Source organism: Ovis aries, chromosome 18 (assembly GCF_016772045.2).
Source record: "Ovis aries strain OAR_USU_Benz2616 breed Rambouillet chromosome 18, ARS-UI_Ramb_v3.0, whole genome shotgun sequence".
In the NCBI taxonomy this organism is placed as follows: Eukaryota; Metazoa; Chordata; class Mammalia; order Artiodactyla; family Bovidae; genus Ovis; species Ovis aries.
In genome coordinates, this window is record NC_056071.1 from 29,891,843 (window position 1) to 29,998,559 (window position 106,717).

Below are 106,717 nucleotides of genomic sequence, written 5' to 3' on the forward strand. Positions count from 1 at the left end.
GCCTGGCGGCTATGGTCCATGGCTGGGACACAACTGAGTGACTGACACACACACAAGGATTCTGGAGGTAGGGGGCTACCCTCATAGCCTCTGCTCTGCAGCTCTCCCCAACAAGTTCTCTCTTGGGTGGTTATTTCAGAGGTGTGGGTGTGCCCCAACTCTAACCCCAGGCTCACATAGCTGGTACTTGGGAGCTTAGGTCTCTCCTGCGGCAGCTCTCATCTGTCTGATCACCACAGTCAGTGGTAAGAGAGGCATTGCTGAGGGTGGTGATTTGTGGACGATCCTGATTCACCCCTTCTTGCCAACACATCCCGGGCTCCGGCCCCCCCTGCCGGCATCTTCTGCTGAGTAGGCAGGCGCTTCCTTCCCAGGTGTCTGGGGCTCCAGTCCAAGGCTCTTCCCAAGGTAATACCAGACACACCGAGAGAGCCCCAGCACCTGCCCTACAAAAAACAGAAACTCCAGTAATTCCCTAATCTTTCCCAAAGATTAGGGGTGGCTGACAGGGAAACCAAGGCTTGGAGAGCTGGAGGGTGGATTAAAGTCCTTCTGAAGGGTAGGGCCCAGACAGAACAAAAACAGGGGCCTCCGCCTGGATTTTTCAAACTCTCCCATTTATGCCTCTGTAATCCTGTCTCTCTCGGTCCAACAACATTCTTTCAGCCTGAAGACCCCATCTTCAGAGGGGACTTCCTGCCCCAGAGAGGGTCTAATCTGGAGACCTGGAGAAGAGGCAGGCTCCATGAGGCTGTTCTCTATTGGCCTAGCTACCTGCTCCCCCCACCTCCATGCTCTCACCTTCCTCCCACAGCCAGCCCACAGCTATGTCTGCCCCCAGACTGTGACTTCCTCGAGGGCAGGACGCGGACTGGGGCATCATGCACGCAGAGTTTGATAATGTTCTGGGTTGGGTGAGCCCCTCCCTTCCTGAAGTGGTTTGCTGGTGACGGGTGGAGAGTCTGGGCTCTCTGGACCTGGGCCGGGGTGGGGCTGGCGTGGTGGGTGACAGCACCTGGGTTCCTGCCCTCCTCCTTGCCCACAACTGCAGTGGGCCTCAGGCTCTCTGGGCTTGTGGCTCAGAGAACATTCCCCGCTAGAACATCAGAAGGGGGCAAGTGGAGGCGCGTAGCAGGGTGGCAGGTGGCAGGCGGGGCGGCTCCACTTCCTGTGGGGCGCCGGCCCTGGAGCCTGCCCCGGGGAGGTTGCACAAACCTTCCTGTGGAGGCCCCGGGGACCGCCTCTCCCGCTGGCCACTGCCTCTGCTGACCCGGGGCTGCCCTCCTTGCTCTCAGTCCTGCAGCCTGGACTGAGTCTTCCATCTCCGCAGGGCTGGCGAGGGGCCGGGCCGGACCGTGGGGCCCTTCCTCCCGTCACTGGGCACCAGCCCTTCCTCATTTTGCCGCTGATTCTAGCCCCAAACAAAACAGGTTGAGCCCTTTTCTTCCCTCTGGCAGTCTCTGGCTTACGGCTGCCTTCGGAGGCGCTGCAGAGGGCTCCGCCGGCCGGGGAGGGGGGCCCCGGGCCAGCCCTGCCGGGACTGGGACTGTGCGCCTGGCTCCTGGCCCTCGTTCAGCCCTGACCGTGGCAGGAGAGCAAGCTTTGCCGTGGCAGTTGCCTGAGGATGATGCCTCAGCTTCAGTTCAAAGATGCCTTTTGGGTGAGTGAAGATGCCTGTGGGTTTGAGCAACTGGAGTGTGCCTGGGGAGGCCAGCTCAGCTGACATTTCCTCAGGGCGGTGGGTTGGGGATGTGGCTCCCAGAGGGGGGGTTTTCTCATAAAAATGATGGCTGATTTTGATCCTTTATTGTCGTGGGGTGAGGGGTGTGACCTGGGCTGTTTCTGAGTTGGAAGTGGACAATGGGGGTCCTCGGTCTGGGGTACTGATTCCTCTGCAAACTTCAGCAAGCAAGGGATGGATATTCTCTGGGATCCCAGGGCAGATCTTTCCTCTGGGAGACCCCCTCTGCACAGCAGGAGCCTTTTAGGAGCATCTGATATATGGCTGGGAACTTGATGAGGACTTGTGAGGTAAAGGAGGAAGGGTCACAGGTCTGGGGACCAGATAAACTTGAATTTGGATTTTGGCTCTGCTATTTAGAGTCTGGACAAGTCATTTTACCTCTCTGAACTTCATTTCTGGCCACCCCCCCATCTATATGGTAGAGATAATTAACAAACGTGCTAACTGAATGGGAGAGCTAAACGAGGGGATCTAATGTAACAAAATCCCCTGCATCTCGCTGGAGCACCAAACGGGAATCTCTTGCCCTTACCCCACCCCTCTTCACCCCTCTTCCTTGCAGACCTTAGGGGTCCTTCAGGGAGGCAACAGGGCTGGGCAATTCCTTGCTCGCTTTCTTAAATTCAGCACATGTGTAAATCAAGTCTTTTCCTTGTGAAATTCCAGCGCCCAGCTGGCTTGTGGGGGTGAAATTGCTGGCCCCAGGCCACACAGCCTGCAAGCCCAATTTGGACCCCACCACCTTTTTTCCTGCTGTCTCTCAGCCTACCCCTCTGCTTCTCAAGCGCTGACTGTTCCCAGTGGCTCCCAGGGAAAAGCTGAGACCTCTCTGGTTAGAGCTGAGGAACGTGGCTGTCCTGAGGGCACCCCCTCCAGCCACGCAGAGGACACTGGCTCTTTGCTCAGTCGGCCTGAACTCAGCCGACAGTCTGGCCTCCCTGGGCCCTTTCCTGGGGCCTCCAGCCAGGAGGACGAGAGCTAACGAGCCAGGTCTTCCTTCCCTTCTGGGCCACGCTCTCCTTGGGGCCCATGGCCAGAGTCTGAGTGGCTTGCTTCCCGCCTGCTCTAACTGCACAGTAGGCAGAGGGCTGTCTCTCTGGGCCTCCATCTCCCCATTTCTACAGAGAGGGGCTGGGACCAGCCCAGAGAAGCCAAGGGAAGCAGACCTGCCTCGGCCCCTTCCAAGCACCAGTCTGGCAGCTGGGACCCATGTGAGGGGTGGGGGCTGCCGTCAGCAGGGGATGCGCAGACTGGACAGTGCATCACTATGTCATTGCTCTGACTTGGAGTGCAGAGCTGGGGAAAAGTTAGGGCTTCCCTGTGGCTCAGATGGCGATGAATCTGCCTGTAAGGCAGGAGACCTGGGTTTGATCCTTGGGTTGGGAAGATCCCCTGGAGAAGGAATTGCCAACCTACTCCAGTGTTCTTGCCTGGAGAATCCCATGGACATTGGAGCCTGGTGGGCTATAGCCCATAGGGTCACAAAAGAGTCAGACATAACTGGGAGACCCACACTTTCACTTGAACATCCAGGTGGTTAGCAGCCCATGGCGGGCCAAGCACACCCTGGCTGTATTTGAGTTCCAGGACGTCTGGTCCAGCCCAGAGCCTTTGGTTCCACCCTCCCGAGGACAGAGCTGGCCTGAGGAGCAGCCCCAAGGCAGGATCTGGGCAGGAAGGGGGTAGGTGGTACCGGAGGGAGCAGGGTGTGGTGGCAGCATTCTACCTGCGGCGGCTTCCTGTGCTGCGTCCCGCCACACTCTGTGCTCGCCCCACCTTTGAGTCGCTTGCAAGTTCTCCTCTCCTCTGCTGCTGGCTCCGGGGGCTTGGGGTAGAGGTGCCACTTCCCTAGGGAGGGCCAAAGCAGGGAGGGAAAGGCCAATGCCCCCGGGCTCTGAATCCTAACCTGTGTCCCAGACGCTCAGCCTGGCCCAGGCCGCAAGGACAACTAACCCCAGCACTAAAGACGTGTCAAGCACTGTCCTCAGGACTATGCATCTGTTGACTCATTTAAACCCAGGAAGTGGATGCTATTGTGGCACCTATTGTTCACAAGAAGAGGCCAAGGCACAGAGAGCCTCAGTCACTTGCCCAAAGTCACACAGCTGGGTGAAACCTGGACAGGTTGGCCCCAGTGTCTGCTCTCACTCAGGTGCTTCATTACCTCTTTAGCCATAGCGCCCATCACTGGATTTTTGGGTTACGTTGGTGAAGGAGGGAAAAACTCAGTCCTTCCTTACCTCCCAGAGAAATCAGATCAGATGGGCTCCACAGAAGTCTTCTGAACCCCAATTTATAGACAAAGCAGTAAAATGGAAAAGACACAGTGATCCAACTGCCGTGTGGGTGTTAGGGACAGGGCTCAGCCTGCCCTTCCCCCTGGCTTTCCCCCACCCCATGCCCAGGCAATGCCATTAACCACAGCTTGGGAACATGCTGCCTGCAAATGGCTGGTCTGTAGTGGAAGGAAGCCCCTGAGCTAGAAGGGTCGTGTCTAACACTGCGGCACTCCTGTTAACTGGCAGCCTCAACCATCCAAAACACAGGTGAGAGCCAGCCTTGTTCACAGCAGCACTTCATTGTGAGCAGGGAAAGTAAAATGGTTTCTGAGGTTCTAAGAGTTTGCATTAAAGCTTGCATACTTTACTCATTTGAGATGCCCTATAGCTTTTAGTTAGGGCCCATGAACTCTGATTTTACCCACAGTTTTAACAAGCTTAGTCATGTGATTTTGTTGACCTATAGATATAGCAAATGGTAGGTATCTACATGGAATCTGACTGATTAAATATTGGTGGGCCTGACCTGTTAGACCCGTTAGGGACAACAGAGGATGAGATGATTGGATGGCATCACTGACTTGATGGACATGAGTTTGAGTAAGCTCTGAGAGTTGGTGATGGACAGGGAAGCCTGGCGTGCTGCAGCCCATGGGATTGCAAGGAGTTGGACATGACTGAGCGACTGAACTGACACTGACCTGTTAGAGACAGTTTCATAGATAGCTGGTAGCCTGATAGTAAGAGAAGAGACAACAACTTATAAAAAGCAGACACAGTGGTTAGAAGTGGTAGAGTTGACCAGTCCTGTCCCTCAATAGGCCTGTATTTGCAATCTTGTCAGTGTGGCCATGCAGTATTTATTTATAGCCTACTTCTATCTGCAGCCTAACGTTCAGGCTTCTTTTGGAGTGAGGCTGGGGTGGGCTAGCCACAGGGGAGGGAAGGGATCATTTGATTTCTGTTAATACACAGTGATAAAGAAGATCAGTTTTGCAGGAAGTTTGTGACTGAGCCTCAGAACAGGGGGCTGTTGGAGAGAAAGCTGAGGATAAGAGTACCAGGTGTCCAAGCTGACAGGGCCTTAGAGCTCCTGGAATCTGACTCAGCACCAGGCCAGAGGGGCAGAGAATCCCAGAGAATGCGGGATTACCACTCCTCATCCCAGTATACACAGCTTTCCTTGCGGGGGCTCTGCTCCCAGCAGCAGCCAAAGTGTATTGCAAGAAACACCTGTCTGCATCCTCAGCATAGGGCTGGTGAGTGGGCTGTGTGTTTGGTCAACGTTAATAGACCAACACGTTACAACGTTACAACGTTACAACGTTAATAGTAAGGGCATCCACTGTCCTACTGCCTTCCTGAACCCATCTTCTCCTTCATTTTGCTTTAGTTACATTCAACAGATATTTGTTGAGAAGCTTTCCTACTAGGTAATCTAAGCTGGGCCCTGCGATCCTCATCCCCCATCCAAACAGCTGAATGAGACTGTCAGATTACCTTGCCCTAGAGGAAGTCAGGATTGACTTCTGGAGTCTAGAGTTCTTTGATAATGGACCAGGCACAGGAAGCACCCAGAGGACTGCTCTGAGCTGCACTTTCCCCTCCTGCCCTCTCATTGCCTCCCAGACCTATACATCCAACCACTTTTGCAAAGAAGTCACGGGATATTGTTTTAAGAAGGAAAATCTAGTTCTGGACCAGGTTTTATTAAGACCCACATCCTGTCTTTTTCGGGGTTGTTAAAAGGAAAAGTAATGGCCACATATACTCCTTCTCATGCCTTTGCTCTTCCCTCCCTACCGTCATGGCTTTGGGCGGAAACCATCAAAGGGGACCTAGAAACCGGGCCTGAACTTTTCCCTCTGACTTGAGGTTACATTTCTCCCATTTGAGGCTGAGCTCCTGCTTCATTTGGAAATGCTAAGTGAGGAGGTGCTGAGCTCCGCAGCAGAAGACAGAGGAGGTACCACTTCCTTCGGTGGGGAAATGACTCACCAAGGATGCATGGGCTAGGGGCAGGGGGAGAGGGCTGAGGCCGCATGTGTCTGATCAGCTACTGCGGCCTCTTCCCCTCTCCGGTTCTGAGACTCTGAGGTTCCCTGCTGACGAGGAGAGTGTGGGGGAACACTCCTCTTCTTGACATAATTTTATCTTGAACATGCATGGGCCGGTGTGTGATTTCCTTATCTTCAAAACACCATTGTTAGTGACTGTACAGTCCTCCAATTTGTGGATTTGGTGGACATGCTGGGAATCCCATCCTCAGCATAGGGCTGGTGAGTGGGCTGTGTGTTTGGTCAATGTTAATAGAATAAGTGGACAAGCAGTAAGGGCCTCCATGGTCCTACTGCCTTCCTGAACCCATCTTCTCCTTCATTTTGCTTTAGTTACATTCAACAGATATTTGTTGAGAAGCGTTCTCTACTAGGTAATGTAAGCTGGGCCCTGCGATCCTCATCCCCCATCCAAACAGCTGAATGAGACTGTCTCATTACCTTGCCCTAGAAAAAGTCAGGATCCTACAGAGGAGCCTACAGTCCATAGGGGTCACAAAGAGTCAGACATGACTAAGTGACTTAGCACACACGCACGTGATTTATTTATACAATCCCCTGTTGCTGGACATTTAGATTCAGTTCAGTTTAGTTGCTCAGTGGTGTCCGACTCTTTGCAACCCCATGGACTGCAGCTTGCCAGGCTTCCCTGTCCTTCACCAACTCCAGAAACTTGCTCAAACTCACGTCCATTCCTCTGTCGTTTCCTCCTCCTGCTTTCAATTTTTCCTAGCACCAGGGTCTTTTCCAGTGAGTCAGTTCTTTACATCAGGTGGCCAAATTATTGGAGCTTCAGCATCAGTCCTTCCAACGAATATTCAGGACTGATTTCCTTTACGATAGACTGGTTTGATCTCCTTGCAGTCCAAGGGATTCTCAAGAGTCTTCTCCAACACCACAGTTCAAGAGCATTAATTCTTTGGTGCTCAGCTTTCTTTATGGTCCAACTCTCACATCTGTACATGACTACTGGAAAAACTGTAGCTTTAACTATGCAGACCTTTGTCTGCAAAGTTATTTCTCTGCTTTTTAATATGCTGTCTTAAAAAAAAAAGCAGAGATTATTGCCAACTATTTAGCATTCTGGGTCGATCTTTGTGTATCAAGATTTTGCACTTGACGACCACTTCTTGCATAGCTTCCCACATGAGGAGACATTCCTGGGTGGGAAGGTACAGCCAGTTCTCTGGCATTTGGCACTAGCAGCCACTCTGGGACCCCTCAGAGTCCTCTGGCCGGGCAGGAAACTTTTCATCCAGGAAAGAGGGATCAGAGTGGCCTGGAAGGGGCTCTGCTGGGAATCAAAGCCCACTCAGGTTTCGTGGATGGACTTGCAGCAGGGCAGGGCCCTGTGGCCTTGAAGGCTGAGGAGGCCAGTGGCTGAGGAGGGGGTCCTCCTGAGCAGGAGGGGATGGTAGAGGCAGGAGATGGGAGAGAGGGGCCTCTGGCTGGCCTTCCTTTGCCTCCACCTACTGCCCTCCCTGTGCCTTTCTGGCCATGGCTGTTGAAAAGAATGAGAACGGACTCTCTCTGGGCTGGTCGCAGAGCTCCTTGAGGCATGGTGTTCTGTGTAAAAAGCACAGAACCAAGCGGTGTGTCTTGTGTGCAACCCATTGTGAAAAGTGGGGGGAAATAAGCGTTAGTGTTGGTATAGGCTTGTATTAGGGTTTCCCTGATGGCTCAGATGGTAAAGAATTCGCCTGTAACAGAGGAGACCTGGGTTTGATCCCTGAATCGGGAAGATCCCCTGGAGAAGGGAATGGCTACCCACTCCAGTATTCCTGCCTGGAGAATCCCATGGACAGAAGAGCCTAGTGGGCTACAGTCCAGGGGCTTGCAAAGAGTCAAACAAAACTGAAGTGACTTAGCACACTTGCATGGGCTTGTATTAACAACAGGAATCTCTGGAAAGATGCACAGAGAGCTAATTAAAGTGATGGCCTTTTGGGGGAAGTGAAAGAAGAAAGATTGATGGGTTTCAGGGCTGTGTGGCATTAAGTATTCTATGTACTTTTCTATAGTGTTTGGTTGTTGAACCATGTAAATATATTACCCAATGAAAATTAAATTACACAATTAAAAATGAAAAAGAAGATGTTTATTTCCTGTTCTGTGAAAATTCTTTTTTCTCTGAGTCCCAGATATGTCATTCTCAGAGGAGAGGCGGCTGTTCCTGGTTGTTGTTCAGCATCCCTTATGTACCAGGCCCTGTGACGCATGTGTCCCCAAATCCACCTTGCAGGGAAGGACTTGCCAATGTCCTCCCATGTCCAGAATGGAGACACGGGGAGGTCAAGGGCCAAGTTTATGGTCATACATTCAAGGCAGAGCAGGGACAACCGTTAGCTCTGTCGGACCCTATCACATTCTGCCCCTGAATCCAAGGAGACTGGTGAGTTCTTGGTTCAATTATAATTCCTAAAGGATGAAAGGGTGGCTCCCTATTCGGTAACATTGGTTTCCATGGTTTTGGAAGTAAGGTGATTTCTCTCGCCATAATTTTCTGCAAATGATCACAGATTACATATGCCATTAAAAGGAAAATGTTTAAAAAACAAAACTAAGCAATTCCTGTTTTCAAGCTGAGATCGTGTTTTTAGGTGGCATTTGTGGTTCAGTGGCGTGAACTCTTCCACATACTCTGTGCACACTTTGCGGTGTGTGTGCCCCCAGGGACCCAAGGACTTGGTTCCTCCACAACCACTCCATAGGATGCGGTCGACCGTCTGATGGCCCCAGGTGACTGCAGAGCTTCGTGGTTGCGTTCGCCCTGCTTTTGTGATGCCTGCAGGTATTCCCCTGTAGCGTTTCCTGGCTGCTGTGTCCTGGGTCAAGAACGTAACCCACACCTTTGATTTTATTCTTGGTGGAAAAGAAGATCTGCTTCTTAAGGTCCTCCTTGTTGTCCAGTTGCCAGGAACTCAGGGACTTCGGCTGGCTTCTCCTGGCACCTCCACACAGCCGAGATTGCTAGCCCCTGAGATGAAGAGGGAGGGCCTTGCTTGGGCTTGGAAAGGTGGGGGAGGACTTGGGAGGTGGTGGGAGGGCAAAGGTGGAAAGCTTGGCATGGGAAAAGGTGTGGAAGGGGGAGTGGTGCAGTGGGTTTGCAAGACGGTTTTCTGGCCCAGAGCACTGCGTACAGTGACTGTAGGAAGGGAGCACCCCGGCTGGGCTTTAAAAGGTCTTGACCAGCCTTGAGTGGAGGCAGAGAGCCTTTCTTCCTTTCTTCACCCTCTCCAGTGACGGATGTTTCTTCTCATGCAAAAAGAGGCTTGGAGGCTGTGGGCTGTGGTTAGGATGCCTGCCTGCCTCAGCTAGAGCCTGTCTGACGCTGCAAATGACACAATGGAGGGAACTAGTTGCGGAAATCGAAACTGCCTCACTTCTAGCAAGAGAGAGTGGTACCCGGTGCCCTGGGGGCTGCCCACGCTAGCTAGGGCGTCCCGCTGGGCTAGCTCTGGAAGGCCCCTCCCTCATGGGCTTAGTCACTCTCTGTACTCCAGGCTCAGACGGGGGACAGGCCTCTTTGAAGCTTCCCCCCTCACTTGCTGAGGGGGAACTTGGAGAATCCTTTCTCCTTTCTGAACTTCAGTTTCCTCATCTGTAGGATATTAGAGTGAGTCTCCACTGAGATAAAGGCTTTGAGGATGGAGACACTAAGCACAGTCCTCAGGGGACCACGTGCTGCTCAGCATTGGGAGCCAGTAGACCAGGAAGAGATCCCAAGGGATCCTGACTTATAATTGGATAGGCACCTACAGCGTGAGCCTCATACGTGGGTCTTCCTAATCTCAGGATGCCTCCCCAACTCTGTTCGCCATTGGATACTAAATTCCACCATTTGACAGTCATTCCTATGGCTTCAGGTGACAAGATGCAATAGCCCCATGAGGCTAGTATTCTTATCCCTTCTTTATAGAGAGAAAGTCATGGCTTATAGAGGGGATGTGGGCCTGGGGGTGCCACCCAGATGGACGTCGGGGCTGCTGGGCTAGGCTTGGCTGCTACCTTCCCCGGCCAGGTCAGAACACCCTTGACATTAGCAAGAGCGTGTGGTGGTTGGCTGAGACCCGGCAGCCTGAGCAATGGATAACAGGAGCAGGCCAGTAAGTGACAGGCCCTTCCTCTGATGTCGACAGGCCACCCGCTATTGGGCAACAGGAAGTATCTGCTGCTGTTCCAGAGACTAGCAGCCAGGGTGGGGATGGAGCAGCCAGATGGGATCAGGGTTCTCAGCTGCGGAAATAGAAAAGCAGAAGCTGAGCCATACTCAGAGAAAAAGAAGGGGAGATGGGCTGAGTCAGGAGGGTGCTTGACCTATTCAGGGGACAAGGAGGCCTACGCTGCTGGGGCAGAGTGATGGAGGTGAAAAGTGGTTGGAGATAAGATCAGAAATGTAACAGGGTTCACAACTCCAAAGCCCAGTCGCAGCTCCAGGTCAATTACATACAAATTTCAGAGTGGAGGAGCAGTAGCTTTCAAAGTTCTCCATTGGTGTTGAGAACTGTGGTTTTTCTGCTGCATGGCCATTGCTGACAGTGAGCATATATCTGGCTTTTACCATTTATGCGACCTCATTGGACTCACTTGTGAATTAGTAGAGGATAGAGGGGATTTTTTTTTAACCTTATACAATTACTTTTTTGTGGCCAATGTCAATATACATAACAGAAAATTTACCATTTTAATCATTTTTAAGTGTGCAATTAAGTGGCATCTGTACTCTCATAATGTTCTACCAACCATCACTACTAATTCCAAAACTTTTTCATCATTTCAAACAGAAATTCTATACCCCTTAAATAATAACTCCTTATCTTGCTCCTCTCATCTCCTACTCTGCTTTTTGTCTCTATGAACTTGCCATACTAGGGACCATGTATAAGTAGAATCAGGCGGTATTTGTCCTGTTTCATTTAGCATAGCGTCTTTAAGGTTCATCCATGTTTTAGCATGTATCAGAACTTCATTCCTTTTAATGGCTGAAAAATATTCCATGCTATGTGTATACCTCATTTTGTTTATCCATTCACCTGTTATTGGGCACTTGGGTTTTTATCTCATTTTTTATATTATGAAAAATGTCAAAAAAAAAAAGAAAAATGTCACTATGAACATGGATGTACTAATCACTTCATGGCAAATAGATGGGGAAACAGTGGCTGACTTTATTTTTCTGGGCTCCAAAATCACTGCAGATGGTGATTGCAGCCATGAAATTAAAAGACGCTTACTCCTTGGAAGGAAAGTTATGACCAACCTAGACAGCATATTAAAAAGCAGAGACATTACTTTGTCAACAAAGGTCCATCTAGTCAAGGCTATGGTTTTTCCAGTGGTCATGTATGGATGTGAGAGTTGGACTATAAAAGCTGAGCACCGAAGAATTGATGCTTTTGAACTGTGGTACTGGAGACGACTCTTGAGAGTCCCTTGGACTGCAAGGAGATCCAACCAGTCCATCCTAAAGGAGATCAGTCCTGGGTGTTCACTGGAAGGATGTTGAAGCTGAAACTCCAATACTTTGGCCACCTGATGCGAAGAACTGACTCATTTGAAAAGACCCTGATGCTGGGAAAGATTGAGGGCAGGAGGAGAAGGAGATGACAGAGGATAAGATGGTTGGATGGCATCACTGACTCAATGGACATGGGTTTGAATGGACTCTGGGAGTTGGTGATGGACAGGGAGGCCTGGGGTGCTGCGATCCATGGGGTCACAGAGTCGGACACAACTGAGCGACTGAACTGAATACTGGTTTGAATTCCTGCTTTCAGTTCTTTTGGGTATAATACTAGGAATGGAGTTGCTGGATCATAAGCAATCCTATGTTTAACATGCTGAGTAACTGCTAAGCTATCAATATTTTCCCCAGAAGCTGCTCCATTTACATTCCATCAACAATGCACGAGGGTTCCAATTTCTCCACATCTTCACCAGAGCTTGTTATTTCCTGTGTCTTTTCCCCAATCATAGACATCCTAGTAGGCATGAAGTGGAATTTCATTTTTTGTTTTTTAACTTTGGCTCTTTTTATTTATTTATTTGTCTATCTATGCAACATGTGTGATCTTAGTTCCCTGACCAGGGATCAAACCTGGGCCTGTTGCAGTGGAAGTGTAGACCCTTAACCACAGGTCAGGTGGGAAAGTCCCTCACTGGTGTTTTGATTCATATTTCCCAGTGACTAGTGATGTTGAGCATATTTTTACACTTTCATTGACAATTTATCTTCCTTAGAGAAATGTCTATTCAAGTCCTTTGTCTGCTTTTGAATTGGGTTATCTTTTTGTTGTTCAGTTTTAAAGTTCTTTATATAGCCTGGATAGTAATTATTTTAAGTATGACTTGCAAATATTTTCTCCCAATTTGTGGATTGTCTTTTCACTCTCTTGATGCTGGCTTTTAATGAATATTTTTTGGTTTTGATAAAGTCTAACTAACTTGTTTTTTTCTTTTATTGACTGTTCTTTTGGTATCATATGCAAGAAATCATTGTTAAATTCAATGTCTTGAAACTTTCCCCCTATTTTCTGTTCAGAGTTTTACAGTTTTAGCTCTTACATTTAGGTCATTTATCCATTTTGAGTTAGTTTTTGTATATGGTATTAAGTAAGAGTCCAACTTCATGCCTTTGAATGTGAATATCCATTTCCCCATCACCTTTGGTTGAAAAGATGGTCTTTTCCACGTTGAATGGTCTTATCCTTGTTGAAACTCAGTTGACAATATATGTGAGTGCTTATCTCTAGCTTTCTATTTCATTCCATTGGTCTATAAGTCTGTCCTTATGACAAAACTACACTATTTTAATTGCGATAGCTTTGTAGTGAGTTTTGAAATTAGAAAGTGTGAGTCTTCCAACTTTGTTATTTTTTTCAATGTTGTTGGCTATTAAGGTCCTGTGTTGAGGTGTTTTTTTTTTCATTTTTAATAAAAAAAATAAAGTACAGTTGATTTACAATATTGCATTAGTTTTAAATATACAAAAAAGTGGTTCAGTTATACATATTTTATATATGTATTTATATATATTCTTTTCAGATTCTTTTCCCTTATAGATTATATAACATATTGAGTGTCTTTCCCTGTAATATACAGTAGCCCCTTGTTGGTTATCTATTTTAAATATAGTAGTATCCCTGGTGGGTCAGATGGTAAAGAATCTACCTGCAAAGTGGGAGACCCAGGTTCGATCCCTAGGTCTGGAAGATCCCCTGGAGGAGGGCATGCCAACCAACCCCAGTATTCTGCCTAGAGAATCCCATGGACAGAGGAGCCTGGCGGGCTACGGTCCATGGGGTCGTGAAGAGTTGGATATGACTGACCCACCAACAGTTTCTCTTTTGCGGCTTCCCTGGTGGCTCAGCTGGTAAAAGATCTGCCTGCAATGCAGGAGACCCTGGTTCGATTCCTGGGTCGGAAAGATTCCCTGGAGAAGGGATAGGCTGCCTACTCCAGTAGTCTAGTATAAATCTGCGTCTCTATTCCTGCCCTGCAAATAGGTTCATCAGTATCACCGGGGCTTCCCAGGTGGCCTGGGAAAGCCTCGTGGTAAAGAGCCCCCTCTGCCAATGCAGGAGACACAGAGACGCAGGTTTGATCCCTGGGTCAGGAAGATCCCCTGAAGGAGGGCATGGCAACCCACTCCAATATTCTTGCCCGAAGAATCCCATGGACAGAGGAGCCTGGGGGGCTATGGTCCATGGGGTCGCAAAGAGTCAGACATGACTGAGTGACTTAGCAGAGCACACAGGTATCTGCTAATCCCAAACTCCTGACGTATCCCTCCCTCCTTTCCCCTTAGGTGACCATCGTCTGTTTTCTGCCTGTGGATCTAGTTCTGTTCTATGAATAAGTTCTTTTTTTTTTAGATGCCACATTTCAGTGACGTCATATGATATTTCTCTTTCTCTGTCTGGCTTGCTTCACTTAGTACGGTCATCTCTGGGTCCATCCATGTTGCCGCAAAAGGCATGATTTCATTTTTATGGCTGAATAGTGTTTCACTGAATAGATGCACCACGTCTTCTTCATCCATTCATCTGCTGATGAACATTTAGGTTGCTTCCATGTCTTGGCTATTGTGAACAGTATTGGAATGAACAATGGGATGAAAGTATGTTTTTGAATGATGCTTTTCTCTGCATATATACCCAAGAATGGGATTGCAGGATCATAAGCTAGCTCTATTTTTAGTTTGTTAAGGACCCTCCATACTCTTCTCCATAGTAGCTGTACCAGTTTACATTCCCACCAACAGTGCTGGAGGGTTCCTTTTTCTCTACACTCAAAGTGTTTTTCTGGATGAGGAAACAGGTTTGAACATTTCTGAGGTGGTGCCAGTGATAAAGAATCTGCCTGCCATTGCAAGAGACACAAGACTCGAGTTCAATCCCTGGGTCAGGAAGATCCCTTGGAGGAGAGCACGGCAACCCAATCTAGTATGCTTGCCTGAAGAATCCCCATGGAAAGAAGAGCCCTGGCAGGCTCCGGTCCATGGGGTGGCAAAGAGTTGGACACGACTGAAGTGACTTAGCACGCACACATGAGGTTGCCACCAGCCTATGACAATGCCCCTCTAACTCTCCCAAGCCTGGATATACATGGAGAGACACCATCCCAAGAGAGAATCCCCTTGGGATGGTGGGTTCCTCCTTAGAGTTGCCCTACCTCTGGCCCCTGGGAAGGCCCATGACTTCTGAGCTTCCTTGAGTCCCCACCAGCTTTCATGCTTCAGGCACAATTGTCCCATAGGCTGCGGTCACCTACTTCTTCAGTGGACTATGAGAAGGCCTTGAGGGAACTGATGTCCACCTTGGTCCTTGTCTGCTTAGACCTGAGAGGCCTTTGAAAATCAGGATTTCTGATCCTCAGCTTCCCAACTGTCAGCCACTGAAGCAAAAGAAGTCCCCTTCTTTGTCACCTCTTGAATGTTTCTCCTTCATTTGGACCAGCTCTGAGACCACTCTCCCAGACCTGGGGATCCCAGACTGCAGGTGGTAGGAAGGTCCAGAAGGTCATCTGGGGTCAGTCCACACAAACAGGGTGAGGTGGTAGCCAGGGGACCAACAGAGCCGTCTGGATTGGTGTCCACGGAGCTGTCGTGAGGACTGAAACTGTGGGGCATGAGGGTCCGCACTCTGGACGGCAGCACAATAGTAGGTGCTGAGCCGGGGTCTGCAGTTGTTCCCACTCTGACCCAGATGAGGATGGAAATTGATGCTGGAACCAAAGGAACAGTGTGGCTGATTCCACAGTCAGGGGAAGACCAGCAGCTAAAACTAGGCCTCAGGGCAGGGCAGGAGCTGCCGTGAGGTTGCTGGAATTTTATTTTAGTATGCAGATCACCCCTAAGCTTAGAAGGGCTGCAGGTTCAGTGAGGGGAGGAGTTTGCACTCCAGGATCCAGCGGTTTTGGTTTGAGTCCCACCAACACGTTTGGTGCAGTGCAGGAGACACAGGAGGCAGAAGTTCGATCCCTCGGTCAGGAAGACCCCTTGGAGGAGGAAATGGCAACCCGCTCTGGTATTCTTGCCTGGAGAATCTCATGGACAGAGAAGCCTGGTGGGCTCTAGTCCATGGGGTCGCAAAGAGTCAAACATGACTGAACAACTAAACAGACATCAATAACGTGTGGGTGCAAGTGAATGCTGAGAGGGAGAGTTAAGCAGTGATGGTCCCTGAGAGAACAGGCTTGCCCCAGAGCCCCAGGACCCCAGAGGTGGCATCTTGCTCCACTTAAAGATGTGCTTTCCCTCGGTGCTGCTCTGTGCCTGATACACGCTGGCTGTGTGGGCCAGGGTAAAGCAATTCCCAGTTTCTAGCGCAGAACCCAAAGATGGTGGAGGGCGCCATCCTTGTCTCTCGCACTGCCTTTAGCACCGAGCGCCCTGCTTGGACTCCATTGCGCTTGTGGTTGAGCCCTCCACGCTCTCAGTTTCTAGCTCCTTGTCTGTATTAAACCTGTCACTGTGGTTAAAAGCCAGAGATGTGCTCAAATGAATGTTAATGGCCTAATAAAGGCAAGAGCCCCACATGCAGACCCCTAGCAGGTACAGGAGACCCAGAAAGCCCCTGGGTAACCAGAGCCCAAGGGTCAGCTCTGAGGTCCGGAACCTGCCAAGGGCAGCAGAGGAGGCTGAGGGGCCTTCTGCAGTGGCTGCCGGGGGTCTTTTCCTGCCTTTGGGGAGAGGTGTGAGGAGTGGGCCCATCTCTGTCTTGAGTAAGTCTCGAGCCCAGAAAAATCTGCCAGTTCTCACCCTGCAGCCGTTTATACCGCCAAGCAAGACACCCCGCCTTGGCCCCAGGAGCGTCCGAGTCCAAGTGTTCATTCCGCTTTACGGATGAAAACCCTGAGGCTGAGACTGGAAGCAACCAATCGAGATAAGCGTCACAGCTAGGATCCAAACCCACCTCTCCTTTTTTATTTCCTTTCTTGGTTTACTTTCACTTAACATGTACCGATCACCACGGCCACCCTTTTCCAGGAGCTCATTAAGTCTCAGGATGACCTCTGTTGGGCTCCTACGCATATTATTCCATTTAGTCCTCAGGGCCCCTAGGGGGAGGGCAGTGTTTCACAGCCCTTTTATAGAGGAGGGGCTCTGTGCACGGGAGGTTACGTAACTTGCCCAAGTTCACACTGTCTGTATGCATGGGCTTGGCCAGGACCAGAATCCGGTGCCTGGACTCTTTCCACACACCCTGCCTGAACTTCTTCTTGATAAGGGGGTGTACCCATGGGCCATCCCCTGGCAGGTATAGGTGGTGTGCAAGGGGTGATGCTTGGGGAAAGGGACAAGTAGAAACAGAGCCTTGGCTATCGGTGCTAGCCCCCAGTTCCTGGCTGGTCACTCACAAGCTGGAACCCGTGCAGCAAGGAGCCGTGGGGCTGGCTCTACAAAGGGTGTGGTCACCGCCTGTCCTTGTTTATGGGTCAGAGTCTCCTCTGGGGCTTAGTGTCTGGGGTGGCTCAGTAACCTCCATCCACCTTCCCCACCTGCCCTCAGCCCTGGCCTGACATCTGCCTCCTGCCCACCTACAGAGGAGCCGTGTGACCGGGGCCAGCCACTCACCTTCCGTGCGTATGTGTGTCTGTCGCTTCAGTCGTGTCTGACTCTCTGCGACCCCATAGATCTTAGCCCGCCAGGCTCCTCTGCCCATGGGGATTCTCCAGGCAAGAATGCAGGAGTGGGTTGCCATGCCCTCCTCCAGGGGATCTTCCCAACCCAGGGATTGAACCCACGGCTCCTGCATTGTAGGTGGCTGCTGAGCCTCAGTCTCACCTGTGACATGGGGCCATCAGGGTACCGTCCTGACACTGCAGGCTTCTCTGAGAATTAGAGGCACAGAGGGCACGGGCTTCTACCGGTCCACACACCACCTACCCTGCTCCCTTCTCCTGACCTGGGAACCTGGCCCTGGTTCCCGTTACCTCCTGGGAGGGTCCCACCGCTGGCTCTGCCTGACTCTCCTGGAGCTGCTCTCAGGCCACCTCTTCAGACACTGGCCCTGGCCCTTCAGGCCCATGGCGCTCACAGCTCTGAGCATCAGGCTTCCAGTCTCCTGAACCTGAGGGGCTCAATGCCACCTCCAGGCCTCTGCCCAGACTTGTGTTCCCTCTCTGCCCTGTCCCTTATGCTAACTTCTGCCCATTTTGGTTTCTTAACGCAGGAGGAAGACGTGGGGGATTGAGCTGGGCCTTTAAGAATGGAGGGGAAGTGAGCAGTGCTTCACAGGATGGGGGAGGGGAGCGCAGTAGAGGAGGCTTTTCCTTCCTGATGTTGGAGGAGGCCTACTTGAAAGAACAAAGTCACAAAGTCGGAAGCCAGCACGCCTACACACTTGGTGTTAAAGTTGGGACAAGTTATATAACATCTCATCCTCAAATCCTCACGGGGTCTGTATTACTGAGATGAGGCCCCAGGTTGGCACAGTAGGTCCCTTTCTGGTACCTGTGCTATTCCCTGGCCTCCAAACTCTGCAATGTGGGATTCCTAAGAGCCCCTGAATATTCACAGGGCTCTAACAGCGCCCTTCTCCCCCTCACCCAAGGCTGCAGGAAACAATCAACCCCAGGTCTCCAGGTTCCCCAAAGCTTGTGGCCCAGCTGGGTCCCAGGTCAAGGGCCTGGACATCTCAGGGACCATGCAATGCAGCTGCTTGGGTGAAGAGGCCTCAGCCCAGGGCTCAGTGGGGATCTAGAGCCCTCTGGAAACTCATTTCTAATCCCAAGCCCCAGATTAGCTCATTTAACCACGTTCAATGTGCTTTTGTTCCTTAAGAGTCTATCTGCTTTCTCGGCTCTCTCCCTTTGACGCCTATCCTGAGCCATCTTGGAAAAGCCATAAATCACCCCACACCGCCTGCTTATGGATGGACCCCTCCAATCTTTAGGTCAGGGGACACCTAGACTCAGAACACCCAGTTGGACACATCATCTGAGGCTTGAATCCTCTGTGCAGAATCCCTAACCTGCTTACCAGATCCTAGCTACGGGGCACATTCAACTCAGCAAAGCAACTTACCTGTGTTCCATATTCGGGGCCACACGGACTCTTGGAAAGTCCTTTGTACCGATCTGGAGTTGGCCTCCCTGTCTACTCCCCTGTGAGTCCTGGCTGAGCCTCTGGGGACACCAAACACAGATGCTCCCTCTTTCACTGAAGGCCCCACAAAGGCCTATAAATGATCACATTCCTTATTGGCTCCTCAAGGGCTGAGGCCTGGCCTTCTCTGTACTCAACCCTCCTCCTGGGATTCTCTGGGTAAACATCCAGCTTGCTCACTGAAGTCTCTGGTTCATCCATCTATCCACCCATTCATCCATCCATCCACCCATTCATCCAAGCCATACCTGAGTATCTGTTCTTTGCCTTCTTTCAGTTTAGTAATAAATAATGGTGGAGACGAGATCTACTGTGGGGTACTAGCCGTGGGGCAGTGGAAAGATCCTGGCTGCTATTCATTGACTTATCTTCTCTGAGACTCAGTTTCTTTATCTGTACAATGGGGATAGTAACATGTTGTACAAAGTAGTGGGGAAGGGTCTGTCTGGCTTATTTAAGGTGCTGGGTAACTAGTCATTGAATTGCAAACAAATGGTCTGGTCTTCTACCTGGGGCGGCTCAGGAGCCAGCTGTCATAAAGGCACGTCCACTTGAGGGCCTCCCTATGTCCGCAGCCTTTATCCAGTGTATTTGCGGAGCATTGCTGTACAGACGTGGGCACTGGGACCCAGGAGGCAAACCGCCCCTCGTTCTGCCTTCTCCAGAGTTCAGTACTCACTTCCTCAGGTGTTCTGACAGTCCCGTTGGTTTTGCTTCTCAGCCCACAGCAGACAAGCAAGAGTGGACGGGTGGCTAGTAAACTAGCCACAGTAGGCGCCTTGGCCACAGAAGTCCCTTCTGTTAAACTGCGGTGAAATTAGAGGGCGAAGTCGCCCGAGCAGCCTATAACCGTATTCAAAATCGCTGTCCTTGGCTTCCGGGGCTTCCTGAGATAAAAGGACTGAGTCCAGTCTCCTCTGTCTCTTCTTCTACCAGTAAAAGGTGATTTTTAAAAGAGATTAAATATATAAAGAGCCTAGCAACCCAAGAGCAAGTCAGTTATTAGAAAGGTTTCTGACGGTCTCTGAACTTGGCAAGGCGCAAGCGAGAAACTTGAATTTTCTCCTTCCGCCTTCCAAAGCGGTAGAGGTAGCTCTCCCTTCCTTACCCCTGGGCGTGTGTTAGAGCGTGTCCAGTCCTTTTCAGGTCTAACTCCCTCCAGTTCAACCTCGTATCAAGATCTCACTTTGCTGCTCACTTGAAAGCTCCCCAGTCTCCCTCCACTTTGCCAGTGATTGGAAGCCTATGACGCGCACAGGGCACGGGGTAGGTCTCTTCACGCCCACTACTTACTGCTTCCGGCGTCTCTACAGACGGCGTGGGTGAGGGGTCGGAAGGCCTAAAGGGAGGAAGGGTCTTACTCCCCTGGTGCAGTTGCAGCTGGTGCAGCAGGGGACCGATGCCCACAGGTCAGCTCTTCCTCTCCTGGCTACTTCTGCAGGTCCTTTGGGGACCTTGACCCCTGGCTATCCCACTCTCTTCCCTGCAGCTGTCCGCGTCTGATCCCTCCCAGCTGCACCTCATCATCTGCTCCATGCAGCTTTTTCCGGGGGCTCCTCCTTTGCTGCCAGGCATTTCTCACCAGCCGAGACTTACAGGCAGCTCTTCCCAGCCACCTTCCCAGCCTCCACTTGGTTCCCAGGAGACATATGGGTGTCAGCCCCCAGCTGCTCCCTTCCAGGCCTCACACGCCCTTGGACTCCCCTGGGGCAGCTCCAGCCCACCCCTGACTTCAGACATCTCCAGGTAAGATGCAGTTATGGTTGCCATGGTTTCCAAAAGCCAACAGACACACAGCAGACTCCAGGCTGAAAGGACAGTTGAAGGTCACCTCCTCTCCCCAAACCCATAACACAGTCAGGCGGCCCCAGAAAGGACAAGGGCTTCACCAAGACTACCCAGCTTCTTCCTGACAGATCAGACTTGTGACCAAATCCCAGGCCTCTCCCTCTAAGGTGAGAGGCTTAGCTGTCCTCTGAGATACTTTATATTCTGAAATTTCACGTAAGGGAACATTTGAAAAAGCTTCTGCAGCCTTTTAAATGGACCCTCTGGTGGGGGAGGGTGTATAACTCAGTAGGATGATAACTCGGTGTTTTCCAGCCTTGAGCAGCTGGGTTCTGTCTGGTGAGAGCCAGCCAGAAGGGGCTGGTGAGAGCCGGGTGGGGCCAGGGCAAGGCATGGGGAGCTACTGTTGCTGAACAGATACTGAGTTCAGGGCTTTGCAGAGAGGTTGAAGGGATGAGCTAAGATCTGGCCTGGGAGAGCTCAAAACCTGGCTGTTTCCCACCAACTTCTGAGCAGGTAGCTCACCTCTCTGGGTTCCATTTCTGTCATCTGTAAAATGGGGTAATAATCCTCAGCCCCGTTGCCAGCTCAGGGCAACCTCTGACCTTGTGTTTCCTCGTCTCATCTGTGTACATTGTTTCACTGGTTCTTAGATCAACTGTAGATGGAGGGAACCATTAGGCCTCTTGTTACAGGGAGGGAAGTAGAAGCTAAGAGTGCCCAGGACCACAGGGTGGGGTGTGAACCCATAAATGGTCAGCTAAACTCTGTCCAGTATCTTGGGCCAGGCCTGGGCCCCCTCCCTAAACTTGGCAGCCAGCCTGCCCCCAGGGGGCTGTGCCCACATGGGGTGGGCTGTCTGGGGCCAGGAGAGGCTGTCCTCCCCAGGCACTTTCTCGATGAGGAAACCTGGGCCTGAGAAGGGAAGTGGCTTGCTTGGGGCACTTGTCTCTGTGGCCCAGCCAATGCAGCCACCAAGAATGGCATGGGTGTGACAAGGAGGAAGTGGCAGCGGGTACAAAGGCTCCTTCTGTACTTGCGCAGTGGGGGCATGGCAGGGCTGGGGCCGGCTTGCCAGCCTGGAGTGTGGCTCACATCCAGGGCCATCCAGCCAAGCGAGCAGGTGGGCCATCCCTGAGCAGAGACCAGAGCCTCCTTCAGGTAGAGGCAGGAGTGCGCTTCTTCCGGCCGGAGCAGTCTGGAGCACCTCCTCCTGTAGCCCTGATCTTCTTCCAGCCGCAGCAGCCTGGAGCACCTTCTCCTGTAGCCCTGATCTGACTAGTGTGAGGCAAGGGAGGCCAAGAATGGCCACAGGGGGGATGGCAAGGCCTGGGGTCCCGCATCCGGCTTGGGGGAGGCCTCCCCAGGAGGGGGCTGCATCTGCCTGCCACCTGGCACCCCACCCTGGGGTGGATCACCCTAGGTGCCACATGGCGAGGGTGGGGCCTCTGGCTGTTTGCTGGCTCTCCGCTCACATCTGCAGAGCTAGCCCGCCCTCCTCCAGGGCAGCGTTCCTCTGACCCAGCCTGGGCACGGAGCTGGCCTCTAAGAATCCATGGTAACTGGATGACAGCCAGAAACACGGCTTTGGTTTGAGGCAGAGGAAGTCTGAGTAATCATCTTCAAAAGTGGAGTTTTTTCATGTTTTAAAGTGTAACAGAGTTGCTGGACTATTAATGTCTGAACCGGACTGAATGTCTGATGTAGGTTTGGGGACAAACTGCACGTGTGCTCAGGCACTTCAGTCGTGTCCAGCTCTTTGAGACCCCATGGACTGTCAGCCCGCCAGGCTCCTTTGTCCGTGGGATTCTCCAGGCAAGAACACTGGCGGGGGTAGCCACGCCCTCCTCCAGGGAATCTTCCTGACCCAGCGATTGAACCTGCGTCTCTCATGTCTCCTTCACTGGCAGGTGGCTTCTTTACCACTAGTGTCTCGTGGGAAGCCTGGGGACAAGCTGACCTGCATTCATACCCTAGATTCTGATCTTCACCAGCTGAGGGAACTTAGGCAATCACTTACCCTCTTCTCCTCCTCATCGCCGTCCTTAACTCCCTGGGTGTGTGGTGTTTTTCAATAAGCAGACAGCTGTGCTATTCTTGGTATTGTGTGTGGCTGGTGGACTCAATAAACGGCTATTTCACCGAGGGCAAGGCCAGAGGCAGGTCTCAGGTGACAGAGGCTGCAGGGGGACACAAGGAGGCGGGAGGCCCTGCCTTCTCGTAGCTTCCATGCTGTGGAAATGTCCATCTGAGCCTGTAAACAAGGGGTTGGAAGGGAACCCAGGATACATACAGGCTGTGGCTAGTTAGGTACTAGGAGGAAAGGGCAGGGTGGGCCCCTGGAGGGTGGTGAGCCTGCAGGACTGATCGATTAACTGATTGAATGATTAGCTAGTTCGTTTCCTCCGGAGAAGGCAGTGGCACCCCACTCCAGTACTCTTGCCTGGAAAATCCTATGGACGGAGGAGACTGGTAGGCTACGGTCCATGGGGTCGCTAAGAGTGGCATGACTGAGCAGCTTCACTTTCACTTTTCACTTTTATGTATCGGAGAAGGAAATGGCAACCCACTCCAGTGTTCTTGCCTGGAGAATCCCGGGGATAGGGGAGCCTGGTGGGCTGCCGTCTATGGGGTCGCACAGTCGGACACGACTGAAGTGACTTAGCAGCAGCAGCAGCAGCAGCAGTTCATTTCCTCAGCAGCTTCCTGAGCCCCACTCTGCCCCGCTCTGAGCCCTGGGTCGAAGCCCCGGGGGCAGGTGAGGTGGGGTGGTGGAGGGGGTGCAGGCCAGCCAGGAAGAGCCCCCAGGGAGTCCGGCACTTCCTTGGAGCAACCTACTCACTGGTGACGGTGGCTCACCCGGCCGAAGCCCCACCTGCTCTGAGTCAGGGCTGGGCCGGATTCTAGAGCCTGCAGAACTTCGGTGACTTGAGCTCCAAGGACCCCGCCTGCAAGTTCCCTCTGCCTGCCACCTCCTCTAGAATGGCCAATGTAGGTTTGGTTTTGCTTCTCTTTCCACTCGGGGGGTCTCTGTATGACAGTGGGGTTCCTCTGGGGAATGAGGGCTGGGAGGAAAGAGCAGAGAGTCTGCTGTGGGGCTGGGGTCGGTCAGCCCTCCCCTCCCCGAGAGGCATGGCGGGGTAACAACAGGGCCTGCAAGTCCAAGTCCTCGTCCCGCTCTGCCTATGGGGTCTCAGGCGCATCTTCCCCTTCTCTAGGCCTCAGTTTTCCTAAGGACTGGACAAGACGCTTCCTAGTTCTGGTGGTCTGTAGTGTCCAGCTCAGAGTGACCCCTCAGAGGGAGAGGGCAGGGGCAGGGAAGGAGCAGAAAGGACCCATCTTCCTCCCTGGCTGCCACTGGCTTTTGTCCTGGGGGTCCGGAGGGGCAGGGGTGGGGAGGCTGGGGCAGGAAGCTGTGGTCTGCTGCCTGGTTAGTAGCAAGTGGCCCACGAAAGCTACAGAAATGGAGCCTGGGGCAGCCACACCAGCCTAGACGCTGGCAGAGAGGCCTGTGGGGGTTCGGGGATGGCCACTCTGCCTGGGGCCCTGAGCAGCCAGCCAAGACCCAGGCCCATCGCTCGTCAGCCTGTGGGCAGCTGAGCCTGGTCTCGGGAACTTCTAGGGCTGCTTATGGAGAAGGCATGCACTTGGGATCCTAACCATCTTGTGGGCCAGCAGATTTTACCATTCTGAGTTGACTGAAGGTGGGCTGGGCCCGGCATGGGGCCAGCTGGTACACTTTGTGGTCTCTCTGCCTTTCTCTACTGTGTCTGATTTTCCTTGCTGCTGCTGCTGCTAAGTCACTTCAGTCGTGTCCAACTCTGTGCGACCCCATAGACGGCAGCCCACCAGGCTCCCCCGTCCCTGGGATTCTCCAGGCAAGAACACTGGAGTGGGTTGCCATTTCCTTCTCCAATGCATGAAAGTGAAAAGTGAAAGTGAAGTCTCTCAATCGTGTCCGACTCTTAGCGACCCCATGGACCCTAGCCTACCAGGCTCCTCTGCCCATGGGATTTTCCAGGCAAGAGAACTGGAGTGGGGTGCCATTGCCTTCTCCACTGATTTTCCTTAGACCTTGAAAAACAACACCTTCTCTTCCCAGTGCGTGCTAAGTTGCTTCAGTCATGTCTTTGCAACCCCATAGACTCTAGCCTGCCAGGCTCTTCTGTCCCTGGGATCCTCCAGGCAAGAATACTGGAGTCGGTTGCCATTTCTTCCTCCAGGGGATCTTCCCAACCCAGGGACTGAACCCATGTCTCTTATGTCTCCTGCACTGGTAGGCGGGTTCTTTACCACTAGTGCCACCTGGGAAGCCCAGAGCCGGGCTCAAATACCACTTCCTGCAGGAAGCTCTCCTTGATTTAGACTTCTCCCCTCCTCTCCCCACATACCCACAACACAGCATTTGAGGGGAGGCATGGGGCAGCAACGGCCAGCTCTTTACTCAAGTGTGTGCGGCCTTGGGAAAGGCCTGCTGATTCACTGAGCTCTGGGCTGTGGAGTGTGCATCAGGGAAGTGGGGGCTCCCTTCCCCCCTCTCTGCGGCTCATGATGGGGGATGGTCTGTGGAAATGGAAAAGAAAACAGGTAGGTGCTGCCTCTCCGGGCTGGCCCCAGTTGCCTGGCTGAGCACCCTGGGGGTTGGGGTCCTTCCTCAAGAATGGATGCGGGGAAAAATGGATGGGAGCCAGGCTGAGAGACACAGGAGCCCTGCTCTCAGCACTGTGAGAGCCGGATCCTGACCCTTGACGTTCACCCCACCCAGTGGGTGCAGGAGGATCCCCCTGAGCCCACAGGGTGAGCCCGACATGGCGTCCAGCACACAGAGGATTGTCAGGGAACAGCAATTGCTATTCTTTGCAGAGGCTGTAGAAGGTAGGACTGAAGGGTGTGGGCCCGAGCCAGACAGCCTGGGTTCAATGCCAGGCCTGCCTCCTTCAGGCTGCATCACCCGGGGTACACCTCACCCATCTGTGCCTCAGTTTTCCCACTTGGGCACCTGAGATAAGAGGGTTCATGAGAAGGCGACGGGGGTGAACAGTGCCAGGCACCCCCTAAGGCTGTCATCACGGGGCCTTGTGGTGGGGGCCCTTCCCCAGGCCATCTTAGGTTAGAGCGTCCTGACTGTGAGCTCTGATCCCCGCAGGGCTCATCTCTACCTGATGCCTCCACAGACGGCGGGGACCCTATGTGTGCCTGTGTGAAGCCATGTGCTGGACCCCAAGAGCTCATCCTTAGATAGGGGAGATGGAGGCTGATGGTGAAGCCAGGTCCTGGCGGTGGTCAGCGGGGTCCTCGCCAGACTGCACACAGGGTTCCCCACCGGTGGCCCTCACGTGCCCCTCTGTCCTGTGTCCCAGTGCAGGGACTTCACCGCCCACACGGGCTACGAGGTGTTGCTGCAGCGGCTGCTGGACGGCAGGAAGATGTGCAAGGACGTGGAGGAGCTGCTGAGACAGAGGTGAGCGCTGAGAGGGGAGGGAGGTGGCTGAGCCCCCAGGCCAGCCTGGCCGCTGGCAGGCCACCCCTGCTCTAAGCAGTCAGGAGTGCGATTCCCCTGTTTTTCCCGGCCTGGGCCTTCCCCCAAGTGGGCAAATATATCTAATGTCCCATCAGATGTGCTTGAACTCAGCCACGTTTATTTAGAAGGGCCGGAGGCCTAACCGTCTCAAGGAGGCATCTGCAGGGCCAGAGCCTACATGGGCAGACCCTGCCACCTGGCTGAGCCCATCTGAGGGTGAGCTTTGGGCAGCAGCTGTGGACAAGACCAGTGCCCGGGGGTTGTCGTTGCAGGGCCCAGGCGGAGGAGCGGTACGGAAAGGAACTGGTGCAGATCGCCCGCAAGGCAGGCGGCCAGACAGAGATCAAGTAAGGGGCCCTGCCTGCCTCCCCAGGCACTTTCTGGGCCTTTCGACAGGGTTCAGGGCTTCCCCGGGGTGGGCTGAGTGGGGAGGGCCCGCGAGAGTCTGAGTGGCTCCTGGGGCAGGGTAGCTGGTGGGCAGCTTTCTTGGGTGCTGGGCACTCTGGGCAAGGTCAGGTTCTTTGTGGAGGTGAAAAGCCTGCAGTCTGAGCTCCCAGGAGACTCCCTGGGCAAGGGGCACAGCCCACACTCCCTGGGGGTCTCCATCCAGTCTTGAGAGCCCTGGCGAGGGGTGACAGGACCCCACTGGCTGCCGCGCCCCTGCAGCATTGGCTCAGCTCGAGCTTCCAGGAGGGACATGTGGCCCAGAGGTGGGGTGCCAGCTCCTTACCCGTTGGCCGTGTGACCTTGAAGGGGGCGTTGGTCACTGACACTCGGGGTTTCCGTTTCCTCCTCAGTGAGGGGCTGACAGTGCAGCCTTCCTCAGAGGGTGAGGTGCATCCGGGACTGCCCAGGCCTGGCTGGGAGGGCAGCTGCTGCTGGGAAGCCCCCAGGCCAGCACCTCTGCGTGCAGACTGTGAGAGGGACGCAGGTGCAGAGAGAGTTTCAATTTGAGGGCAGCTAAGGAGAACGTTCTAGCAGTGGTGAGGAAGGGTGGACTCTCCCTGCTGGGTGAGGTCTGAGTCAGGCCGAGGGGCAGATAGGACTCCAAGTCCTGGAAAGGTGACTGAGTCCTCCTCCTCCTCCCCAGGAGCCCAGAGACCCGACCCAGCTTGCGGTTGCCATAGCAACCCCTGCCCGCACCCCTGCCCCCATTCCCCTCGGGGGTCTGGCTCTGCTCAAGGAAAGTGGCCCCAGAGCCTGTCAGCTGCAAAGCCTGGAACCCGGTCCCCTCATTTGAGATGAATAAACAACACTCTCCAGGTCTCCTAAAGACACAGGCGACCCTGCTTCCAACCGGGAACCTGGAGCCAGAGAAGACTCGGGGAGGGCTAGAGGAAGGCTGAAGAATGGTATGAGCCAGGAGACATGGATGCTCAATGCCCAGGGTCCTGCCTGGGACCAGAAAGCATGAACGCAGCTCCAGCAGTAAGAATGTAGGAGCTCTAGTCCCGCTTGGTCTTTATAAGCTGTGTGACTGGGGGCAGGTCACTTAACCTCTCTGAGTTTGGTTCTCATCTGTCCACTCCAGTGGGCTATTAAATGGCAGGACTGAGGCTGGGTACAGAGGAGGGCATTCCTTACCAGGACGCAGTAAGGAAAATGAACGGGGACCTTCTTGGTATTCCCAGGCAGGGGTGGAATCAAGGGAGCATGATCCAGGAGTCCCCACCTGCCTCCTGACCTCCCAGGGCTGCTGGAAAAGGAGAACTTTCCCAGCAAAAGACAAGCCCTCCTGGGGGATATGGAGGGGGTGCTCCAGGCAGGGCCACAGTGGGAGGTCAGGCTGGAAGCAGAAAGTGTGAGGCACACTCAGGGGGCTGTGAGTCACAGGGGACTTAAAACAGGGAAGGAGAAGCCACCAGTGGAGAGAATAAAGTGGAAATGGAGCCGGGTGGGCAGCGGGAAGGGTGGAGAGGAGCACCGTATCTGGCCCTATCTTTAGAACCATGAAGCGGCCAGGGCGAGGCTCTGGGCGGCCCCGACTCCTTGTGTGGTTGTAGGAGGCCAGGCGGGACAAGGTCTGCCCCACCCTATATGCTGTGTGACCCTGGAGTGGTCACTCCCCACCGCTGAGTCCTGGGTCCTCAGCTGTGAAAAGTCACACTCCTGAGTTCCTCTGGGCAGCCACAATGTCAAGCAGAGAGCCCTAAGCCACAGTGATACTTGAGAAGCATCGAGGGTCATTACGATCTCATGGGCCCCTCCATGAGTCAGACAGATTGGGGTCACCTGGCTTAGTTTAGCGCTGAGGAGACTGCCTGGCCTGGCTAGACCATTTCCTCTGAGGCCCAGCCCTTCTCTGGCCCAGAGAGCTGGAGGGTAGGGTCCCTGGAGGGAGAGCCTCCCTCTGAGGTGGGAGCACCAGGGTGGAGCCCCAGGCCAGGGCGGGGAGCTCAGAGTCAGGATCCACCTTGCTGCCTACCACTTAGGAGCTGGAGCGTGGGCTGGCATGGCCAGGCCCCAGGGATCAGCCTCCCCAGCAGCAGGAGAGCCAGGAAAAAAAACCCACAGGGGCCTCATTGCCCCGCCGCCCAGGCTCCAGAGCAGGCTGGGAGCAGTGCGTGTGAGAAGCAGCCCCACCCCGAGTTCCCCAGGGAGCTAGAGTGGCCAGAGGAGTAGGGCAGAGCAGAGGGCACCTCCTGGGAGAGGACCGTGGGCAAAGGCTGCAGGCTGGAAAGCTCAGGGCACATTTAGAGCCAGAGAAGCAGCAGGCAGGGGTTGGACTCTCCCCACCCACCTGCTGCTTCCCTTCAGGCCCGGCCCCCTTGCAGCTCCCAGCTCAGCTGATGGTGCCCCGTGGGTGCTTAGTCAGTGTTGCTCTGTGAGGTGTGTCCTATAAGGCTGGTGAGACCAAAGTCATTGCTTTCTTTAACTATGGGCCAAGCATCCATCATCCATCTAAGTGTGTGCCATGCCCCAAGCTGTGGTGGGGGTATGGGGACTCAAAGGGTTTAAAATAAAGGCCCCCCCGTCCTGAATCTGGGGTCTAGCCCACTGGGGGTGACCTCACTCTCGTCCCCAGTCTTTTGCATCAGAACCTTCCTCCAGGGCCTTCTCATGCCCCACCTCCTCCAGGAAGCTCTCCCAGACACTCTGGCCTTGCCTGCCTGTCAGCTTTTTGGCTTAGACCACGTCGCCCTGTTCTATACCAACCTGGAGGGGCTCTCTGTGTGTAGGGTGAGTGGCAACCATGACAACATGGGTTGCTTCCTTGTTGCCATGGAGACTTGTGAGCTTGTGTTGAGGTTGGCACCTGGCAAAGCTGGCTTGGCTATTCCACGTGGGGGCTGGAAGCTCATCCTCCAGGGCCCATCCATCACTCGGGGATGGGGGGAGCCCTGTGCCTCCTCATGGCCAAGCCCCCTGTCTCCCATGGGATGCTCATTCTCAGCCCCTGAGAGGACGAGTGGAAGGGGCTGAGGGTGCATAGACTGAACGGGGTGGAGGAGGAGGGCCAAAGCCAAGGGCTTCCGTGACCCCAGAAATAGCCCAGCGAGAGCTGAGAGCGGGGAGCCGTCCAGACTCCCCCACCCCTGCTGCCTGAAGACAGAGCATTTCGGCGTCATCCCCTGACCTCAGACTGGCCAGAAGGCTTGAGACTCAGCCACATACACTGAGACGAGGTTATTCTGGCCTTTAGGTGACTTTTAGCGCTCATCTCATTCACACATGAACTCAGCAAGCATCTGCTGGGCAGTGGCAATGAGGGCTGGTCCCCAGCTCAGGGAATCCCCACAAGCTCTTTAAGTGCATTTTAAGGAAGCACTAGGTAGGTGCAGGCGGCTTATCAGTATTGCCTGAACCACACATCCAACCCTGCAGAAAGTTCCCCTTGACTCTCCTTCCAACCTTGGGGCCTTTGCTCTGGCTGATGCCCTCATATCTCCCCTGTGAATTCTGCCTGAAATACCGCCTCCCCCAGAAAGCTGTCATCTCCCTCTCTTGCTCATCCTGCCCCGGGTAGGGCACTGAGTGCCACACAAGTGCAGAAGCTGCACAGGGTAGGGGTTCAGAAAGGGGAATCGAGGCAGGGCTGGGGTCAGTTTCCTGTGCGTCCCTTTGTGTTGGGTTGGCCCAAAATTTCTTTTGGATTTTTACATGTTATGAAATTCCCAACTGAATTTTTTGGCCAATCCAACAGTACCTGCGAGCAAGGACAGCCCCCACTTGAATCCTTAAACACTCATGTCCCTGCTTCACCCCCAGATGTCAAGCCTAAGACACTGCTTTCCTGTCAGAAAGGTTTGTTTTTTTCATCATCTCTCTTCCTCTGAACTCAGAGAATGAAGGTGTCACTGAAGATACTGCAGTGAGAGAGGGGGCCCTGTTCTTACCAGGGCTGCTCTTCCTCTAAGGAGGCCAGCTCACTCGGGCCTAGCCTCCAGCAGGGGAGTGGGGCAGTGAGAGGAGCCCTCTCCTGGGAGCGGGGAGGCAGGAGCCTCGTGGCTGGCAGGGGGCAGGAGTGAGGATGGCAAAGCAGGGGCAGTGAGATTGTGTGGGCCACACGGTAGTACAGGAGACACTTTCGCTGGGAATGCAAACTGTCTGAAGCAGAATTCTGGGCTGAGTGTCCTGAGAGCCAGGTTGAAAAGGGTGATGGGATGAGTTACATAGGAGGACACGGGGCTGACAACAGAGGCAGAGGCCTGCTCGGGGCTTCCGTCCTTGAACGTGGTGGAGACCCAGCAGAGCCGTTGTTGCTGTTCAGCCACTCAGTCTGTTCGGCTCTTTGTGAGCCCGTGGACTGCAGCATGCCAGGCCTCCCTGTCCTTCACCATCTTGCGGAGTTTGTTCAAACTCATGTCCACTGCATCAGTGATGCCATCCAGCTATCTCATCCTCTGTCGTCCCCTTCTCCTCCTGCCCTCAATCTTTCCCAGCTTTAGGGCCTTTTCTAATGAGCTGCCTCTCTGCATCAGGTGGCCAAAGTGTTGGAGCTTCGGCATCAGTCCTTCCAATGAATATTCAGGGTTGATTTCCTTGCAGTCCAATGGACTCTCAAGAGTCTTCTTCAGCACCACAGTTCGAAAGTCTCTGGGAAATCTTGGTGATGATTTCCCTGAGTGGTCTGGAGTTGAGAAAGGCCTTGGGGTTTATTGAGTATTGAGTTTAATGCATTGGGCTATGATCCTGGGGACAATGAGGAGGAGAGCCAAGCATTACTCCTGTTCAGCAGGCTCTTATTTCAGTGCAGTGATAGACAATGTATCAACCTAAGATGACAATAGGAACAAGTGCTCAGAAGAGACAGAAGGGAGAGCCAGGCAAAGATGCTGCACACAGGGGATCAGCATGTGCAGAGGCCCTGGTGCAGGGGGAACATGGTATATAAGAGGAACTGGTGAGTGGCCAAATGACTGTGGGCAAAGAACCAGAATAAGAGACGAGAAGTGAAGCAGGAGGGATGGAGGTGACAGGGCAGGGCCTAGGGTGGTGGCAGTGAGAGGTGGATGGGTAGACTGGGGAGGTGCATAAAAGAAGGTGATGGAGGGAGGGGTGTGCATAACCTGGTAGGTGGTGGTGCCTTTGCTGAGAAGGGAGCTCTGGAGGAGGAGCAGGTTTGTAGGGTGAAGAGCCCGGTTTCGGACACTCTGAGGTGTCTGTGGGATGTGAGGTCCAAAGGGAGGTGAGGACCAGTAGGCTGCAGGCCCTGGCCTCTGGGAGGGGTCTGGGCAGGATGTAGTCATGTTGTGGGTGAGGGACAGGGTGTATAGAGTTGGCCGTGCTGGGCCTAGAGCGGCTCTAACTGTAAATGGGTCGATTGAGGCAGAAGATGCATGTGTGAGAAGGAAGTGTAACCGCTGGCAAAGTGTCGGTTCTGGCAGAGTCCTGACCTCTCCACCCCCTACCAAGGCAAGTGGGGTGACCATGCCACCACCCCACCTTCCTCTGGTGAGAAGCAGAAAGCGTCACCACTTGCCAGCTGTGTAGCCACTGTCAGTTTCTTCACCTCTCTGACCTTTGTTTTTCTCATCTGTGAAATGGGGCTAATGATGGTGCCCTCCCTGCCTGGCAGAGTTGCCAGCGTTAAGTAATGAGGCCAGCATTGGAATGCACATCAGCAGCACCTGGAAGCTTGTTGAAACAGTGCGCTGGGCCCTGCCTCTGAGCTTCGGCTCCCGGAGGACAGCAGTGGAGCGGGAGAAGCTGTGCTTCTGAGGACTGCCAGGTGCTGCTGCTGCTGCTGCTGCTGGTCAGTTTCCTGAGTCCCCGTGGGAGGAGGGAGCCCCTTATGAAGCCTGCCTTGCAAGGACGGTGAGGAGGTTCTGGCGGGTGGAGTCGGTGGAGTCTTCAGCACACGTGGTGCTTGCTAGTGGTAAAGAACTTGCCTGTTGACGCAGGAGACAAAACAGAACGCGGGTTTGATCCAGGAAGTGAGTCGTCATTTGATCCAGGAAGACCCCCTGGAGGAGGGCATGGCAATCCAGTCCAGGATTCTTGCTTGGAGAATCCCGTGGACAGAGGAGACTGGCGGGCTACAGTCCATAGCGTTGGAAAGAGTCATACACGACTGAAGCGACATAGCACGCGCGCTCACAGGCACGCAGGCGGGGGTGGGCAGAGCTGTATCGCTGGGTGTCATGTGGTCATATGGCCACCAGGGGGCAGGCACGCTGCTCTGCACAGGGATGCAGCCAGTGACAGGACGCCTCACCTGGCAAGGTTTGGCGTGTGTGTGTGTGTGTGTGTGTGTGTGTGTGTGCGCGCGTGTGCGTGTCGCTCAGCCATGTCTGACTCTTTGTGAACCCATGGACCTGTCAGGCTCTTCTGTCCATGGAATTCTCCAGGCAAGAATACTGGAGTGAGTTGCCATTCCCTTCTCCAGGGTATCTTCCTGACCCAGGGATCGAGCCCAGGTCTCCTGAATTGCAGGCAGATTCTTTACCCTCTGAGCCACCATCAGCCTCACTGGCTCTGGCTCCTCGGGTGGCCTGGTGAGCAAGGAGCGGTAGCGTATTTTTGCCTCCTTGGGTAAGGGGCCATGGTCAGGGGCAGAGAATTTTACCCTTGAGAGCAGACAAACCTTGCTTCAGAGCCAGTCTGCAGCCCCCGCACACCGTCTCTGCGCACTTGGAGACTCGGCGCCCATCAGCCCACAGGGATGTAGGGGGTGATAGGAGGGGAGCCCACTCTATGGGAGCTGCTTCAGGGGGAGGCCTCCAACCCGAAGGCGAATTCAGTGGGCATTTCTGATAAGACGGGGGGTGCATGTGGTAAGCTCTTAGGTGGGGCATTTGGGAGGTACAGCTCAGATCAGGTTCAGGGGCCTGGGGGACCCCCAGGACTGGTCAGGGTGTGCAGATGTGGGCTCAGAGGAGGGTGGCATAATGACAGCAACCCTTGCAAAGCATCTACTTTGCACCAGGTCTTAAGAGACCTTTATACGTATTAATTCGTTTAATCCTCACAACCATTTTGCTTGTGATATCATTATCCCCATTTTACAGATGGGAAAATTGAGACATAGAGAGGCTAGGTCATTTGTCTAAGATCATACAGAGACTGTGTGGCGCAGCTTGGAATGAACCCAGGCATCTGGCTCCAGGGTCTGCTTCTAATGTACATGGGAGTCAAGGGCAGGAAGCTCTAGCCAGGTTCCTCACCTCGGATTCCGAGCCACCTCCCTCCTCTGCCAGGAGGGGGAGCTCGCCCCTCAGAGAGGCCTCTGCGGGAGAGCAGGTGGGTTGGGAGAGGCACTTTCCCATCAGTCCTGTTCTGACCAAGGTGCGCCTCACCCATCAGCAGCAGACAGGAGTGGGTCCTGAGTGAGCTCCCACATCTTAGCTCAGACCTCACCTCTGTTCATCTCTCTGAGTGACAGCCTCCTTGGCAGGACTGCCAGATAAAATATAGACTGTCCCATTAAGCTTCAGATAACAAATATTTTAAAAATGTAAGTATGTTCTAAATTTTACATGGGGCATGTTTATATTCAAAGCTCTTATTGTCTATCTGAAATTTGAACTTAACTGGGTGTCCTGTGTGTTTATTTACGCCACCTGGCAACCCTACCCTCGGGCATCTCCTTCCACGCTTCCCATGCTTAGCCCGCTCCTTCCCTTTGCTTCCTCCTTGGTGTCCTCCTGGAGAGGGCAGCTCCCGCATGTCTGCTTCAGACTGATGCCTCCTACTGTGTTTTCTCAAGCACCCCCAGCTCAGTGCTCCCCAGAGTAACTCCCCATCTTCTCTCCTGGGCCCTCTCAGAGGTGTCACCACCATCCACTCAGCCACCAAGCCAGGGACCAGGGAGCCCCTCAGCTTCTCGCTGTACTCAACTGTACACACTGTTCTTCCTGCCTGAAGGCCCCCACATCTCTCCCTTTCAGCACCTCTGCCCTGCTTGTCACCCTCTTCCCCTATAGCCTCCCTTCATCTCCTTCCAAGACGTCCTCAGGCCCCCTGCCAAGTCTGAACCCCCAACCCTCTCCCGCTTCAGTTCATCTGGAGGAGGGGCTCCAGGGAGAGAGGGAGGGCCTGAAGATGTGCAGGGGCCAAGAGCATTGGTGGGGGGAGGGGGGGCGGTATTGGGCATTGATTGCTTTGTAATTTCCAAAGAGAGCGCTTTGCATTCCAGAAATCCCAGCTTCAGTTCTGAGTCAGTGGTCATGGGCTGAGTGAAGGTCCCTTGGGTCTAGGTCAGCGTGTATGAGTGACCCAGGGCCCTTCCACCAAAATAAAAGTCCTTGGGCCCAGCCAGGACTCCAGGTCCCCCTGGAGTCCCTGGTCTTTCTACTGACCCTGGTCTTTCTGTTTTGCAGCTCCCTGAGGGCCTCCTTTGACTCTCTGAAGCAGCGTAAGTCCCGCCTGTTCCCTACCCTGGGCTGCAGGGGGACAGGACCTTCTGGGAACAGCAGATCCCCACCGATGGAGACAAGTGGATTCTGGTTGGGAACTGAGGCTGGTGGCAGAGACGAGCTGTGGGGTTGGGGCTGGGCTGGTCCAGGCAGGGGCGAGTGTGTCACTGGTTGGGGCCCATCAAGTCTGATGCCAGGGACCAGTGTCCTTACTCTGCCCCCAGAAATGGAGAATGTGGGCAGCTCCCACATCCAGCTGGCCCTGGCCCTGCGCGAGGAGCTGCGGAGCCTGGAGGAGTTCCGTGAGAGGCAGAAGGAGCAGAGGAAGAAGGTGAGGCGGGTGCTGGGGATGGGCCCGGTGGGAGACTGCAGCGGTCACTGTGGTGGTAGTGGAGGCTGGGTCCTCATGATGGAGGGCAGGGCAGCACCCCAGGCTCGGGGGTGGTGGTGATCTGGAGGAGAGAAGAGTGTGGACAGAGGCCGGGTGCTGGGACCAGGGCCTGGCTCTCCAGCCTGAAGGCCCCTCTGGGGATCTTCCCACTGAGGTGTCTCATGCCAAGAGTGAAGGGCATGGGCCTTTTCGATCACCCCGTTACAGCAGGCTATGGAGGGTACTCGACAACTTGGGAGTATCCAAAGAAGGCAACCTAAGTTAGGGAGCCACCAGAAACTCTGCTTATTTGGGAGAAAGGAAGACCTGGGGGCTCAGTCACTGCAGCCACTCTGCAGGGCTGCCTGAGGCCAAGGTGGACAGAGCTTGTGGGGAATAGGAGGTGTTGAGCTTGCCCTAGCATCCCAGGGTATTTTTCACAGGGGTCGGCTGTCCCTCAATGCATGGGAAGGAAGTGAGGTCCCCATTGTGGGGGGTATATAAACAGACTGAAGGCGACTTGTCAGAGAAGCTGCAGAGCTTGGATGAGAGGTGGGGTTGGTACCCTCTGTGTCCCAGCGCCCCCTCCCAAGCCTGAGACTCTCTGATTGGCTGAGTATGTGGCCCTCTGGGAAGGCAGGTGTGGACATAGGATCAGCCTTTCAGGGCCTCAGTGATGAGGGTGGAACTTGGACAGGTGGGAGAGGTCAGCACGCAGAAACACTTCTTGCTTGGAGAGGGAGCATCTTTGTACACTGTCCAAAGAATTGAAAATGGAAACTTCCACACAACTGACCTGTGAAGGGAATAAAAAAACAACAGTTCATGGCTGGGGCCAGCCTGGGGCTGGGTGTCCTGGCCAAGCCACTTGCCCTCTCTGTGCCTCAGTCTCCCTCTTGCAGGATGGGACGCTTATGTCCACCTCCCAAGCTTCAGGGACCCAACCGAGAACCAGGCCCTCTCTGTCTGCACAGGCAGGGTGCCGGCTCCAATGAGTGGCTCTGACCGCAGACATTTCACGTGGCTATACTCCCTGTCTGCCCAACTGGGGCCTGAGGCTTTCGGGATTCTAAATTTGGGTTCCTGAGCAGACAGTGGGCCCTCAAAGCCCACCGCACAAGTCAGCCCAGCCTTGAGATGCTGGAGCAGGTGACCTCTCTGAGCTGGGACTTGCCTGCAGAGCATCTCTGAGGCCCCAGGATGGCTATTTCAAGCTTTCCTGTGGCCAGTGAGGCTGTGATGTCTGCAAAAGCTATTTTGGACAGAATGACACCTTCTACAGTGTGGCTGGGGTTCCCACGAGTGTGATTGCTATGCGTGGTTACAGAGGCTTGTGAGTGAAGGGCAGTGTGTGTGCATTTGCATGTGTGTGTGTAGGCTGGGTATTCTCTGGCTAGAGACCAAGTCCTGGCTGGGCCGGGGGGTGGGGTGGTCTGCAGGGAGAGGATACCTGGGGTGCATCCTTGCCCCGGGCTCCTCTAGCCTTCTGTTGGGAGCAGCAGTTGTGAGAGAGCAGGCTGATGGAGGGGGAGGGCAGCTTGTCACTGCCCCATCAGAGCCAGGAGGGGAGCCTGGGCCTCCTCCCAGGGACACCCCATCCTCTTGGCCTAGGGGAGCCTCCTGAGGCTACAGCCCCACGCTCAGAGCCTCATGTCCCCTGCAGTACGAGGCTGTCATGGACCGTGTCCAGAAGAGCAAGCTGTCGCTCCACAAGAAGGCCATGGAGGTGAGCCTGGAGGGGCGGCTGTGTTTGGGGTGTGGATCCTAGGAGCCTTGGGATAGGGCTGGGCTCAGGCTTCCATCCAGCAACAGGCACAGCAGCCTGTCAGGTTCCTGGGGCGCACTGGCTGCCAGGGTGCCATGCAGATCAGCCCGGGGGCTCTGCCCCCTACCCTTGTTGGGGGTGGTGCTTCTGACTGATGGGTAAGCAACCAGTCTCAGACAGTGGTCCACAGGGTCACACACGCTGGCAGCTGGGGATTCCGCAGGTGAAGGGAGAAGGGACTCCTGAGCTGTCTGAAAGGACCGCGTGCACAGGGTCTGGCATCGTGATGAAACACAGCATTTCCCGAGCCCTGCAGGTGGTCTGACGTGACCACACCTCTGAAGAGGCGGGGGCATGGACCAGGCTACACTGTCCCCAGTGGAGAGGGGGGCCTGGGAACAAGACTCCCTTCTTCATCTCCATTCCAGACCCCGAGATCTCTGTCCCTGGTGTGGAGGCCCCCTTTCCATCTACAGCCCGACGGGGAGAAGGGAGGTTGGGCTCAGGAGCCTCACCTTGGGGCCCCCAAGTCACGCCCCTCCACACCGCCCCCTCCCTCCCCCCTGCCCAGTCCAAGAAGACGTATGAGCAGAAGTGCCGGGATGCAGATGACGCTGAACAGGCCTTTGAGCGCATTAGCACCAACGGTCAACAGAAGCAGGTGGAGAAGGTGCGTGCAGTCACCGAGGCTGGGCAATCTCATGGGGCTGGGGGCAGGGTGGGAAGGGGTGCCGCAGACTTCCCCAGGCAAGGTTTCCTAGAATCTCAAGGTCTAGATAGTCAGTTTGATCCCCTTTGCTGTCTCCAGGCTGCACCCAACGACCCATTCCTCAGAGCAGGCCCACTGCAGCCCAGGCTCAGAGCCCACAGGGCAGACACTAACCCTCACCCAACCCTTCGGAGAAGGGCTCAGTAGGCCCATGTCCCAGAGAGGAAACAGGCCCAGAGATGGTGAGTGACTTGTCCAAGGTCTCAGAGCCAGGCAGGAACAGAGAAAGGACCTCAAACCCAGGCTGTCCAGAACCCAAGCTCTTGACTACTCCGGCCTCTTGGCCAGGGTGGGAATATCAAAGCCCCCAGGACCCACGAACACATTTGGCCCATTGCACAGACAGGAAAGCTGAGGCCCAGAGAGGGCAGGGGCCTGCGGGTGAGTTGGTGGCAGCAAGTCAGGGACAGAGCCCAAGCCCCAACCAGCAGGTCCAGCAGTGGCTGTAGAGCCCCAGGTCTGCATTGCTTGCTCTAGGTCTTCAGGTCTAGTTTTCACGTGTGTCTGCATGACCGGGTTTCTGTTTTATTCCTATTTTATTAGAAAGAGCCTGTGGTCCTTTGTGGGGTGAGGCTGGAGTGGTTCCGGAGGGCCCCTCAGGGCTAGCGTCTGCTCTCCCTGCCCCATGAGAGGTGGCCGGGAGGTGCCCCATGTGACGGAGGCCCTTCAGGGAGGCCCAGGGAGGCCAGGGGCCCGAGGTCTGGGCTGGGAGGCGCGGGGCCGGGCCTCAGTGCCGCTTTCCCTCTGTCTTCTCAGAGCCAAAACAAAGCCAAGCAGTGCAAGGACTCAGCCCTGGAGGCAGGTACGCGGCTGGCCCGCCTCCTCAGCTTAGGGGGTGGGCAGCCCGGACATCTTTCCCCCGGCAGCACACTGCCTCCACCCTGGGACACAGTCCCACGCTCCTCACTCTTGCTTCCTTATGCAAGTAAAATGAAAAATTCATTTTCTCGCATTTGCCAACACTGTTCTTGGTGCTTTGTATGTTTTTACTAATGCTCACAACAATCCTATGAGGTATTCACTGTTACTATCCCTCTCTTAACAGGTAAGGAAACTGTGGCACAGAGAGGTTATTTAACTTGCCCAGGGTCACACAGCCAATAAGTCATGGTAACTGTATTTGAATGCAAGCCGTCTGGCTCCAGGGCTGAGGACCTTCACAGCCACTGATCAAGGGAGACAGGCCCACTCGTTGCACGTACACCTCTCTCTCTCTCTCATATACACTGGGACACATCACAGCCTTCTCTGGGCATATGTCTCCTCTATCCTCCTCCCGATGCCAGAAGATCCCAACAGCCCTCATCTCTGCTGACACAGCTCTGCCTTCTGCCACACCGCCTGTCCCAACACCCAGGCAGAGGCTCCCTTGGCTGGCGGTCACAGAGCTCACGGTCCAAGCCCGCTGGCTTCCTAGCCCACCAGCTCCCAAAGCTCCCCTTCATCCTTCTCCAGGGCCACCCCCTCTGAGCCTCAGCTTCTCATCTGGAAGGTGGGATGGTGAGAGGCCCAGACTCTGACCTTAGGCTCTGCCCCAGCCCGAGGCAGCTGGAACACAGTGAGCGCTGAGCACCTCTCCAGGAGCGGTACCAGGGTGAGGGGCCCTGACAAGCGCTCATCTGTGGCTCCAGCAGCCAGAGCAGGTCCCTCCAGGGAGGAGGAGGGCACTGAGGGAGCACAGGGGTGGGCTAGCTTCCCTGAGGACCCGTGTGCTTCCAGAGCGGGTGTACAGGCAGAACATCGAGCAGCTGGAGAGGGTGCGGAATGAGTGGGAGCAGGAGCACCGGGCCACCTGTGAGGTGAGTGACCCCTTGGTGCGGAGCTGATGCCCGTCCCTGCTCCGGCCGCTTCGTGGGGGAAGAGGGGACCGCAGTGGGGAAAGCCAGCCTTCCTTCCCTCATTCACTCATCCGCTCACTCCAAGGCCCTCCCCAGGGAGCTCCCTGCCTGCCTTTGTGCTTGGAGTCCCTTTCTGCAGGCAGGCAGGCAGGCATCCTTCGCTCCTTTTGGCTGAAGCCGCAACTGAGGCTTGAACAGAACCCATAGCTTCCCTGGGCTCTGATGATGAGCAGGGCCTGGGAGACAGGATTCAGGGTCCAGTGCTTCTCTTAAGACACACCCCAGGGGGGTGGTAGGGTCTGGGGAAGGGCAGGGGGCAGAGTCCCACAGGCAGTTCAACTTCCCAGAAGCCTCAAGGGCTGGCACAGAGGTGGGCGTGGGGACCCCCAGCCTTTAGGCTTCCTTTAGGCTTGGCTTCGGCAGGCCGGTTCTGGCTGGTCAACTCCAGCGGCGCTGTGGGTGGGGCCCGGCTTGGCCAAGCCCTACTGTGACCCCATCTCTCCTCAGGCCTTCCAGTTGCAGGAGTTTGACCGGCTGACCATCCTCCGCAACTCCCTGTGGGTGCACTGCAACCAGCTCTCCATGCAGTGCGTCAAGGACGATGAGGTGGGGGCTGAGGGCAGGGGGTAGAGGGGAGGGGTGAGGGGAGGGCAGCCTCCGGGCCACAGTGAGGCCGGTCCACCTGAGCCTGTGAGCAGACCTAGTCCTCTGTGGCCTGAGCCCTGGCCTCAGGGTCTCCGAGCCCAGCACCGAGCCTCTACCCCAGGCCCCAACGACAGGGAGCTCAGGACTGTGCAGGCCACGGCCTCTTGGCCTGGAAGACGTGCGTTGTGGTTACCCTGGCGTCTGCCCTCTCTGCTCGCCCCAGCCCTGAGGCCTCAGCTCTCCTATCAGAGCCCCAGAGCTCTATTCCCTCTGCTGGGAAAGGGAGGGGAGGGGAGGTGGACCCAGGCCCTCAGAGGTTTACAGAGGCTGGGGGACCCTGGGGTTGCCCTGCTCCAGGCCTGGTGCTTGCAGGAGCCGAGGTCCAGTCCCTCTTCTGTCCCCAGACATCTCTAGGGTGTCCTGGCTCCCCCGCCTTACTGAGCTCTACGTGCCAGGTGGGCCCTGCTCAGCAGAAAGGGGTGGCCACCTCCCTGCCAGGGGCCTCGATCTCTGCTGATGCAGCCCTCGCTTGCTCGTTTTCTGCCCTGACCCACCACTGTTACTTGCCTAATCCCTTCTGCCCACGGGTGTGGAGTTTTGGGCGCTTTCCCCCCCAAATGACTTGAGCCCACCTGGTGGCCTCATTGTAGCAGAGGAGGGAGTATGAGTTCTGAACCCTCTCATGCTAGACCCAAAGCCCAGCGCACTGACTTCATTTCCTGCTGTGGGATCTTGGGCAAGTCACTCTCCAGAGCTTTCTCATCTATAAAGGAGGAAGTCCTGTCTCCCATAGAGGATGGAGAAGGAATGTGCACACACTAGGTGCTCAGGAAACAGGAGAAGCTGCCAGCCAGGGCTCTAGCCCTTCAGGCAGGCCTGCAGCAGTTACACCTCAAGGCCCCCGGTCAGGGTTCAGACCCAAAGAGGGGGGCAGGCTTGATACTGTGGGCCAGGTGAAGCCTGGCCCCTCAGCTTCTGCTTCCCCCCACCCCCAGCTCTACGAAGAGGTGCGGGTGACGCTGGAAGGCTGCAGTGTGGACGCCGACATTGACGGCTTCATCCAGGCCAAGAGCACAGGCACCGAGCCCCCAGGTGAGGCTTGCCTGTGGGCAACACGGCTGCTGGGTCCAGGTCCTCCTTCCCTGGAAGGCCTGGCCTGGGTTCTCTGAGCCTCAACTGCCAGGACAGAAGCAGGGTGGCTCACAGCTCCCTTCTGGGTGCCAGGCCCAGGGGAAGGTCAGGGACAGAGCAGGCCCCTGGCTGGGTCCTTAATGTGCTGCCTCCTCGAGAGAGAGGACAGGCAGGGCCTAGGACACTGTAACACTCGAGGGGGGACAGAGGTAGGGAGAGGCAGGAGCCGCCTCAGAGCCCCCACTCCACTCCACGGTTTGGCACCGCTAAATCTTGAGTCTAGAACGTTCGGTCTCAGTGGTACCCACAGTGGGGTCTCTCAGGGAAGTGAAAGGGGGCCCCCTCCTCAAGCACCAGGGCAGGCCAGGGCCAGGATGGGAAGGTGGGCCCTGGTCTGGGTCTCCGGAGGGGGAGAGGATGGGGTGTCAGAGGGCACAGGTACCCCCTGCCCTGCCCTCGTCAGCCTGGGCCTCTCACACTTGTCACCTGCAGCGCCGGTGCCTTACCAGAACTACTACGATCGGGAGGTGGCCCCGTTGTCCAGCAGCCCTGGCGTCCAGCCATCCTGTGGCATGATAAAGAGGTGAGCGCCTGCTGGACACCAGCCGGCTGGGACACACAGAGCGGGGCCAGAGGAGGTGAGCTGCCAGGAAGGGGCCAGCCCCTCCTCCTGCAACTGGCTCTTCCCCACGTATTTATTGGGCACCTATTGTGTGCCTGGTGCAATGTCTAGGTGGGGGGCACTCTTGGGGGACAAGACAGACTCAATCTAGCCTCAGGACACCCTCAGCCCAAGGGGAGCCAGGCACGAAACAGTCGTACCCCACTTATTCACTAGCAACTGTGCTGGGAGACTCCAGGAGGGCTCACCCCTCGAGCTCTGCTGCTGGCCTGGTCGGAGCCTTGGACTGTCAGGCCCCTCAGCCGCTGCACAGGATCAGGGCAGAGGAGCGGGCCCTGCAGCCAGCGCTCTTGGAGAATTCTCCAGCTTTCTCCAAGCCCCCTTCCCTGGCCTGGCTGTGGTAGGTGCCAGGGTCCTGGCGTCAGGCCCCAGTGTGTCACTTGCACAACTCACACGCCTCCTCTAGGCCCAGGGCCTGTGAGTGTTGTGGGCAGACTCAGACCTAGGACCCTCCTGGTTCAGGTCTGTGATGACAGCCCACTGGGAGCATCATAGCCTACTCAGGGTGCACCCACCCTCCCACTCCCCCAGCCAGTTCCCCAAGTGCCCCATCTGTGGGCATCTAAAGGAGCATCGTGGCCTTCACATGGCACCTGTGCCCCATCCCCAGGCCTCCATGACCTCCTCTCTCCCTCCAACCTAGTGCAGAGGAGGCCCTGCCTTTGAAAGGTGGGTGTGGGTGGGGGTGGAGGCAACGGAGCTTCTGGCCCTCCGAGGATGGCTTATTTCTGAGGCTCGTGGGCCCCACGGCATGCTCCTCCAGGAACCATGAGACAGCAAGGACCCTAGGAGGTGGGCATTCCCACCCTCACTATCACACCAAAACCACAGGAGACTCGGACCTCCCTGCACCCCCAGTGAGGGCCAGATGCCTGCACAGGTGGTCACTTAGACAACAGGTCTGAAGAGCTCACTTGGGGGCAGGGCCGAGAAAGGACAGAGAGGAGAGGGGCCTGATGAGGACGAGAGAAAAGAGGGAAAGCAGTCCTGCAGGGGAGGCCTGGCTGCTGGAGAGGACAGGCAGGGACCCTTGTGTGGGGCAGCTGAAGCCAGGCAGGGCTGGGGAGGGGCAGGGGAAGTGAGTGGAGGGAAGAATGGAGTCGAGAGCGTAGATGACCCTGGGAAGGCAGGCAGTGGGGCGCGGCGCCTCCAGCCCCAGCCTGCTGGGCTAACCCTCCCTGGCAGGGCAAGTCTGCATCAGACCTTCCCACGCCTGCCAAGTCTACACTCGCCTATCCATGTGCTCTGTCCTGGACCCTCAGCTCCGCAGACGCTGCCCAGGAAAGGTCTCTGGGTCCCACCTCGCACTACAGGGCAGCTTCCTACAGGCCCTGCCCCTGCCTGAGCCCTCAAGACCCCTCGGTGTCTGGCCTCGTCCCTCTTTCAGTCTTGTCTCCTATACACCCCAAACTGGTCCACTCCACTCCCTCTGCCTGTACGACCTGCACCTCTGCACTCCTCTCCCAGTCACTGGCCATGCCTGGCACCCGGTCTCTGTTTGGTGAAGCTGAGTCTTTGCAGACTTAGCTTGAACCTACCAGGCCAGGAAGGTAGGTTCTACTCATGTAAGCTCTCAGCAGCTCTGCTTCAGGGCACCCACACGGGCCTCCGTACCAGGTGCCCCAGTGTCTGCCTCTTGCTTCTTGCACATTTTTTTTTCTTGTATTCAACATACTTGCATAAGTCTAGCTCAGTCCAGGTCTGAACCAAGCACAGAGGAAGGGGGTGAATCAGCCCAACACTTCCTCCTGGACGACCGCTTTGTGTGGTCGGGGAGTAGTAGGGCTGGCCAGGCTGGTGAAGGTCCCGCAGGGTGTGAGTGGGCTGAGCTCTAGGGGCAGCTCCTTTGCCTGTGGGGAGGCTGGCCAGATGGGGCCCAGGCCCTGGAGCACAGAAGTCTCAGAGCCGCCAGTTTGGCCCTGCAGGGAACAGGTACCGAGAAGACATCTACAGGGTAAGGGACTGGGAGGGTGCTGCCGGGGAAGAGCCACTGGGACCACCCTTTGGAGAGCCCTCATGCCCAGGGGCACCTCATAAGTCACATCTGTGCCCGGAAGCTAGGGCCGACCTTGCGGGCTCCCTGCCTCATCCACTCCCCCCACTCCGACTCACCTGTCCTTCCTGCCCCCAGGTTTTCTGGGCTGCTGCACGGAAGTCCCAAGACCACACCGTCACCGGCTTCTGCGGGTAATTGGGGGTGACAACTGTCACCCTGGCTGGGGGGAGGAAGAGGAGAGGATGCCTACTTGGCACAGATGGGCCTTCCAACAGCTGGGAGGTTAGGGGATGGGAAGAAGCTGAGCAAGTCTGGGGATGCTGTGAGTCTGGGGATGCTGTGAGTCAGGGGGCCTCTGGGGACTACTGATTTTTGCAAGGAGTGGGCACCAGGCCTCACTTTGTACTCAGCCTCCACAGAGACCCTGACTCCTACCCCTGACCGGAATGAGGGTGTCTACGCTGCCATCGCCGTGCAGGAGGCGCCAGGGCCCCCCACCGTGCCAGGCCAGGACTATAGGGCACTCTATGACTACACAGCACAGGTGAGGCCCCCTGCCCTCCCCTCCTTGCGTGGACACCAGCATGCCCAAGGGTGTGCTCACATGTGGGCACATGCACTCTGAGGGTGCTGGGGTGGGTGCCCTTAGAATAGCACCTGACATTCAGGAAGGGCCTGGTGCACACCTGCTGAATGAAAGCTCATGAACGGCACCAGGCCCTGGGTCATGTGGCGTCCAGGCAGGTGTGGGCACTGCTTGGGCTATGCATGTGTGCAGCCAGCTGGTGGAGCTGGAGCTACCCGAGGAAGTGGTCTGAGGGGCAGGCTCTGCATCCGTGGGTAAAGGCCTTGTTCCCCATGACCATGGGTGCCCAGAGCAAGTCATGGTCGGAACTAGGTCCTCAGCTGTGCATGGTTGATTTTCTGAAGCCCACAAGGGGAGGACGAGTCAAGGAGCCACAGGGCAGCTGTGCCCAGACCCCCAGAGACTCTAATTTGTCCCTGCTTTGAGGCGAGGGGTACAGAGCTGGACCCCAGATCCACTGGGACTGAGGCATCTCCTTGGGGCTTGGCTGGCTACACTGACTCCCAAAGCCTGTGCCCTGGGGAGGGGGCACAGCCCAGGAGAATGATGTGCTTGCAAGACAAGGGCTGGCTGTCCTGGGGAATAGCAAACACCCCTGCTCCTGACTTGCTAGCTTGCTGTGTCTCAGGCAGGGAGCGGGAGAAGGGAGCAGCTTGGAGGAAAAGCCAGGGAAGAAGCCCCAGGTTGTGACAAACCGAGGGGACAAAAGGCTGGTCTCTCAGGGCTGCCCTAGCCCGAGTGGCCTTCTCTTGCAGCCCCAGGAGGCCGCCATGTCTCAGCTGACAGCCCAGTTGCGAGACACTTACTGCCTGGGGGGTAGCCTGACCAGAGGCCCTCCCAGCAGGCCCCTTCAGCCGGATGGGTTTTCCTTCTCTTGCCCAGAACTCCGATGAGCTGAATCTCTCTGCGGGGGACATCCTGGAGGTCATCCTGGAAGGGGAGGACGGCTGGTGGACGGTACAACGGAATGGTCAGCGTGGCTTTGTCCCTGGCTCCTACCTGGAGAAGATTTAAGGAAGAGACAGAAGCCCCTCCCTGGACCTGTCCTGCCCGTGGGGCCAGCCGTGCCCCCACTACCCCCTGGCCTTGTGGGGGGCCTCAGACAGAGCCTGCCCTCAGGGAAGGTGCCAGCTGCTCCCCAGCAGTCTTTCCCACAGGGAATAAAGGAGCACTCTTTTTCCTCCTGGCATCTGTGTCCAAGTGCTCCACTGGGAGGAGGTAAAGGAGGGAGGAGTCCAGGAAAGCAGAGCTTCCCACCTGCAGTGTCATCACTGAGGCTCCAGCAGGGTCTGTGCCGGGTCTGCTCAGGATTGGGAGGTACCCTAGTGCGGGGTCCCTGCCAGGGAGACACACTCTTAGCTGCCAAGGCAAGAAGGCCACAGGGGTCAGGGAGGATGGGGGAGGGGTCAGGGAGAAGCCCACGAGAGCCAGGATGGGGGAGAGCAGGCCTCCAAGGGGCAGAGGGACTAGGGCAGGGCAGCAGCAGACAGGACATGAGGCAGGGAAGAGCACTGGGTCAGGGCAGTGTGTCAGCAGAGGGAGGAGGGAACACCTGGAACATTCTGGGGATGAGCAAGCTTAGCTCCAGGCAAGAAACAGGTGACAGTCTGCCAAGGCAGAGGGGCCGTGGTGCAGAGTCTGGTAAGGGGGGTCTGCAGGCCCGCTGGGTCACACTGTCTCCTGACCCAGCTGCATGCCTGCCACTCCTTCTCAAACATAGCAGATCCCACTAGGCAGGGGCCCCAGGTCTACACAGGCCCACCCTGCGCACAGAGGTGGCCAAGCTCCTCTTCTGTGCTTGATGCTCTCAGGCCATTCTCTTTTTGGCCCCAGAAACATAACTTCTACCGCTGCCCCAGGCCTGCCAAAGCCCTCCTCCAGCCACACCACACCTAAGGCCCTGGGAGCGAATGTGGAGGAAAGCCAGTGAGAACTGGCAGCCAGAAGCGTTGCCCAGGTCAGCCAGATACGAGACCTGTCAGAAGTAATTCAATCAAGCAAGGTATCTTAATGACTTCTGTGTGAATGACACTGTATTTGAAAATGGGGGGGGGGGCTAAGATAAAGGGGTGTTGTCAAAGAGCTCGCTCACCCCAGAAGCTGCAGAGAGATACTATCAGCCCTCTGATACAAGGCAGACAGTAAGTAGGGCAAGAGTGGGACCAGGAGGCCATGTGCAGGCTGGCCAACACAAAGATGATGGTGGCTTGTCTGGGAAGTGGCAACTGAATTGGAGAGCAATTCTGGAAGGATGAGGGAAATACATCAACAACACTTGGAAACTTATAGGATGTGAGGCAGGAATGGGAAGAGTGGAAAGAAAGATGAAGACTCCCCTCCTCAGGTGCAGTAGAAGGTGGAGGCGTGGTGGCAGCAGGGACACAGTCTGAGCAAAGGCCCAGGAGAGGCAGGACAGCCCAGCAGACTGGCCACTGGCATCAGGCCATGCAGGAGCAGCCGAGAGGAAAGAAAAAAAGAGAAAGCCCTAGGTTTCAGTGCTTGACTTATTCCTTGAAAATACCTTGTCATCTTGATTGAGCATTCCATTCAACTGCAAAGATCTTTTTTAAAAACCACTGGCCTAGATATTTATCATTAGCCCTGACAGGTGCCGCAGTGTCTACAGTGCTGGAGGGTGATGGGTAACGAGTGTCGGATAACAGGGCCCGCCCTCCAGTCATTTTGGCAGCCACGGAACAGAACTGAGAGCAACTCTTGGGTCACAATTTATAGCAGGGAGAAAGAAACCCACAAATGAATTGAGGTCAGATTCATTGCCTCTGCAGCATTCTCCGTTCTCTGTGCACCAGGTCACAACCTCAGCTGGACAGCCTTCCCAGCAGAGGAGATGGTGACCGATAAAGAGGGAGCTGGCGTGTGGGTAATGGAGTGTATAAATAACTGCACCCCTCTTCTTGACAGAGGGCTACTCACAGGAAAAATGGAGCAGAACAGATAGGAAAAGCATGGCCCCTGAAGTCAGAGCATCAGGGTCTGAAATCGAGACTCATGCTTCCTTGTGTGGTCTTAGGCAAGGTGCAATCTCTCTGGATCTCAGTACCATTATCGCCAAGATGGGTGCAATGAGCTCCTGTATAAATTGCTATTCTTGGAAATTTCAAAATTAGACATTAAAAGTGCTAATGAAAAGCATGAGATGATCATTTTTAATAAAAAGGATCACCACCTCCAAACCTTGGCTGTAATCAATAGGAACTTTGGGCTTGGCATAGCATCCTCATCTTAGTATGCCCTCGGGGGAGCTGCAGTTGTCAGTAATTCCTTCCTGAAAGTGACAAGGAGTAAAGGAGAAGTAGGAGTTCAGGAGAAGCAATGGGCTACTTGGCCGGATTGGACACAAGCACCACTGGGGTCTAACGCTTAATTCCAACCACCCTCCCACAGCTATTCCCAGGCTGGGCAACCTCAGCACAGGGCTATCTGTTAGGCTCCGTCTGGCTGAACCACGATCTCTGTCTATTTTCCCTTCTGGCACGTGAAGCAGCAGCCCAAGCCTTGCACAAGGTCACCGCCAGCAAGTGGGCACCCCATCCTCAGCACCAAGCCCACAGGGATTTCAAACTGTGCTCAATGAAGCCCTATCAGGGGCCAAAGGGAGGGGAAGGCGAGCCCCACACAATTTCAAACTCCACTGGTAGAGCCTACCTATGGGACCAGCGGTGCTTCTCAGCCTTGGCTGCTCAGTAGAATCACCTAACAAGTTTTTTTTTTGAATGTTGATGCTCTGGTCCCATCTCAGTCAAACTGAATCCAATTCTCTGCCAGCTCAGCTTGAGCATAAATATTTCAAACATTCTCCTGGTGATTCTAATATGCAGCTAGGGTTGAGAACTTTTCTAATGGGTACTTCAGCTGCAAAAAGAAAGTTCAAAAACCAACTTCTTATAGCATCATAGTGACTGATTTTAGATACTGAGCATCCACTCTGACTACTATGGTGTTGAGGATACAAAGATAAACAGGTCTCTTTTCTTGACATTGTAACTTTCATATCCATTTTGCTTTCAGTGGATAAAGTCAAGAGACATGACCAGTATATGAGTCAACATAGTCAACACAACTAGCCATACACTCAACACTGTCCAAAAAGGTATTCAGGAGGTAAACTTGGGATGTTTCTGTAAGGGCCTGCACAATACCCTCAGGAAATCTCAGGGACACTGCAATGAAGAGCCACACGGGACATAAAATTATTTTCAAGAAATGCAAGCATATAAGATCAAGTACTCAAAGAGCAGGGACTCCTACCCACCAATAACAACCAATTAGGAAATGTATCAGGCACATAATTCTGTTACCACAACAGCGATACACACTGAGTTTCACAGAAAAGTTTCCCAAGTAAACTTAACTGTTTATTAAGATTCATAAGAAAAACAAAAAACCCAAACCAACCAATCCAACTGGGCAGAGGATACAAACTGGAAATTCAGGAGACACAAATGGCTGAACAGCTTTGACAATATCCTGGGCCTAGCTAAGAGTCATTGATGTACATCTTTTCCTCTCCTGGATGGGAAGAAAAGATACAGGCCGGCCCAGAGTGTCCAAAACAGATCAGTGTGGCAGAGTAGGAGGGTGGGGAACTCATCTCTCCCAACAAGCGCATCAAAGCTACATCACAGGTGGAACAATGCTCACTGAAAACCAGCTGGAGACAGGGAAAAGACTCCTGCACAACCACAGCTGTAAGGAAGTCACAGAGAATCAGGTAGGAAGAGAGGAGCGGTGATCAGGCCGGGACTCGTGCCCTGGGAGGGGACTCACAAGAGCCGAGAGAGAGATCCTGCGGAGTGAGTGGTTCCAGCCCCATACTAGGTACCCCAGGAAGATGAGATCCCCTGGCTGGTTGGAGGGCTGATGGTACAAACAGAAGGGCTGTGGGAAGCCTGGACCCCACTCACGCGGAGCAAGCACAGGCTTGCTTATCCCTGAAGCAGGGCACAGAAGGCAGACTGAAACCACAAAGGTCTCTGACTAGTTTCCTCCCACCGCCCTGGTATGCACCCTAGCCTGAGCTGAACAACAGCTTTGACCTCACTTGTTCCACAAAGCAGCTCCACACCCAGGCGGGGGCTGTCCTGGCCAAGAGGAAAGCTCGGCCAAGAGGCACAGAGGTAGCCCAGATCCAGAGCAGTGTCTAAGCAGGGAGGGGAGAGCCATGACGCGCTGACACAGGTGGTCCCTCAGAACCTGTCTGCTGACTGTGACCAGACTCCACAGCCCAGGCCCAACCCACGCCGAGCCTGCACACGGGTCCTGCTTGCTCTGTGTTGATGCTACACACCAGGGTGAGCATGGTAGCAGCTGAGTGGAGAGACAGAGGTGGCTCAGACCTGGAGCAGTGTCTAAGCAGGGGAGGGGCAGCCATTACTACTGCTCACACAAGCAGCACATCAGAAGTTCTCTAGATCTCTGATTGGCCTGCTCCAAGCACCACCACAAATCTCCCTTGCCCCAGCACTGCTCCTCTCTGGGGTGAGGGTGCCAGCGATGGGGGCAGAGAGCACACACTTAAGAGGAACAGAGCTAGCACGGACCTAACCCCTCAGAACTTCTGCCCCAGCAACCCGAGACCCAGTCCTGGCCCCACTGAAAATAAGGAAAGTCACCTCTCACATCTGGACTCCACTCCTAGGGAACAAGCACAGATGTGCTTACCTCTGAAACAGTGCAGAGAGGGCAGACTGAAACTCCAATGTCTCTGACCAGTGTCCTACCACCACCCTGGTGGCTGCGGTCCTAGCCCCTCTCTCTGCAGTCCCCTTCTAACCAGGTGATGGCTGCCAGCAAACCCTGGAGAAAGATGTGACTTGTGTTCATGTCAGATCTGGCTGCCCCGCCAAGGTCACTGGGTGCATGCAGACTGTGTAGGGTGGCTCCCACACAAGGATACCCCTTTCCAAGACTGCAATAGGTAACTGTCTCACCTAATTTCACAGGGACAAAGGTAAGCAAAAGGAGAAGACAGGAGGGGTCTGTTTGAATTGGAAGAGCAAGGGAAAACCTCAGAAAACTAACGAAACAGAAATAAACAATTTGCCAGATAAAGAGTTAAAAGCACTAGTAATAAGAATGTTAACTGAATTAGGGAAAAGAATAGATAAACAGTAAGAATTTTAAAAGGAACTAGAAAATATTTTAAAAATCAATCAGAACTGAAGAATGCCATAACAGAAATGAATAACACAGAGAAGGAATAAACAGAAGACTAGGTGATAAAGAAGAATGCAAAAGTAATCTGGAAGACAGAATAATGGAAATCACCCAATCAGAACAGCAAGAAGAAAAATGAAAATTGAGACCAGTTTAAGGCATCTCTGAGACAATATCAAGTGTACCAACATTCACATATAGAGGTCCCAGAGGAGGAGAGAGAGAAAAGGGTCAAAAAGGTATTTGATGAAATTATGAATGAAAACTTTCCAAACCTGAAGAAGGAAACAGATATCCAGATACAGGAAGCACAGAGGATCCTGAACAAGATGAACCCAAACAGATCATATCACACATAATTAAAGTGGCAAAAGTTAAAGAGAGAATTCTTAAGGCAACAAGAGAAAAATAAAGAGTCATATACAAGGAAACCCCAATAAGTGCTGAAAGGGGGAAACCTGCAACCAAGGATACACTCACTACCCAGCAAGACAATAATTTAGAGTTGAAGGAGAGATAAAGAACTTCCTAGACAAGCAAACCTGAAGAGTTCATGAATACAAAACCAACCCTAAAAGAAACGTTAAATGGTCTTCCTTCAGTGGAAAGGAGAAGGCTAAAACAAGAAGTATCTATAGGAAAGGAGAAATCCAACTAATAAAAGCAAATCTATAGTAAAGGCTGAGGATCAACCATTTAAATAAGCTAGTACAGAGATTAAAAAACAAAAAAAATCTGTAAAAACAACTATAACTACAACAATCAGTAAAGGCATAAATGACAAAGATGCAAAATAAGACATACAATGTGGAGATGGGGAGTAAAAAATGTATACCTGCTGGAATGTGTTTGAACTTAAATGACTACCTGTTTCAAAAACCTACAATAGACACACAAAAACTAGAGAGAAAGAGATATAAAAGAAAGTCAGCAAATCACAAGGGACAAGACTAAAAGAACACTGAAAAACTACAAAAATAAGTAACAAAATGGCAATAAGTACATACGTACCAATAGTCATATTCAATGTTGGACTAAATACTCCAATCAAAATACATAGGGTGGCTGACTGGATGAAAATACAAAACGCATCTATATGGTGCTTACAAGAGATTCATTTCAGAGCTAAAGATGCCTACAGACTAAAAGTGAGGAAATGGAAAAAGATATTTCATGCAACTGGAAATGACAAAAAAGCAGAGGTAGTAATACTCACATCAGACAAAACAGACTTTAAAACAAAGTTGTAACAAAAAACAAAGAAGGATGTTATATAATCATCAGTTCAGTTCAGTCGCTCAGTGTGTCTGACTCTTTGTGGCCCCATGAACTGCAGCACACCAGGCCTCCCTTCCATCACCAATTCCCGGAGTCCACCCAAACCCATGTCCATCAAGTTGGTGATGCCATCCAGCCATCTCATCCTCTGTTGTCCCCTTCTCTTCCTGCCCTTGATCTTTCCCAGCATCAGGGTCTTTTCAAATGAGTCAGCTCTTCGCATGAGGTGGCCAAAGTATTGGAGTTTGAGCTTCAACATCAGTCCTTCCAATGAACACCCAGGACTGATCTCCTTTAGGATGGACTGGTTGGATCTCCTTGCAGTCCAAGGGACTCTCAAGTCTTCTCCAACACCACAGTTCAAAAGCATCAATTCTTCGGCGCTCAGCCTTCTTTATAGTCCCTCTCACATCCATACGTGACCACTGGAAAAACCATAGCCTTGACCAGATGGACCTTTGTTGGCAAAATAATATCTCTGCTTTTTAATATGCTGTCTAGGTTGGTCATAACTTTCCTTCCAAGGAGCAAGTGTCTTTTAATTTCATGGCTGCAATCACAATATGCAGGGATTTTGGAGCCCCCCAAAATAAAGTCTGACACCGTTTCCCCATCTATTTGCCATGAAGTGATGGGACCAGATGCCATGATCTTAGTTTTCTGAATGCTGAGCTTTAAGGCAACTTTTTCACTCTCCTCTTTTACTTTCATCAAGAGGCTCTTTAGTTCTTCTTCACTTTCTGCCATAAGGGTGGTGTCATCTGCAATATCTGAGGTTACTGATATTTCTCCCGGCAATCTTGATTCCAGCTTGTGCTTCATTCAGCACAGTGTTTCTCATGATGTACTCCGCATGTAAGTTAAATAAGCAGGGTGACAATATACAGCCTCGATGTACTCCTTTTCCTATCTGGAACCAGTCTGTTGTTCCATGTCCACTTATAACTGTTGCTTCCTGATCTGCCCACAGGTTTCTCAAGAGGCAGGTCAGGTGGTCTGGTATTCCCATCTCTTTCAGAATTTTCCAGGTTTTGTTTTTTTGTGTGTGTATGTGTGTGTGTGTGTGTGTGTGTGTGTGTGTATGTGTGTGTGTGTGTGTATACATATATATATGATAATTTGGAAAACATCAGTTTTCATTCCAATCCCAAAGAAAGGCAATGCCAAAGAACGCTCAAACTACCACACAATTGCACTCATCTCACACGCTAGTAAAGTAACGCTCAAAATTCTCCAAGCCAGGCTTCAGCAATACGTGAACCGTGAACTTCCTGATGTTCAACCTGGTTTTAGAAAAGGCAGAGGAATCAGAGATCAAATTGCCAACATCCGCTGGATCATCGAAAAGCAAGAGAATTCCAGAAAAACATCTATTTCTGCTTTATTGACTATGCCAAAGCCTTTGACTGTGGATCACAATAAACTCTGCAAAATTCTGAAAGAGATGGGAATACCAAACCACCTGACCTGCCTCTTGAGAAACCTATATGCAGGTCAGGAAGCAACAGTTAGAACTGGACATGGAACAACAGACTGGTTCCAGATAGGAAAAGGAGTACATCAAGGCTGTATATTGTCACCCTGCTTATTTAACTTATATGCAGAGTACCTCATGAGAAACGCTGGGCTGGAAGAAGCACAAGCTGGAATCAAGATTGCCAGGAGAAATATCAGTAACCTCAGATATGCAGATGACACCACTCTTATGGCAGAAAGTGAAGAGAAACTAAAAAGCCTCTTGATGAAAGTGAAAGAAGAGAGTGAAAAAGTTGGCTTAAAGCTCAACATTCAGAAAACTAAGATCATGGCATCTGGTCCCATCACTTCATGGAAATAGATGGGGGAACAGTGGAAACAGTGTCAAACTTTATTTTGGGGGGTTCCAAAATCACTGCAGTTGGTGACTGCAGCCATGAAATTAAAAGATGCTTACTCCTTGGAAGGAAAGTTATGACCAACCTAGATAGCATATTGAAAAGCAGAGACATTACTTTGCCAACAAAGGTCCATCTAGTCAAGGCTATGGTTTTTCCAGTGGTCATGTATGGATGTGAGAGTTGGACTGTGAAGAAAGCTGAGTGCCGAAGAACTGGTGCTTTTGAACTGTGGTGTTGGAGAAGACTCTTGAGAGTTCCTTGGACTGCAAGAAGATCCAACCAGTCCATTCTGAGGGAGATCAGCCCTGGGTGTTCTTTGGAAAGAATGATGCTAAAGCTGAAACTACAGTACTTTGGCCACTTCATGCGAAGAGGACTCATTGGAAAAGACTCTGATGCTGGGAGGGATTGGGGGCAGGAGGAAGAGGGGACGACAGAGGATGAGATGGCTGAGTGGCATCACCAACTCGATGGACATGAGTTTGAGTGAGCTCCAGGAGATGGTGATGGATAGGGAGGCTGGCGTGCTGTGATTCATGGGGTCGCAGAGTCAGACACGGCTGAGTGACTGAACTGAACTGATAATGATAATGGGATCAATACAAGAAGAGAATATAACACTCATTAACATACATACGGCTATTATAGGAGCTCCAAAATACATAAAGCAAATATTAACAAACATAAAGGGAGAAATTAACAATAATACAATAACAGAGGGGACTTTAAGATCCCACTTACGTCAGTGGAGGTCATCAGACAGAAAATCAGTAAGGAGAGTGGTCTTAGATAACATTATAGAACAGATGGACTTAATAGATAGCTTCAAGACACTACATTGCAAAAAAGCAGAATACATTATGTGCACATGGAACGTTCTCCAGGATAGATCACAAAACAAATCTCAACAAATTTGAGGACAAAAATTACAACAAGCGTTTTTCCCAACCATATAAGTCTGAAACTAGAAATCAATTTGGGGAAAAAGGAAAAGCACAAACACATGGAGACTAAGCAACATGCTAATGGGTCAAAGAGGAAATCAAAGAGAAAATCAGAAAATACTTTGAGACAAATGAACATGGAAACACAACTTTCCAAAATCTGTGGGACACAGCAAAAACAGTTCTAAGAGGGAAGTTAATTGTGTTACAGGCCTTCCTTAAGAAACAAGCAAAATCTTGTTTCCAACCTAACCAATCATTCAAATAAATTAGCAGAAAAAGAACAAAGAAAACCCATAGTCAGCAGCAGGAAGGACGTGCAAAAAGGATCAGAGAGGAAGTAAACTAAGAGACTAAAACCTAACAAACAGTAAAACATCAGAAAAGATCAATGAAACCAAGAGACAGTTTTTTAAAAAAGAAACAAAACTGAAAAACCTTTAGTCAGACTCATCAAGAAAAACAAAAGAGAACTCAAATAAATAAAATAAGAAAAAGAAATAACCAATATCAGAGAGATACAAAAAATCATAAGAGAATACTATTAAGTTATATGCCAACAAACTGGAAAACCTGGAAGAAATGGAGAACTTTCTAGAAACACAGAACCTTCTAATACCCAAAGCATCTACAAGCTGTAGGGAAACGCAGAATTTCGTATACTGCTCAGTTCAGTTCAGTCGCTCAGCTGTGTCCAACTCTTTGCAATGCCATGGACTGCAGCACACCAGACCTCCCTGTCTATCACCAATCCCCAGAGTTTACTCAAATTCATGTCCATTGAGTCGGTGATGCCATCCAACCATCTCATTCTCAGTCGTCCCCTTCTTCCACCTTCAATCTTTCCCAGCATCAGGGTCTTTTCCAATCAATTCTTTGCATCAAGTGGCCAAAGTATTGGAGTTTTAGCTGCAAAATCAGTCCTTCCAATGAACACCTAGGACTGATCTCCTTTAGGATGGACTGGTTGGATCTCCTTGCAGTCCAAGGGACTCTCAAGAGTCTTCTCCAATACCACAGTTCAAAAGCATCAATTCTTTGGTGCTCAGCTTTCTTCACAGTCCAACTCTCATATCCATACGTGACTACTGGCAAAACCAGTAGCTTCGACTAGATGGAACTTTGTTGGCAAAGTAATGTCTCTGCTTTCTAATATGCTGTCTACGTTGGTCATAACTTTTCTTCCAAGGAGCAAGCATCTTTTAATTTCACAGCTGCAGTCACCATCTGCAATGATTTTGGAGTTCCAAAAACTAAAGACTGGCACTGTTACCAGTTTCCCCATCCAGTGGGAATATAAATTGGTATAACTTTTCTGGAGGGTAACTGAATATATCTGTTAGACTGGTGCAAAACTAACTGTGGTTTTGCATTGTTGAATTTCACTGTTTGATACTGGAATACATTCTTAAATAAATGTGGCTATGCATCATTTTCATGCACACTTCTTACTTTATTTTTTTGCTAATGACTTATTATTTGCTGTTTATTTTAGCCTAGAGAAATGATGTTAGAAAAAATGCAAATTTGAGCAATCTTTTTGAGTTCAAAATGAGTCGTAAAGCAGCAGAGACAACTCACAATATCAACAATGCATTTGGCTCAGGAACTGCTAACAAAGGTACAGTGCAGTAGTGCTTCAGGAAGTTTTGCAAAAGAAATGAGAGGCTTGAAAATGAAGAGTCCAGCGGCTGGCCCTTGGAAGTTGATGACCAACTGAGAGCAGTCACTGAAGCAGATCCTCTTACAACTACACGAGAAGTTACTGAAGAACTCAACAGTGACTATTATAAGGTCATTTGGCATTTGCCGCAAATTGGCAAGGTGAAAATGCTTGATAAGTGGGTGCCTCATGAGCTGACTGCAAATCAAAAAGATCATTGTTTTGAAGTGTCATCTTCTCTTACTCTACACAACAATGAACCACTTCTTAACTGGATTGTGACATGGGATGAAAAGTGGATTTTATACAACTGGTGACAACCAGCTCAGTGGCTCGACTGAGAAGCAGCTCCCAAGCACTTCCCAAGGCCAAATTGTACCAAAAAAGGTCATGGTCACTGTCTGATGGTCTGCTGCCTGTCTGACCCACTACAGCTTTCTGAACCAGTGAAACCATAACATCTGAGAAGTAAGCTCAGCACATCGATGAGATGCACCAAAAACCGCAATGCCTGCAGCCAACACAGGTCAACAAAATGGGCCCAATTCTCCATGAAAATGCCAGACTGCACATCTTACAACCAATGCTTCAAAAGTTGAACGAATTGGGCGATGAAGCTTTGCCTCATCTGCTATATTCACTTGGCCTCTCGTCAGCTGACTACCATTTCTTCAAGCATCTCAACAACTTTTTGTAGGGAAGATCCTTCTGCAACCAGCAGGAGGCAGAAAATACTGAGTTCGTCAAACCCTGAAGCATGGATTTTTACACTATAGGAATAAACAAACTTATTTCTCATTGGCAAAAATGTACTGATTGTAATGGTTTCTATTTTGACTAATAAAAATGTGTTTGAGCCTAGTTATAATGATTTTAAATTCATGGTCTGAAACCACAATTACTTTTTCATCAATCTATTAAAAATTCAAAGTGAACCACTACTAAGAATCTATCCTCAAGTCCATGTAACAATGCAGAACATGGGGCAATGAAAGTACTCTGGAACTAGACAGAGGGGGTGGCTGCACAATACTGTGAACAGACTAAATGTCACTGAACTGTCGCTTTAAAATGTTAATTTTATGCTGTGTGAATTTTACCTCAATAAAGTTTTTTTTTTAATTAAAAAAATTCTAAATGCCTGACAGTATGTGTAGGAAGGTGTTCACTGCAGTGAGGCTGGAATCAAGCGTCTGTCCATTGTACATTGGTTAATCATAGTATTACTATATCCATGCAGCTATTCTACAGTCCAATACAGGTAAGAGTACACATTTTGTTGTGAAGATAAAAAGAGCACCTGTAAAATAGAATTCAAGAGGACCTACAGAATAGAATTCACGTAACAGCAAAAAGTAAACCTACAAACCAAGATCAAGTCTGTTTTTGTATATGTGAAGTCTAGAAGGGTTACACACCACTGCTAAACTTGGCTTACCTGAAGGCACTTTTTCTTTGAAGATGTCCATCTGGTTTACATTTTTTAAAGCACTATTACTATTGTTTAAAAAAATTAGAAACAAGTTTTAAAAGATAGTAAGATAGCTCTAAGAGAATGAGAAGCAAAGTCACCCCAACAGCGATGAGCACAGTTAGCACCAGGGACCAAGGTTCCTTGGAGAAACAATGATTCCAGGGCTGGGGTGAGGTGGGTACAAGATGAATCCGGAACATCTTTGTCACAGATTACAGAAGTGTTAAAAAAAAAAAAAAAAGTCAGGATGTCTGAGACAATTTGAAGGGACTCCCACTGGTCACATCTGGAACTATTTGAGAACTAAAAACAAAAACCAAAGGACAATAATGAATTATAGACTACTGGAACAAAGGAGAATCCATCAGTTCACAAGGAATATAAATATGTAAAAATAAACAACTGGGAGAGAAAGGAGTGCAGACTGGTAAATGAGGGAGTCCTGAATTGCAAAATCAGTATTTCACAACCATCACAGGAAAGACTGAATCAGGTCAGAGTCAGCCCTATTTGCTAAACTGAGGGAAAGTTTGGTGAAGAGCAGGATTGTTACATGTCTTAAGAGTGTATCTCCAGAGACTGCTTGAATCGAAAGGGGATAAAACAGCAACTACACCATGGAGAAAGTGGAAAACATCCTGACCAGGTGCACTAGGTATTAATTTGTTGCCTCTTAGCTCCAAACTTGCCTTCCTTCCCCACCACACTAAAGTTGGGACTCTGCAAACTACATTTCTCTTTGCCAGCTGGCCAACAGCCTCTGAAGAGGATGACAAGGCTGGAAGAGACCATTTGTGTCTCAGTCTGGCCTGGATCCCAGCAGCATCCTCCACGGTGATTGTTTTCTGCTCTCATGGGTAGCGGGCACCTCCAGGGAGTCGATTCTGCAGCACAGGGCTGGCAGCATGTTCCTGTCGGAGGTCTGCCTCTCAGGCTTACAGGGCTCTCCTCTGATGTTCTAAGGTCCTTCCTTGTCTTCTCTTCCCTTGATTCTTGGGGTAGTAGCTGTTTTCTAGGCAGACACTTTGGAGCTCTTTTCTCCCTTACAGTAGTTAATGACTTCTTACTCAGTCAAAAATTATTTATCTGAAAAATTTCCTATTTTTACCTTTCACTAGACCCTAAATGATAAACCAGGTGATCGAAATTAAGATTACCAATGAGGGACAGATGACACTGTGTTTCCTGAGAGGATATGACACAGTGTTCTAGGTATCTAGAATGCAAAACAATCACATCGAATCAACAGGGAACATCAGATAAACCCAAAATGAGCAGCATCATTTTAAAGAAGCTGTATTCTTCCAAAATGTCAATGTCTTAAGTGACAAGCTCCAGGTTAAAGGAGACAGCTCCCTGTAATACATGATCTGAGACTAGATCCAGAACTGTAGGGGGAGGGCTCTACAAAGATCAGAATGCGAACTGTATTTTAAACTACTCTTATCAGTGGTAACTGTACTGAATTTGATCGCTGCACTGGGATTGTTGAAGAGTATCTTTATTCCTAGGAAATACGCACTGTTAAGTATTAGAACAAAAGGACCATGATGCAGAGGGAGAGCACATCCAAGAATACAAATGACAAATCAAGTGGCATAAATGTTACTCAGTGGATCTAAGCAAAGGATATTTGGGCCTCATGTACAATTTTTATTCCTGCAACTCTGTTAAGTCTGAAATCACTGGGTTGGCCAAAAGGTTTTCTGTAACATCTTAGGAAAAACTTGAACAAACTTTGTGTCCAACACAATATTTCCAAATAAAATTCATTTATTTTAAAAAGAAAATGACTACAGCAGTAATTCTCAGCCTTCACTGCACTCTGGACACCACAAGCCACCTCAGAAGCTCTGGGATTCCAGGCATCTGTATTCTTACAAGTTCCCCCAGTGATTCCAGTGTGCAGACAAGGGTGGGAAATGCTGGTCCAGTGGGAGAGCTCATTTATTAAATTCAGGTATAAAAAGTGGCTCTTTTGCACTCTAGAGAATAAGCCCTGGGGAACAGGTCTCAGGGTAATGCAAACTCCCATGTGGTATGGCAGCTCCATGTGGTATGGCAGAGACCCTGGAGATATTAAGTAGGTAGGTGGTGGTGGTGGTGGTTTAGTCACTAAGTCGTGTCCGACTCTTGTGACCCCATGCCAGGCTCCTCTGTCCATGGTATTCTCCAAGGCAAGAATACTGGAGTGGGTTGCCATTCCCTTCTCCAGGGTATCTTCCCAATCCAGGAATCGAACCCAGGTCTCCTGCATTGCAGGCAGGTTCTTTACCAACTGAGCTACCAGGGAAGCCAAAGTAGGTAGGTAGTAAGTGAAATTCGTATGGATCCGGTCAACATGGAGAGATTTCCGATCCAGAGCTTCCCAAAGGAATAAGGCATTTCCATGACTATGCCAGGAATTAAGCACAATTTAGAGCTGACAGGAACTAGGAGGGTTTAACTGGACCCAGAGCTACCATCTCCCCTTGTCTTTTTGGCTCCACTGTTAGCATGATGGGTTTGGGTCTGGCTGACAGAGCACAGGAGAGGATGCTGCTCTCTCACCAGGCAACCTGGGGAATGAGTGAAGAGGGTGGTACGGAATTAGTTTCTTGGGCAAGTTCAAGGAGTGGGTTACTAATTGGCCTATTTTCCCAAAGCATTTTCCTACTCTGGAGGCTCATCTAGGTACATCTTGCAGAAAGAGCTGAGGGCAACCAACATTCCAGCTACTTCTCACCTCAGCTCCAACCTGTGACAGAGCAGCCACAGAATGGTACATATGGAAAACTGGAAGCAAGGATGGGGAGACACGGCTGGGGGATGGGGAAGGTGCTAATCAAAGGCCCAAAGACAAGCAAAACATTCCTGTCTAACATGCAACAGACAGGAACAGGAGATAGGTTCGGTCAGCAGAACATAGCCAATCTCCTCCTACTCAGTTCAGTCACTCAGTTGTATCTGACTCTTTGCGACCCCAAGGACCGCAGCACGCCAGGCCTCCCTGTCCTTCACTAACTTCTGGAGCTTGCTCAAACTCATGTCCATTGAGTCGGTGATGCCATCCAACCATCTCATCCTGTCGTCCCTTTCTCCTTCTGCCTTCAATCTTTCCCAGCATCAGGGTCTTTTCCAATGAGTCAGTTCTTTGCATCAGGTGGCCAAAGGATTGGAGTTTCAGCTTCAGCATCAGTCCTTCCAATGAATATTCGGGACTGATTTCCTTTAGGATGGACTGGTTCACTTTCATCAAGAGGCTCTTTAGTTCCTCTTCATTTTCTGCCAGAAGGGTGGTGTCACAATCTCCTACAGTTCTCTAAAATCAACCACATTTTGGTTAACTTGCACTTTGAGAACAGAAATTAGTCTCTACTCCTCTCCTTTCTCACATCATCTCTATTTTCAGGCAGGACAGACCTGCGTAGTACTTAGGCTTCTCAAAATTGATGGATCCAAAACTGAACAGGAACTCATGTCCCTAGATATGATCCTTACTGGCTCCCGATCCCTGTAACTAATTCTGTTTTCCCAGTTGACTGAGCCAGAAACCTGGGACTCACCCTCAAATCCTTCCATCCTTCCCCTTTCTCTCTGCCCAGTGATCAAATTCCACCATTCTCCCCTACTCCAAACTCCTCCCGAGACCACCTCCACCAACAGAGCCCCACTAAAAACAGTTCCCGAGTTCTCTCCTAAACCACCATATCCGCACCGCACTGAAGGCTGCCTGGCCCTCCAGCCCATCCCCATGGCCACAGGGTGGCTACGACAGGTCCACCTGCACCGCCACCATGCTCACACATGACTGCCCTCCACCTTCAAGTGAACCTGGCCTCCAAAGCATGTCAAGGAAGACCCGAGAAAACCTACGTTGTACCCCACTTCTTTCCCCAGCATTATTTCCAGCTCCAGGCACAGAGAGTTCCTTGTGGCTGCCTACATACCCCATCCCATCTCACACTCCTGTGTAACCTCTACTATGAAGTCTATCTAGCCTCTGGGCTTGGGCCTCTCCTCCAGAAGTTGCCTCTGACCTCTCCAGGCATCTCCTTTCGGCTCCCATTTGTCACTACAATCACTGCACTGTATGAGAACTATCTCCTGTAAATTCTGTGATACCAGCACTCCATATTCCTTGAAGAGGACGGCGCCATCACTGTATCCCCAGGGCCACGCATTCAGCAGGTGCGCCATATCTGCAGGATGTACTGGACTCAAAAGCATCTCTAGGTTTGTGAATACCAAGGTTGCAACAGATATAATGGAAACACATGCAAATCATAATGAACTACAGATAGCACCAACATTTAAAACATTATACTGCTGCTCTGGAATTGAAGTATCCCCAAATAATTAAAAACTACATGTTGAGGGGGTGATACAGAGTTTATTGAATTAGATTTTTCTATTTACAACTGAGATCACATCTACATACTATTGCTAGTCTACATGTGTACATTATTTCTAACGAGTTTAGACTTAACGATGAATGGGCTCAATCATACAAAAATACACGCACACACTCACACTAATTGTTTTAAAATAGTAGTGCATACATTATACTCCTCCTATAAAGCCAGCTTTGATTAAAAACCGCTAGTTTCAAAGATCAGTCTGATTTTGAAGATGAACCAAGATACACGAGGTATGATTCTAAAATCTATCTTAGCCATTTTGTACAGTTGCTATCTTACTGGACTATAGTATATATTTTTAAAAAGGACACTGATGAGGGGCACTATCTGGTATTAACTTTAACCAGACAGCTGACTGCCTCCTCCTCCCCCCCAAAACCTTTGGCCAAGAGTTCTCCACTGTGAAGACTGAAAGGACCTGGTGATACTACAGCAGCAGTCCCATTATGCTTGGAGGTGACAGAAGCAGGGCCACGTCAACCTTTAATTCTACCACACTATGCAACTCACAAACGGTTCTGAGATTAGAACATTTACCGCCGTACGCAAAACACTTATGGACACGGAGAGCTAGAACAGAGGGGAAAAAAAAGTCATAGGTGGGTAGGTAAGAAGGTAGACAAATGAAGAGTCAAGCTGCTCTGTCCAACACCTGTGTATGTGTGCTTTAACTAAATGAACTCAGGAGGCCAATAGCAGTGGACCTGCTCAATTCACCTTCCAAATCAGAACAAGACTGAAAAGCTCAGGCTTGAGTTTTCTACTATGCATAGGCTCCGCCGGTGATGAGGAGCTCATAAGCAGGATCTCTACTCCTTCTGCACAACACGATACAGGCGCACAGCATGCCCAGCAGCTGTAGGAAGAAAACAATGGGGAAAAAAGGCTGAAAATCCTCTTACAGCAAGTGTGTATTTCTTTGTTGGCAATGGAACTGTTTCACAGTTCAAAGATCTCAAATCATCAAAAAAATCACGACCAGTAAGCAATTTCTAATGAACACATTATCCTTTTAGGAACTAAGAACCCAGTTTTGGCATCCCTGCTGCATATCTAAGAATAATCCGTGAAGCAAGCAGAATATCCAGGCTCTTCTAGTGCCATCCCCATCTTGATCCAGACCAGGGCTGTATAAAAGTGTGCTTGCTGTACTGATGGCAACAGTCCGTAACTGAGCCGTCACATATGGTAGCCACTAGCCACATGAGGTTCCTGATCACTTGAAACGGAGCTAGTGCAACTAAGGAGTTGCATTCTTTATGGTATTAATTTAAATTCAGGTGTATGTGGCTAGTGGTTACCACACTAGACAGCAAAGGTCTAGAGTGGAATGATCAAGACTACATATGAGGAAATCTAATGTTTATCTTTCACACATCTGGATTTTGGGGAGACAGGCTTTATGACAATCCACAGAATGAAAAGCCCAATATATGAGTAGCCCAAAAGCCCTATGCAGGGGGAACCAATCCTGATACCAAAAAGTGTGGTTTGAAGGTTTCTGTTTTGCAATTATTTTTGAAATCCAGGACAGCTGTGTGATATTATGTACATATTACTTTTTAAAGGTCACTTTCTTCATCATTTTAATAGGCCTAATCCTTCTGTGGTAGCAAACTGGAGTAGTAATAAAGTCATGCCATGTTATTTTGGATAAGTGAGAGGATTAAGCTGGATTAAAGAGAAACGAGTCTAGAATTTCTGACCTGCTTTCTTACAAAATATAAACGGTTATTAAAGAGCTAAATAAATTAATGTGCTGTTCTAACTTTTCACTGAAAGCGAAAGGTCCCAGTTATTTGATTTTAAAAGGCAGGGCCCTTTGTACATACAGGGGTCAATCTAATTTCAACAGAATGTATCCGATCTATAACTAGACACTCAAAGTCTGAAGTGGAAGATTACTAATGAGACCCATGGACAGAGACAAAGGAAGTCCTCAGTCTGAATTCTCCATGATGAAGTCACACACTCCAACTTCTCCCCCTACTTAGCCTCTATTCTACCTATTTGGGATATATCCTTCCTGCTTGAATTCATCAGTTTCATTATAACAGCATTTGCTCAGTGTTTACTAATGCAAAGTACCTTAAAGATATTTTAAAAGAAGATATTGTTGAAGTTCACTATATATCTTAAGCCAATTCTAGACATGTTTAGTATCTAATTCCTAAAAAAACACATTTCCATTCACTGTACATCAAAACATTTTTAGAACAGCTATAAGATCAAACACAATTATGTTCCCAGGCAATGTTAAATTGAGCAATAAAAATGCTAAGCGCTGAAATTATTGATTTGGTTGGGAAAAAAATCTCTTCCCATTCTCATCTCCTCACATTCCTTTCAGCTGGTTAACTTCTACTGGAGTCAGCACTCTCAAAATGGGGTCTGAAATAAGTATCTTTTTTTCTTGACTTTAATTAAATCAACTTGTACTGATTTAAAAACAATTCAATAAGCTTGATAAAATCCTACTCATGCCTGGAAATGACTCTGTTTAATAACATTAAATACTCCAATAAAAATTAAAAAAAAAAATTAAGTGCTACACAATAACTTCTTATAATGCAAACCTCATCACTAAGTATTACAGGTTCATTTCCAAAGCTTTGCTACATTAAAATCTCATTGATTATTGAAGTTCTCCAACAAAAGATTTAAAAATATCACAAATGTTTTAGCTCCAGTGTGGTTTCTTAGAATGAAACTTATCCCTACAATATTCAAGTCATGAGAAGTAATCTGCACCTAGTCCAAATATAACACCCAGCCAACAGCAAAAATGATTACTAAATACATAAGCAAATGATTAAAAAAACTGACTGCCAAGGATTAAAATGTTCTATGATACACAATTAGATACACAATAGATGGCATCATGGGGAAGTAGGTATTTTACACAAGGTAATTAGAACTGGACATTGGAAACACTCTTTTCTGAGAAAAATTTAGAAACACCTATCAAAAAGTCATCCCTATTCTCTGACCCCTCAACTTAATGGCTACAAATTTTTTGCTATAGATTTTGCACATACATACAGAGGGTATTCACTACTTGCATTTTGGTAATAGCAACACTTCCATAGGTGCCCATTAATGCAAATAAATTATGAAGTAGGTAAAAAAATAGAATACTTATAGGTAGCCGTGGTTAGCATATTAATTTGTCTTCAAGAAGGTACAAAAGGTTACATGTATTATTCCACTTATATAGTATTTGTAGAATGATGAAGTTCTGGGAATGGAGGACAGATTAGTGGTTGCCAGGGTATGGGGAGGAGGAGTGGGAGGGAGGTGGGTGCAATTATAAAGGACTCTATAGTGTTGTAACTGTTCAGTATCCTGACTGTGGTGGTGGTGGATACAAGAACCAAACAGGTCATAAAATTGTACAGAACTGAATACACATATAGAAATGAGAAATCTAAATAAAACCAGTGGATTGTCTCAATGCCAATGTCCTGGTTGTGATATATAACAGTTTTGCAAAATGTTAACCACTGAGGGAAACTGCAAGACGCATAAAGATTCGGTCTGCAGTATTTCTTAAAACTGGAGGCTTCATACAATTATCTTAAGAAACAAAGCAGAAAATTGCATCCTATCAGCTTCTATTTGTATAAAAAATATTTATGTGCTTGTTTAACCACAAACTACTTTTGGAAGGATATATAGGAAACTGGGAACAGTGGTTGCCTCTGCAAGGAGGGATTCAAGAACTGGAGTCAAGATTTGAGCAGGAGTTTCACCTATTATTAAATATTTATCATTTGAAGAAAAATTTATCAAGTGGGCTTTTAAATTAAAGAATTTTCAAAAAGTTAACAATTAAGATTAATTTTCCCCAAATTGAAAAAAAAAAACCAAAAACCACAACTTAGCTACTCAGGAATTAGCTTTGGTTTTAAGTTTTTAAGGAAGAATTACTTGAAATATTTTTTTCAAAAGATGGTCAGAATTAAGCCACTCAATTTTAACTATCTAAAGGGCCCAATCCAAAGTGCTATTTACATATGTATTTTAACTCATTTTAATGAATTAAAATAGAAGTTAGAAGAAGCAGGAAGGAAATGGCAGTCTCAGCCTCCTTCACACTTGGCATACAGACCAGAAAAAAGCAGCGTGGCCTTGGGAAGCAGTTCTCTGTAAAATTTTGCTCTTGATCATTCCATCTTAAGGACGTGACAGCATTGTGAGACTCCAAGGACTGACAATTTCCATTTTTTCCCATACTGCCTTGTAGAGAGCTTTACCTGCACCTGATACTTAGAAGAGCTTGCCAAATCAAAAATCTAGATTTTATTATTATGACCAGACTGTTGAAATATAAACTTTATAGCTGATTATTTGTACATTTAAGAGCCTGGTTACTATCAAAGAAGTGAAATATCTTGCTGATTAATAAACTAATAGTATAAGGAGTGTGCAAAATCTTTAAAATCTCATTCTCTTATATTTAAAAATCCTGTTGTAACAATTAACCAGCACTTTTCAGGTTTTTTCCCCTTGATCATTTTGGTCCTATCCAAACCTAGACCACTTAACAAGACTAGAACAAGGGTGGGCCAATGTTTCATAAAGGGCAATTATAGTAAATATTTTCGGCTCTGTGAACCAAGACACAAAATTAGTCTCTGTGGCAACTACTCAACTCTGTCACCATAACACAAAAGCAGCCATGGACAATACATAAAATGAGCGGGGCTCACACCAAAAAAGGTGGTGGGCAGACTGGCCCACGACACTCAAACAACAAGCTCTTATTGGTAAATTAACTTATGAGAGAATTTTATCTTAAATTCACCTTTATGTCTTAGAACACTGATGAAATGTAGCTTAATGGTACCACAAATCAAAATCAAAGGAGACAGCACTTGCATAGTTTTGATACTCACAATGCTACCAAAAATCATCTTTCTTTACCATTAAATAAAACGATTTACCGCAATAGCTCTTAGAGCTTCCCCACTTAAGAACCTGAAGAAAAACGCTAACAATTTTTCAATGCTATTACATTTTGTATTCCATCCAGCTTAAAGTGTCAATTTGCTGTCGGATTTCATAACAGAATTTAGGAATTTAATCTTTTGAGAATCTTAATTCTTCAATTTGTAATCAGAGGCAGAGCACACATGGAGACAAGGTTCAAGATTTAATGATGGTCCTAAGTCATGCTATCCTTGCTCTTCCTCAATTTCAAGGTCTTCTAAACTAAGGGAACAGGGACTGGAGAATCTCCAAGCATCCTTCTAGTTCTTTCTCTATCACGGTAAATATAAAAGCTCATTGCTCTTTGAGCTGTTTCTGCCTTCACCTAGGTTTTCCATATCCTGGGCACCAATCTACATCAGATTCTGAATACCAAAAGTTTAAACATTTACAGGTACTCACACATATTAGAAAATCCTTTTACTACAAATGGATGTTTTTTCTCTTAAAACTAAAATTTAAAAAATTTTTAAAACCACTATGTTTCAAGTCTGCAAAAGTTCTCAATCTCTGACTTAGTTTTGTGGAACTTGAAACATCAAAGCTTTATCAGATATTATTTAAGCCACAGTGATTTACCTATAAAATGGTATAAGAAGGCATATTTAAGAGACTGGTTAGAATGTTTATTAGTCCCCACTGAAAAATATTTAACGAAGAAATATTAATAAGCTGGTTAATAAGCTCAAGTAGATGAGGGACATATTTGAGTGTTGATTTTTATTAGCCTTCTATATACATTTTGCATACTTCATGATCATAAGCATCATAAACTTCTTAAGCTTTTCTGCTGCATGCTAATATATGCAGCTTTATTACCACACATAAAGTTATTAAAAATGCACAGATCAGGATTTCACTTGGGTAAAGACACTACCTTCATGTTTCGTTATTTTTAGCTAAATGACAGTGTTTACACAGAGAAAATATGAAATACATCCCTGCTGATCTACAGATTACTGCTACACTGAGCCACAGAGTAAATGCTTAGAAGGGCAGAGACCATAGCAAATAGAGCTAGGCTTTTTAATCAATAATTTCAGAGGTGTTTGAATACCAGCAAAGTAAACAATCACCTTTTTGCCATTTTAAAAGGCACTTCCTACTAAATACACTAGTTTCTGTTCAAATATACAGAAAGCAGACAAGCCAAGCAACTTACATATATATTAGCAATTACATTGGTTTATCTAGCAATTAAATGATATAAAAACTTTAACACATTATTGCCTGGGTGATTTTTGCAGAAATAAATTAATGCCTGTGGTGTTGATATGTCTCTGGTCAATAATGTGCTAGAATAGATTCTCTGGACCTGAAGCACGTTTCAAGAATATACTAAAAGAACACTAAGAACACTCTGAGAACTAGATCTGATGCAAAGGATTTTCAATCATTTTCAAACTGTTGTAACATTCCTCTAACAGAATTCCTAAGATAAAATATATATACCTGAGAAACTAGGAATGTAGGTAGTTTATCTGGGCAGATAAATAGTCATCTTCCTTATTTGTTTTCTAGGTGGGTATGAGATTGAAGACTGAAGGCAGGAGAAGGGGATGACAGAGGATGAGATGGTTGGATGGCATCACTGACTCGATGCACATGAGTAAGAGCAAGCTCTGAAAGTTGGTGATGAAAGGGAAGCCTGGCGGGCTGTAGTCCATGGGGTCACAAAGAGTCAGACATAACTGAGCGACTGAACTGAACTGATGAGGTATAAAGGATATGTGTGGGTTTGTTTGTTTTTGATAAAGTGAGAGGTGATTAAAACAATTACCAGGTACTTTGTACAAGCTATTAATAAGGGGGAAAAAAAAAGACTGTTTTCACTGGTAGGAGCTGGGACAGGTACCCTCAGCTGCCAAAAAGACACAGGACATTTCCAGATATGCCAAGTGGTATGACAGACTTCTTGATGCCAATCTGTCTAAAAAAACTAAATCCACATATACTAGGGCAGTTAAACCTCAGTTTTTACTTAACAGTCTTTTCTGTAAAATGATAAAGTTGCTCCTATTAATGTAAGAGACCAGTGTAGTGCCAGTTCTTGATGTATGTATATTAACATATAAATCCCTTGGAGACAGGAAGCAAGAAATGGAAAGAGAAACAAAAAAAAATTAAAATAAAGCTTTCCATCTCCAAGCTAAAATAAAGCAGTTTGATTTTTTTAACAATTGTGTGAAGTTCTACTAAAGCACCTCCCAAGAATACACTATGACAACAGTCTGTATTTTGAACAGGTCACTCACTAATCAAGTCAAGAGAATAAAATAAGAAATCCCCCGTCCATGGTTTCCCCATCCAGATCTCTGGCTTCTGGGATCATTCTGGGTCTATGTCTGGAGACAGGAAATAGAAGATGTTGGACACTGGTGTCTGTACCTCAGTCACTTCCAAGTTATCCATATACACAAAGCTTAACCGCGCTTGGTGGTTAAAAACCATTGGGTGTTGACACTGGAGAATCAGGACACTCTGATAACTCCTTGGCTAGCTGTGCTTACCTGAATAGCTGCAAATGCCAACGCTGCCCAGATAACATGCATCATGATTTCTTGTAGCTTCTTCACAACTAGAGCCTCACACCCCTGAAACACCCAAAGTCATCTTCATTAGTCTTTTTAAAAAGGGAAAAGCTGCAAGGTCACACATTACTACTCACTGGCAGAAACAGAAATGACAAACAGCAAGAGGGGAAAAGATAATGCACTTGAAAATAACTTATATTAAAATTAAATGACATTAAAGGCAAGTAAAAGAAGGTAGAAAAGTTCTAGGTAGAGATAATTCACCAAGAAAACAGGTTACCAGGCTAGATTCAAATGCTAGTCAAGAAACTGAACTTACCTCAGCATAGAGATCAGCGGGGTGGGCCAGGCTGCCATTACAGCTGCTGGCTCTCTCTCTGCAACAACTAAGAGGGACGCTCTGGTTTTTGGTTTCTTTGAACCAGTCTGTATTTTCCCAGTCTGAATAGTTGTGAATTCCACAACAGTGCAGCTAACAGAGAAGAGAATAGAGACATCAGTCCTCATAGAACACAAGGCCCTGTGTTGAACTTCAGAGTTCTGTGCACTGCAGAGCTTTAAGCTACTTTAGACCAGGGATGTCCAAGAGTACTTTCTGCAATGACAGAAATGTTGTAGGTCTGTAAGCTCAGTATGGTAGCAACTAACCACACGGAACTACTGAGCACTCACAATGTGGCTAGTGTTGACTGAGGAAGTGAATTTTTAACTTTAATTTAAACTGCTACATATAATTAGTGGTTCTAGACCCTCTGTCTGAAAAATCATATTGCCAACAAGGGGTAGTTTATAGCTAAGAAAAAAATCTTTAATTTTGCCTGTTAAACATCTGATTCTGAATTAAATATTATATCGAAAGATAAAGTATTTAAAATCTTTTGTCTGAAACGTCTGGGATTTACTCTAAGTTATAATTAGCAGAAGACATGTGGGAGTAAGAAATAAGATGAGATAGATGAAATAAGATTGGCAAAAACTCGATACATTTTGAGGTGAGTTTATGAATACAAAGATCTACTAGATGATTCTACCTTGAGGTATGATTCAAATTGTCTACAATAATTTTCTTTTTTTACGGTTTTGTCTGTTATCTTTGCCGGTCTTATCTTCTAAAGGTATGTGAAAGACTTCTTACCTCCTCTAAAGTTCATTTGGGCTCTCAACTTTCCTGTGACATAAACCTCTCGCTCATTATCACACCTTTAGCTAATTATTTTTGAGGAGGAAGGGCAGATGCTTCTTATGGCTATGCTAGGTAATGGTGGAAAAAACTTTTCAAGGGTGAAGGTAAAAATACTGGACTCATTATGCAGCTAACCATGGCTATTACGGTACACTGCTAATTTACACAGTAACAGAGCTAAGTTCAATGTTGACTCAATAGTGACTGGTTCTCCAGCTTCAAGAGAACTCACCTGTCTCTGAACATAGTCAATGGCCCGGCTAGCAGCATCAGGGTTGGTTCCATTGTAGGTCTTGTATACCTTCTGAATGCTGCGATCAACTTCATTTTCCACCTGAATCAAAACAAAGAATCTAGTCCCTCAAAAATATTGGTGAAAGTAACATTAGTGAAGACTCCAGCTAAATGCCTAAATGGCACATATGTAAAGTTTCAAAATAGTGCTATGAATTTCTTGTAAGAAAAAAAGTTATCTCCCTGCCTGCCTTCGGGTAGACTCAGGTAAAATGTCAGACATATTACATTAGATTAAAAGCAATCAAAGAGATGACTGTGTGCAAGATGGCAGGCTACCTATTTATGAAAGAGGGAGAAAGCAGTTGAGCCTTGAGATAAGTGTCCTAGATTATAAATATATCACCTCCTTTTTCAAATGGGGTTCTTAGAAGACCTACTCATTTTCCTTTCCTAAGGAGGTAAAAATTAAACAACTTAAAAAGCACCCACAGGATACTTTTGGGACAAATACCAATATTACATTTTACTTATGTTTATTTAGACTTGGACAAATATGCAAAAGTAATCAACAGATCTAAAAAAAACGATCAGGAAATCAACTCTTCAAAACATATCACTGCCAACAGAGAGGCAACTAAAGTGTCATTTAATTAAGTTTGCTTGTACCAGATTCTCCTTACCCTACTTCTAAGATGATGGGACCTATTTGGTAATTTTATCAGTCATGTGGTTAAGATCATAAAATTGATACCCAGACTGTTGGCAGGGGTATGATCCATTGCATTCTTTTTTATAGCATAGCTGTCTGGTACCTTATACAGCAATGGTTAAATAGTAAATCAGCCTATCATGTCTTTGACTCCAAACCATAAGTTACAATGAGAATAACCCCAAGTGCACTCAGAGAATAAGCCTAGGATGCCTTTGTATCGGTTCTATGTTGTTGTTGTTTAGTCGCTAAGTTGTGTCCAACTCTTTTGTTAATGCATGGACTGCAGCCCCCCAGGCTCCTCTGTCCATCTGATTTTCCAAGCAAGAATACTGGAGGGGGTTGCCATTTCCTTCTCCAGGGGATCCTCCCCATGCAGAGATCGAACCTATGCCTCCTGCATTGGCAGGCAGGTTCTTTACCCCTAAGCCACCAGGGAAGCCCATAACAGCTCTATAGTTTAATTTAAAGCAGCCTATTAGCCTTAAATGCTGCTGTAGGTGGAAGGCAAAAGTGGGCAAAATAGAAAGAAAAGGGGCAAGAAAAGAAGAAATGACCAGAAAAGAGGAAAGAAGGACAAGAAGGGAGTGGCTATAGTTGTCTTGGTGTTTGTGTTGGTAGGGGCCCTTGTTCCTCACGAACAAGTTGGAGGGTTGCAACCCCCAGTATGATGCATTTGAACTGTGGTGTTGGGAGAAGACTCTTCAGAGCCCCTTGGACAGTAAGGAGATCAAACCAGTCAATCATAAAGGCAATCAACCCTGAATATTCATTGGAAGGACTGATGCTGAAGCTGAAGCTCCAATACTTTGGCCACCTGACTCGAAGAGCTGACTCATTGGAAAAGACCCTGATGCTGGGAAACACTGGAGGCAAGAGGAGAAGGGGATGACAGAGGATGAGATGGTTAGATGGCATCACCAATTTAATGGACATGAGTTTGAGCAAGCTGGGAGATAATGAAGGACAGGGAACCTGGCATGCTGCAGTCCATGGGCTCACAAAGAGTTGAACACAACCAAGCAACTGAAAACCAACTCCCAGTAACCTTCTATGTCTAAGACCAAGGCATTTTTTCCTGCAGAGGCAATGGAAAATGAAATCCTTAATTTAGTTCTTCTAAAATAGAAATCTGGGAATCTATGGACTAAGGAAATTTGAACAAATTTCTCAACTGACCAATTATTCATTTGTAGATCATTCTACAGTCAAGGAGACGCTCGTTCCTTGGAAGGAAAGCTATGACAAACCTATGACAAAGACTGAGATGGCACTAGTGATAAAGAATCCACCTGCCAATGCAGGAGACATAAGAGATGTGGGCTTGATCCCAGGGTCGGGAAGATCCCTTGAAGGAGGGCACAGCAACCCACTCCAGTACTCTTGCCTGGAGAATCCCATGGATAGAGGAGCCTGGTGGGATACAGTCCATGGGGTCACAAAGAGTCAGACACGACTGAGTGACTACCACTTACACTTTCTCATGACAAACCTAGACAGTATACTAAAAAGCATTACTTTGCTAACAAAGGTCTGTACAGTCAAAAGCTATGGTTTTTTCAGTAGTCATGTATGGATATGAAAGTTGGACCATAAAGAAGGCTGAGTGCCAAAGAATTGATGCTTTCGAATTGTGGTGCTGGAAAAGACTATTCAAAGTCCCTTGAATTCCAAGATCAACCCATTCAATCTTAAAGAAAATCAACCCTGAATATTAGTTGGAAGGACTGATGCTGAAGCTCTAATACTTTGGACACCTGATGTGAAGAGTCAACTCAATGGAAAAGAGCCTGATACTGACAAAGACTGAAGTTAAAAGGAGAAGGGGGCAGCAGAGGATGAGATGGTTAGATAGCACCACTGACTCAATGGACATGATTTTAGCAAACTCTGGGAGATAGTAAAGGATGGGGGAGCCCGGCATGCTGCCATCCATGATTGCAAAGAGCTGGAATGACTAGCAACTGAACAACAACTAGAGTCATTTAAAGAAAACTGTCTACAAACTAGGGGTTTCCCTCGTAGCTCAGTCGGAAGGAGTCTGCCTGCAATGAAGGAGACCGGGGTTCAATTCCTGGGTAGGGAAGATCCCTTGGAGAAGGCAATGGCAAATCCTCCAGTATTCTTGCCTGGAGAATTCCATGGGCAGAGGAGCCTGGCAGGCTACAGTCCATGGGGTCGCAAGTTAGACACGATTTAGCAACTAAACAAGCACCACCTAAAACTAGGACAGCAGCAGAGTAACACTTTGTTATATTAAATGAGACAAGAAATCCTGACACATAATTTCTAACTACCTTTATATTCTTCAAGTGGTGGCTAAACTGAAGGCAAAAGAAAATGTTTACTCTGAAAATGAGTTTGTTCTATTTCACTCAAAACACTTAAACCACCTTTCAAAACATATAAATTACAGTAGACAACATACCTTTGCTCTGTAAACATATCCCAAAACCACAACAACAACTTCTGTGACAAAAACCACGAGTAGGATGATGACAAACTGTAAGGAAAATGTAAGGAAACATCATCAAAAATTAAATACAAATGAAAAAATAGCTCTAAATACTCTCTTGATAAAAAACAATTATCTGAGCTAACTGCTACAAGTTTAAGACAAGTGCTAATTCTATTCCAATTATAAAGAAAGCCAAAGAGAATACGGACTTTTATGCTCAAGTCAAGCAAGTAACACAAATGAATATTCCCACATATTATGATGACACATACGGTCAGGGAAGAACTAACTTACCGTGGCAAGTCCACAGCGGCTTTCCCGGATTGTGGCACAGCAACCAATTAGCCCAATAATGAAAAGAAGGGCCCCAACAGCTATGATCACCACAGCAGGGATGAGAGTGTACACATCTTCAAAGAAGTGGTCATAATCGTCGTAAGTGATGAAGACATAGGCTCCGACATAGCATAAAATGCCAGCGGCTCCCTGTAGAAAATAAGGTCAGAGCGCTGGTAAAATTCTCCAACCCCTGGTAAACATTTCCACTATTTCTTGGCACATTAGAACTCAATGAGATTTTCCACCACTTTTAAATCTATTTGTAGACTTTTTTCAGTGAAGCTGAAAATTATTCATTAGTAAGAACATTTCTTTACTAAAGTTGAAAAGTCTTCCAAATTCCATCTACTCTTTGGTAATTGCTGGCTCATCGAGGACTGAGAAACCATTAATTCCACACATAATACGGATGACAAGAATGAAAACACACACAGACCCCAAAGGCCTTCTGTAGTCAATTACAGATCAGCACAGAGGTGAGGGCTACCCCCCTCAAATGGGGAAATCAGGACAAGTGGCAGAGTCAGGACCTGAACCCAGGTAATCTGACTCTAGAATCTGCATTTATACTCTCATCTCTTGCTTTGGGGAAAGAAAATACAATAGTAACTAATAACCATGATACATGATACCCACTTCTAAAAAATTTGCTGTCCTAGATGAGACTGTGAAATGGTAAAGCTAGAGGGCTGAATGACTAAAGAACTTGGCAAATTCTTTGCGTGTGTTAGTCACTCAGTGATTCCTGACTCTGCAACCCCATGGACTGTAGCCCACCAGGCTCCTCTGTCCCTGGGATTCTCCAGGCAATATTGGAGTGGGTTGCCATTCCCTTCTCCAGGGGATCTTCCTGACACAGCGACTGAACCTGGGGTTTCCTGCATTGCAGGCGGATTCTTCACTATTTGAGCCACCACGGAAGTGAAGTGAAAGTGAAGTCGCTCAGTCGTGTCTGACTCTTAGCGACCCCATGGACTGCAGCCCACCAGGCTCCTCCATCCATGTGATTTTCCAGGCAAGAGGACTGGAGTGGGGTGCCACTGCCTTCTTCGAGCCACCAGGGAAGCCCACTGCAAACCCTTTAAGTCTATGCTTTAGAATTGTGTTTCTTGAACTACGTAAATAGGAATCATCTGAAGATCTTATTAAACTGCAGACTGATCAGTAGGTCTGGGGGTGGAACCTGAGATTCTGCCATTTCCAACAAACTCCCAGCTAACGCTGTTGATTTTTGAGCTACACTTTGAGGTACAAAGTTTTAGAGCACCTACCGGGAAGTGAATGCAGAAAGTCATAAAACAGCTGCTGCTGCAGACACTGTGCTCCACCTACAGAGTTTTATTAATACATACATTCTCCTCTCATATTGTCAATTTTGCTCTTGTGTCAATTTTGCCAGCACAATGCTGACAGCCCAGTGTTGCCTGCTTTTATGTGAATGAGCAAATACAGTGTGAGGCTAAGTGTTAAAACATCAGTTTAATGAATTATCATTTATAGATCATTTTGAGGCTTTCATATAAAAAGAATTATTTCACCAATCTTTAAAATTTAACACATACAGCATTAATTTTCAAACTACAAAAGAGCCTCCACAATGATATCATTTATTCTTCTCAACCTGGAAGCAGTTTAAGTCTGTGGGACTCTGCAAGCTTGGGCATCATCAGTATATTTTCATACACTAGGCCGGTAGAATCACTCAGATCTGGAAGGAAAAGACTCCATTTATAGAAAGTTGAGAAAGTAACTTGACTTTAAAAATAAATAAATAAATAACATGGACTTTTTAACAGACGTCAACTAGAATAATGGAGCCAATTTAAGAAACTATATCCTTTTCAAACTCTCCTCTGGCCTTCAGGAGGCCCTACTGCTGGCTTTCTTCCTATTTCTTGCACTGCTTGCTCTCTCATTCTCCTTAGGGACTCTCCTTTACCAGACAAATGTTAGTGATCTCCAGGGTTCTACCTTCGGCCCTATTTAGTTCTCATTTTGTAGGCTCTCCTTGGGCTAGCCTAGCTATGGCTTCACCAGTCACTGTGGCTCTCCACCCAAGCCATCAGCTAGGAACTACACATCCCCATCTGGAAGTCCCACAGTCGCCCTGACCTCAACCTACCTCAAACCCTCGCTGCCTTCCTGCTCACTCCATTAAATCTGCCCTCATATTTCGTATTTCAGAGCAAACAGCAGCAGTTACTTTTCCTAGTCAAATGCCTGAGAGTTACTCTATACTCCTTCTGTGACCTACCTCTATATCCCATCAATCTTCAAACTCCTTCAGGTTTCCTTTTTTATTTTTTAATAGTTTTATTTATGGCTGTGCTGGGTCTTCATTGCTGTACAGGTTTTCCTCTGTGGCTGAATGAAGGGTACTCTGTTGTGGAGCACGGGCTCCCCGGCTCAGCAGTCGTGGTACATGGGGTTAGTTACTCTGCAGCATGTGGGATCGTCCCGTATCAGGGATTGAATGTGTATCCCCCACGTTAGCTGACTCTTTACCACTGAGCGACCAGGGAAGCCCCAGATTTACTTTTAAAACACCACCTGAATACTGTTAACTTCTCTTCAACCCTCTGCAATGCTTAATTCAGGCCTTACCACTGTTCACCCTAAACCTTACTTGCTCACCCTCCCTCTGTCCCTTAATATGTTCTTTATATGATCAGTTATTTCTGTTAAAAATATAAACCAGAACAAGGCATTAGCATGTTTAAAATCAGGATGAGGCAAGTGCCAGGGGCAAGGGGAGGGCGGCTGCATCAGGAGCAGGCTGGCAGCATGGCAGACAGACACACACCGGGGGCCATGTGCCGAGCCGCCCCCAGCCCCCGGCCCCCGAAAAAAAAAAAAAAAAAGGATGAGGCAAGTAAGGCCTCTGATAAACTCAGCTGTTCCTTCCGGCTTTTTGGGCTCGGACTCCCCGCCTCTCAAGCACCCTGCACTACTGAAAGCTGCTATTCCGAATGCACTGCACACTCCCGCACTTCTTTACCTCTGCTGCCCTCTTCATCTGCTCAGGACGCCTTGTCACCCATTAAGATGCAGTGTAAATATCACCTCTTCTTTAGGAAACCATTCCTGACCATTTCAGATGGGATTAGGTGCCCTTGGTCACAGACCATCCCCTACATAGCTCTAACGGCATTTATCACAAGTGTTGAAATTATAACTATATAAATCTCTGCATTCCTTTAGGGCACAAACTTTGCCTGTCCGTCTTTCAGCCCTGAACCACCATCCAGCACCCAGAGCAGCTCTTGGCACGTGGTAGGTATTTGTCAAAATTCATTGAGAACACTTCATCTCATCCCTTCCCTTGAAACTGCCCTTCAAGCTCAATCATAAATCTTTGGTTTGAATTTGCTTTGTTTCCTCTTCAGTTCAATCTTACAGATTTTAGTTCACTATTCGAATAAGATTTAGCAACTTAATCCAGCTTACTTAATTCTTAATGGCCATCACATTTGGAATACATTAGTTTACAAATGCTTTACTTACAGCAATTGAACCTGTTCAAAGACCCTCAGTTCACTGACCTACTTACTTTGGGGACATATTATTATGGGATGATGGAAGACATGAGAGAGAGAAAAGAGGAGAAACAGTTAAATACTTTGGGTGCATTAACCACAGAAGTATATGGAATACTTAACACTCATACCCAAAACTACTTTTTCTTGACTACATATGTGTGATATGCAAACATACATATATGTACACACAAACATTTTGTTACAGTAAATACTTTTAGTCCCCAAACTGAATTAGAAGAAATCCTATATATGAAGCAATCAAATTTTATCCAGTTTGTTTTCACTAGTCATCTCTCTATTCTTTGGATTCTTAGCTTTTCTTACTCTAATAGGCAACCTTCATTTACAAGGCTTGAATTAAAATAAATTCCATCTTTGAGGTGCTAGTAAAGGTAATTAAAGGCTACATAAATTTGATAGAAAATAAAACTGGAAGATATAGGTACTCAACAATTTGAAATACAGGACATTGAAGAACTATTTCCATTTTAGATATGAAATGAGTCTGAGGTCCCTACAAGGCTCACCCTTGGTGCTGGCCTGGGACTGGGCCAAGCGAAACACTTCCTGTGCGGCCAGCCTCCACCCAGACAGATAATGAGTACAATGCAAGGAGGAGATGCCATTTATAAAGCTGCCTGTTCCTTTTCTAATAGATTTGAGAGAAGTTTCTTTCCCCAGGCTGCAAACTAGTCAACATCTAAGTCACACAGTGCAGTTGAGAACATAATGCTTCTGTTTTGACAACATACAGGGGGAAGCAGCATAGTCATTGCACATACCAAGAAAAACTGCAGTGACTGCTGATATGAAACTATATAAATCAAGTAACTCATAGAGGGTGTCCTCTAAATTTTCTTCTCTTAATGACGTGTGTGTGTGTGTAGTCGCTTCAGTCATGTCTCTTTGCAACCCATTTTCTTTTCTTAATGACGTGTGTGTGTGCGTGTGTGTGTGTGTGTGTGTGTGTAGTCGCTTCAGTCATGTCTGACTCTGCATCCCTGTGGACCGTAGCCCGCCACACTCCTTTGTCCATGGGATTCTCCAGGCAAGAATACTGGAGTGGGTTGCCAAGCCCTCCTCTAGGGGATCTTCCCAACCCAGGGATCGAACCTGTATCTCTTATGCCTCCTGCATTGGTAGGCAGGTTCGAAGCCCAATGACATGTATACATAGTGCTTAACAAAAGTTGTATAATAAACAATTTATGAAAGACATCAGTTACTTTGAAAATACAGAGAAGGTGTCCTAACAAGAGCTGAAGACCTAAAAACAGCAATAAACAACTGCTTTAATGACATCCAACCATCCAAATGACAAACATAGGTGGGGCGCATATAGTAAATGTAAGGAAGGTTATAAGTAATTCCTAACTAGGGACTTGCAGTCATGAAGATTTTTAACATAGGACCGGTGGCTATTAGAAAGGCTAAAAGGTGAGCAGGGTTAAATCCTTCTTCTGAAGGGTCATGCTGGGATTGAGATCTATCAAAGGCTCTGGGCTTTGCCAACAAAGCAGCTGCAGAGGGGATGAAATGTAGAACTTGGAAGCAGCTGAACTGCTTTAGTCACCACCGAGAAAATCTGAGCCTATAAGGAGGATTTGTGGAGGACAGTATACTAAAAATATTCATCCTTTTTACAAAGAAGTGAAGGGAAATTTAAGGGAAAGGCTGAAAGCTGAAACAATAGGGGAAAAAAAAGAGAATTTTCTGAAAACTGTTCCTCCTTACCCTTTTTAAAAATCTGCACCAGGCCTTTAGTTGCGGCATGCAAACTCTTTAGTCTGTCATGTGGGATCTAGTTCCCTGAGCAGGATCGAACCTGGTTCCCCCGGCTGCACTGGGAGCATGGAGTTTTAGCCACTGGACCACCAGGGAAGTCCCTCTTCCTTACCCTTTAATAAACTCAGGTTCTAAACTGTCACAAAATTGTAAAACCTTAGGAGAGCCAGTGCTTTTGCACAACACCAAGCTATTCCTCCAAAAATAAAGCTACCTGTTAGAAAATTTTAGAAGTATGAGTTTAGAAGCATGACACTTCACTTTATCCTTTCACCCTTTCACTCCCTACATACAAATGTAAAGCCCTTTTAAAGTAAGAAATTTCACTGTTATGTAAGATTGATTTTTCTATAGTTTAGAAACCAGTGTTTTGGTTTAGAAACTAGTTGTTTTGTTTCTGTACTTTTCAAATCTTCTGAGAGAGATGATGAAATACTATAATCCACAAAACTCCTAAATTCTTTACTTTCCTAAGAAAGAAGAAACAGGAAATGGAAGGTAGCACATCAAGCACAGTGAGCCTGCCACCGGAACAGACTATCCCACAACAGGAGATGAAAGAGCTCTGCTGTGAAAGTGTATTAGTACGGAAATTTAGAAATGTGAAGGTAGAAGCATCCCGCAGAGCATCTGGGTGAAGATAAAGCAAAGAAGAACACAAGTGATTTTCCTGCAGGACAGGGTAAAGATGAAGGGGCCATCTTAAGTCATTCAGCTAAAAGCAGAGTCTGACAAATTCTTCTCACCTGCGAACTATACTTCTCTGTGTGATTTTTGCCTCCAACAATCAATTGGTAAAGCAGAAGCGACTGGAATGTTGGGAGAAAAAATAGAAAAACTTGGCAAAAACCACTGTGTACTCCACAGACTTTGTAAGAATGCAGATTTCAAAAAGCAGAGAGGGGAAAAAACAGCAGCAGAAATTCATCTTAGGTATATTTATTTTTAAACATTTAACTCAGAGCTTTCTGTATGGTCACAATAGTCTCTCATGTACCTATCTCCCTTCTCTCCTACAAGGAATCCATTGGTAATTCTATACAGCACATTTAACGTATATATATGGAATACAAAAAAAAATGGTACTGACGAACCTATTTGCAGGTCAGGAATAGAGACACAGAGGTAGAGATCAGACTTGTGGACACATTAGGGGAAGAGGGTGGGGTGACTGAGAGAGGAGCGCTGACATACACACCATCATGTGTAAGCAGATCGCTGGTGGGAAGCTGCTGCGCAGCACAGGGAGCTCAGCCCAGTACTCCATGGCAACCCAGAGGGGTGGGATTGGGGGTTGGGAGCGAAGCTTCAGAGGGAGGGGATATACCTATACTTTGAGTTGAATCACGCTGCTGTACAGCAGAAACCAACACAGTATTGTAAAGCAATTATCTTCCAAGTTTAAAAAGTTATCTATTTGGCTGTGCCAAGCCTTAGTTGCAGCACGTGGAATCTTTGATCTTCGTTTCAGCATGCTGGATCTTTAGTGGCGGCTTAAGAAATCTTTAGCTGTGGCATGTGGAATCTAGTTCCCTAACCAGGGATTGAATAGGGGCCCCAGCATTAGGAGTGCAGAATCTTAATCACTGGACCACCAGGTAGGTCCCTATACAGTGTACTTCTGAAAGCTTCCCCAAACTCCACCCTCAAGCCATAAGTTTCTTAAAATCACCTTAAATCTTTCATCATTCTACTACTTACATAACGTTTTCTAGTCAAACATATTTGTTTTGGTTCTGACTTACTCTGATAAAATACTTCATATCTTTGAACAGAATTACTCTTCTACCAAGTCCAATGCTGCACATTTTTCTTATCGCTCAAGAAAAAGAAAAAAAAAAAGACTATAGCAAAGATTTCAAATCCTCTTAACAGAAATTAAAGCTATTTTAACCAAGAATTTGGGAAGCTATTAAATATATCATTTTCTCCATAACAAATTGGTCAATAATAAACACAAGCAGTATTCAAAGATATGTAAGGATACAGAGAGAAGAGCCCTCAGGAGTAGAAGAAGAATCTTTCTGGAATGCAATCTGGCAACACATCATTAGCCTCAGCATTTATGCTTTTGTACCTATTAACTGTACTTCTAGGAGTCTATTCTTAAGAAAGGAGGTCAGAAGGAAACAAAAGATTTGTACAAGGTGCATTCATCAAAATGCTACAATAGCAAAAACAAAAGATCATGTTGAAGTTTGACAGAAAACAGCAAAAGTCTGTAAAGCAATTATCCTTCAATAAAAAAAAAATAAAAATTAAAAAGAATACACACACACACACACACACACACACAAAGAAAAAAGCCAAGCATCCAGAGATATATTTGCATTAGAGCCCTTAAATATGTTGAAGCATAATTTAGTAACACACTTGTGGTATGTTAGGGGAAAAACACACTTATGCATGGATATTTATAAACACCAAAATGTTAATACTGGTTGTCTCTTGGTGGCGAAATTATGGTAACATTAAAATATTTTTCAGTGTCTTCTTTAAAAAGGAAATATATATTTGCAGAATCATGAAAGCTAATATTTAAAATTGTATCTGAAATTGAGCCTTCATTGTTCTCTAACAAATGAATTCTTAAATCTGTCCTTAACCAAAACATAAAATAGGAATCTCTTCAATCCCAAATGTTTTAGGCACCTCTGCCAATCTTCCCTGTTTATAACTTTTCTTGGGTCTGCCTGGCTTTGACTCATCTTTATATGTTTTCTGACTACTTAACACAATTCTGATCACTTCAGTATGCATCTTTTTTCTGCCATAAATATCACCTATCAAGGAGACAAGCAAACAAAACCCTACTTCAAGATGTATAATTTTGACAATAAGCCACTTCTTCCTTCATTATCAATATCACTATCATTATTGCCATTATTCTTAAAGAAAGAATATTTTAATCCTTTAAACCAATATTACTCTGGAGATATTCCAAAGATCATGTTCCTCAATTCTGTCCTATTTTCACTTTTTCTGTATTTGACTTTTTATAATCATTGTTTATCTAGCTTAACAAAATTTTTCTATTAATCCAATTTTTATCTCCCAGTTGAAAAATCTAAAACATTCAGGCTGCAGTGAAACTGGAGATCTGCAACTGCCATAGTCAAACTATTTTAACAGCATGGAAATTAGATATTTTCAGATTGCAAGGCTCCAGGGGTCATCTGAAAGAGTATTTTCAGAGTATTTAAATATGCATTTTTCTTTGAGACTCTCTATCCCCATACCCAACTCTAACTGTAAAGAGTCAGTTATTACTACTAGAGCCTGAGGTGTTTCAACTTCATAACAGGAGTTTGCCTTTGCTTGGGTTATGTATTTAATCAATAGCAACAACAATATAAAATACAGTATGTCAGCATTTACTATAGATTTCCTTTTAGTAAGTAAAAAACAAATACATTAATGCAAATAATTTTTCTCAGCTACTGGCTCTACCAAACTATTAAAGAGGGGGAGGGAGGAAAGAGATGACATTTTTAAAGGAAGACTTGAGACTGTCCATGTGGAAGGGGGAAGGAGAGGAGCAGCTAGAAATTAAATTCACTAGAACATTAAATGATTTTGCCTGTCTATCTGACCCTTCTTCCTATAAGCTATTAGAAAGCAGGAACTATACCTTTTGCATTTCTCAAACAGGTAAAGCACAGATATTCAGCAAGTATTTACTGAGTGAATGAGTCTTAGGGTATACTTGTTTGATGCAAGTATAAATTTTATGGAATAAATTTTTTTGCAAAATTCTTAATGTTGGATCTTATGGAATAAATTCATTAAAATATTTCAAAGCATGATAAATACCCTAAAAAGGTAATAAACAACCTATTTCTTAAAAATTGCCAATTAAAGAGAGTCCTCCTACATTCCCTTTGCTTTGAGTTCTTTCAGTTAATAACTCCCAGCCACAAGGTACTTGGTCCAGTGGACAGATGACTGAGAATGCAGTAAGACTGGAAATAATTCATTTTCTTAACTGTCAAAGACAAGAAATAGGTCTCCTGTTATATACGATAACTTGCTTTTCTTCTAGTAAACTGAGAAACAACTATGAAAAAAGAAATCTGTTAGCTGAAGGTGTGCTCCAATGACATATTCTTTGTCGGAGCAGTCACTCATGAAGATGAGACTACAAGAGGTAGAGAAACAAATACCAGGATGGGAGATGAAGGGTCCAGTTTAAAGTATCATATTCTCATAAATGCTGGAGAGGGTGTGGAGAAAAGGGCACCCTCCTACACTGTTGGTGGGAATGCAAACTAGTACAGCCACTGTGGAGAACAGTGTGGAGATTCCTTAAAAAATTGCAAATAGAACTGCCATATGACCCAGCAATCCCACTGCTGGGCATACACACCAAGGAAACCAGAAGTGAAAGAGACACATGTACCCCAATGTTCATCGCAGCACTGTTTATAATAGCCAGGACATGGAAACAACCTAGATGTCCATCAGCAGATGAATGGATAAGAAAGCTGTGGTACATATACATAATGGAGTATTACTCAGCCATTAAAAAGAATTCATTTGAATCAGTTCTGATGAGATGGATGAAACTGGAGCCGATTATACAGAGTGAAGTAAGCCAGAAAGAAAAACACCAATACAGTATACTAACACATATATATGGAATTTAGAAAGATGGCAGTGACGACCCTGTATGCAAGACAGCAAAAAAGACACAGATGTGTATAACAGACTTTTGGACTCAGAGGGAGAGGGAGAGGGTGGGATGATTTGGGAGAATGGCATTGTAACATGTATACTATCATGTAAGAATCGAATCGCCAGTCTATGTCTGAAGCAGGATACAGCATGCTTGGGGCTGGTGCACGGTGACGACCCAGAGAGATGTTATGGGGAGGGAGGTGGGAGGGGGTTCATGTTTGGGAACGCATGTACACCCGTGGTGGATTCATGTCAATGTATGGCAAAACCAATACAGTATTTTTAAGTAAAATAAAGTAAAAATAAAAATTAAAGAAAAAAAAAAGTATCATATTCTCAACTCGAATGTGCAAGATGTGCTAGAAAACACAAAACATGTATATGGAGATGTGTGACAAACAGTTTTTCTTCATTTATAATGAAATATTTCATTATAAATTTTTATCTTTTAAACAAAAGCATGAAGGTACAGCTAAAACTTCTTTTGGTAATTTGAACACATCAAATTTGCCTTAGGGCCTGTAGGCTGTTCCTTGTCTTAAATGTCTGCCATTTCCTCCAAATCACCCCAACATCTGTTCCTTCACACATTCCAGATTAAATTTCACCTCCTTGGAAAAGACTTCTTTGCCAACCTATCACATCATTCTGTCTTAATTCTCTGCATAACATATCACTATCTGTTATTTTTCTTGCTTATTTTTAACTGTCTGTCCTGTAAAGCTCTGTAAGAACAGAGATCTTCACTTTTCCACTACTTTTTCAGTAATATAAGCAAAAAGTGGGTGCTTAAACATTTGTGTAGTATCTGCTTAACAAAGCACATTTCCTTAATTTTATGGATTTACAGAGGGAAATGAAAGTTGAAACTTTTTAAAGATAAGACAAATTTTAAAGCTTAAATAAGGCTTTTAAATAGGATTTGTATTTCATATGAATGAATGATTAGTTAAGCTGCCACATTCTAAAGTTGTTTCCAAAAGCCTTTAAAAGGTGTTTAACCTTGTGGTATTTCCTACTCCAGAGCCGTTTTAGTATTACCATGCCCTTTCATATTGATGAAAAACAACACCCTAAACAGATGTGCCAGACTAGAAATTCTGCAAGCAGGGACAAAGCTTTCTCTTACAGTCTCTATAATGCCTAAGATATGTGTGAGCAAAATAAACACTAGCCAATTGGCTCTTCTTCTAGGGTAGAAAAAGTAAAGGTAATTTGTATAACATGGGACTTAGTTAAATACTCAATTAACTGAACAGAATAAAACCTGAAATTATCAAGTACTGATTTAAACTTGTTTTAGATGAGGCCTCCCAGGTCAGATCGAATTAAGACTCTTGTCTGACCTTGGAGCAAAAGTGCAGTTTAGAGAAGAGATTAATGACTATTTATTCTAATAGCCTTCAAAATTTAGTAACTAAACACTTTTGTCTTCCAAAAATCATCATGGGTCTAGCACTAATACACTTACATTTAAAGCTATGCCACTCTGTAAAAAACAAAGAGATCCAAGTTGTACATCCCTTCACTTGTCCAAAATCACCTCTCACGCTACAGGCCCTAATATTCTGGAATTTGGTGATGAGCTCTCAATTTCCATTAAGACAAGCTTAAGAACTTTAGAAACCACTGCTTCCCCTTTGTGTCTTTCCACAGTAATTTTCTTAGACTGTACTGTCCACAATAATCTATACCAAGTCAACATTAACAACTTTGGCTGTTATATCATCTAATGCCGATTCTAAGCATTTCAAGTACATATCTATTTCCACATCACAACTCACTGAACAAACTGCCAACTGAACCAGGATATCAAGATATTAAGAGGCAGAGTTTAAATATGTTGCCAAAGCAATTAAATGCCAACATTTATAAACAGTCAGCTGATAGTAAAGAGCCAATGCAAGTTAAAAAAAATCTTTGCTAACGCTGACCAGTGGTGGTGGTGGTGTCGCTAAGTTGTGTCCAACTCTTGCAACCCCATAGATTGTAGTCTGCCAGGCTTCTCTGACCATGGGATTCTTCAGGCTAGAATACTGGAGTGGGTTGCCACTTCCTTCTCCAGGGGATCTTCCCGACCCAGGAATTGAACCTGGGTCTCCTGCATTGCAGGCAGATTCTTTACCAACTGAGCTATGAGGGAAACGTTGCCCAGGGGAACCGAGATAAATGTTAGAGATGCTCTATGTAGGGAATGCCTATTCTTACACTGATACATTAAGGTATTAAAAGGTGGAACGAACCACTTATAAAAGAATACACTTATCAGAACTAAAGAATGCAATATAAAAAACCAGGAAGAACAGGTTAACATGTTTTATGTACTTCCTCATAATGACCTAATTTTTTAAACTGACAAGTTAAATAGTCCAGTTTAAATGCTGGTGGAAGTTCTAAACAAGGTTAAAATCATGTTTTGGAGCAAGTGAGTCTAACACTGCCTAAAGAGGTCCTTGCTCCCTTTGCAAGTCTTTTGAAATCACACTTTGCTCTAACATCACAGGCTCTAGAGTATAGGACACCCTGGGTTTGAAGGCTGGCTCTGCCCCACCTTGGGTGTGCCACTTTAAGTAAACTTTAATATCCTCATCTGTAAGAGAAGCATAATATTCCCTGCCAAATGAGGCTGTTAGGAGGCTTTATTCCATTAAAGTGCTTAGCACAGTGCCTGGGTATAAAAAGCACTCAAATTTAGTTATGATTACCAACATCATCAGATTCCAACAGTTGGTCCCTAAACTACTAATTCTGTGGGAGACTCATCTAATATTGCTTCCTTCTTAGTTATGTTACATGAATCCTGCTCTGTGCCATTTTTTTCCCCTACATGTCTGCTTAACTTCCTCATCACAGCTCACCTCACAAACATTTTACTATTCTACTAACCTAGATAAAGGGTGTTTAACCTCAGCCTTGGCAAGAACCCACCATGAAAAGCACAACCGAAGTTCAACATAACCTTCTTCACTAAGTGCCAATAATAGTACATATACTTATATAATTTCTAAAGATGAATGAATCTTTGAATAAACTGCAATTTTAAATGAAAATTTAATTATTTAAAGAAAATGGTTCCTGTATTTCCAGTATTTTGTTTAACAATTCCAGTCCCTGAGCTTGAAAGGCCTAGAAGTCACCTGATAGTACACAGATTCTTCTTCAAAATCAAACTGGATGCCCATAAAAATAATAAGGGACTGTAAAGGATACAAAGCTAAGTCTACACTTAAGAATCTTATCTGATAGTGTTTCTCATCTGGAGATACTAGGAGATTCTTTTACCTTTTAAAAAGGCTTCTAAGTCAAACTAAAGTATAAGAAACACTGCTCTAAATGGAAAAGAAGAAATCGTGGAATCCTGATATCACGTGGGTGATCCTGAACAGTACTCTCAGTCCGGATTCTTTTCATCACACCATACCCTGAAAGACTCTATGGCAAAAGATGTGTGTGGTAAGTGCCCTGTGATGCGTAATTATTCTTTTACGCTACAGCAGTCAGGATATGAAAAGTTTCATTCTTTGCAGGGGGAGAAGGGAACCGGGTTGTAAGAAGGAAAGGATTCTTTCCAATTTAGGTATGTTTGTGGCAAAGAGGTGAATGGACGCATACAAAAGGATGGGAAGTGGAAATGTTCAAGAAGTGTCCTGAAGACTGGGGACAGAGAAGTGTGTCCAGGTGTTTAAGAACATGGTCAATTGTGAGGAAGTAAAAGATGATTTGAGGACTTTGGTTGCAACACTAGGAGAGCACCGAACTTTATTCTACTACTGAAGCTTTGGGGGAGGGGTGTGTGTTTATTTTTTAAATGAAGTAAAATGATGTGAAGGAAGAAAAGCTTTATAAGATTTATCCGGGTGCAAGGTCCAGATGAACTAGAGGGTGGAGAGGCTGCCAGGAATAACACAGGTTATTACAAAAGTCCCTGACGAGATAAGGACCTGAAGTAAAATGAAGTGCTTTACAAAGGGCCTTTTCTTTGGGGGCGTGTCCAAAAAAATTCATAAGCCACCTTTTATTGAAAGTGAACTCATCGCTTTCTAGATCTTGTGACACTCGAGTCATATTTAACCAAGGTTTATAATCTCAGGCTACCCACCCCCATGGCCAAACAAATAAGATTGATTTTTCTGCTCACAGGATTATTTAGCTTCTCAAGTTGAAACCTTTCCGTTTTCTGGGCTGGTAACCAGTCGACCAGTTCTCCCCACACAAAGAGCTCTAAGGCAAAATTCCTCACGCCTGAGTCGGAAGCGTCCCCGCACTTTGCACCGTTTGCTCGCTTGCCTCGGGGCTGCCAGTGGAGCCGCGGGGGCTCCGGGCCCTGACAAAGAAAGCGGAGCCCGACCCTTTGGGGAATATCCTATTTCGAGCTTGATGTCCTGAAAGAATCTGCAATGTGAGCTCTCCGTCCAGCAGGCTGCTCCGGGGGGAGGTCGGGGGAGGGGGGGCTCTCAGCGCCGGGCTCCTGGCACAGAGCCCGCCGGCCGGGGCGTTGGGCCCGGGAGGGAGGCCGCCAGAAGCCCCCGAGGGTTTCTCCTCACCGCCCTCGACACCCCAAGTCTTCGTCCCGGCCGCCGAGATACCAAAGCGAAGCGGCCTCCGGGGCCAGGCCCTCCCGGGTCTCCGCCGCAGACTCCCGTCTCTCCCCCACCTCCTCAGCGCCAGCCACGACCCAGCCTGTGTCCCCGCTGGGTCCCCACCGGCGCTTCAGCCGAGGCCTCTTCGGGCCGCACCGCCGGCCCCTCGCCCTTTCCCGCCCGCTGGCCACGCTCACCCAGAAGATGAGGTTGAGAAACACCAGCACGGTCTTGGAGGAGGTGATGCCACACTGGCCCATGGTGCCGCCGGTCGGCTGCGGCCCTGCTCGGCGAGCGGGACGCGCTCACCGAGCGAGGTGGCAATGGCGACGGCGCCTCCCCACAGGGAACTGCTCGGCCTGCGAGGCGTTCACCGCAGCCCCCGGCGCCGTCGCGCACCCCAGCCCCAGCAAGCACCTCGCTCCTACGCGCAGCCGCCGCAGTCTCCGTAGGGCCCCCGCTCCGCTCCCTAGCAACCGAGTCCCGCCCCGGGACAGGCAGCTTCAGCCAATCACTCCTGTGGTGGCTACAGCGAGGCCACACCTCTTAAAGGAGACGTAAGCTCAGCGCCCTTTCTTGGCCTCTGGCCGCCCTTGGGATGCAGATGGTTCACTAGGGAAGTTCCAGAGGACCAAACCCAATCCCTTCCTATTGAGCTACGTTTGCCATGCCAGGCTTATAGGTGATTCAGAGCCCGAAGAAAGCCATCTTTCTACCTAGTTCGTTCTCCTAAGGAAGTTAGAGACAACTAATTATCTCCCACTCCACACTGAGATTTTCCTGACAAAGTAACACCTAAGCATTGTGTGGGAGCAGTGCAATGAACATCAACAAATAATTATGGAGAACTTATTGTGTCAAGCCCTAGGCTAGCTCTCAGAAGAGTCATCGGAAAGGAGAAAATGCTGGTGATGGGGTTGGCAAGGCGGAGACATTTTCGTGTACGTGTGTGGTTGGGGACAAGATAACACATCGAGTCTATTCCTGGGTAGACTATTCCAAAGGGGAACAAGATTTAGCAGAATTACATAAACATTGTTTTATATGGCAACGTTTCACACTTTTCTCCCAATCTGGGATTGATCATATTAATTAACAATTATTGAGAGCTTACCCCATGCTAGGCTTTTTATGACCATTTGCTCAATTAATTTCCATCACAACCTTTAGGTGGAAGGTATTATGGAGAAGGAAATGGCAACCCACTCCAGTATTCCTGCCTGGAGAATCCCAGGGACAGAGGAGCCTGGTGGGCTGACATCTATAGGGTCGTGCAGAGTTGGACACGACTGAAGTGACTTAGCATGCATGCATGCATTATGGTTATTAGCCTCATTTTACTGGTGGGTAATTGAGGCTTAGAAAGATTAACAAATTTACCCAGAGCCACACAGAGAGTAGGTGGTGTAGGGCAGAAACCACATTCTCAGCCACACACAAAACTGTTTACTGTCTTACCTGCCATTACAACCCTGCACACCCTCCTTAAAGATGCCCATTTGCTTGTCCTTAATCATCTCGTTCTCTACAGTCTCCCTAGCTAATCATCTGCTCCAGGCACTCTTAGCAACACCTTTTCATCTCAAACTTTTATTGATTAGCACCAGCAGCAGCAGGCAGCTATTCATTCATTAAACCTTTTGCAAGTACCACCTCTGTGCCTCACAGTTCTAGGTGGTGAGTATTTAACAGTGAGCAAGACAAATCCTTGCCCCCACGGAGCTCACTTCCTGGTAGAGGAGGTAGACCTTAAACAAATAGGCAGGTAGGTTTATGACATGATATTGAGTAGTGATAGAAAATAATTCAGAAAGTAGCATTGACATATATACTCTTAGTTCAGTTCAGTCGCTCAGTCGTATGAACCGCAGCACGCAAGGCCTCCCTTCCATCACCAACTCCCAGAGTCCACCCAAAACCATGTCCACTGAGTCAGTAACGCCACCAACCATCTCATCCTCTGTCGTCCCCTTCTCCTCCTGCCCTCAATCTTTCCCAGCATCAGGGTCTTTTCAAATGAATCAGCTCTTCACATCAGGTGGCCAAAGTATTGGAGTTTCAGCTGCAAAATCAGTCCTACCAATGAACACCTAGGACTGATCTCCTTTAGGATGGACTGGTTGGATCTCCTTGCAGTCCAAGGGACTCTCAAGAGTCTTCTCCAACACCACAGTTCAAAAGCATCAATTCTTCGGCACTCAGCTTTCTTTATAGTCCAACTCTCACATCTGTACATGACTACTGGAAAAACCATAGCCTTGACTAGACGGACCTTTGTTGGCAAAGTGATGTCTCTGCTTTTTAATATGCTATCTAGGTTGGTCATAACTTTCCTTCCAAGAAGTAAGCGTCTTTTAATTTCATGGCTGCAATCACCATCTGCAGTGATTTTGAAGCCCAGAAAAATAAAGTCAGCCACTGTTTCCACTGTTTCCCCATCTATTTGCCATGAAGTGATGGGACCGGATGCCATGATCTTCATTTTCTGAATGTTGAGCTTTAAGCCAACTTTTTCACTCTCCTCTTTCACTTTCATCAAGAGGCTCTTTAGTTCTTCTTCACTTTCTGTCATAAGGGTGGTGTCATCTGCATATCTGAGGTTATTGATATTTCTCCCAGCAATCTTGATTCCAGCTTGTGCTTCCTCCAGCCCAGCGTTTCTCATGATGTACTTTGCATATAAGTTAAATAAGCAGGGTGACAATATACAGCCTTGATGTACTCCTTTTCCTATTTGAAACCAGTCTGTTGTTCCATGCTCAGTTCTAACTGTTGCTTCCTGCCCTGTATTCAGGTTTCTCAAGAGGCAGGTCACCGTGTGTAAAATAGCTAGCTAGCGGGAAGCAGCTGTTTAGCACAGGGAGCTCAGCTCTGGTGCTCTGTGATGTTTAGCACAGGGAGCTCAGCTCTCAGCTCTGAGAGGGGTGTGATGTGGGTGGGTGTGAGGGAGGCTCAAGAGGGAGAGGATATATAGCTGATATATGTTGTTGTACAGTAGAAACCAACACAACACTGAAAAACAACTATAGCCCAATTAAAAATTAAAATAAATATTTTAAAAAGAAAAGAATTCAGAGGAAAGGCATAGCGAGTGACGAGAGAAGTCCTTTGAGAGGACATGGAAGGAGACCCAGCTGAAGTTAGGGAGCAGGCTGTGTGAATATTTAGAGGAAGAACATATTTAGAGGAAGAACCAAAGATGGGAATAGTAAGTACAAGGGCCCTGAGGCAGAAATGGGATCAGTAGGAAAAAGCCCGTTAAAGAGCCTAGTGTGCAGGAGGTCAGTGGAAAGCAGAGAATGCAGTCAGCAAAGGCAGATCACCAAGGGCCTCGTAAGCCATATGTGATAGAAAGATACTGCAAGGCTTTGAACAGGCTAGGAACACCCTCTGACTTCAGTTTTAAAAGCACCATTCTTGCTACATCACATCCCAGTTAAAATGTAAGAAGTCAATCAATCAATTAATCCTAACTGTTAGGTTTGATAGTCTATTCCTTGCTGGTCTCATACTCTAAAATGTTTCTCTCGGCTTTAGTGTGATGCTTTTCTTCCTTCCCCAAACATCTTCTTTGCATTTCTTCAGTCTCAAATCTTCCCAGTTACCTGCTGCTGCTGCTGAGTCACTTCAGTCATGTCTGACTCTGTGCAACCCCACAGATGGCAGCCCACCAGGCTCCGCCGTCCCTGGGATTCTCCAGGCAAGAACACTGGAGTAGGTCCCAGTTACCTGAGGAGGCCTTAATTCCCTGGCACCTGCACCTCCATCATGTCCTTCCTTACTTTGATCCCTTGTGTGAGTCTCCCTACCACGCTCCTCATATTAGGATCACCTGGACCACCAGACTTTATTCTGGGCATTGGCCTCAGCACACCACATGTTTTCAATGTGCGGTCAGGGTTGCAAACCGCTGTTCTAAATTTACAACCTGCTTCAGTCTCTCCAACCAAAAAGGAAAAACTGTATTTTTCTTTCTCTCTTCTGTCCATCAAAGTTCCTGAAAGCTCATCTAGTTCTGGAAGATCAGCTCGATGAGACTTCAGCATGCATGTGAATCACCTGAGGAACTTGTTAATTGCAGGGTCTGTTTCAGAAGATGGGGCTGGGCCCAAGATTCTTCATGTCTAATGAGCCCCCAGGTAACACAGTCAGACCACTCTTTGTAGTTAAGGGCTGGCCTGCTGGTCTGTACTCTCTTGCTTCCAACTCACTTTTTTTTTTTTTTTTCACTCACTGCCTTGTGGTTTTTCCCTATAGTGTCACTGAAATTGCCAGTGTTCCCAATGTCCCATCTGTTCCCCCTCTTCTGGGGCAGTGTCTGTAACAGGGAAGAGCACAGGCTTGGAGACCAGAGAGTCTGGGTTCAAACTGTAGCCCTCCCACTTACTAGCTCGGTGATGTCTCTGTGTCTCAGTACCCTCGTCTTTGGGAAGGAGGGAAGATTATGATGATAGTCCCCACCTTGTGAGAATTAAGCAAGTTAAGACACATAGAGCTGTCAGAACAGTGCCTGGCACCCAAGGGCTTCATAAGCGTTGGTGGTGTTCATCTCACAAGGCCTCTCACCAGTATTTGACTCCACTGACTTCTCTTTGTTTAAATATTTCTCCTCCTGTAGCTTCCAGAATACCCTCCTCTCTCTCTCTTTGGCTGCACCTCGTGGCATGTGGGACTTAGTTTCCCGACCAGGGATCCAACCCGTGCCCCCTGCAATGAAAGTATGGAGCCTTAACCACTTGTGCATGTGTGCTAAGTTGCTTCAGTCATGTCTGACTCTTTGCAACCCTATGAGCTGTAGCCTGCCAGGCTCCTCCCATGTCCTCCTCCAGGGGATCTTCCCAACCCAGGGATCGAACCCGTGTCTCTATGTCTCCTGCGTTGTCAAGTAGGTTCTTTAGCACTAGTGCCACTGGGAAGCCCACTCCCACATTTACTGCAGCATTATTTACAACAGACAAGAAGTGGACACAACTTGAATCCATCAGCAGACTTACCACTGGACCACTAGAGAGTTCTCAACCCCCTTCCCACTGAGTTCTCCACCTCCTCTCCAGCCGCTCTTCTTCCTGAGCCCTCTTGGATGATGGTGTTTCCCAGGACTTTGACTTAGGCTCTCGGATTTTTCTCACCTGACCTGAGCCATCTGACCCAGTGCCTTGGGTTCAGGTCCCACCCAAATGCACAGCTTTCCTGAATCTAGAGTTTCCTCCTAGACCTTTCAGTTTCCTATCCATGTACCCAACAGCCTGCTGCCTGGCTCCAGGTATATTCTTTTTTTTTTTTTAATTTTTATTTTTACTTTATTTTACTTTACAATACTGTATTGGTTTTGCCATACATTAACATGAATCCACCACGGGTGTACATGCGTTCCCAAACATGAACCCCCCTCCCACCTCCCTCCCCATAACATCTCTCTGGGTCATATTCTTTAATCCATTCAGTACATGTCTACTAGTTTCCTGCTCTGCGCCTGACCCTGTGTCAAGTGCTGGGGGTACAGTAGTGGCCTGGGCAAAGACCTTGGGGAGCTCACAATCCAGAAGGGGGGTTCCGTGCTAATCATGCCACGATTGACTGATTGCAGTTGGGATGCGTGCACGCTCAGTCACTTCAGTTGTGTCCAACTCTTTGTAAACCCATGGACTGTAGCCCGCCAGGCTAATCTGTCCATGGGACTTCCCAGGCAAGAATACTGAAGTGGGTTGCCATGCCCTCCTCCAGGGGATCTTCTTGAACCAGGGATTGAATCTGCATCTCCTGTGTGCAATTTAAAGGTTCAGGGTGCTATGAGAGTGTATAATGGGGACCTGATCTTGTCTGGTGTTGACATATATTCTCCGGACTCCTCGTGTCTCAAACCGAACTCACTGTTTCCCTGAACCTGCCCCTCCTCTGCCTGTGTTTCTTAGATCAGTGAGCAGCACACCTATCACCTTACCCAGGCCAAGTCCTGGACCTCATGACTCCCACTCTCCCTCACTGACCACTTCCACCCAATGGGAGAATCCTTCCTTCTGGAAAACCAGCCTCTGGATAACTCCTGGCATCCTAAATTCTGACTGCCCTATGCTCAAGCAGCCTGATTTTTATCCCCTGGTAAAGTAGAAAAAGAGCAAATGAGGGGCTGAGGTTCATCCCCAGAAATGCAGACCCACTGTGTGTCCTGCTGCACCTGACTGTAGCCCATCTATATGAGGGGTGAGGGGAGGCTGGGGCACGCATGTCTTCTCTTACTCTCAGCTGATAACTTTCCCCAATCAACCCTGTTTCTTAATCTACACCACACAAAGGAAAATGCACTCTGATTTTACATTGTATGACACAAAGTGGCTATGTTTTACCAAAAAAGGAAACGATATATTTATTTTTTGCACTGTAACAACTGTGTCTGCTTATAGTGATTAGTGTCTTTATTAGACCAGCTCTACAGCCCCATTTGGGACATAGGAGAAAAAAATGTAGATACAGATATATAGGGCCTCCCAGGTGGCGCTAGTGGTAAAGAACCTGCCTGCCAATGCAGGAGATACGATAGACTCGGGTTCGATCCCTGGGTTAGGAAGATCCCCTGGAGGAGAACTTGGCAACCCACTCCAGTATTCTTGCCTGGAGAATCCTATGGACAGAGGAGCCTGGCGGGCTACAGTCCACAGGGTTGCAAAGAGTCGGGTACAACTGAGCGACTGAGCGTAGATATATAGATAGAGAGCAACAATATCTGCTTGTAGCAAACATTTGTGTGTGCTTTTTTTTTTTTTAGTTTTCCCACATTTGAACCCCTTACCTATTTGGAAGGATCCCAATTCAAGAATCTTGACTGATAGAATGACCATTAAAAAAATTTAGAAAATTTCATATAGTAGAAGGAAGACAAAAACTCATTGCTCTACATCCACACCAAAATAAATTATGAGTAATTTCTTCCAGTCTTTTACTACATACATATGTTGACATAATTGCAATTATTTAACTATATAAAAATGTATATACTTTAAGCTAATTTTAAAATTGTTATTTCAAAGATGATATATAGTCAACGCAGAAAATTTGAGAATACAAAAACAACAAAAAAAAACACAAAAAAACCCCAAAAGTTATGATTCTGAGATAACCACTGTTAATAATTTGGTATATTTCCTTAAAAAATTGTCTCTACATTTTTACATTTCACATAGCTGAGAATACACTGAGGATTCCAACTGTTTTATGCGTAGATAACTGAGACAATCTAACATTTCCTAGATAAAAGATTATATGAAGAGAAGCAAGGGGATAGATGTGAATAATGCTTGCCATTCACGTGATGTATTACTCAATACCAATTAGAGAGCCTTAATGGATTCAGAGATTTAAAGATGCAGAAAATCATTATGCAAGTTTCTTGGCAGTGAACACGCACATTATGCTGCCCTTCACAACTCTGCTTCTACTGACAAAAATACAGAAGCCTTTTTGTTCAGCTGGTTTCCTGGCACAGTGTTCCAAGCTCTTAAAAAGTTTGTCCATTATGGGCAAGTGCGGAAACACAATAGGAATCATTATTGTTTTCAGTGTCATCAAACATGGCAAAGATACCACACGAATTGTGGGAAGAATTATGGAGCCTGAGAAACACTTTTCCAGGAACTGAGAGAGGACTGGAACAGAGCAGAAACAGCTGACAAGCTGATTCAGTGAGGTGACGAGAAACATGGATCCTGGGACCAGACTCCTCAGACTGGCTCTTGGTTCTTACCCCTCAGTCATTATGTGACCTTGGAGAAGTTACTTTAAACTCCCTGGGCCCGTTTCCTCATCTGTAAAATGAGGAGTGATATTTGCTGATATTTTCATTCAGATTTTTGCAGTCTCTTCAAAAGAGGGTGGGGTGAGTGTTAAGAATAACACCTACTCCATAGAGCACTATTTAACTGGAGAGAATTGAATACATGAGTAAGTAAAGTGCTCAGCTCTACTAACTGAGCAGCAGGGTCCACATATGACACAGAATTCGACTGGATCACGGCATTTGAGAAGCCTTATAAGTTCTTTATATCACAAGTTTTATTTTCTTAAATTATATCATTTTTATTAAAATTTTTACTGAATGAAAACATGCATTCAGAAAAATGCACAAAGCCCAGCTTGATTTTAACAGAATGAACACACTTGTGAAATCACCACCCGGGTCAAGAAACAGAGGATGACCAGCATCAGAAATCTTCTCTCATAGCCCTTCTTGATCAGTATCTCCTATTATCATGACTTCTAACACCATAGATTAGTTTTGTCCGTTTTTTAACATTTTATAAATACAATCATATGATATGTACTCTTCTGAGTTTAGCTTCCTTCACTCCATGCTATGTTTATGGGATTCATCCATGTTGCTGCAAGTAGCAGTAATTTATTCATTCTCAGCACTGAATACATTCAGTTGTATGATTATGGCAAGAGGAAACAATGCATTCTTTTGTTGAAGAACATTTGGGTTGTCTTTAGTTTTTAGGTTATTGAGACTGATATATCTGTGAATATTCCTGAATCTTCCAATCTATGAATATGGTATTTCCCTCCCTTCCTTTATTTAGGTCTTCGTTCATTTCTCTCAGTAATGTGTATAGTCTTATACACTTTTCATTAGATTTGTTCCTAGATATTTGTTGCCTTTTTGATGGCCTTGTGAATTGTCTTATTCTTGAATTTCATAAATTGTAGCTGGTTAGTACTGGTAACTGGTTAGTAGAAGTATTGGTAGTTGCATAAAGACAATGTTTCCAGCAACATTGCTAAATTTAATGAATAAATTAGTTGATTGTTTTTCTCTATCATTTGTTTTCCTATTTCATTCATTTTTGGTCTTGGTATTTCCTTCCTTCTACTTCGCTTGAGCTCAGTTTTCTATTCTTTCTCTAGCTTCTTATTCTATGAGGGAAAGGGATCCTCTTCTGTTCCCGTTGTCTGGTCTCCTGTTCTGGATCAATGGAGTTTGTGAAAAGCAGTGTCCTGGATCATCACCAGGTCTCCCCTTCCATCCTTGTTCCCACCTCAGTGCTTTACCTTGAGACTCTTCATCTTCAGGAGGCTAAGTGCCAGCCTCAGGCTGCCCTACCCTCTCTCCTTTTGTTATTTTCAGGTTGCAACTTCATTTAGTTGCAGAAAGGTAGGTGCAAGAAGGACAGGAATTTAAGAACAGTGTGCTGGATATCTTAAAAAAAAAAAACAAAAAAAAACCCATCCCATTTACAGCCAGGGGCAGCTGCCCAATTTTCTAGTTGTTAGATAGCTTGGATCTCTGACTGCAGGAGAATTAAGTGTATTTCTGTCTTTATTTATGCGAATGGATTGCTTTGTTTCCTAGTTGAAGCACAGGCAAGCGATTGTTTTGCCTTTCAGATGCTAGTAATTGATTGTCTGTCAGTTTTGATTTTCAAAATTGTTTGGCATTTTTGTGCTTTTCTGGTGAGAAGTGCAGAAGGCCGTAATGGGGGCTGCTCTCTAGACACCATTTAGAACAAGACATCTCCCAGAATGACCTTTCTAAAATGCAACTCTGACCATGCCTTACCTTCACTTAAAGGATTTTAATAATTCTCATTGTCTACTGAATAGAGACCAAAGTCCCAGCTTGGCTGAATGACTCTTTGTAACAAAGCCCTTGGCTGAGGCTCAGGACACACTGAGCTACTTAACAGTTTTCAAAAACGGCCTTGTCCTCACTCCCCTCCTGGCCTTTGAATATGTTACACATGTGAACTGGAATGCCCGCTCTCATCCAGCTTTACCTTGAAGGACTGTTTACTCTTCAAAATTCAGCTCAGGCAACCCCTCCAAAAAAATCTTTCTGATCTACCCCCTCAAGCTGGGGTAAATCCTCTTCCCTGAATGCTGACAACTCCCTCTCCCCCCATGCATGCTTCCATTAAACTGTTACTGAACACAGGTCTGGCTACTTGCTGCTCATAAGCCAACGAAGAAGTCAGGTTGGTGGAAAGGAAAGCTTGCTTTATTTTGGAGGCTGGCAACCTTGGGGCGGAGGGGCCCAACCGCTGTACAGAGGCTGATTCCCTCTGCCCATCCACCACCCGAGAATCAGAGAGAGGGAGGAGGTTACATGCAGAAACAGCACAGTCAGCTCTGACAGTCGCACTGCTGGTCTGACCAGTGTCATCTTGATTGTTTTAAGTACAGTTAATCTTCAGTTCCAGGGTTGGTTTGTTTCCATTTCCTTGAGACCAATTCTTAGACTTGTGGCAGCTTATATTGTGGCTACAGTCAGTTATCACGTTAATTTCTCTACCTGGTGGGGGTTTCAGTATCCATAAGACAGTTTATAGGACATGGCTCAGAATATTATCTATAGCCCTTGAGAAGGAATTTAAGGTCCTTGGCTATTAATGACTACATTATTGTTTTGTCTCCTTTAACGGTTTTCCTTTGTTTCTGCATTTTCTTGCTTTTCTGATTAAACTTATTCTTTGGCTAAAGTTTTTTTCACAGACAAAAAGCAGATAGAGGACATAGGGGCAAGGACAATAGGGTCCTTTGTTGTCGTTTGCTCACTAAGTCCTGGCCAACTTGTTGCGACCCCATGAACTATGGTCCACCAGGCTCCTCTGTCCATGAGATCTCCCACGCAAGAATACTGGTGTGGGTTGCCATTTCCTTCTCCAGGGGATCTTCCCAACCCAGCGACTGAACCTGTGTCTCCTGCCCTGGCAGGCGGATTCTTTACCACTGAGCCACCAGGGAAGCCTCAGGAGCGTCCTGTTCCATTTCAAAACCACTTGCCACACTGGGTCCTGATAGACTTCGATAGGCCCCTGTTTCTCATGCGTCTCTTTATCCCATGACCTAGGGAGGACCTTAGTATGTCTGTAGGTTGAACAGTGTGGCTCTTCCTGGGCTAGGAGCTCCTATCATATGCGATTCTGGTGGTATTAAGGCCGCCACACATATGAAGATGCTGGAGCACTGAAAAGTCAAGGACAGCCCCATTGACTCTCGTAAGACTTGCTGACCTTGCTAGCTGTGCCCTGGTGTGTGCATGCGGACAGAAACAGACAAGTATTGCCTCCCATGCCTCACACTGCAGGAAAATTGCTCTTTTCTATCTTTTGGGCCCAGCTTTGTCAACACCCCCAGTCTGTTGCATGGAGAGTAGAAGAGAGAGTAAAGAACCAGTGTGAAAGCTGTTCATTTCTAATACCAGAGTGGAGACAGTGCTGCTCCAATCAGTGGAAGAAGCCTGGTCTTGGGGTCAGATATCTTAGAGAGAAATCCTGGCTCTGCATCTACTGTGTCGTCTTAAGAACAGTGGATTTTTGAGGCAGTGAAACTACTCTGTGCGATACAGTAATGGTGGATACATGCCATTATATACTTGCCCAAAGTGTACAGCACACAGAGTATGTAAACTATGGCTTTGGTTGTAAACAAAACAATTGTATCACTTTACGATATGCAATGATTGCCAGGACGATTAAGTGAGAAAAGCAATACAGAACAATAAATATAGTATGCTACCTTGGCCCAAGGAAGAGAATTGGGGAGTAAGAAGTATATATTCACATTTGCTTATATTTGCATAAAGAAAGCTGTAAAAGATATACCAGAAATTACAAAAGCGGTTACCTCTGAGGCTAAGGAGTTGGGTGTATAGGGACGGGGTGGAAGCACAGCTTCAGAATGCATGCCTTTTTGTTTTGATTTGTGAACCATATGAAGGAAGGTATTACCCATTAAATTTGCTTAAAAACTAATTCTCTAATGTCTGAAATGCATGGTGCAAAAACCCACTGACCTGACTCCGAGGTGAAAGTGTGCTAATGTACCATACAGAAAAATAACCTGGACCCAGTAGTACTGGGAATCATGTGATAGGGAGACTTATGGGACAGTGGGTTATCTCTTACTCACACTTCTGCCTTTCTGCCAAGGAGCTTTGCACTTGTTTCTTTCTGGCTTCTTCTCCATCACTTAGACTTCCCACCTATTCAAGCGCCAGGACCAGAGCTGGACTCAGTCTAGGTTTGCTCAAGACTGGATGGGGGGTTACTCAGCACAAACATGGATGGCTGCCTGAGCCTCTTCTCCCTGTTCAATAGGGGCTGTGGTTAGAGACAAGTTTCAGGGAAGAGGGATTTGGGCAGGACTGCAGCGATAGGCTCGCTTGGCATGGCTGTTGCCTGAAGACCCAGAGGTTAAAGGGGCAACGGGCAGTAGGCTGTCCTAGGAGGGGCAGACATGGAGGGGCAGATGATGGCTCTACTGCGCCTGGAGAAAAGAAGCAGAGAGACAAACCAGACCGGTCAGGAGCTTCTGCCCGCTTCCTGTGTGACCTGGGCAAGTCCCTTCTCTCTGGGCTTTGCTTCTCATTTATGGGACAAGGGGATTGGGCTAGATGACGCTCTGAGGTCCCTTTGGTCTCAAAAGGGGAAACAAGCAAAGGGGGGTGAAAAGAGCCTTGAACCGGGAGTGGGGAGACCTGGTTTCCAGTGCCCCTCCTCCTATAGCCTTGCATTTGGGCCTTCATCAGGCCATGTGATGTCCATGAACCTCTACTGAAAAATGAGGATAACACTCTGCAGACTGCCGCGAGTTAAATAAACTCCTGAGCATGAAAGTGTCCTGTCAACTGTCCTGTCAGTGTGCGTAAGAGGAGTGATTATAAAGTCTCCCACCTCCATAAAAATAGAGGTACGACCCCGTCCTTGGCTTTCTGTCAGGATGACTAGGGGACAAATGAGAGTTCAGGAACTGGTGCAGCGCCTGAGCTCTGGACTGGGCCACAACAGCTGGGCTCTATCACCTGCCAACTGCGTGACGGTGGCCAAAGGTCCTTCCCTTCTTGGCATCCGTTTTTCATCTGTGGACCGGGCCCGGTAGTGTCTGCCTGAGAGATGGCAGTGAGGAAAGATGAAGGCGTGAGCCTGAGGGGTGTTGTGTGGACTGTGGTGTGCTTTTTTGGTGAGAGGAATGATTAATGGGACTGTTCCCTGGTCCCTCAGCTCCTGAAGGAAGCTATTCTGTGATGTTAATTAAGCTCATTTACACAGGCTTCCTCCAAAGCCCTGGGAGGCAGCCCAGCAATGCATTTACATGGTCATAAATGTTTCTGTGAAACTTATAAAAGTGAAATGTTTCAGTTAAGACCACTATCCCTTCCACCGTAAGGTCTCGGTCATACTTCCGCTCGAGTTGGATGATGTTGTACGGCCATTGGCATCTTTGGGATCTGGTTAAGGGGAAGCTGAGTCTGAGATACAATTTATTTGATTTAGTGGATATATTTATGTAGTTTATAGTCACTGCTGTGTATAGTCACTTCTGTATATTGCTAGTCATTCTGGCAATAATTCTTCTAACCACCAATGTCCACCACGTGGACTCGTTATCAGGACAGGAAGATGCAGCCCAGAGGCCATAGTGAAACATGGATGTGTCTACACCCAGCCCTGGAAGGTTGTGGAGGAGGAACAAAGTGTGAAGGGTACAGAGCCAGAAACTAGTTTGGGGAAAATTCTTCCACCACCAGAGAATAGATTCATTCCTCATGGATGCCCAGTCAAAATGGGAATCCCTCCTGTTGAAGAATATACTCAGTAATACCACATATACAATTCTAAATGTACTATACATTTTGTTTCTCTTTAATGGGATTCATGCAAAATAAAACGTATCAGAAGTCAGCTGTCTGTAGGACTTGAGCACTGTAGCAGTCCTACAAACAAGGGGTGCTTCTGTGTGTGAAGTTGCATGTTTTACTCATCCCAATATATGGAATCACATTTTGGGCTGACTAATGCATCACGTAACTAATGCATTGTGTCCTGATGAGGCCTGGAAGTTCCAGATGAAATGGCACACAAAATTGCTACCAATACAACGAGACAGCCTAGAGAAATGAGGATTGCAATGACAAAACTCCTACACACACTCATCAATAAGTACAGTGTATGGAGCATAAGAGAAATTTCATTACACAATTGTGTAGCTCAAAGCAATGTAGTAGCAATTTGCGAATGCATCGGAATTGCTCTGGGTAACGAGCCATCAGTTTAGAGTTCTTAAGATGGGTCCTTACCCTGAAAGCTTACAGCTAGTGTATAAAAGAAGTGGGATAGAAGTTTCCCCCAATTTGAAAACAATCCTAAAAATTTAAACTTTACCAACAAGATGTGAAACTGAAAGAAACCTCCCTAAACTATTAATAAAATCACAAATTGTCTACCACAGCAGGGGACACACTGAATTATCTTTCTGTTTTCCTTATAGGAAATGCCGTACACTATATACTATTGTCATACGAAGAGGCCATCAAAAGGTATGTAGCCAAAAGTCAAGGAAAACAAGGTATTAAAAGATGTGCTAGGCACATTAAAAATATAGAATATGAAAAATATTATGCTCTGTGGGGGGATTTTGTGATATTTGTGGTAGATCAGCTTTTGTTGTCTGTAGGTTGTTTTGATTTCTTTTCTCATTCTAAGTAACTATTCATGTTTGTCCCTGATTTTGTACTTATAATTCGCATTAGTTTTCCTTTTAGAAGGCCTCCAATTGTATAAGCTTTGTTGTTGTTCAGTCGCTCAGTCATGTCCCACTCTTTGTGACCATATGGACTGCAGCATGCCAGGCTTCCCTGTCTTCCCGTATCTCTCGGAGTTTGTTCAAGTTCATGTTTATTGAGTTGGTGATGCCATCCAACCATCTCAACCCCTTCTGTGCTCTTTGCCTTGTTCCTTCAATCTTTCCCAGCATCCATCAGGGTCTTTTACATTGAGTCAGCTCTTCGCATTAGGTGGCCAAAATATTGGAGTTTCAGCTTCAGCATCAGTCATTCCAGTTATTTCCTTTAGGATTGACTTGTTTGATCTCCTTACAGTCCAAGGGACTCTCAAGAGTCTTCTCCAGCATCACAGTTGGAAAGCATCAATTCTGTGCTCAGCCTTCTTTATGGTTCAACTTTCACGTCTGTCCCCGACTACTGGAAAAACGATTAAGCTTTGACTAGACAAAGCTTTGTCGGCAAAGTGGTGTATCTGCTTTTTAATATTCTCCCTAGGTCTGTCTTGGCTTTTCTTCCAATGAGCAAGTGTCTTTTAATTTCATGGCTGCAGTCATTGTCCGCAGTGATTTTAGAACCCAAGAAAGCAAAACCTGCCACTGTTTCCACATTTCCCCCCATCTATTCGCCATGAAGTGATGGGACTGGATGCCAGGATCCTAATTTTCTGAATGTTGAATTTTAAGCCAGCTTTCTCACTCTCCTCTTTCAACTTCATCAAAAGGCTCTTTGTTCCTCTTCACTTTCTGCCATGAGAATGGTATCATCTGCATATCTGAGGCTGCAGAAGCTTAGGGCTTCACAAAACTTGGATATGCTGTGGCCTGGGGAGCTGCACGGACTCACATTCCCCCTCCTTGCTCTCTCCAGCCCTTTGTGCCTCGTGGGCCCCACCGGAGTGCACTGCAGTGTGCGGCTCTCCATCTAAGCCATCCCCAGCCCCCGCTTCTGGCAGCAGCAGCAGCAGCAGCAGCGGCAGCAGCAGGCACCTCGCGGGAGGATCAGGCCTGGCCCAGGGAGCTCCCACCGTCCCACACACTCCTGTGCTTGGCTTCCTAACACAGGCCTCACTTCTCTCACACCTTCTCTGGCTCCTCAGCACCTTCAGGACAAAATGGTCTGACATTCAAGGCCTCTGGGTCTGGTTTTATTTTATATCAAAAAATTTTAAAGATCACATTTCCTTCCAAATGAAGCTGATAAATACAAAAGCAATTCTGTATCTGGTCACCACAGTAAATTATTTCATGTAGTTTTTTTCTTTTCTTTATTTATTCTTCTGCTTATTCTCTAGGAATTTCTAGGAAGACAAGCATGTCATCTGCAAATAGCCATGTGGTCTATTCCTTGTCAATATTTATATTTCTGTACCAGTCAGAGGCTCTGTTTGCAAACAACAAAAACCAACTCTACTTTAGCACTGGAAAACTATTGGAAGAGCCACACTCTGGGAAGCCAACAAAACCAACCAAGTCCTACTAGAATTCAGACTTCTTTCCATGCTAAAGTGCAAAAAAAAAAAAAAAAAAAAAATCCAGTCTGGCAAACTGAAAATATCTTCACTGTCTTATCAGTTACTCTGAACAACTCCAAGTTCTGGACAAGGTCCATTCCTTCTCTAATTCTGTCCCAATTCTATCTCAATACTCTGCAAACAATATATATAAGCATGGACTAAAGGGAAATACAAGAGAAATTCATTAAAGTATACAAATATATAGATGGCAGAGCAGGAAAGGAAATATGGATAGAGAATACGGGGCTCTGTGTCTTGACTCAGGTGTATAACCTTCTTCCTCTACCATTTATTACGTGATGACTTTGCCTTTGGCCAACACCTCATCTGGCAGGGATTCGAGGCCATGTGTCAGAGTGGCCCAGGCCGTCATTCCTGAGGGGTCTGGGCCTAGTGGTCTTGCCTAACATCTCTGTTGTAATCTTGCTCCCATACTGGAGGCTGCGCATGGCAGTACTAGCAGGGAGAGCAGAGGGTTCCTGAGCGTCACCCTCATTGCTTCATGTGCTATTGTAATGACCTCGCCGTTACCCTTTAGTACCCGTTAGTACTCTCAATCAGTGCTGTCCAGTAGAACTTCCTGCAGTGATGGACCTGTTCCACATCTTCTCTGGGTAAAATGGTAGCCAATAGCCATATGTTATAGCCAGGTGGCTCAGTAGTAAAGAATCTGCCTTCCAATTCAGGAGACACAGGAGATGTGGGTTCAGTCCCTGGGTTGAAAAGATCCCCTGGAAGAGGGCACAGCAGCCCACTCCAGCATTCTTGCCTGGAGAATCCTATGGACCGAGGAACCTGGATGGCTACCATCCCTGGGGCTGCAAAGAGTCTGACATGACTGAGCAACACACACATAGCCATGTATGGATACTGACCCCTTGAAATGTGGCTAGTGTGAATGAAGAAACTGAATTTCTAATTTAGTTGAAATTAAACTTAAATATAATAGCCACAAGTGGCTAGTGGCTACAGTGTTGGACAGCACACTTGTAAATCAATCATTCCAGCTAACACCATGATCTCCCTTGGGCCTGTTCATCCACTGGCATAAGAGCCCCTGATGGCTGGTTGGCAGTATTCACTTCCTATTCAGTGGAACCATTGTGTGTCTCCAGATAGAAGCTGTGCTCCTTTGCATATCAAAACCTCTAAACCAGCAGGTGTAGAGATGTGGAAACAAAAAGCAAATTTTTTGAAAGGAGATTATTTGGTGGAGTGGCAACACG

At 47.8% G+C, this 106,717-nt stretch overlaps 2 protein-coding genes across 8 annotated transcripts; one reads left to right on the forward strand and one right to left on the reverse strand.

Moving 5' to 3' along the window:
- Nucleotides 1-1,209: 1,209 nt before the first annotated feature.
- Nucleotides 1,210-45,766, forward strand: PSTPIP1 (proline-serine-threonine phosphatase interacting protein 1). 7 transcript variants are annotated; one of them, XM_027957160.2, is made up of 15 exons: nucleotides 1,210-1,660; nucleotides 25,839-25,939; nucleotides 26,272-26,346; nucleotides 34,762-34,796; nucleotides 35,022-35,128; nucleotides 36,831-36,893; nucleotides 37,504-37,602; nucleotides 38,458-38,503; nucleotides 39,421-39,500; nucleotides 40,047-40,145; nucleotides 41,180-41,276; nucleotides 41,808-41,898; nucleotides 44,129-44,184; nucleotides 44,404-44,537; nucleotides 45,462-45,766. In XM_027957160.2, exons 1-15 carry the CDS (start codon nucleotides 1,625-1,627, stop codon nucleotides 45,591-45,593), a joined length of 1,251 nt encoding a protein of 416 aa, XP_027812961.1. In that variant the 5' UTR covers nucleotides 1,210-1,624; the 3' UTR covers nucleotides 45,594-45,766. The 7 variants fall into 7 exon arrangements, with proteins under 7 accessions (XP_027812961.1, XP_042091129.1, XP_042091130.1 ...); XM_042235195.1 differs by having other exon boundaries at nucleotides 44,413-44,537; XM_060401723.1 differs by lacking the exon at nucleotides 1,210-1,660 and adding an exon at nucleotides 23,393-25,748.
- Nucleotides 45,767-62,344: 16,578 nt separating this feature from the next.
- Nucleotides 62,345-89,872, reverse strand: TSPAN3 (tetraspanin 3). Its single transcript, XM_004017830.4, has 7 exons — nucleotides 89,622-89,872; nucleotides 74,800-74,991; nucleotides 74,476-74,550; nucleotides 71,334-71,435; nucleotides 70,238-70,390; nucleotides 69,895-69,978; nucleotides 62,345-63,248 (listed from the first exon to the last, which is right to left on the reverse strand). The coding sequence occupies exons 1-7, from the start codon at nucleotides 89,682-89,684 to the stop codon at nucleotides 63,156-63,158; spliced, it is 762 nt and encodes a 253-aa protein (XP_004017879.2). The 5' UTR covers nucleotides 89,685-89,872; the 3' UTR covers nucleotides 62,345-63,155.
- Between the last annotated feature and the right edge of the window lie 16,845 nt (nucleotides 89,873-106,717).

Coding starts and splice junctions, on each gene's coding strand:
- PSTPIP1 (XM_027957160.2), top strand. CDS start 1,625: ATGATGCCTCAGCTTCAGTTCAAAGATGCCTTTTGG. Junction 39,501..40,046: donor AGCACCGGGCCACCTGTGAG/GTGAGTGACCCC, acceptor ATCTCTCCTCAG/GCCTTCCAGTTGCAGGAGTT. Junction 44,185..44,403: donor ACCGTCACCGGCTTCTGCGG/GTAATTGGGGGT, acceptor CTTTGTACTCAG/CCTCCACAGAGACCCTGACT.
- TSPAN3 (XM_004017830.4), bottom strand. CDS start 89,684: ATGGGCCAGTGTGGCATCACCTCCTCCAAGACCGTGCTGGTGTTTCTC. Junction 74,992..89,621: donor TTCTCAACCTCATCTTCTGG/GTGAGCGTGGCC, acceptor TATTTTCTACAG/GGAGCCGCTGGCATTTTATG. Junction 71,436..74,475: donor GATATGTTTACAGAGCAAAG/GTATGTTGTCTA, acceptor GTTTTGATTCAG/GTGGAAAATGAAGTTGATCG.